This window comes from Eucyclogobius newberryi, unplaced genomic scaffold, assembly GCF_026437365.1.
Source record: "Eucyclogobius newberryi isolate DKJ021-1_F unplaced genomic scaffold, fEucNew1.0.hap1 SCAF_17, whole genome shotgun sequence".
Lineage (NCBI taxonomy): Eukaryota > Metazoa > Chordata > Actinopteri > Gobiiformes > Gobiidae > Eucyclogobius > Eucyclogobius newberryi.
This window is the reverse complement of record NW_027315801.1, coordinates 27,150,508-27,294,686: the sequence shown is the minus strand read 5'-3', so window position 1 is coordinate 27,294,686 and position 144,179 is coordinate 27,150,508. Positions and strand designations below refer to the sequence as shown.

The 144,179-nt window shown below is 40.0% G+C and overlaps 1 protein-coding gene and 1 long non-coding RNA gene across 2 annotated transcripts; one reads left to right on the top strand and one right to left on the bottom strand.

The window, feature by feature from the left end:
* Positions 1 to 6,051: 6,051 nt before the first annotated feature.
* On the bottom strand, positions 6,052 to 6,476 carry LOC140363632 (uncharacterized). Its single transcript, XR_011927151.1, has 3 exons — positions 6,440 to 6,476; positions 6,180 to 6,225; positions 6,052 to 6,105 (listed from the first exon to the last, which is right to left on the bottom strand). It is a non-coding gene; the product is annotated as an uncharacterized lncRNA (long non-coding RNA).
* Positions 6,477 to 23,712: 17,236 nt separating this feature from the next.
* Positions 23,713 to 125,520, top strand: LOC140363272 (metabotropic glutamate receptor 7-like). Its single transcript, XM_072449745.1, has 10 exons — positions 23,713 to 24,227; positions 61,215 to 61,431; positions 78,064 to 78,199; positions 78,980 to 79,134; positions 85,922 to 86,059; positions 89,360 to 89,560; positions 98,182 to 98,321; positions 103,687 to 104,622; positions 117,371 to 117,623; positions 124,483 to 125,520. The coding sequence occupies exons 1-10, from the start codon at positions 23,742 to 23,744 to the stop codon at positions 124,530 to 124,532; spliced, it is 2,712 nt and encodes a 903-aa protein (XP_072305846.1). The 5' UTR covers positions 23,713 to 23,741; the 3' UTR covers positions 124,533 to 125,520.
* Positions 125,521 to 144,179: the final 18,659 nt, after the last annotated feature.

Genomic DNA, 144,179 nt, shown 5'->3' with positions numbered 1-144,179 from the left:
GGGTAATAATCAACTTAGGTAAATAGTTGGGAATTTTTGTGTGTCTTATAAACTCCATTGGCGTGCCGGACAGTTTGCCACAAATATTGCATGGAGATACCATTATTGTTGGTGGTCTTTCACAGATGAATCAAATAATAGTAAACTTACTATTTTTTGCAAAACAGGATCTGGGTCTGTAAAGTGAAGGAAGAAAACAATTAATTCGACCTTAACAAACAGTGGATAAATGAACAGTATATCAATGTATTTAAAAAAAATATGGAACTTTAACATTCTTGTTTGAAATGCACATTTGGCTGTCACGTCTTAGGACAGCCAAATGGAAAAAATACTAAATTCAAAAACGACTTGTGTTCGTCAATTTGAAAGCCAACGCAAACGTCAACACACTGAACCGCACTTAACGGAAACATACATTTTTGGCGTTTTAAACCGAACTTAAAACTAGTTTTACCTGCCCATTATAGATAAAAGCAAGTAGTGCGAGGTTGTGTGAGGAGAGGTAACGCAGTAGTTTTAGCAGACATGTTTATCGTGAGTTTCCCGGGCACATTGAAAAAAGAGGCGTTGCTTCCTCGGTCTCCCGCATCTCATCCTCACTTCAGAGTTCAAAGTGGCGCATCTGTTCTACTGGAGAGATCTGCTGTTCCTACCGGAGAAGTCCAAAAAGCCTCATTTCATTTTAGCCACAACGCATGAGTCCAAATTCAACAAGTAGCACTGTAGGTGCGGGCACGAGCGCGGGCTGCTGAGCAGGGGCGCCCCGGTACGTGAGGCGGCGCCCCGGTACGTGAGGCGGCGCCCCGGTACGTGAGGCGGCGCCCCGGTACGTGAGGCGGCGCCCCGGTACGTGAGGCGGCGCCCCGGTACGTGAGGCGGCGCACACGCGTTCCGGGGTGCTTGACGCTGTTGGGGTGTTAATGGCAAACATATACACTTATACAGTAGACTATATAATGAACAAATGGCTGCGGAGCAAAGCAACTGGGACAGTCCTGCGCGCTGCAGGCGGACACGGGTGCATTGGGTCTTGCTCGTGTGTGCGCGCGCCACAGTGAACTTAACCCCGGTTAAACCAATGGATCCATGGGCGATTCACGATTGAAAACGAGAAAATAAGCAAATTCTGTGGGAGAAAGTTTTCTCTCCTTACCTTCCCACGGCCGAGCCAAATGCAGCCAGATTATAGAAAGGAATAAATCCTTTCGCATCTGGCTTCTAGTAGTTTAAAACATAACGACGTAGTGCTATGTGCTACAAAAACTCACATAATATTGATTAATATTGAAATTTTACTTACCAATTACTCAGATGAACGCTGGCGATCTGGCACATGGAGTTGGTGTCCTCGCATGCTAGGTAGCAGCCAAATTTCCCAGAATTCCAAAAATACAGTATTACCCCGTTTAGGACAGATTCTGACAATGAATTAACAGTATGGAATAGTTTGTTTGAATTACATTACAGTGCTGGTAAAAAACAAACCAAAGCTTGTATTTTAAACAAAACACATAGTAAAAAAACTATTTATAACCGTATTTCAAAATAACAGTTTATTAATGCTGAAATATAGGTGTAAATTTACATAAATTTGTTACAGTGCATGTAAAAATATGACATAGACTAAAAGACAAAGTGACAAAGCAGCAGCTCGTTCCCAGGGCCACGGCGCCACACAGAAACTGCAGAGGACCAGGGCAGCAGACATCTGGCTTACTGACCAGACATCAGTTTGAGACACACCTCCACTCACAATCTATGGGCTTGACACCAGGCCGCTGGGACCTATCAGCAGAACCAGTACAGTGGACAGTGGTGTGACTCACAGTGGAGCTTAGCGATCAACCAGATACACAACAGAGCATTACATGGCAGTGTCACACTCAATACCAGAGCACAAGGATGCATGGGCAAGGCTCCAGGAGCGGCAGCACTGTAAAGAAGCCAACATTTAGAATAGATTGTTTAATCTAAGAAAAGCATTTGTTCACACATTATACCTATGAATGTACTCAGCATGACCCAGAAATGCATGAGGTCAGAGGGGGATAAGTGTCAGTAGTGGGGATGCGCTTTTATGCCCTAGATCTGCGTCGTCAGCTGGCACCAGGCACGTACTGCTACACATGTACATTTTTTAGAAGCAAGCAATCAGTTTCAGTAGAAGTCATTCTGAGTTGTTTGTGGTCTTAACCCATTTTACATTTTTGGAGTAACATGTTTATTCCATCATTTTATGGACCGTTGTTCATTTCAGTGTTTAGTCTTGAATATTTCTTACTGTGACAATTCATTCTCATTTTCATTCATGCTGCAATTTAATCACAGATGCACGCTTCATTTAGAAAATCATTTATGCCTTGTTTTAGATGACAAATTAATGTGAATTTTCCTGCACTTTCTATTTATCTAGTCCTAATCTGAACCCTTTCAAAATCAATACAGTCTTGCAGCTCTTCCTGGTGCACAGTGGTAATGGTGTATTCAGAGCCTTTGCTTGTTCACAAACTAATCACATTCTCCAGTAATATGTCACGTTTCATCTATGTCTAATTTTCAGCCATACAAGAGCGTGGGAGTGAAATCTATGGAGAGACATTATAGAAGAAATGTATACTAAATGTACACAAATCTACTTTGTATAGAGCTTGGGATCGAACGCAGATTGAAGGTTAAAAACCTTTTGCACAAATTCTATACATTATGTTTCTGTTAAATACATTTATAATTCTTAAGTGTCAGGGTACTTCTTAATTAACGCTAAGTTTAATATTTTACAACAGAAAATGATCTGAGATGTGATGACACAATTCGCAAGGTCTATTCACCGCACTTTTGCCACGGCTCAGCACTTCCGTTGTAATCACTCAGCAAATGGAGAATGAGGGAGAGTGAGGGTGTGGCTAAAATATGCTATAAAGTAGACTGATTTGTGTAAAATGTGCAATGTTTATGTAACCAACAAGTGAACAATGCAGATTCCCAGGGCGGCCTGAAAACAACTTCTTAGTCTGTGTAGAACTCATTTTCTCTCCAGGTTGGCAGCCCTGTGTTAACTACTACGTCGTATGGCAGCGCCCAGATGGGCTTCTGGAATAAGGTGAATAGGTGATCCATGGTAGATTCAAACAAATTCAAATTCCAGCCTTTTTTTTCACCACAACGGGTCAGCAATACAAAACATGCATTATGTAATATGAACAGGAAAATCACAAATGGGTCATATTCTACCACCGCAATATAGAATGTTGTGAACAGGAATGCTGTCAGGGTCATCTGTGCTGAAAGTAAAGACCACCTCGGCCTGTCCGTCTGTGCATAGCCAAGTTTACAGTAACCCGATAAAGAAATGGGCTAAACATAAATTAAAATGCTGAGGTTTAAACATTAGATACATGGAAAGAACTGTACAATTATCCACTAAAATTCAAACATTTCTTTGATATATATATCTACAGCAGTCCATTTTTTTGAGAACTTTTTGCAGCATGTTGATTCAGATTTTGCTTCAACTCAACATTCTTGATATTACCAATAAATTGATACATTGCTCATCTCTATACTCTACTTAACCTATTACAGTGCTTGAAGGGGGTGTGCACTTTTGTCCATCTCATTCTATATACAATTGTGACTGTGACCTTCAAATGCATCATAGTTTTAGTGTTAGCTGACCTTGTGTACACTACATTAGACCTAAACACAGGATTTGAAGGATACTGTTGCTGCATAAAGTACCATGAAACTGTAATGAGCTCTTCAATATATACTAGGAGACACTACATGCGTAAGTGGTGTGGTTGTGCCAATTGGCTAAGCTCTATTGCCTGTTTGCTTCCACAACCCCTGAGTCTTCTTTTCTATTATCACTATTAATGCCATGACCTTTAAATTTCAGCTCTTAATTTGAAAACAATAGCGATCGCCTATCTTGTGTGCGGCAGGCGTGAACAGTGGGTCTAACACTGGACAGTGGAACACAGTTAAGGGGCATAAACTATTCCAAGTAACAAAAAGAGTAATGAGCTTTTGTTTGCCCTTTTACCTTCAGCCATGCCTGTGTGTGGTGTTTTCACATGGTACTCATTACTCACTATTTGCCCCTGTATGCGGGTTCTGCTTGGAGTCACTCTGGAGTGACATAAACAATTTTACGGGGCGCATCCATTATGTGTAATCTTATAAAGATTTTGTCGCTAATATACAACCCCCTATTGGCCCATCCTCCGAAAGCATAGAGTCAGACAAGTGAGTCGTGTTGGAAGTGACAGCAGATATTTATCACTGCCAATGTTTATGTTGCAAGCTGCATCAAGACTTTTCCCTTTTTCCCCCCTCTCTTCTTTAATTGCAACTGCTGTCAATGTGGCGGCCTGAAGAGGAGTTAAGTGCTAATAAGACAGCTTCGGTGTTTGCCTGGTGCATGGTCTTCTTCCTCAGCGTTGTCAGATGAAGGGAGAGATGAGCCTCCTGGTGAGAGCCTCCCCAGTGTTTGGAGTATATGGAAATAAAGCCGATTGCTTAAGTAAGAGAGCACTGCACATGACTGACGGACTGGCAACTGTTTGAAGATGATTGAAACAGAAATCAATCAAGTATGAACGTGTGTTTGATCGTCTACACAGAGAAGAGGTGCTTCACCTTAAGTGTTGCTGTAACTAATTGTTTGTGTGAAATAATACTTCTACGGGCCCTTGTTTGTTCATCATTAGTGCTTCTGAACATGATATACGCTTCTCTTAAATTTACACAGGTAAGGTTTGCAAGAAAAAATATATATATAAAAGACTTACTGGTAGAATTTATCGGGTTACTCGCTCTCTCTTCAGCGTGGATGATGAACCCTGGCAAGCAGCTGCATTTCAAATCTAGGACTCACTTCAGAAAGCCCATTTCAACAGAATATCTTGTGATGATTAAAAAACATTATAAATTATTAAAGAGCAAAGGCAGCATGATATACACATTTCCTAAAAGGGCAGCATACATCAGAACAAATCAGGATGATACTGACTTATCTTCTCCTAACCTCACCGCTTCCATCATGAACGTCCTCCAAGACTCCAAGAAGTATTAACTAAATATTCTTGTGCATAGCAAGGGTTTATATAACACCAAACCTAATGCTGATTTTTCCTCTGCTGTGTAGCTAGAAGCTCAAAGTTCAATGCCACAAGCTTTTTTCTTCTCTATTTACTTACTTTTTCTGACTTGAGTTACGGTACTTTAAAAGTGAATCCCACATTTTATATAAACACTTTGCTCCCTTCCATTGAATACCATCATTAGCTTATTCAGAGTTGTATTAGTGCATTTGAATAAAATAGAGTATTGTTCTTCCTTTTAAGCTTATGCGCGCCGAAATGTATGTTTCACTTACCCCCTAGCACCGCCCCACCCGAATATTTTTAATATAAAAAAAATCTGACTACAGCTTACACACATTTAAATGTTTTAATTAGGGCTGGGCAACGATTAAAATCTTTAATTGCGATTAATTGCATTATTTCCCTGATTAATCACGATTAATCGCATTTTTACGTGCAAAATTCTAAATGAATTCAAAAGAAGTGTAAAGTGCATCAGCATTTTTATTCAGTAGCAGTTAAATAAAATATTAAGTATTCACTTGCCACAAAATCCTGAGCCACAATCATTAAAGATGAACAGGCCACTTCAGAAACATTGTAATCTCATTAAACATTAGACACTCAAAACATTTTAGGAGCAGCATAACCAGTCTAGTACCAAATGTCCCTAAACCAGAAAACACTTCAGTACAGTTTGTACATTCTTAGAACTTGACACTAAAGCGCCATAACATTAGTTGTGCAAACAAACACTTAACCAGTTAAATACAAATAAATACATTGTGTACATTTTAACTTCAACAATGTTATCAAACACAAAACTAAAGCTTATTCCCACTGCCAGGGCATTGAAAAGAACCAGAAAAGTTTGTAGATTCCTAAAACTGGGTGTTTTTTTACTCCTCTGCACTAAGCCAGTTGCTAAGGCACCACATTATTCACGTTTTCAGCTGATAAAGACGCGCGCCGGGCCCTTCTCGCGGATCTCCCCAGCTACGGCGCCCGTTGGGACCTGCTCACGCGGGCCCCCGGTGGGACCCCGGCGGGACCTGCTCACGCGGGCCCCCGGTGGGACCCCGGCGGGACCTGCTCGCGCGGGCCCCCGGCGGGTTGCCTCGGCTGGCGCCTATAGCTGCTGACTTTGTAAAGTTAATAAACCAAAGCCATGGTCCAACATTAAACTCCATTTACACCACGAGAAAAGCAACACAGCACAACTCCTCCACTGCGCATGTGCATGGACATGAGTCCGGCGCGTCGAGAACGCGCGTCCAGTGCGTTTGTCTTTCTAATGTACACGCGCTCAAATCCTGCGTCGGGCGCGATTCGCCCGCAGCGGTTTGTACGAGGCTTTAGAACTGGTGCGGACCAGGGGAATCCGACCTGCGTTAATGCGCGTTAAAATAATTGATTGCGTTAAATAAGTGATGAGTTAACGCGATAATGACACGTTAACTTGCCCAGCCCTAGTTTTAATAAAAGTAGCTATACGAGGAAAAAAAAAAACACTGCTTTCTTTGGTGAAATGACACTATAAAGAGGCGGGACCAGCGTCTGAGACTCAGTTCTGCAGTTTTCAACAAAAAAGTCAGTGGACCTGTTTCTATTTTTGAAGTAGTTTTATGTCAATAATCCAGTTGACATTGAACAAAATATGTAATAATGATCTGTGTCACAGTTTATTAAGTACCAGATAAAGCATAATAATATAATAAGTATGTATACTTTAAATAAAATAGTACAATGTTTGTTTAATGTGGATATGCGTAGCAAAGGTATAAAACGTAAACCAAGGTACATCATGTGATATTGAATGATTCTCAAATTCTATGAGCCCTTCAGAGTGTTCACACTAGAAGAACTAAAAGATTGTTTCTGATACATTGTTGTTCAAGGTCGGTGTTTTTTTTCACAGATAAATCCCATGACACCTTTGGGAAATTGAGTAGCTGTAGTAGAAGTAGTTGTGGTAAAAGCACTTGTGTAAAGCCGTATATGGCCTTGGAGCAATTTCACTTGCATTTAAAGAAGTTTTGTGCCAGCACTTTTGTTATCTGAGAAACCATAAGAGCTGAATTTCTCTAACAACCCTGATGTGTAAGATGTTCTCTATTTGCCGCGTGTTGTTGTTCCAGAAAAGGTTCATAAACACCTGAACGCATTCATCCCAAATTGAATGTGGAGAAAATGGCTGACCCTGAGGAGACCCAAGTGTTTATTTTTATTTTTTTGTTTCAGAGCATGATCGTGATCTACCCATAACCCAGCAGCATAGGCTTTTTTTCCTCTGCACTCTTGAATTACTTGCTCCACCTTTGGAACTTGAAACACAAAGACCACGATAAAGATTGTGCCTTGTAAAGGGAAAAAGCTTTGGATTTCTTTTTAAGATGATGGCTTGAATTCTATGTTTTGACCAATTTAGACGATTGATAGATTTCTATATCTTTCATAACATAATATAATATAGTTTCTAAAGCAAACACTCTCCATGGAATAGACTTGACTTTTTAGTTAGAAACGTCTGTGATAATCCTGATACCTTTAACATATTTTTCATCTAAAACTTGGGAAATTTCATTTTAGTTTGAATTATAAATCTGGTATGAAATTAAAACATACCCATTTACAAATCTACACATAAAGTAGTGTAAATGATCAGTTTCTCAGGTAGACTATTCCCCCTACCTGTTTAAACTCTTCTGTTTAAACTGGCTCTAATACATTTATTCAAATTCTTCTAATTGCAAAACAAGATATGATCTGCTCACAATATTTCTCATAATTCCCAAACAGTTACTCTTTACAGCTTAAATGAATACATCTGTAGAGTTACACTACATCTGAAAATGTAACTGTGAATGTTGTGTACATAGTAAGCCTATTTTTAGTTTTTATCTTATAGTAAATTTTAAAGGCGGTATGGACGATTTTTCGGCGATTTGAGAACGCAGGCGGAAGTGCGCATGCGCACTCCCCCGCGCGGACTGATACAACACACACGTGCGTTTGTTTATCAGCGCAACGGAGCGCATCGCATCGCTCGTCTCCCGTAGATTTCCGTCCACTTCTGCGTCAGCTCGAACTGTCTTTCATCCATCTTCATTTTGCCCCGTACACTGAGGGAACTATATTATGATAGATCCATGCGCTTAGGCACGCGGAAACGTGGGCACGAACCGCACACGGCTGCAGGTGAGCGGTAGGTGCGTTTTATGATTGATACGTGGCAGGACAAATGATTTATCCACGCCACGAGGAAATATGATAAAAAATTTGCTGAAAAAAATCGTCCATACCACCTTTAATTGTTTTTCTTCAACGCATGCCCTTTTAAATTCTATATATCTTGTTTTTATTATTGCTCATCGTAGTATGTTGCACCGAATAACCAAAGCAAGTTCCATGTTTGTGAATTGTGTTAATTGACAATAACAATAAACCTTTTCTGATTCTGATAAAAAAAAAACACTCTCTGCTTTGCTTGATGGCCTGTGAGCTCAAGTACAATGATATCTGCTGAGAAATTTGAATAATGTCGGCCTGGAATGGTTGATTTAAATTGCTCTTAATTTCCTTTTCAATGGTGCATTGTAAAAACAGTGTGAAAAGCTATCCTAGGATGTTGCTTGCTGCACTTCTGTGGTCCTCATCAATTATGTCCTTGAAGGGCTGAGTCTTCCCTTGCATATTTCCACTGTTAAATGAACGGGATTCTCTATTATTTAGCTGCTAATATGGTTCCTGATGACCTAAAAGTCTAATAGGATGAGCTCTGATTCGATGATTTCCTGCACTCTTGAGCCTCCCAGACATAGCAGCCGACTTGATGGCAGCAATGGTCATTTTATCTTTTCTCCTGGCTTCCTGTTTGTTGCATTAGCTTTCCCACCCGGGGTTTCTTTTTGCACATTAAAACAGATTTGTTTAATAATTGATGTCAGGATTTATGAACACTACTGGATTCATTTGTGCGCCTCCACTTAAAAGCCATACAGGCTTTTTACTGCTGTCATTCTCCACAAACATGTTGATTTATACTGTTTGATGTGCCAGGATTTATCGTACGGGAAAACACTTGCATGGAATAGGGTTAGCCATATTAAGCCGTTGATGTGATTATTTTTGAGCATCAGATTTCGCCCGTCAAGCAGTCGGAATAAAGCTGCGTATTGGTTCAAGCGCAGTAAATCGATCTACAAGACTTGGTTAATTAAAAAAGTTGTTAAATTAGTTTTGCCATTATGCACCAGGCTCAATAGAGGACATTAATCAATAGAAATAACAGGTGAGAACAGCAGGTGTGATACATATGATGGGGCTTTAATTAAAACTGCGCACTGCTGGTCCAAAATCTCATGAGTCATAGTCAAAGTGTTTGTGTGATTTGTCCACACAGATGTAGGAGAGAATCAGACGCAGTGACCAACTATGAAAGAGAAACATAGCATTAAAGCTGGTATTCCCAGCTTTTTCTTCTAAATGAGTACATTTTGTGTTTTACCCATAGAGTTTATTGTAAAATCAGCTCTTTGGACAAAATCAGATTGCTGTGTGTTGTCTGCATATGATAAAGAAGTATTTTATCTATTGCTAACACAAAGGTGTCCGTAAGCACTACTAAGATGGCCTATGTTTTCACGGTCTCCCCCAGCGTTACTTTGCTGTTTGAAAGAAGCAGTCTTGAAGCTTTGCACGCAGCTGAAAATTCATGCATGTAAATATTAATGATGTCCAAATGGGTCTCTGAGATGCTTCTTCCTTTTGCGGTTTGAAAACTGGGTAATGCAAAAGGGTTTATTAGCGTATTAGAAGTAGCTTTTTGTTTGCGAAAATGTTTTATATTTTTGCAATCATAGGCATAAGAGGTTGTTGCTATTTATTGCATATTCATGGCATAGTTCAATCCCCATGTCTTCATTCCCTGACATCTCCTTCAAAGCCAACCTTCGGCACCCCATGTTGACAGAGCGAAACGCATGCATATTCAACAGTCAGTGTTTAAACAATCTGTGTCCTATTTACACCAAAACCACATGGAATGAACCAAAGGCTTTTCAACAAAGACCTTAACCACTTCCTGGTTTGTGGCTTTATCTTATCATACCTGGTTAAATACTGTTCCTGTGTTTTTCATTGAAAATCTGGCCTGTTCTAATCCTGGGCACACATTTGTTGTTTGTTGTCAGCACCTGGTGCAATCATGAGCTTTTATGTAAATGGGGTTCAGTTTGAAGGTCGGCCATGAATTTGTGCAGTGCTAACATTTTCAGAAATAGAAGTTCTCAAAAGCAGTACAGAAGATACTTTGTGCACTGCTAGAATAATTGAATATAATAGGAGTACTTTTACTTGCAAAACTTATTAAATGGAAATCATACATGGAAAGAACAGTTTTTACTATACAACACAGTATTACTGATTAAGACTGCAACAATTAGTCAGATGTTTTGTGACAAATCAGCTATCGAAATAATTACATTTTTATCATTGTAATCAATTTCTAGACTATTCATATTCTAAAGCACATGCCAACTGTGGCATTATTGAATCCACATGTCATAAAATTAATACACATTTTCTAAATTGCATTAATAATACACTTTAATGAGCGGTTGTGTAATGCAGGGCTATTCTACTTGAGGCCCAGGGGCCAAATCAGGCCCTCCAAGCGATATAATCTGGCCCACAACTAATCTTGTTGGTTTAATTCTGGGATAGCTCTAGTTTAGAAATGTCTTGGTCTTGATATAGTTCTTCATTCATTTTGCTTTAGACTCATGTTGATTCCGGGTTAATCCTGTTTCAGATCTGGTTGGCTCTAGTCTAGTCCTAGTTTAATTCTGGTTCTGTCCTGGTTGGGTTTTGCAAAGCAATGTGGGTAAAGAATTTTGTAATGTTATTTATCACAAACATCGCTTCAATCAGTATTTTATTGTATTAAATCAATGTATTGAAACAGTGGCAGGGACATTTTGTGTGACCCATAATGTTGTTGCAGTAGTGGTGTGTGGTGCACCCCCGGCCCAGGGACCCTCTGGAACATTAAGTTGAACAGCCCTGGTGTAATGCATTATGCAGTCACAGTTTGTTCTACGAGTTCAATCATTATTACTCTCTATCTAGAAGCCTTCAAGTCAGCATATTTCCACCTTAAGCTTGTTAAAACTTAATTAAAAAAAATCTCAATGCACAATAGACATAACTGTTCGTCGACTTGTTCCTTTTCACCATTGAACATTTCACCCAGAGCACCGACAGTTGAGATACTTCTGATGCAATAAAAACGTTGTAAATCAAGCAGTCATTTCTTTAGTGATGCCACAATTTGCCGAAATGATTTGATGTGCTCCGACTCCTCAAATATCATAAATCTCTTCATGTTGAGAGAATAAATGAGGCAGAAACACAGTATAGAGTATAATATTCACTCTTATATGCACCTTCTGTAGATCCTTAAAAAGAGGAATTGCCACAATTTGCAGTTTCCTTTTTAATTTCCTGTTTATTCCCCCCTCTCTCTGAACTGTGGAAGAGGATTTAAATGCTTTTCAGTCACCACGCTCTTTCCCATTGTCTTTGATTTATGGATTTGATTTCCAGGTTGAATGCAAAAGAGGGAAATTCCTAAAGAGGGGGAAATACGCGTATAGGAGCTAAAAATGAGCTGAAAGGTGGAAGAAACAGGCATAAAAGACCAATTGCTCACAGCACGGATAAAATATGAGGAATTGTGGCAAACCGCGTAAGAGAAGGTGATATGTAGTAAACGAACTGGGCCCTATTCAATCCCACTGCAGCCATAAGAGCTCCGTGTGTATTGTAGCGCCGCTCGGGTCGAAAGGACTCAATTTCACTCGACACCGTTGGGCACCTATTAAATGCTACAACACACAATAACTCCTCCAACAAACTTTGTAAACAGCACAGCTAGTGTTGTTCTCTTTCACTTTGGGCAGTGATTTTTCACAACTTGCTTGTGACTAGACCTTAACAGATTATGACGCTCAAATCATTAATCTTGAAATATTGCTGGATTCTTTTTAGAATTCAGAATTTGAGAAATTCTTGTGACGCATTATTGATGAAAATGATATAAATATGTTAAATTGCTTTGAAGAATATCTGTTTTGTTAACTTAACTTTTCTGGTGTGTTATGTTTTTTTTTTTTTTTTTAGCTTTTCATCAAAATAATACATTTTGTTTTCTAAGGACCCAATTTAATTCAGAACCAAGATTGATAGGGCTCCTTAGAATATATTATTAAATGACTAGAAAAGCAAATGAAGAAGACTCAGGTTTGTAAAGGAATCTATCTGGCCTGGAACAGTTTCAAAAGAGACTGAGCTACTTTGTCATGGAGAACTTTTCTAATGTCATTCTGGGTTAAATATTTCCAGTCAGGCCGTGTACCCCAAGGATCATGCAGTCACATAATAATCTCTGGGGTCTATGGGGTCTATTCTTGGTCTCCCTGTGGACGACTGCACCCTCTGGGCCAAGGTTGGTGAAAACTGGGGTCAGAAAAAGCTGTGGTTCTCCCCTGGGCCGCTCTGCTTATCTGCACTGGGGCCTTCACTGTTGCTCTCCAGCTGATGTCTCAACACGGAAGCATCGACAAGGTGAGGACATTGTGACATTGTGAAATTAATATCATGATTTCTTTTGGGAGCCAGGTCATGATTTTGTTTTCAGCATAATTCATTACACAATTGTAATCCAATATAAAGTCACTCTTCACTGTAATTAGTGAATTCCACCTATCGCTCCGTACATGACAGAGACATGACGATATCACCTTAATGGCAGATTGCTACATGGATTGGATCCCTATTGGCTCGCCCAGTACCATGTTGTGCTACTGGATACCTGTCCTGTCACTATCACTATATACTGTGCTTGTGGTCAACAATGTAGCTGCAGTGCCTTGCCAATAGGGATGTCAAGATTATTCGGTTAATAGATAATCGTGTTTAGGTCACAATATAATAGAAAAAAACAAAGGTAATAATCATGAAAATCGTATGATAATGAGTGATTTCCTTTCAATATATACAATGTTTTATTTCAATTAATCTAAATTTGATATTGTCATTGTTTTTAAGTGCTACTATGGTTAAGTAATATTTTAACATTTTAAGTTTGAATACTTCTTAGACATCTGCAAACCTGCACAATTTTATATAAATAAACCAGCCAGTACACCATATTGCTTTTAACGGTCCCATAACATGCAAAATCGACTTTTCAGAGCTTTTAACCTTCTTACATTGCTATTTGGGCTTCATATATGTACCCAGAGTGTTTTTTTGATTGATTCCCTCAGTTTTTAGCTATATTACAGACTCCTATCTCATATCTCCTTTCCGCGAATCTCCAAACTGACGGGCGGTGGGGCAAGACCGCGTCATAAGGGCAAGCACGCGTCACCTGTGGGGCACACACTACGTCACGGGTGGGCGGGGCACACACGCGCCCTTAGACTACGTCACGGGTTGGGCGGGGGAGCCAGATCGCTTTTCGCAAGGGTGGGGGCGAATATCAAACCAAGCCGTTTGCATTTCCGGGTTGGTGAGGGGGTCCAAGGTCTGGGTGATATTTCTTAACTATTATGTTAAGGGTGTTGCACAACCCTTATTATTATCAATTATACACTTAGGATAGACTACGAAACGTGAAAAAAAGCATGTTATGGCACCTTTAAGAATCCAAGAAACAGATCATTTTGCATGGGGCCCTTATTTGTTAAGAGCTGTATTTGTCCACTGAAGTGCCTCTTCTGTAAAGGTATGATTGAATATCTAGCGTCATGCCCAGGACTAATTTGTAACCGAGTTAATTTCCACCTAATGACTGAGCCAGATTAATCCATGTGTGATGAATTGTGCAGTGGTGAGCAGTCAAGCCAGGCAAATTCAAACGTGTGGGTATGTTTTTCAGTTTGTTTGTGTACCACTGTGAGCTGTTGAAATTGGGCTGGGAAAAGTGTGTAGTGCGAGTGTACTTATCTAAAATAAGTATCTGTCCTTCACCGCTGTATGTTTATTAGCTGTGAGTTGAGGAAAATATGTTGTACTCAATAAAAAGTGCAGTTCACTACGCTGAAAAATGTATTCAGGGTAAAGCACAACAAGTGACACAGGAAGCTGTAAGGAACTACACATCTTTATTTTGAGTTGTCGGGCTAGATGTTATCATACGTTGCAAAAAAGTACAACACAAATACTCATAACTTCAAAGAAAAATATGCTATTTTGAGTGAAAACACCTGTATCAATGTCATCCTTCAGTTCAACGGCAAATGTATTTAAACTGGCTCAAAACAGGGTTAATTTTCACTGACAAGTGGCCAATGTTTCAGTTCAACAGGTATGGAGACAACTCACAGTATCTGAAATTTTGAAAATGTATTTGACAGCTGTTTGTGCTCTTAAGTCTGCAAATATGAGGTGGATTGACTAAAGATAAAGCTTAATTGATGTAGAGCCTCTTTTTGAATTTCAAATTGTCTCTAGAGTCTTTGCTTTTGTGCTTTATTCTGTTAATGATCTGGTGCATTCACCCTTTATGCAGTCAATGTCAAACAGGGCTGCTGCTCCTGTCATTGTGTGCACTCTGCATTTGCCTATTACTAGAGCCATATGACAGGTCTGTGTATCTCAATGGTTCAGAGTAATGTAATATTTGAACAGTAGTCAGAATCTAAAGTGTCAAGAATAACAATCTATGAGGCTAATTGGCCAAAGTAATAGACACCATTACCTCATTATCTCTGTCTGTAGTCAGTGTTAATATTGTCATTAACACAGAGAGGGACCATTTGAGCGCCTATATAGTGGCCTATAGCTAATGCTTAACATTGAGTTAATTTGTTGGTTTTCCAACGGTTTTTACTTGACAGAGCTCTTCTTACTGCGACAACTTAACCCAGTTCTAAACAAGAACATTGCTTGACATTTTTCTGTACTCTTTTTCCTAGTTAAAATGAGTTCTTATTCTGAATATAGATGATAACTTATAGATTATAGATATAAGAATAAATTAACTCAATCATTCTTACATAATGGAATGGATATTAAAAACCACTCGCTCTTTTCATGTATGTCTGTTAGCAAGGGAACACAACTGAACATTTTTATTCCTAAATCTTCAGTTACTTTCTAGTCCCACATTATTGTATATTCGAATGAACTCCTGACTCACTAAAGCAGCAGAGCTGCCGTGTCGTGCAGACTCATGTATTATACCCACATATTAGAGAAAACGCACAGGTGTGAACAAGAAAATGAGAATGGCTTGGCTCCCTTTGGCTGCTGGGGTTTTATGGTATTAGCTTTAATTCTGCGCCTGCTGGCTTTTTGTTTCACTGCCAGTCTGTGCCCGCAGAGACTCAAATACAACAGAGCCATCATTATGAAGTGACCCCTGTGTGGAAATATTTTATGAAAATGTATTATTCAAATATTATTTAGATGTTAGAAAAGGAAAGAATAGTGCTGCTCGGTGCCTGAGTGGTTGTGGCACAGCACACAAATGAGTTCAAATCCCCGCCTCCGACAGTACTGCATGTCCTTCCTTCTCTCTCATCCCCATTTCACATTGTGCTTTCCTGTCTAATAAAGCCTAAGAGTAAAAAAAAGGATAAAAAAGGAAAGAATAAAACTTAATAGTGCTCATGCTTTCACAAAACCATTATTCATTTAAACTAATAATTCTGGTCTGAACCTGATTGACTATAGGGCCACATTTGCCCCTGTCCTGCCTTTTGAATGTTTTTTTTTTACCTAATACAAATCCAGCTTAGGTACAAAGCCAAAAAGAAATGCCACCAGAAAGTGTTAAGAAAGTTTGAATGTATGAGGACACATTATAAATATGTTTTTGTGTGAATACAGCTCAATAATTGTGTCTAGACTCTATTGTACATCTTCAATATGTCTCTGGCTTCTACTTGGAAAAAAATATAATACAGTTGGTTTGGATAATATGAAGTGATCAACTGTTAACTTTGAGGATCGACATTTAGGAGTTTTTCTTTTTGCAATGAGGTCAAAATATTCCAGAAGTTTGTGTCCTCATCAAAAAATACTTAAACTGTGGCAATAATTGAATTGATTTTCATTTCAATTAATTTTGTGAATTGATAAATTCACAAAATGGTTTGATTAGATTGAAATAGACATAAAGAAGATCCCACGTAGCTGTTACTTTGTTAAGACCAACATAAACAACAATATGACCAAAACTTATTTGCAAAGTTAAATTAATTACTGACTGACAAAGCCAAATTCTAATAATATATATGGATAAAATACTGTCAATTCAACTAATTGGCTGCTTATGTCTGTCGTTGCAAACAAACATGAAAACATTAAGTTGTTATAAAACTTATTCCATATTGAAAAATAGTACTGCTTCTGCTAGAATAACGCTCTAACAATGTGTCCAATCAACCATCCAAACAAAACTCTTTTAAAACACAGACGCTATAGCTGGTGCCAGAACATGCACAAAGCAGGTCTTGTTAGGAATTGTCAGAAATACCATACACAAACCATCTATCTCACTGCACCAAGAAGACATTTGTGCAAAAATTGAATCAAACTGATGCGAGGAGGGGCCGCTAATTAGCCGACACAAGGCGGCCAGCATTTGTGATCACAATCAAACTTGCAACTCGGTCCTCCTCAGCTAACTAGCCCAGCTACACCCACTCATTGTGTAAGCCCAGTGGGGCATGAGGCTGGCCTTCAAAACAAGGGCCCAGTCACCAGCTAATAGGAGCGCTGGTACATTTGAGGGCTGTGTGGGTGTCAGGTCAGCACCCATGGGTCCGTTACTGCCACAAATAATCCCTCTGATCATTATCTTCCAGACACAGGGACCACGGAACAGGTTCCTGTCACTTAAGGAGGCACGAATAAGTCAGCTCCTTTTTGTATAACTTTTGTTTGCAGTTTCCTTTTTATGGTGGAATAAATGCACGACGGTGTATTTGCAATTCCGTTTCAGAGAAACTCAAGACAGACACTATTTGTTGAGGTCAGAAAAGCCATCTAGGAAAGTAATGGATGCTAATCTGTATGGAACCAGGAAAAATGTGGAAACTCAATCTTTTATTTATTGGTTTTGAAGGCTGAAGGTTTCCACTTTTAATTTGATGGCAGCGCAATACATCTCGAGATAGAAGAATGGGGCAAGTGTTGCAAAAGTTGCTTTACGGATAAAAAATACTGCATGTGGGAGATTTACAGCACAGATTTTTTAGTATTGGACTTTTGGATTTTTATGTCTGTCAAATACATTTCATTCTTGCTGGCCAGTGTCTTTGCCGTATGCGTTTGCGTTTTTCTCTTTGTCCCAATTACTCTGTACTGTCACAGAATCACATTTTTGAGTTTTTGAAACCGGTTTTATGATTATTCACGATTATTGACACCACCAAAAAACTGTGAAATGCTTAATTTACTTTCATTCTGATGATAAAGTCATTGAGTGAATCAGAACTACCATTTTTCAGCTTAAAACAAACAAGCAAACAATGAAATACAGTTTACCTACTCCCTTTGAGCAAATGTGTTTAGAGTGCATTTTTAAAATAAGTCTCAAAGTGCAAAATGTGAATAACAAAATAGGAGTGTTTGCTTTAACAGCTTGTGGATAAAGATGTGTTTCAGTCTATTGGTCCTTGTCTTAAACAGTGTGAATGGTTGATAGTCCTCAAGCATATACTGTGACTTGAATAATCACCTCTATCAATTAACAAATAACCAAATGACGTGACATCCCTATCTGTAATTCCAGTTGGAGGTTTGCGCACAAAATCACCTTTCCATCACATTCACAATTGACACTTGTGTAAAGGGTTAAGCCCTCTCATCTGCTTGATGCCAGACACTTCAGGTGTCTTGTGGACTTGTTCTTGCCATCACTTATGAATTAATGCTTTCACTTTTCACTCTTAGCCAGTGATTTTGTGAGCGGCAAGCCACACTTTTACCCAGACGTAATTAGAAGGGAGCCTCTATGACAGACGGATTACAATCATAATTGAGAGCGTGGAGAGTCTATCGTCCTTCCCGCTCCACACCTGCTTTGTCTTTGCTCTAAACAGAAGATGAGGTAATATTTCTCAGCTCCACGGCATGCCTGTAGAATTACAATATCTTTTCCTTCTTTCTCCACTCCAATTCTCAACAGACAGAAAAACATACATAGATAGCTATTTATTATTTCAAAGCAGATGGCTCCGGATGAGACAGCGGTGACCTTTGTGTTACTAATCTTACACCTGGCGCTACATTGATCTAACATTAACATCTCACCTCTGACAGAATATGCATGCCCACTACCAAACAGACCAATAATGTGCTAGCTTTCTAACAAATCACTTCGACACGCAATTAACTCCAGCTCGGGACATATTCCCTTCCTTGTGGAGACGGCGGCCCTTTTCTTTTGACTGTGGGATTAAAAGCGGTTTCCAGGATAATTAATTTGACGGACAGAGTCCATTGTGCCCTGAGTCGGCCCAAAGGAGAAGCCTCATTGCTTTCTGTCCTGATGGGTGACTTTTTATTGTTCTTCCATCTAACATGCTTTGTGGGAGATAGTCTGCCAACTTGTTAAGGGCGTGGAAAGACTGCAGCATGGAATTAAAGATCTAACCTGACCCAATTATTGCAGTTCAATACCAAAGTAAAACAAATAATCCCACTCCTGATGTCTGAGCCGGGTTGTGCTTGGTCTATTCTTGGATGGGAGAAAAATAGGTGTCCTAGTGGGGCACCAGTGACTACAAATGGTTGTTGTGTCCTTTGGAAAGTCACTTCACCCACTCTGCCTAGTATGAATGTGGTTGTGGTGGTCAGAGTGGCCAGTGGTGCAGATTGGCAGTCTCATTTCCATCAGTCAGGGCAGATGTGACTACAAAATAGCTTACCACAACTCAGAACGGAGTATAATGTACAAAACTGTAAAGTGACTCTGAGCGACCGGAAAAGGGCTGTTTATGAGCTAAAATGCATGATTATTTATTTAAGGGACAGTGCATATCAATGGACATACAATTTATTAATATGCCAGAATAAGCCCATTGGCTACTTTCCATCCGTAGTCCCTGGCAGGTCAGGGCAGGAAACAACATACAACACAGACACAGTACATATGTTCAATACAAATAATATCATGAGAGTTAAATAACACTTCAGGATTAATGATTACAGACCTGGTTCCTATTGAGCCAGCGTTTGAGGTTTGTCTTAATGCGCTTAGTGTCAGATTGTCTCTGAGAGCAGCTGTTCTAATGTTCTACTATTTAATTACCATCAATTATCCATCATTATTATTAAATGGTAGAGAGTACCGGTTATTGGCAATAGCATTATGCCACATCCATCCATCCATTTTCTACCGCTTGTTCCCTTTCGGGGTCGCATGTTAAATAAATTAAAAACAAATCTAAAAGTGAAGCAAAACCAGATGCGTTAGAAATAAAATGCGTTCTTTTGCTTCTTAGTTGAGTTTCACAGAAGCTGACCCTCACACTGCAGTCCTGTATTCGGTGAATTCAGTATTTCTTTTTCCTCTCTCCCCTCTGGCCTCACACGGGAGCACAACAAGGCCAGTGAACATATTAAGGGAAGCAAAGTCCTTTTATAGTAGAAGGATTCACACTCATCTTTTGTATTGCCCTGAGAAGGCAATCAGAGGCGCTGCAGCCAGTTGCTCACACTGTCATTGTGCAAATTCCTCATTTACATACCACACATAACATGCAGCATTTTGCAATCCAACACTTCCTAATCACATAACCGGTGTATATATAATGATAGGCAACATTTAAATATTCTGTTCTTGTGAGAAAAGAAGCAACCATACAATTTAAATGAGTTTTACTATGGCTAAAAGGAGTCAAAGGCTTTTTTGTCTTTTTCATTCAAATCGTTGGGTTTTACCAGCCTTCACATGTCTCGAACACTTTGAGGGAGACTGTTCACTGCACACCAGGAACCCCTTACAAAACAGTTTAGGAAATGCAGCAACACATTTTGCCTCCCCTAAAATCCAGTTTTTCCTTGACTTGAGGATAAAGTTTCATTCACTCACTAATCCTGCCCATGAATTGACGCCTAGACTAATATATGTCACACTTCAATTGATTTCACTACAGTATTATTGAAGACCCATTCACACATAATTCCCATAATTGCCAACACTCAGCTCCGACCCACATTCACACATGCGTCAGTCCCAGAACATTGGTGTTCACACTTGACCTGGCATTTGTCTTCCTGCATTCTATCACCATAGCAATGTACTGCAGTATTTAAAATGAATGAAAATGGAACCTAACTGCTTAGTGTACGCTTGGAAACCAAAGTCGTAACCAAGAAATGGGCTGCGGTACTGGCCATTTTCTGGCTTTAGTCACTCATATGACTTTGGCATCAGTCCTGTCAATTTACCAAGGATATTATCAGACCTAAAATGCAGGGAAATCAGTCCTGGCTTTATTGACACATTGACATAATTGTCCCTGCTCAGGTAAATACCAGGTACATTTCCAGGTGAGGCTGCATGTGATTCTCCCACTATCTTAACATCTATATGTCTTGGTCTGGAGGATTCAGAGGATTGCCTCACATATTGGTTGCTCTCTCTTGGCATTCCCCATGCTGAAATTGAAGTGGAATTTGTGTAAATATGTGTGAGCAGATGATTGCAGTGCCAGTAGGAAAGTGCAACAGGGAAGAGAGAAGAACCAAGCCAAGGTGTAATCTTGGACTAAATCCCATGTGCACCCTGGGGAAAAGGCCCTCTCTTCTTGGCGTTAGTCAGTGAATTAAATCACCACCCGGGCCCCATTTTTCAAAAATAACCTTTCCGTTGACAGTTTAAGTAGGAGTCGTGGTCCATCCGTCCAAGCGCTGGAATTAGTGTCCTGTATTTGCGACACCAGTCTCTCAGGGTGTCATTTGTACAGGCTTTTGTATATTTCTATATGGGCCTGCCTGTCTGTGTCGGTGTGCATGCCATCTGCCTCCCTCAGCGTTGCCTCTCTGTCGCTTCCCCGCAGATCCCACACACTTTCCTTCAAGGTATTTTTGGTGCATTTCATTTCAATTGGCCCAGGCATATGTGCTCCACCAGCCACATTATTAAGCATGGATTTGGCAGAGATGGGAGGACACAAATGTACTTATGGAGTTTGGTGCTTCAAAATAATACTCAAGTTGGAAAAAGTGAAAAGTTACAAAAGCTCAAGGACCTGAGTCACATATTTTTTGCAATGACTAAGCAAAAAAAAACTTCAATCAGCTACTGACAAGAAATGTGCCGTAAAACAGAATGTATTGTGTCCAAAAAGGTGCCGTAAGTATAGCAGGTTCTCGAAACAAAGGCGACGGAGGCAAAGGAGCACGGATCTTAATCTGGATGGAGAAGTGGACGTTTGTGCAGGAGGAGAAGTAAATTGGTAAGTTCCAAAAAAGCAATTCTGAAGCTGAGCCAAACATGTGTGCCAAGTAATTCAAAGTATGCAAAACTACTACACATTATTATCACATTATGTTGTATTGCTTTTCATTGTCCCACATGAACCTCTCACTCATTGAACTGTCACCTGGGTGTGTGATCAGCATGACCAATTGAAATAAATACACTTCATGACAGGATTAGGATTGAATTAATCTTTACCCATTTAATTAATTGGAAATGTGTCCATGCAAGCCTGTAAAGTCAATAGGACATGTTTCAATTAGAGCTGAATCGCTTTTGCTAATCTTTTAATTGGAGAGAAATGAATGGCGCATGTTTTTAAACTGGGTTTCTGGGCCACATTATGACACGAAGTGACTCAGATGTCACTACCGCTGTCTGTGTGACAAGTGCCAGCCAGAGGTGGCTCTTGCTTTGTCCATTTCTAAACAGAAAGTGAAACTGTATATATGTATTTTGAACTGTAATAAAAACAAGATCATCTTATGTGAGTTGTGTTTGATTTGTTTTAATACACACGTCTATATTTTATTACACCTTTGTATTGCATTATTCTGCATAGGCTATTAAAAAAGCTATAGAAAAGCATCATGCACAGATTTTTCCCAAATTAGCCGTTATCATTCCGTCACAAGGAGAATGACAACAGCTAAAGTAGGTATCAGCCACGTAAAGTGAGGCGCGGCCGCACGTCATTGTGTATCACGGTCTGCGCTTCACACGCGTGGATGAATCAGGATCAGTTTCTGAGGAAGGGTTGCCTGGGAGACCAGCTCGGACCCTCCAAGCCCATGTTCTCCCTCTACATCTCTCCTCCGCGTTTGGAGGTGCATCCATAATGAACCCAAACTATTTCTGGAAAACGGCGCGTGCAGCCCTTCAGTCGCGCAGCTCCCCGTGTTTTCCTCCAGCCACACGGGTTTGTTTCATGCTCACATCAAACGATAAACAGTCACAGTTTTGTGCCTGTGCGTTTGAGGGGCTGGAGGAGCAGAAGAGGCAGTGAGGGAGATTATGAATGCGGTGACGCGAGAGGCATTTCACACCAACAATTGCTTTACTCTTCACATCTATAGAATGTGTCCATTTTGTTGGTCTTCTTTGTGGTTTGTAGACACTTGCGTTAACTTTGTAGATATAGCCTTCCCCAGCTCTCTTTCCCGCTCTCTCTCTCTCTCGCTCTCTCTCTCTCCCAGTCTTTCTCTCTCTGTCAGTCTCTCTTTCTCTCAGTCTCTCTCTGTCTCTCCCGCTCTCTCCCGCTCTCTCCCCCTCTCTCCTCCTTCTCTCTCTCTCTCTCTCTCTCTCGCTCTCGCTCTCTCTCTCTCTCTCTCTCTCTCTCTCTCTCTCTCTCTCTCTCTCTCTCTCTCTCTCTCTCTCTCTCTCTCTCTCTCTCTCTCTCTCTCTCTCTCTCTCTCTCTTTCTCTCTCTCTCTCTCTCTCTCTCTCTCTCTCTCTCTCTCTCTCTCTCTCTCTCTCTCTCTCTCTCTCCCTCTCTCAGTTGGGTTAAATAAATGACGTTTCGAGGAGAAGGGATAAGGGGGCTGCAAACTCCGCGCGCCCAATGCATCTCTGCCTGTGACTCATTCATTTTGTATTTCGCGACCGATGAGGACGCTCACTCACAGATACAAACTGAAATAATTTGCTGGCTCTCTTAGTGGAATATATTCCGTGCTTACTTTTCTAATTCCTTTTCATTTTTGCAGATGCTCCGCCTCGTAGGAGAGAGATGCACGATCAGCCCCATGCCCCGGTGGAGTTGGGCTAAACACGAGGAATGTCCCCGACTTCTGCCGGTCTACATCTAACAAACCCCGACTGTAGTCCTCTTTTTGCTCCGGCTCATTTACATCATTTGTCCGCTTCCCTTAGTCTATTTTTGCACTTCTCACGTAAAGCTGCCTGTGTGCTTTCCGGCTTCATCTTTGGAGATGGTGTTAGTTTTTGCTGATGGATTTGGCATGTGATGGAGGAGAATCCCCGTCTTCACTATTCAACAAGCTGCGGCTCTTACTCCGTGAGGTCTCCCACTCTTTCTTTAGCTGTGCTTGTTGACTCTCTTCGGTGACCAGCATGAATTCGTTTTCTTCATATTAAGACGCTTTTTTCCCTCCCTGAAGTCCGGTTTCTTTTTTCTTCAAAGCAACAATGGCTCGTTATCTGAAACTTGTTTGGGGAACATTTTGCCTTGTGGAATTGTTTTTGGACGCCCTGGCACAGGAGACTTACGCGCCTCACTCAATACGGACAGATGGGCATCTGACTCTCGGCGGGCTCTTCCCCGTGCACGCCAGAGGGGCCGATGGCATCTCCTGTGGGGACCTGAAAAAAGAGAATGGCATCCAGCGTCTCGAAGCAATGATGTACGCGTTAGATCAGATAAACCAGGACGATCAACTACTACCCAACATCACCCTTGGCGCACGGGTTCTGGACACTTGCTCCCGGGATACCTACGCGTTGGAGCAGTCATTAACTTTTGTCCAAGCCCTGATCACGAAAGACACATCTGATGTTCGGTGCACAAACGGAGAGCCACCGGTTTTTGTGAAACCAGAAAAAGTAGTAGGAGTCATTGGAGCATCGGCGAGTTCTGTATCGATCATGGTCGCCAACATCCTACGCCTCTTTCAGGCAAGTCTTTAAAAATAGTACGGTCTCTATAGGAGAAGGCAAGACTACAGTGATTGCTCCTGTTAATGGCTCCTACCATAGCTACAGGACATACGCGTGGATGTGGAGCTCTATATTTAATTTCAAACCAGATATTGTGAAAGCCAATTAACGTAATCATATTCTATAGGGCCAGTACTGGATGTGGGCTAATTTACAGATTTTAGGTTGACACATTTGATAAGCCTACAAGGGGTTAGATTGGGCTCATTATACTTCTAATCGGCTTATATTACCATGTCCAAATATCTCTTACGATATTATAACTGTGAGCTACACGAACTCTCCCCGTTGCCTCCTCAGATTTAGACAGCTGACTGCGCTGTGGCGTGTCCCCATGGGTGCTGAAAGAACAGCTCCCGTCTGTTCCGCTCAGACTTTGGGAACGAGAGTGTGCGTTAGATGCAGTGACAGGCTGACACACTATCACACCCCCAAACTGCTCTTCCTCGTGAGAACGCACATGATAATATATGAGCAAGTTTTCCCTGGCTCGGTGCCCTGGACCGAAGCCTCAGGAAAAATGAGAGAACACAGTAAAGGCATTTGGGATCGTAGGAGCAATATTGTGCGCCGACTTTTACAAAGACGCAATAAAGCTTATAGAGCTAAAATTAAAGGAAATAATTACATTCTGGGTCAAAAACTGAAATCGTTATTCAGCGCAATAATTATGATTTATGACAAACGCTCTCACCAGTTCTTCACGTTGTCTTGGGGTATGTTTTCTATCACTCTGGCAGCTTTGGCCTGGTGGTTTGTGATAAAAGTATTAAAGAGATACTGTCCTGCAATGGTTGTGACTGCAAGGCTTTAAGAAGTAATTGCAGCAATTGCAGTAATTTTGTAGCTGTAAATGCAGCAAAACCAGTTTTTTCTATGTTTGGAAATGAGCTTGTTTCCAACTCTTCTGCACTCTAATTGACTCAATAGCTGCAATTAATTAGAATGGATATCACCCACCCTGTAGTTTCAAGATTTTGTAGCTAGTGGGGGTTTATGAAGAGCCCATCTTTCTCACTCTTGGGCGTAGCATCAGATGATGGCTGCTGTTGCTGTATTGGAATGAGGAGCACAGCAGGGCACCCGTACATGCCATTAAATATTGAAAGCACATCTCAATAGCAAAATAACTAATTACTGGGAATACATCAAGGTGCAAATCGGGGTTGATGTTTAAAAAGACTTGACTAGAAGTACGTCCAATCAGGCTAAACCACAACTAAATGAGCCTAGTTGTGTTAATATAGATTTTATGTGCAGAGTAGTCTATAAACTGATGGTGATGATGGTCTTCAAAAATTGTGGTTGGAGGTTGTAACTCACAGTTGTGTCGTTTGGTGTGTTGTTCAATTAAGCTGACCATTGCTTTGTCTTTGAGGAGCTGTTTAACTGCAAGTGCAAGAGCAAAGTGCTTAACATGCTATTAGTGACCCAGCTCTCTTGCTTTTCTCTCATGGTTTTATCTCCTCTGAGGTTTAGTGGTTCCATTATGCATTATGTGTAGAGAGTATAGAGTAACATTGAGGTGCTTTTTATACTGGTAAAAGATAAATAAATAAGGGAGGTGTGAAAATTATAAGCGTTATGGAGTTTTCTCTCTCTTTCCCTCCCCGCCTTTTTAAAAATAAAAATTCTAAGGTATAGCGTAAAACACATACTTTGAAGACGTACAACTACAGTAGGTGGCAGTAATTTCACATTTTCAGTTGCCAACCACCATTAAAAGTAACACACAACAACAAAAAGAGTTAGAGGCTTATGTGAGGATATTTAAAATTATGTTCTGCATGGTTTGGCACTATGCATATATTATGAATTCCACTTATATCACTGATTAAGTTTAAAAAAAATCTGAGTATGTAGCGTAGCAATGGTGCCTTGATTGCAGGAGAATGAAGATGATTTAAACTTGCTTGACTCACTCTAATTACAACTTTGAGTGGGTTAATGAGAAGGGGAAACAATTATAACATGGTCAAATGCTCTTAAATGTCAGTTTTGCATCATATGTCTCCTTTAATCCCTAAATATGAGCCCTTGTAGTTGTTTGTGCATCAGTACATACTTCTTTGTTTATTGCCTTCTATAAGTCTAATGGTGTGTTGAAGGTGGTCCCGGGGGCTGGGGCTGTCATGTCAACTGATTATTCCCAAGTCTCCAATTGTCAAGAGAGGGAGTTGTCTGCAAGCATGCTGTAAGCAATCTTGAGAGGGGTGTATAGATGAAAGAAAGTAACATCACACACTAAAGTTTTTTAGAGTTTTGAAAGATGTGTTATGGCTGTGAAGAGTTATTTAAAAAGATTCTGTAATTCAAGGTCTGAGCACTGTTTTTACTATTGCAAGACTAGAGCCTTGACTGAGGTCCAAACTATTGTTATCTATCATTTTATGTTCTTTATATCTTCTATTTTCAGTATTTCAAAAATAATAGACACTGTCATGCAAATATTAGTGCTTTTTACATGTGAATTAGAAGTTCTTCTTTTACTATTAGGTTTTGAGGACATTTTTGTAACTGTAATTGTTAAAAAAAAAAAAAAGAAAGAAGAATTGCGCCTTTCTTGTAATGACAATGCCTATTATGTTCATCATTGTGTATAACAATATCAGTGATTTATGAAGGAAACAATTAAATGAATACAAGAATTGTAACGCAACATAATAGCTTTGTGTATGATCCCTTTTCGTTGGCATCTCAAGTGTTAAGCCAGCAATAGAGTAGGTTTAGTGTGCTAGCGATCCTTGAGATGTGCAGATTGACAGCAGTTGTCATGAAGCCGTGTCCTGCATTAGCACCGCCACTCACTGTGCATAACTTTCCGTCGCCGGGGACCAGGATCTAATCAGTGCAGTCTATCCACGGGAGGATGGATAAAATTGTGCTCTGCTGTAAACCCATTTGCCCTTGAGCCAGCATATTTTTCCAAACATTGAAGAACGTATTGATAATGATGTGATAAATAAGACGTGAGGCTGCATGACACTGAATAATCAATACACAGCACGAGTGAGATCTCACAGCTCTTGTATAATCATTAGCCTTTCAGTGTTTGATTTGGTCATGTTGGAGTGTGTACAGCAAAGAAAAAAACTCTGATCCATCAAATCTCATCTGAATTCACAAATGTCCAAAGCAGAAAGTGCACCTCAATGGCTTAATCTGCCGCTGTCAGGGAATTTTACAAATCAATTTGCCTGCTTTGTCAAGTGTTGTTTTGTATATTCAAACCATTTAATATTAGACTCTGAAAATTTGTGTGAACTTTGTATACCAGTGGAATCATTTCCCATAAATTAAAAAAGGAAATGTTCAACATAGTCTAAAAACAAAATGCTATTATTGACCAATGGTAGAAAATGTTTTCAAAGGTTAGTGATCTGGATAATGTTTTTGAAATTGAGACTTTTAGCTGCCACCCGGAAGCCATTTTCAATTTGAAGATACTGGTCTGAGTTAAAAAAAAAAAAGAGTACTTCATGTATGTAGTAGTAGTACATGTTATAGACCAAACATTAATGAATTTAAAATAATAACATTTTAAAGGGTTGGAACATTGAAGTGGGAGATATAGAAACAAATGTATATACTCCTCATACGTCTCCTTTCAAAAGATGAATCATATTTTATTTTAAATAGTTATTTGCTATGGCAACAGTCAGTGTGAAACCTCCATAGATAATCTGCAAAACAACATTCACAACATCTAAATTTGGATATATTGCATAAAAAAATGCTGGTGATTCTCAGCTTCACAAGCCATGATACTTTCCCCCCCGATTTTCAACTCCACTTTATTTGTTTCGTTTTCAAATATCGTTTTATTTGTTGTATTCAACTTTGAGCGCCACTGCCACCTCATCCATTAAGCCCCATTCAAAGTTTTAAGCTTCCTGTCGATTTCAATTACACTGCCTTATCTTCCTTCAGCACTTCAATGGACTTAGACTTTCAGACTTCCAGACACTGACCGCTCTCTCTCTTTCTTTCCCTCCTATCAGTTCATCTCACCCTCTCCCCTGCAATGATAACCAGCTCTTCGGGGAGGCTAAATAGTGATTGTGGATTTTCATTGCCCTGTTGCCTAAAAATGGCATGTCTGTCGAAGTTGAGAGCGTCGCTAGTGAACAGTTTATGCTGGGAAGCTGACGTGAGGGATAGATTTTTCAGACGACCCCCAAGAGTTGATCGATACTGTTTCCATGGTGAGGCCGATTCGAAACGAAGATGTTTTTATTTCTCTGCCTTCCATGGCGTGTTAAAAATGTGAAGTAACAATGCGACAAAAGTGAAAAAGTTATCAAAGATTAGGCTAGAGTTTCTGATGGTTGTTTCCTGGAGATTCAGTAATGAGATGTATATATTTGCCGTAGAATTGACCTCTAATAGAAGTTTTATTTATTTATACACTAACGATTATTTTTGATTTTTTGTGTAATTTTACTTTAGACAATAGAAATATGTGAAGTTTTATTGCAATACTGTTTTGCTTTCTTTTCTTTTCCTTTTCCTTTTTTTTTTTTTTTTAATCAAAAGAGAGTTGTATAGCGTCTTAAAGGATGGTAAAGTTTGTCTGTTTTGAAAGTAGAGGCCTCCGGATAAATCATGAAATTGATTTTTATCCGTTTGACATTTACATCGGGGAGTGCAGCATGACATTTTAGGTTGCATCTCCTTTTGCACAGGACGGAGGGTTAAGTCACAATTGAATGCAGGTGAATTCCATCTTGTCACCGTGTCATGGGTAGTCCCTGCTCGGTGCGCTCTGCTCTTACTATGCTGCACTTTTATAGCATTGTGCATGTACAGTGGCTTTGCAGAGGGGTGAACAGTTGCACAGGGGTAAGCAAACTGGAGTCCGGGTGTGAATCAAATTGTGATTCTTTACTGGACTTAAGTGTGAAATGAGTGAATTTGACTTGTCTGTGTGTGTGTTTGTCTCTAATCCAGCTCACAAATGGACATAGTCAAAGATCTATTCCACTCAAGGCTGTAAGCCAATAAGCAAGCAAATTGTTGGTATGTTTTGCATTGCACACCAGATAATATACTCCACTAGTGCACCTGTTTTACTATTTTTATGTTATGAGCAAATTTGAGTGTTGCATATCATTGTTTTTTTAAATCCAGATGATAAACTATGATGACTGTGTACTAGTAGGTGTTGTTTTGTTTCAACTCGCCGTCTAAAATGACTGGGGCGTCAATTATTTTTGTGCTGCGGTAAGCAAATAACGCATTTCCTCATGTCTGAAAATCAAATTCTCAATGTAAAGGAGTTTTTTGCTTATCTACGTTCGCCAAAAGGTTAAATGTATAAGCTGCAAAGTTTGGTGCTAATGCTAAAGTACTAGACAACCTTAAAAGCACCTGAGCTGACCCTAGTGGTTAAAAGATTTTTTTCTGACTACTATATCTGCTCATGTTCATACTAATTGGGTGACTTGGTTTTTTCCAAGTGTGCCACCTTTAAGTACACCCACAGACGTAATGAATGTGTTCGTTACTAAGACTAAAATAATGGGCTTACGTCACCAGTGGCTTTCTTTTATATGCATTCCTCCATTGCCTCTTACTGTGTGACCCCAGGTAGTTCCTTTAATTCAATGAACATGATCAGAAGTATACTGCTGAAAACTCACAAGTGGTTTAAGCAATGGCAGCTTATCTGACTCATTCAGGCAAACTGACCTTAATGAAGTCACCCTTATTGCAATTTGTGGATTCAACAAAGAACAATAATAAAAGACATTAGTGGGATATGATGTTTTCAGAAAGAGCCATGTGTGTCACTGTATGATGCTTTTAAGATGGAAGCTGATTGACTCTGCAAGGGTGGTTTACCCTGCTTCACTTTTGTGTCTAAAAAGCTGTTCTAAAGCTGTGCTAGTGTCCAAATAAATTCATGCATGTGAGTACAAGTGATGTGCCAAAAGGTTTGTGAAAGCGAGGGATAAGTTAGAAAGGTTTAAATACCTACTTCTTTATTTCACTGTTTTCAATGAAAATTAGGTACTTTTCATTATTTAATTCTGTTTTAAAATGGTAAATAATGAGGGGCATAGCCTATCCCTGCAAAAATCATAGTGTGCTAGCTTTTAAACTTATCAACGTAAAGACAGACAACCATGTCACCAGTTTAGATTCACCAATTTATCATATGGTGTGAGCAGAGAAGCCATTGCATTTGTTATGGCAGTGAGAACAATCTCTACAGAACAACATGTTAACAGATTTGAATGAATCGTAAAAGGTTTTTATTTCGAGGATTGAACAACATTTGATTCATTGGAGTTTTATATCAAAGCTAAAACATAAACGAGAACTGAAACTTATGTCCCTCAAAAATTCAAGTAGGGATTAAAACAAAACAATGCAATTCAAGTCTATTTGATTCAGTTTCAGAAGAAAGTCAAGAGGGGTTTGTTTTATGAGATCATAAATAGGTCCGTGCACATACACTATACTTTTATTACACCTGTGTGAACCCACTGAATACATTATCAGGTCCAGTGATCCTCGTCCAGGGGCCTTGGATCAGAGCCCTGCTGCGTTTTATTCCAGTCATTTAATCAGTCCCAGACTTATGGACAGGTCCGACCATACTTGGCAAAGGGATATTTTCGAGGTGAATGTATAGCAGTTCGATAACAATTACCGGGGTCTTGATTCATGGTCATTTTTTTATTCCGAACATACGTACTAGAATCAAGTCACTTTTACCATAGCTTCCTTTAAAAAAAAAAAAAAAAAATTGTGATTCTTTTATCTTTGTAGTAGTTTCTATGTGGCTCCCAAGTATTCATTACAATTTTGCTTCAGCAGTTTAAAGAAACTTGGCTAAACTTTGCCTGGATAATAATTGACACAAATTTGCATATATTTCCCTCTAAATATTTCAGTCTTGTGAGTGGTGAGCTTGAGGTACACTTTGCGAGCATCAACAGCTATGCTCCATGCGTTATGCGTGAATGTAGCCCTTTTATCTCAGAGCTAATTATGTCTTGCCTCTGTCCTTGTTCTCATTGCCAAACACCCGACAAGAATCCCTCCTGCCTCAACCTAATGCAAACAAACCACTCATAATCAATACGCACAGGAGCCGAGGTCGCTCCACCTGTCCACCACAATAAAGGCCAGGTCAGAGAGCGGGCTGGTTGGCCGCAACACACAATTGAATTTAGTACATTCTATTTTCTGAAATATTACGTGGAAATTGCAGCTCTGTCATTGCAGTATCACTGAATTGGAACATCCAGTTCTTTTCACAATATCTGGTCTTCAGACTGTAGGGATTGTACTTTTCCGCAGCTTATAACCTCATCTTTTGGTTTTACTTGGCTGTTCCTTTTCTGCAACAAATCACCTGGCCCTGCACTGATGTGGCACACATTTAGCACTTGATATATATTCAGACGTTGAAATTGGCTTGTGTCCCCTTGCCCTTGTAGCTATATACTGTAATATGTTTTTATACAACTGTATTACCAGAATTTAAATTAATCATGTTTCAATCAATAATGAAAAACAGTTCTTGGTGTGCTTCTTGTATGCCTGAGTCTAATCATTAAAAACTTCTATGTTTGGTGAAAAATATTGTGCAGAGACTTCACGCTATTATTTGTATGACTAATTTAGACTGTTTTGCAGAATGGGATTCTGGAATGGTTCTACCAACAGTGCATGAAATTTGTTTCAGTTAAATTGCTTTTATGGGTAAAAAGTCACATTTTCTGATACCAACATGTTGCCGTCTTGTTAAAGTATTCACCTTTCCTGTTTATACACTTTTCATTTGTATTTCAAAAGGCTGAAGAGGGTAGTCCCAACACAAATACACAGCGCAATGTGGGCAGCTATTGCAATATTAATCCAATCCAATGAATAAAATATCCATCGGTCTGGCATGTTGTCATTTTTGGTGATGTGAGGTCTAAAGGTCAGGCCCCCGCCACAGAGGGCTGAATAACACATGCACACCTCATATTAAGGTGCTGCTATTAAAAAGAAATCAAAAAGAATGACAAAAAGGATGCTGCCACTCCCAGGGGCCTTTCCTTGTAGAGGAGAATGTACATCATCATCATCACAGGGATATCCCAGCGTAAGTGAATGGTGAAAGCAAACATCTAAAATGTAGGTCCAGGCTAATTTAGGGAGCTTTCTGTTGTGAAATGCATCATATATATTACTCACCAACACCATCAAACAGCATTTGAGAAGTTCTTAGACTAGCAGGAGTTATCGATATATATACATTAGTGGCAGAACTTTGACATTGACTGTCTCGATGCCCAGACATTATGCACAAACTTATTTATGATTTCAGTTACATAATTGTTTCCTGTTATGGACACCATTTTGAGGACATTTTACTATTCAAAAGACAGAATATTGAATTCTAAATAGTTCCTTTCTTTTCCTTTTTTTTTTCAGTCTGAAATCCATGGTAAAGCTTTAAATTCAGGGATTAATGCACTTTGGACACCATTTAGTCCCAAATCCTATATCACAGAATGGTATGGAATCCAGTCAATCTAAATGGCTAAGGCTGGTCTATAAGTGGTCAAGAATCCCTTCAAAAACCAGCTCTTAAAACGCTCTGGACATTTATCCTGATTCACGTCAAAATGGATCATGTCGCCCTTGTCCCATTACCAACCTTTGAGGGAAGTTCCATAACAAAAACGTCCTCCTCATTGACACCATTTTTCACACCTCACTAAAACATTTTCACATTGTGGTAAGGTCAATTTAGTGGTAAGACAAAGGCGAGCACTCGGCCTATAATTCAGTGCCACTTTGTATTTAAACATATTCTGACACTTGCGGTTATTCCAGTGAAGTTTTTAGCCCACACTAAAGGGGGATGAGGCCAAGTGCTTAAAAGCTTAGCCCTGTTCGCACTAGGTCAGAGTGCTGTTCCTTCCCAACATGCTGTCTGTACAAGTGTAAAATGGGGCCAGGACATGTCAGCGTGTGCCTCTATATCCAGACTTTGTTGGAAGTTTTCTGACTGGAGTTTGTGTTGTTGAGCAGAACCAGCCGAGGAGCAGGAAACCCCATTATGTCCGATCCTCTTACAGGGATGAGTGGAGAGGCAGGAGGGTGCTTTTGGATCCGGGTGCGGGCATCTCACTCATCCCTCCATACCAAAAACTCTCTCAGATGTCTCAGTAGTGCCTTGCGCCATAACAGCTCACAAAGCAAAAAAACAAGAGCTATGAATATTGTAGAAGATAAATTCATCTTAATGCTCAAATGAGTCGAGACCTTAATGATGTTAAAATTATGTTCCCTTCTCATTCACCCACTTGAAGTTGTGATTAATGCATGTTTGAAAACTCTTTTTTCCACTACATTCAAGACAGCATTGCTCTGAAAAGTCCTGTTTTCCGCATGTGAACACTCACTGTTCAATTACTTTGTTCTTTGATTCATTGTTTTCTTAAACAGTGATATATACAGGATTCAGCAGCATTTCATAGTCATTTTGACACAAACGTTTTAAATAAAGCCACTACTTGCTACCGTGAACAGTAGCTCTCCATCGTCGGGGGTCCAGCACCACAGCACTTGATTATGATCATGTTTGGGATGAGGCACTGTAAAGAAGCAAGTGGAACTCAAAGTCAGCTGACTTATTTCATTAAGTGATTTATTTTTGATTAAAACTGTGATTGAATGTTAATTATACAAAATATTGATCCACAGGTTTAATGGATTATAACTATTCATTTCATGGGTTTCAAGGAAAAAATGTCTTCCTGATTTGAGAAATATATATTTTTAACTATTTATTAAGCTTTTACATTGTATTGAATACAGTATTAGTTGGCCATAACAGGACACAGTCTATGATAAGGTTTGCATCAGAATGGGCATCTAAACTAACTAAATCATGTGGAAATCTCCACATAGCAAGTCAAATCTAGAAAAAAGGAAACTTACATTAAACCTTTTTTTCAGTGTGAAATTCTTTCAATATCACAAAAACCGAACCCAACGCAGAATACATGTTTTAGTGCAGCTTCATTGTCTTCTCATCTGCTGCTTGTTTTTACTCTTAGCTCTCTTAAAATCCAAACAATTTTCAAGCCCGATGTACCGTATTTTCCGGACTATAAGTCGCACCAGTCAAAAAATGCATAATAGAGAAGAAAAAAACATATATAAGTTGCACTGGAGAATGAAATGTGGTTGCAAGTGTGAAAATAACAAATAATATCACATAGAAGTTGCTCTGGAATATAAGTATATAAGTATAAATATAAGTATAAGTCGCACCCCAGCCAAAACTATGAATAAAGGTGGAACTTATAGTCCGGAAAATACGGTAAATGTTTTGTACCATTTTATATAGTTAAAGAGGGGTTTCACAAATCCTAGTCAATCAGTTCAGGAATTAGTTAAAAGAGCACTTTATAGTAGCTCTTAAGTTTGGCGTTCTTCCCTTTGAAGAACGCGTTTGTTCTGGTTTTATCTTACCTTGCCTTGTGCATGTGACTCCTTAAAAATGATGCTGCTCTTAAAGTTAATCCTGCACATCTACTTTTCCTCTCCGCACATAAAAGCCGGTGCCGCATGAATGAGTAAAGTGGGCCAAGGAAAGTAAAGAAGTAAAGAAGCACCTTTGTTCTTTTGTGCGTGTCTTAGTGGAGTTCATTTAGGTAACATGCAAAGTAAGCCCTGCATCAGCGCCACACTGCAGGCTCCTGTAAGGCAGAGTCCCATCACAAAGTCCCGTGAGACTGGGCCGTGCAGGTGGCCTATCATTTAAACAGGCACCTCACTGACAAGCAGCAAAGAAACATCTATTTACAATGGTCTCAAATCAAATGTATTCTTTAAACATGGTTAGAATTTGTAACATGAGTATTCATCTTTACCTTTTTATTAAACATATGGGGAACACAATTTTGGATGGGATCATAGTTTTTCTTTCATGCTTTCAAAATCCCACTATAAGATGTCTTTCTTTGCACGATAGCCTATTCAGTTTAGGTCTATCAGGTTTATTTTAAATGTAAAATCTGTAAAAACTGTAAAACCCATCTAGCTTACATTGGGGACTTCTACCAGAGGTGGCTAGAGTAGCATAAAAGCTGCACTCAAGTTACTTCAAACTAAATATGACTATATAGTTAAAAGAGCACTTTATAGCACTTTATACTGGCTCATCAGACAGTGAAATGTCACAGTGGTGAAATCAAAATAAATATATCTTTGGAGTTAATCTCTTTTCTTTATTGTGACTGTTTCACCCCTGAATTTTGCCATAGATTCTTTTTTTCATTAATTTACTTTGTAATGATTTTGCATTTAAAGACACCGCGTAGTGCACTCAAAACATGACAACAATATAATCATATATTACATAAACATATATATATATATATGCCGTAGATTCTAAACTTACTTTTGTAGCTCTTATATTGGCAAGCGCTTGTGTAATCTAATAGTTGTCAGTTGCTAAAAACACTTTAAAAGTATCTGGTGACTAATTCATATTATGTTATCTGTGATTTGAGCTGCCAGGCATTAAGAAGCCGTAAAGAAAGCCAAAGAGGAGATCTGCGGCTGTTGAGGAAGAGGACAGGCCGTTAGCTGGTGTGAAAGTGATGGACATGGTTCGATGTGTGTGGCTTCCCCTGAAAGGAAACAGCTGAAAGGAACATAACAGTATACGCTCTGATGACTGAAGCTGTAGAATCCATTTCTTATTATGCTTGGCTGTGTCATTTTGCACGGTCTGTTCCTTTGTATTGTTTCATGACACACTGTGACACTCTGAGCTCGCACTCTTCTAGGATGGACTGTCGTATGGATTCATTTCTTGCCCTTCACTTCTTATTACTTCAAGGCCCTGAAGAACACATTTTATTAATATTTTTCTTTATAAATATGCAGTTCTTGGTGCATACAGTAGAAAGAGCATGAAATGGCTGGTTACTTTCACCTGTACATGTTACAAATCCTTTTACTTGAATATTTCATAAAACAGTTGCAATAGCAGTCAGGCTGCAACCATAAATCAACTACTAGAATAAGCAATTTCTTCATCATTAACACACTTTATTTGTCGATCTAGAAGCCTTCAGTCACCATATTTAAACCTTTATTTAATTAAAAGGAGAATACATATATTTAAAAATCTGATCGTTTGATTTGTTGAGTAATTGAAAACATACTCGCTGACTTGTCAACTACTAACATAACCTTTAGTGACAACCTTAAATAGCAGTGGTGGCGGTTTCAATTACATTTTTCAATTTAATTTATTTTTGTAAAGCCCAAAATCACAACAACGGTTGCCTCTGAGGGCCACAGTAAAAACGAATTAAGCAATGTCTGTAGTGGCAAGGGACAATGTTCCAGAGTCCTCTGTCCTTAGACTCTCCTTCTCGGCCAGGAAAAACTACAAAAAACTTCCTTGGGAAAAAGTAGAAACCTGGAGGAGTTCCACAGTGGGGGAGTTCCACAGTGAAGAGGGGATCTGACTCCATCAGACGGACAGATGGAGCTGGACCCGCTCAGGAGGAGAACCAGTTCTTCAGGCAGATGAAAGACCGTTCACACGGGGTAGAGACCGCTTCACCAGGAAAGGAGCATCTGGGTTCAAAGGTCTTCAGAGTGAGAAAAAGAAAAGGCAATGAATAGTTTGCAAGTGGAATTAAATATGAAATATTGTTTGATAGAATAAGTCAGAAGCAGAGGATAGTGCTCAAGCTGCCATACTTCCCTCAGCATAGTTGCTCCTAGGGCAGCGTAGCTGAAGCTGTGGGTTTATATTTCTGTTCCTAACTGGCCTGACCATAAGCGATTTCAAAGAGGAACGTTTTAAGCCTGTTCTTAAATGAAGAGACTGTGTCGGGCTTTTTGGCATGGACAGGGAGTTGGTTCCATAACACAGGAGCTTGGTAGCTAAACGCTCTACCTCCTACAGTACTTTTAGAGACTCTTGGCACCACCAGAAGGCCAGCATTCTGAGAGCGAAGAGCTCTGTTTGGATGATATGGTTCTATAGCATCTTTGAGGTAGGATGGGACCATGTTATTTATGGCTTTGTAGGTCTGGAGTAGAATTTTAAATTTGATTCTAGACTCGACGGGGAGCCAGTGAAGAGACTTCAGCACTGGCGTAATGTGCTCTCTTCTTTTTGTTCCTGTTAGTAATCTTGCTGCTGCATTTTGAACCAGTTGAAAGCTTTTTATGGAGCTTTTAGGACACGCTGCGAGCAGGGAGTTACAATAGTCTAATCTAGTCGTTACAAATGCATGGATAAGTTTTTTAGCATCGCTTTTAGGCAGGATTCTTCTGATTTTGGCCACCGTATATTGCGCAAATGGAAATAGGCTGTTTTACAGGCTTGATTTATATGAGCTTTAAATGAGAGCTCCTGGTCAAATAAGACTCTGAGGTTTCTTACAGTAGAACTGGAGGCTTCACTGACATTGTCCAGTGTGACTATCTGCTCAGATAGAGCGTCTCGTACATGTTTAGGGCCCAGCACAATGACCTTGGTTTTTTCAGGGTTAAGAAGCAGGTAGTTAAGTGTCATCCAGTTTTTTATCTCCTTCACACAAGCACTAAGTCTGTCTCTATTCAAAGTCAGATTTCTTTGAGTCAACAGAGTAAAGAGAAAAAAAATCATCTGATTTCTTTCTGATCATGGTCCGATTACTCAGGTCAGATTTTGCAGTTTGCATGTTATTTATATAATATTAAAGGTTCAGAAATGAGATCATAATAGATGTTATCTGTGGATGTGAAAAAATTCAGTGTTTATTTTGTATTATAATTTTCAAGATTCTGAAAGGAAATATTGATAATAAGATTTGGTTATCTTAGGTTTGGTGGCAGAGTGGCTAGTCTTTTCCGGTATGAGGGGAATACAAAGCTCCAATCAATTCAATTCAATTTATTTTTGTAACGCCCAAAATCACAACAACGGTTGCCTCTGAGGGCCACAGTGGAAAATGAATCAACAATGTCTGTGGTGGCGATGTAGTCAAACAATGTCTGTGGTGGCAAGGGACGATGTCCCAGAGTCCTCTGTCCTTAGACCCTCCTTCTAATCACCAAAGAAATACCAAACCGACCTTTTGGATATTACTTTGTCAAATATCAGTACTTTTACTTCGAGTACCTCTGCATTCTGAAAGGTATTTGCCGTGACATTGATTTGGAAAAAGGTGTCAATTAGTCTGTGACAGTTTGCAAATAGGGAAGCCCTTCTCTTTTCGACCTACTTTAACTAGAATTGACTGAATGTCAATGATAAGATATAGTGCTTTTTTTTCTTTAACCGTGTGCCTGTTGCCTTCATTGTGACCATAGGGCAAATCAATATTTTTCAATGGATTATGCATTACACTGGCCTAATGTCCATCAGATGTATTATTTAACAACGGGTTAGTTATTTGGGAAGACACACGGCTGTATGCAGAAGCAGCCACTTACACAAAGGCTCAGTGATGACTGAGATTTGTGATATTGTTTTGTAAAGTAGTTTTTTTCTCAAACAACTCACTCTTAAGTCTTGAAAATGTGTAGGCCTATGAGTTTATGAGTGAGCTGAGGTAACTCTCCAGGGCTCCATTCAAACTCAATACTGGGCTAAAAAACCTTAGTTTCTAGTGCTTAGTCATAATTGTCCTCACTGTGTGTGGGCAATTTTCCAGCCTCCGGGCACAGCGGGAGACACATCACACCTTTTTATTCAGAGAGGCCATTTAGACCCAGGTCAGGGGTCTGAAAGTGCTCCAAATGAACAATAAATACGAAATCTAACCAAACTTTTGGCTTTGTTGACACAGAATAAGTGGCGTGGAATTGGCAGGACGGCCATTTCACAGCTCAACAACACAGTATGATCTTTGTTCGAGGTTCACATACTTTAATGCATCTTTCAACACTTTAACAGTCTTCAAAGATATAGTTCAAACGCAGACCACGGCTTCTTTCTTCATTTCTTCTTTTGTATTGTAAAATTGTGGTTCTTAACCTTTTTTTTCCACGCCATCTCTATTATTTTTGTACTTATTAATGGGTTTGGCGGTTATAGATGCTCTTACCTTTATGGCTCTTTCCTCCAGCTAAATTGTAAAAGATGCAGAGCTTTTCCTGCATTCAAAAATGTTCTTGCCTGTTTTTGGATGACTGATAGAAGCAGGTATCCATTTTATGCTGTACTTATTAGACACTAAGTTACTAAATGAACTGCTTATAGAGAAGTGTCTGTTGAACACATAGGGTTCTTTAGTGCGCTTGATGTCCCCATAGTGCGCTTAGTGACGGATGTGGTGCAGTTATTGTTGGCTACATTCATTTTATACTTGTGTGAATCATCCATGTCTTGGTTGGTGGGTTCCACTCATCTGTAGCACATTCCTTATTCTGTATCTAAAACTTATGTCTGAGCACAACCTTCCGCTGCTCCGTCTCTGCCAGAGGAAGTTATGCGAGACGAACTTCTCCCAAAAACACAAAGCACATGAATCTCCTCGCTCCATTACTCCGGACACTTGGCCTGATGGATCATGATCTCCGTCAGAAGAGCCTGTTTACAACCCGCTCTGCCACACTGTCGACACTTGTTCAGATCTGGCAGCTTTGTCAATACAGGGAGGAAAAGCTTGTGGAGTTTGGCTACTGGACACTTGGTCGATTTTTTTTTTTAATGTCACAACACTATACAGAGCTTTACTGTAGGACTAAGATAAAAGCAGGCTAAAATGAGTGGAAACATCTTCTGCTGAAGTAATACAATGAATTGATGGGCTTTCTACTGCTCCTGTATAGACACTGAAAGCACTTTACATGTGTCCATTATTCATTCTCACGCCACACACTGTGTAGGCTGTGGTACATTGACAAAGAATCTCGCTTTTTTCTTCAGCAGAATAAGCCTCGTCATCTGTATGCTTTTATGTCATGTTAATGTACAAAGTATGTGGTGTTTGATGTATGTCTTCTCACGCTTTGCACATGTACAACTGTGAAGACAAATTTCTTCGTGGGGACAATAAAATAACTAACTAACTAACTAATCCGCATTTAAGCGTGGATTTTGTTTATATAACATGAATACTGTAACTACCTATAGACAAAAAAAATTCTACATTGGCAACAGAAAGATTTCAGTACGTTTGAGATATAGAGCCAAGACAATGGCTGAGGCACAACATTTGTGCATTTTCATTTGTGGGCTTTAAGCTGCCCTTACACAGTGGTACATTGCATGATTTAAGATGTTACAAATTCTTCCCAAACTGACATTGAATGTCATACCAGGAGAGCCCGAGCTCCGAATGCAAGTGCACACACTGTATACGGGACATGAGACAGAGGAGGTATGCTTGCTGTGGTGTGGACGCCCTTGTGTCCCAATATCTCATTTCATCTCAAAACATCATATGAATATATTTGCAAACCCTCTGCAATGCAAACTTTGGCTTTTGGCTTTGCGTGACAGTTAGTGTTGTTGACAATCAGGCTTTTGTCGTTCGTGTATGCAGTGATTTGTTCCCGGTGCATATCATATAGGCGCTTGTTGGCCCAGTTCACCTCCAGCCCCTCAGAGCTGAGTGTTTACTGCCGCCTGAAGCGGTATTTTACTGTCTACGTGCTGCTTTCACCCCTCTTCAGCAGGGCTGGGACCCCACGACTCATGGCAAATATCAAACATGTCTGAAATCCTTGCATCAGCATTCATGCACTCAACATGGGCAGGAAGAGGTGTCAACAGTCTGCCTGATTTCAACATTTTTTGTTCGACTGAATCTTGGGTCCAAACAAGCAAGAAAATTGCTCAAAATTGCTCTTTCTCTATTGTCTATTGTGAGTCTGCCCCAGCTACTGTCCTTTCATGCACTACAAAGCAGAGTATGAAGAGGAGCAGGAGTCAAAGGCCACCTGGACACCAGATGTAAGAGCACTGGTGACACTTTTATTTCCCAGGTTCCCCTGTCCCTACTTTTACCAAGGTCGATGTGTTTTACACTTTACTTCACACTCATTTGTGAAACATCATTGCTACATTATCACAGAGGGAAAAATAGGTGCAATCCTAATCTCAGGATTTTCACCACATCTTTAAAAACTTCTCAACGCCCAATTCATTTAGAACTCATTCGTCAAGATTTGAAATATTTCATACATATCTATTGCGTTTAAGGAGCTATTAGCATAAAATGGCTTGTTACATTTACTCAACACATCACATTCATTATGTCACAGTATGAATGGAACATATGAACTACATCTTTATAAATGTTTAGGACATTGTTAAGAGTTTTGAGTGGTTGTCTATCAGCGGTTGCAGTTGTGTTGAAGACTTATTTGAGTTCTGCCTCCATCCTTGAGTTAACTTTTTAGGCATCATGTAAGCTCTGAATGCCAATGTTTAAAAGTGCATTTTGAGCATATTGTAAGTGAGTCGTTTTGTGGGAAAAGTTCATTTTTTTCTGTGTTAATTACCTGATCTAATGTTTACAGTATTTTTGAATAGCTGCAGCAGTAGTTTTATTTCATTTGGAGTGGTGTGGGATCCTTCTCTGGTCACTGCTGTCTAAAAGGAATAAAGGTTGTGCTTTCGCCACCAGCGCTTCATTGTCACAGCCTTGAATTAAACTCTCAAGGTTAGAGCCATGAGCTAACTTTGCCGATCAGTCTGCTTCTGAGGCTGACGCAACCGGTTCAATTAGAGTTTGTCATTGTGAGCAAAGGAACTGAGGGAAGAGGACTTATAGATCCGAGTCTGACTGGGACTCTGGTGTGTCTTGAGTGTCTGAATATCCTCCATAGTCATTAAAACCCTTTAAACACAACTTCACATACTTTCAGTGTTTCTTATTAAGCGGTCTACTTTGTTCTCCCTCATACTAAAACGGATAGGCTTGCATAAGACAAATACAGAACTTACAGTGCAACTAAATGCATTTAAGGTGTGTTCATACTTGCACAATCAACACATCAAAATTGACTAAACTGAGACTAAACCCAGAACTAAACTTAGTACTAGACCAGGGCTAAACATGGACTAGAAAAGGGCAAAACCAACTCTACTTTAGAACTCAAACTGGTCCATGTTGGTCCACTTGTTTTGCCAGTGGACTTTATTGCGCTGTAATGTGAAATTTGCTTGTGTGTAAAATGTTCTCTGCCAATAACAGACCCAAAAACAATACCCAAATAATTCTGTAATATATATGCATTATATAAACACAAACAACATTTAACTATTTATAGAAAAATATTCAACAAATGGTATATTTATTTACTATCACATAAATAAGTTAGAGTTGATTGTGGTTGCTCTATTTTCCTTACGTGTAAAGCCATCATTTATTCATCCAAGATAAAGTAAGCAAATGTTGCCATTTTAGTCCAACAGCTTACAATTTATTCATGATTACCTAACGCAACTAAAGGTAGCGTAGCTAATGTTTCCTTTTAACGCATTTATGTACAATTAAAACCTGCCTAGGCCTTGGTGTTCCCCTCAAACTCCCAAAGCATTCTGGGCTGTTTTGTTCATTGCAGTATAATACAATATATTATGTTCTACTTTATAGTGTGCCTCTTGGTCTTCCAAACTAGCCATTTTGTCAGGTTTTATAACCTTGAGTTTTAATGTCTTACTTTATAATTTGAAGCCATTGCATTTTCACATTTTAGTGTTCATCTGTTTATTCATTTAGCTTCCATTTCATTTCAGCGCACCTCCATAAGACTGCCTCTTTCTGGGTTTTATTGTCTATTTTCTAGATTATAATGTTCTTTGTTGTTATGCCATTTTTCCCCAGCAAAAGATTGTATTGTGAATGGCAGTTTAAGCGGCTCAATGTGGCGGTTCGGGGCAACATAAGAACATCAGCTCTGCATAAATTTCACTATAGAGGTCTCTGGCTTCCTCTCCCCTCAGCCCCGAAACACTACAGCAGGATGCACATTAGGCTGCTCCATTGAAATGCCTTAAGGGAAGAAATATTTAGCCATGTGTACAGTCTCTATAGGTGAAGATGAATGAGGGTTTTGGAGAGATTTGCAAACAGGTGTTGGTGCTGTACTTAGTGTTCTTAAGCAAGTCTAAGAGGCAGCGTTGCAGAGATTGCAAATCCAGCACATATCTGGCTCCCAAAACATGTTGTTCTGTTCACTGCAAAAGCATTGGAATAAGGATGTGAGCACGACTAAGGCGGCAGCACATATGCCAGGCTGTATGTGCAGCCGGCTGCGTTGTTGTGAATTTGAATCCCACGTCAGACGATTTGCTGCATGTCCTCCCTTCTCTCAAACCCATTTCATGCTAGAGCTGACCTGTTTGATAAAGCCTACGGACATTTTTTTTTTTTAAATTTGGACTAAAATAGGACTAAACCTGGAACTAAACATGGACAAGGCAAGGATTATCCAGGATTAAAATGGGCTCAAACCAAACAATTACAAGTGCAAACACAAGCTAAAACAAGCAGATGGTTGCTCTTACAACTATATTTTGTATTATTAAAAAAATATACAATAATTTGCTATTGTCAAATGTTTGTATTTGTTGATGTAACATGTCATAAACTTGCTGCCAGACGGCCGGATGGTCTAAGCAGCAGAATGCATGTCTGCTCCATTCTGAACTCCTCTTAAGGAGCCTCTTGAACTCTGTTTGTTGCACCACCTTTTTCTTTGCCTCCTCTTGCTTTTTGAATGCCAAAAACGTATTCCCTTTCTCCAATCTCTATCTCCTCATGGAGCCAGTCTTTCGCTTTGACCTGCCACTTCTCTTTGTTGGTAGGTCTCTACATTAACTGGCTCCTTTATCTCCTTGGATGTCTTATTTCCACCAGCTCCTTTCTTTCTTTTTTTTTTCTTTTGTTCTTTTTTTTTCTTTGTTTCTTTCTTTCTTGGACATTTTGTACATTTCAGGTTTTGTTGTACAAACTGATTTGCTGTTCTTGAATGCCATTGTCTAATGTTACCTAATCTATATATAGCAGATTGGTAGCAATATTTAAAAATGAGGGGGAAATAATATTGGCATTTTAATCTTGCTAGATCATACACACAATATTTTGTTATATGTCTATTAACTAAACGTTATTATAATTGTGCCAATCAACGTACCGGTACATGCATGTGCAGATGTGTACTTGCCTGACATGAATTCTAATCAAAAGTTATTCTTAATAAATACTTATAACTTATTATCTTAATCAAACCGAACATTTTTGAGTGATAAATGATTTCCACTGCTGTGAGGTGAGTGAATAATTACACGGGCTCCTGTGAATGAGACAGAGAGATAAGATCCAGGACGCCCGGCTGTTTTGTCTGCTCTGCTGAAGGAGAAATGGTCCCGAGAAGGACGATGTCGGGCTTAACTCGGAGGATCCTTGCGATGCACGAGGAGAGCTGGAGGTGCACGGCTCACAATGGAGGTGTCAGGCCTGGATGCTCCGGGTGTGGGCAGAAAAACGTGCTCGCTCTGTGCTGACTAATATGTCGAAGACCGGACCACGAGATCAAGCACTGAGGGGATGTGAAGATGCTGCTCCATACAACAGAAAATGCAGTTATTTTCATTCAGTGTGCATGCAAATGTGCCTGTAGATAACTGAACATCCCAAAGCGTTTTTGTTGAGATTTCTCTTTCCTTGAACATGCAGGCAGGAAAAGATACATCTTCTCCTTTAAATTTGTCCTTACAAAGGGTAGCAGGTCATGTCACTTTTAGCATTGATTATGCACAGTTTTGGTTTTTCAAAGTCGGATGCCCTTCCTCAAGTATTGGAAAGTACCTTCTTACATGGAGCCATTTTTATTTTGATAGTACTAAATATGTTATGTAAAAATAGAAAATAAAAAGCCCAGTCCTCATTGTACTGTGTATTTATGTATGTATATACATTACAAAAGTATCAAAAATAATAATAAAAGAATAATAGTCAACAGTAATAATACACTTTTTAAAAACATACTCATTTAAGCAAGTATTTATACAAAATAACTAAAATAAGACAATAATAAATAAGACAAAATTTTACTTTTCAGTTGAACAGTTTTAGAATGATCTTGAGCGTTATCAGAACTAGAACATTGTAACAAAAAAAGGACTGTTATTTTGTGTTGTTCTATTGTCTAAAAAGAGTGTCTTTTATTATCATCAGGCTATTGAAATGGGTCTTTAACATGGGGCCTATTCCTTCAAAAATTCAAAATTGAGATTGTTTGTATTGTGACAATAATATTACTCAACTACTTTGAATTGAAGTTTGGGGCTGGCACAAAACAAATGCTGTTTTTTTACCACTTCTGTTTGTTTTATATAGTGTTTGAAAATTCTGTCCAGAAAAACAAAACCTTGTCCTGTCCACTTAGGAAAAATCAATACAGTTGATCCATCTGAAATATGAAACCCAGTATCTACACAGGATATTTTTGATAACACTTTTTTGTCTTTTGTGAGAATAGCGGTTGTCACACCTGAGGAGAGGGAGCCATGCAGCTGCTGTGATCAAGGCTACCCTATCCTTGTCTTTCTCAGAGGGCTTTTGTTTTCTGTTAGCTAAACAGAAAATTCACAATAAGAATAAAAGAGTGGAGTGGCAGCACAAAAGCGTGGCTGTCATGTTCCAAACCAAAGGTGTCCTTAAGTCACTGAGTCTGAGTTGAAACATGGATTTGTGACAGAAACAATCGCACCTTTTTGAGATTAGAACGTCTGAGCTTTTCCTGAGTTTCAAGAGCTTTTTAGTCTTGGAGGAGTTACTTGACCAGTGTATACTTTACTATTTGTTATAATGTGTCAAGCTCACACCGCTAACACACAGACAATGACGAAGTGAAGACATAAGACTTTAAACACTACATAAAGCAAAATCAACATAACAAACATAACATCAATGACCAACTCTAACAAAACGTGTACTTATCCTAGAGGTGGGCAATATAGTGAACGACCCTATCATTCATCTGGTTTGAAGATTTGCAAAATTGTGAAATTGTAAATGTAATTTATAACAAAAAATAAAAATAAATCTTGCAAAAGGATCTGATTGAATACAAGAAATGGAAAAACCTTGTTGTAAACTTCCCAAAAAAGCTCAAAATTATATTTCAGAAAAGTTTTAGCACATTTCTGTTGGGTTACCAAATGATTGTATGATTATTTTGAGGATACTCCCAAAAACATATATATATATATCACTCACCCCTACTTGACCTGCATTTTTTTGTGTTTTTTCGTGTCACATAATTGTGTCTTTTTGTAGTTTCCTTCCCTTTTTTCAGATATTTTTTATGGCCTAATGGAGGAGCATTTACCCCCCAGAGGTCTGGGTAGTGGGCATTATAGAATAGGAATCTTGTCAGCGGTATTGCAAAGTCATACTTCAAACATTGATACACGCTTCATTTCCCGGGAGATGTTTGAGCTGTGATTAGAATTAAAGATTTGTGGTTGTATTTCCGCCAATTAATCTGATGTTTTTTTTACCAGCTGGAGCGAAACAGGTCATTCAGTTTGCCTTTGTTTGTTCTCCATGCTTATCCCTCCTACACGCTGCAGTCTGTGTACTACACTGTGTGACTGTTCTGGTCAGATATCTGATTTGTGAGTCACACCTAACCCTCTGTAATACCACCGAGAAGCACATGCTGGCTGCTCTTAAAATACACCAGGGCAGGGCGGTCATGCAGAGAGGCTGTGGTCCGGGGCTGGTACGGAGCAGCGGAGGGACGCGAGAGAGGGAGAAAGCAAGTGGGCGGAGAAACGGGAGAGGGATAAGGCTATTTTAGATATATAATGGGAATAACGCATGAAGGTGTAGCTAAAAATGTGTTAGGTGTAACTGTGCTGATGCATCAAACAACAACCAGAAACAAAAAAAGAACAAGGCAAATGATTAACTTGTCCAGTTATTTTGCCATGATAAGCAGCAATAAACATTAAAGACTTGTACTGGCCTGTAACGTTGCATTGAAGGAACAACTTTAGTCTGAAATATATAGATTAGAGATCAACTGATAGGGTTTTTTCATGCCTGATGCCGAAACAGATGGTTAGATTAAAAGCTCTGCCCACATTTTTGGACAAATATGGCTGATTTTGATCTTTTCCCCCAAATTATGTCTTTTAAATGTCACATTTTGTGCAGTGCCCTCTGAATAAAGCTCTATGTGTTTATTGTTATTGTCCTGTGCAGGAGAATTAAGATCGATAGCTGATATGCTAAAAAGTGCAAAGACCATAGACCATATAATATGTATGGATAAAAAAATGTATCATTTAAATATTATTCCAAAGTAAGATGTACAAAAATACCCTAAGAGAGTAATACATACAAATCTGGATCAATCTAATCACTATCACATCTATAAGCAGTTCACTCTTTGAACACCGCGACTAAAATATTGAATCTTTCTGCAGGCTATAGCCGTTTGTTGTACTTCGGGCCACATGGGTAATGTAAATGCCTCATAATCAATAGTGCGTTTCAAAAGATTTGTACAAAATCTTAGTTTATTTCATTTTAAGCCAGGAGCTTGTTCAGCACATTCAGAGCTGGGTCCAAACTATTTTTACAGGGGAAACAAATGCTAATTTAGAGGCAAAACAGCTTTCAAGATAAACGCCAAGCTTTAAGTGGGTAACAAAAACATTTCCTCATGTTGTTGATAGAAATATTATGCATGCGCAGGGGATACGGAAATGTGTTTACTAAAAGAAATTTAAACTGATTTAAATAAGATGATATTTTGAATGGACGGATATCAGAAAATATGCTGAAGAGAAAGCTTTGACACCTGCCTTGGTAGATACATGGTGATGGTGGCTGGTTTTTAAATAAAAGTTTACTTAATTTTCAATTATCATTATGCATTAAATTATATTTGATCATATTACGAAATTATACAACTCCTATCTCAAAAGCGTTGGTTGTGTCTAGACTAATACTCCATGAGGAGATCATTTAGTTAAAAGTTTAGTTAAAAACAGCATATTTTCCCCCAAAAAAATTTACTAAAATAAAAGCATTGGTTGCTGTTTTATTTTATTGAAAAGACACAGCATAGCGTAAACATTATATTCATAAATAAACAAATGTATATTTTGTCATTGTCTGTTCCCATGCAGGTGACGTGCCACCTCCAGAAAGAGTTGCTTTGAAGGCTGAATGTTCCATTTATTGAGCCACTGTCCACACAAGAGTGTTTTTGACCCCATCTTGCAAGTGGACAGAAAATCAGACAGAATTCTAGACACACAAAAGTGAAAAAGTGTGCTCCAACTATTATTTTAAATGTACTTGGAAACAGATTAACAAACCAACGCTGAACAAAATGTTAATAAGTCTAATATACACAGCAAATTGACCGTGCAAAATGCTTATCAGTGAAGCAGGCTGCAGCCTTGCACCACGTGACTTGGCATAAAGATAGTAACTCGGGGCAGATTGCTCTCAGCTTGAGGGAAAACTGGCATGGCTCCTACATCCAGGAAGTGTGCGGTGTCCCTTTGCGTGCCTGTCTCTGCTCTGCTTTGGATTTGTGCGTGGATGCGTGAATCTGGCTGGAAGTCACAGGTTGTCAGAGGACACACAATTGTCCTCTGCAGAGACAGTGAGTGAGAGACACAGATGTTGAGGAGTGGGCGAAGGGGTTAGACACTGACAAGGAAAAGGAGGGGTAGTTGTCAGTTGCACCGCCCCCTCGCCTGTCTGTCTGCTCTGGCTGTTCTGGAGAAGGAAGATTACCCAAGCTCTGCCTGAGGAGCGATGTATGGTTTCAGCCATTATCTATTTGTATGGCAAACGGCATGCTACTCTATTCAGCATGACATTAAGACCATATGCCTTTTGCTGGTGGAAGCCATGCTAAATGTTATGACCACTTCAGTGCGGAGTGCAAACTCAGCAGCCTGTATGTGTCTATCTAACTCAGGACCAGCTTTGTTTCAGTTATAGCACCACATACACAAGTGCTTTTCCTTCCTCGGCCGATTAGGTTCATTAGGTCATCAAGTTTTTAATAGGATGAGGATTTCTTATAGACCTTTTTTCGACTCCATCTGCAGTCCGACTTCCTCAGAACAGTATTCTAGGTGTAAGTTTCGTGGTCATGTTTCTTGATCTCAATGATCCATCGATGGTACTTTTTTCTCTCTGTGCCTATGACCTTAGCATTGTCCCAATTCATGAGATAGTTTTCTTCACTTGTTCTCGCACTCGTGGCAAGAAATGGTGGCCTTGAGTGGTTGTTCTGCTTGTAGCTTTATGGCTTGTCTCATTTTTGCATTCCGTTCTTTTCAAGTGTTGAATGCGCTGTTTCTTATTACAATAAGTTAAGTATTTATTTAAACCTTAAATAATTTACTATTAGATTAAAAAACATATTTGGAACATTTTGAGGATTGTTATAGTGGGATTTTGGTCTACAGTAGAAATTCAAATCAATTAAAAAAAAATTCTAGTGGATGTTATGTGTATATTTTGTATGCTTAAAGCTGGTACTCTAAACTCCAAACTTTAGCCCTGTCCCAATACTACGCACTACGCCCTACACACTTGACTGAAGTGTGCATTTTCCGAACGTGCTAAATGCAAATATGAGAATTGGGACAGTCTACACTTCAGAGCGTTGTGAATGCGGTGAAGGAAAACAGCAGCGTAAAACAGCTGTCAGCGTGTTGTTAAATGGCATCTGAATTAATCACAAAGACTCAGCTCAGTTTAGTCTGGATCATTTGCTGAAATGGCCTCAAACAAATGACAGTGCTTAAGGTTTTTATAGTGCTATTAGCCGGTCAGTTGCAGATGTATTTAAAATATCATCAGTTTAACTGTTAAGTCATTCCTTTCCAATGTTTCCTGTTACTAAGTTACTAAGGCAGAAGCGCTACGCAGTTTGAAAACATTATAATGAAATGCATAGTAGGGAATTTAGTTGCCTAAAGTCTGCACCGCTCCACACTTGCTGGAAGTGCAGAGAGAAGCCTGTGGTGAAGTGCAGATCAAAACATGCTAAAAAATTGGGACACGGCACACTTCAGCGGCTCGTCATGAACGCACATTTGAAGTGCACAAGTGCGGGTATTGGGACCAGGCCGATGTCACCATAGACATACTAAAAATAACTCTTCAAACTATTTGAAAAGTACTTTCTACTTCAGTCCAGTTAAAAACAATGTAGTGGAGTAGAAATGACACCTGCTCTCAAATGTACTCTGTTACTTTCCACCACTGTAATAATGTCTGCTTGATTTGTGTAGAATGTGAATACAACTGGCAGGAGTAGAAACATAGAAACAAAAACTAAAAACAAGTAATTTATTATTCATACTTGCCCTTTGCAAATATCTTGTGATCCTGTCTGCTTCTCGGTGCTTCAGTGATTTCACAGCAACGATGTTTGTGCTCCGTATCTTTACAGGCCTGTTTAATGTACTTTATGATTTTTTTTATGGCTATTGACCGTCTCTCCTTCTCCAGTAAAAGGGAAATAAATCACAGCAGGTATGTTTGAGCAAATATTTTCCCGATCATTGCTGGGTCTTTAAAACACATTCTCGGATGACATCTTCAGCGGGCTATTCTGTATTTATGTGTGAGTCTTGAGGGGAAACTCGGGTGCTGTGTAGGGGTTAGAGAGGGGTCTATTGGAAGCCACTGTCATTTCCGTCGCCTCTGTGAAGATTGCCACGAAAAGCTGAGTGGAGCTGACTGATGTCAAGATATACTTAGAAGCTAATCATGCAGCAAATAGAGGCGCTGAGAAGGGTGCAACAGGAAGTGCCTGGCTGCCCTCAATCCTGTTAGAGCATCCAGTGGAAACGTGTTAGCCCTGCCACTCACAGCCTGCTTTGCCACTGCAGGACGCATGCTGCATTGTTAGTTTGTCAGAAATGGCCTTCAAACTAATATGTCCTTTTGACTGTTATACATTTGTCAAAAGGAGTAATCTCTTGGCACTTTTGAAAAGTGGATAGATGTTTTTATACAAGATTGCTCAGCTTATCTTTCTCACATGTAGGGTATATGGCATAGGTGTCCATTTTACATCATTATAATTTCTTTTTCTTTCATTGTACTATATAGGATCCGCTGACGAGCTTTTTCTGTCCTTCATCATTACAGACGCTATAGTCAACACAGACTTTTCTTTCACTATAAACCACATTTTTAAGTAGACTTGTTTTCACTTGATTATTTCTCTTTCTCTGCCAGCCAGTCCTGAATGCAGTGTTCCACTGAAGGAGGGTCTGGGATCAGATGAGTCAGTGCCTTAGACAAACATCTAATTTTAGGACAATCCAAGATGCTTAGTTGTTACACATGTCTATCAAATACAGACGACATCTCCTCTTGAATATCCTCATAACATTCGGAACTATATAGCTAGTGCAGTGCCTGCCTCCCTTGTTGAAGCTACAGAAATCCACGCTGTTTCTCAGTTCTTTTTTTTTTTTTTACTTGTAAACCACATTTGTTTTGACACAAATGGACCATTCTTTTCTCTAATTGCTTGATCACATGAGAATTCATAGAGCGAGGATATATCGACCATACACTTTTGAAATATGCATCTAACTGTTACATTAAATCTATTGCATGTAATTTATTCTTGTTTCATAAATGTATAAGGAAGAATAAGAGATAAGAATAAGAGAGAGAGCGTGAGGCTGGGTAAAGAGAGGAGAGGCAACGTGTTAGAGAACGTTTTTCCCAAACTGACTGATCAGCCCCACGTCTACTAAAAAGGTATTGAAATGCAGTGTAATTTGGACTACGGTTTTGATTCAGTCTGAAAACGTACCTAAAAGTACTAAACTGTTGACAACATGTAGGATCTGCACCTGAACAATGATCAATAACACAATCGGCACGACTATAATTTAAAAAGAATCTGGCAAGACAATTCGTATACAAGGCAATTCAAAGTGTTTCACACAACAGGGAAAAATCCATTCAAATCACAAAGACATGACATCAATCACAAAATAGTGCAAAGAAAATAATTTCAGTCATATGCTGAACAAAACTGTTTTTTAGCTTGGATTTTAACATTGTCAGAGTAGAAGCCTGTCTCACATCTTCAGGAAGACTGTTCCAGATTTTAGCTGCATAAAACTGAAACACAGATTCCCCATGTTTAGTCCTGACTCTGGCACCAGCAGGAGGCCGGTCCATGTTTAGTCCTGACTCTGGCACCAGCAGGAGGCCGGTCCATGTTTAGTCCTGACTCTGGCACCAGCAGGAGGCCGGTCCATGTTTAGTCCTGACTCTGGCACCAGCAGGAGGTCGGCCCATGTTTAGTCCTGACTCTGGCACCAGCAGGAGGCCGGTCCATGTTTAGTCCTGACTCTGGCACCAGCAGGAGGCCGGTCCATGGTAGTCCTGACTCTGGGCACCAGCAGGAGGCCGGTCCATGTTTAGTCCTGACTCTGGCACCAGCAGGAGGTCGGCCCATGTTTAGTCCTGACTCTGGCACCAGCAGGAGGCCGGTCCAAGTTTAGTCCTGACTCTGGCACCAGCAGGAGGCCGGTCCATGTTTAGTCCTGACTCTGGCACCAGCAGGAGGCCGGTCCATGTTTAGTCCTGACTCTGGCACCAGCAGGAGGTCGGCCCATGTTTAGTCCTGACTCTGGCACCAGCAGGAGGCCGGTCCAAGTTTAGTCCTGACTCTGGCACCAGCAGGAGGCCGGTCCAAGTTTAGTCCTGACTCTGGCACCAGCAGGAGGCCGGTCCAAGTTTAGTCCTGACTCTGGGCACCAGCAGGAGGCCTGTCCATGTTTAGTCCTGGCTCTGGCACCAGCAGGAGGCCTGTCCATGTTTAGTCCTGACTCTGGCACCAGCAGGAGGCCGGCCCCTGATGTCCTCAGAGTCTGAGATGGTTCATGTGGCACTAACATGTCTGAGATGTACTTTGGTGCTAGGCCATGGAGAGACTTAAAGTCCATTCTCTGAGCCACAGGAGGCAGTGCAGAGACCTGAGAACAGGACTAATGTGATGATACTTCCTGGTTCTAGTCAGGACTAATGTGATGGTACTTCCTGGTTCTAGTCAGGACCCGAGCAGCAGCGTTCTGGATGTACTGCAGCTGTTTTACAGCTCGTTTGGAGAGGCCAGTGAGCAGGCCGTTACAGTAGTCTAATCTACTGGAGACAAACGCATGGATAAGTCTCTCCAAGTCTGGTTTAGACACTATATTTTTTATATTAGCAAAGTTTTTTAGGTGGCGAAAAGCTGCTGTTTTGACATGGCGGTTAAAATTGGAGTCCATTATTACCCCCAGATTTTGACATCCCCTCTCTCTCTCTCTCTCTGTCTCTGTCTCTCTCTCTCTCTCTCTCTCTCTCTCTCTCTCTCTCTCTTTCTCTCTCTCTCTCTCTCTCTCTGTCTCTCTCTCTCTCTCTCTCTCTCTCTCTCTCTCTCTCTCTCTCTCTCTCTCTCTCTCTCTCTCTTTCTCTCTCTCTCTCTCTCGCACTATTTCACTCACTTGCTCAGTGCAAGCCCAGGAGCAGTGTTTTATTACAATCTGACTCATATTCACTGAGAAATTAATCTAATGAGGAACTAAATTTAGACTCGTCTAAACGCAAAGTTACATGTGGAGCGTGTTTTTTTTTTTAACCCGCCCTGCAGTGAAATGAGAATTTCTAGATCCGACGGGTAACCATTGGGACCGCGGGTCAAAAGACTACCTACACATCACTAGTTCTCTCTGCCTCCGCAAACTTTGAACCAAACTCATACTGTGGATGTGTTAGGGAATAAAAGACCAACAAACACACAAACTTGTTTCAACAGCCTACGTGAAAATTAAAGGCTTATTAGTGGATAAACATTCATAACTCTTGAGTAAAGTTACTCATTTCAATCCTAGAGGGTAGAGTGAAAACATATATAATAACAAAAACAAAAGATGTTTAAAATAATACTACGGCCTAGCTTTAATTGCATATTATTATTACTATCACTGATAATAATAATACTAGACTTCACCGCGCCTGAAATGTCTTGAAGTTCAACGCTTCGGTTGACACAGTCTTTGTGCCCTCTTGGGAACAAACTATACTAAACTACACTTAATAATACTTAAGCGTCAAAAGTAGTCTAAAATGCGAGACATTTGACCATTGTGGTTTACAACATTTACTTAATAGCTGGACATGTAAAGGTTATTTCTTACAGTCATGCTTCCCCTCAGATGGCTTGGATAGATTGCCATTACACCAACTGAGAGAGGCTCATGTTGGGCCATATGTTGCCTGTTTTTCTTCAAATAACATTTTCCCTTGCATGAATCACACCAAATAAGTCATGATAGCTGCAAATGTTACAGTTGCATTTTGACCATCACCAGCAGCAAAGACTAAGGTTCATACTGTAGATGTTGAAAGTTATATAGTATTTCAGACATTAACACATCTTCATCACACTATATCAATTCATAAAGTCTTTTTGTATGAGGATAGCAAAGGAATGGTAAATGGCTTTCTTCTATTTTAAGTTTTTCCTATGTTTTCAACCCCACATTTTACTTATATCTCGGTTTAAATCAAAACAGAGACGAATACTACAAGTGCTACTACTATCATCGTGTCTATTAGAGGGGGTGGTGTGTAATATTATGCAGTAGTGAGTGAGCATTTTGTCAGGAGCAGGATAAATTGGCCGTTCTGCAGTGCTCAATAGCTATCAACAGTGGTTCTGAGTGCTGAATTGACCATTGACAGGTGTGGCACTTGAAAATGATACTGGTCTGTCTGATCCAACATATAATTATCATCGGGTAGGTAGTCTCATGCACGAACAAATAATTAGGGGTATCCAAATATCACTAGCAATTTTATCATTTCAAACATCAGCCTAATTATTGTCTTTTAGCAGCGTTAGTTAAGACTCAGTGTGTCTCTCCCCTCTGCATGTTCCTGGCGTGCAAAAGTGTGAGATCAGCAGAAAAGGCCAAAAGACAAGCTAATTAACTTCACCTGGCATTCCCGCTTACTGCGAATGCCTCTGACCTTTATTCAACCTGTTTTAGCCCTGTCTGTTCTTAAATACTCAGGTTAAAACAGCCATGTTTGGTTTCTCCCTCGACCCTCAGCAGCAGGTTTTTATTCAGGGTGGCGGTGGCGGGTCGATAAAACAGCGTCCCCTATACGAGACCTCAGTGTTTTCTCCCCATCGATCCTGTCGCTCCAGATGTATCGAAGAACGGCAGGCGATTAGCCTCAGACGGTGAACTCTGACCCCGACACACGTGGCAGGTGACAGGCATCAGAGCTGGATAATTGTGAGATTGAAATAGGCATTGGTTGTTGATCATCGATCTTGGTCCCGTACCTGCTTCACTTTGAAGTTATCGGCAGTCAAACGCATCTATTTTAGTAGCACATGTCAAATACTGGGATTGTGTTGCGTTGATATACTGCTTTGAATATATATTGAATCGAAAAAGTGATTGATTTTTTTTTTTGTCACTGGCAATTTAAATAGATGGTATCTAAAACACTTGTAATGTAGAGGTAGAAACATACATGTTTCACAATAATTGCAAATAATTACTATTGTTCATGAATGAAAATCTGAAATGAATGAAATCTGGAATATTTTTTGGGGATCAAGGCAAGTTTATTTGTAGCACATTTCATACACAAGGCAATTCAAAGTGCTTCACACAACAGGAAAAATGCATTCAAATTACAAAGAAATTACACAAATCATAATAAATTTAAGAAAATCCTTTCGGTCACATGCACAGCTAAACAAAACTGTGTTTAGCTTGGATTTGAACACTGTCAGAGTAGAACCTGTCTCACATCTTCAAGACTGTATCAATATTTATAGTTTGTACATTTTCTTTGCATTTTTCTGCAATTTTCTAAGAAACATTTTATGTAGAACTGGTCAAATTTGAGCTATAGAGCTGTTAACATCTTTGACTCATTAATGACACTAAATACTTGTTTCATTCAGTTTTTTTTTTTTAACAATGTTCTCATTTTTAAGAAAAATGCTTTTTTGGTTATTGTATTGAAACTACTCAAAGTAGTTTCAATATTATCATTTATTGTAATATTTTCTGTATATCACACTTCAAAATGCATTATTGTGACAGGCCTAGTTCTTATTCAATATACTAAATGTCAACTGCATAAAACAGATTCTGGAACACCTTTTCTTTCTCTACATTTATTATCTGCGACCCAAAAAAGATTTGTCACATTTAATTAAATTATGCTTTAAAAATGAACTTCTGCCACCCTTTTCATGTAAGCTATTAAAACTGTAAAAACTATTAGATTCAAATCACTATTACTCAGCATTTCTTTGTATTGCGAGGCTTAATCGTCATTGCTGTTTCCTTCCAAAGCAGGTTTAAACCTGGAGGTCAATGTAGTAATTAAAAAGTACAGTTTCTAAGAGTGACTGTTTGTAGTGAGAGATGTAGGTTCCTAAAAAAAGAAATTATATTAGAATGGGTACAAGCCCTTCGACAAAATGAAAAGACATTGTAATTTAAACTGTTTCCTGCAGCAAAACGCTCTGTGAGGACAGTGTTGAAGAACTCAGGATACGTGATTGAATGAAACCTTAACACCTTTTGACTTTGAGTGTCTCTGCTGAATTTTAGATTTGATAGATCTACTCTGTAATGTCCCACGCACTTTTGGGAGAGAGCAGACTTTTTAAATGCAAATCAATGTTACATCTGCTCTACCATTACCGTGCTCTGCTCCATTTTTGATCGTGTTCTCTCAATGTTAAAGTTGTGATTTAGCTTGTTAGAACGAGCCATGTTCAGCTGTGTATTCGTGGATTTGAAGTGCAGAACAGATTTTCTCACTATTGCTCTTACAGTGGATGTAGATCTGTGGGAAGAGAATTGCCCTCTAATGAAGAGTTTGATGGCTTAATACCCACGTCTTGCATTGAATACTGTGAGGCACTGGTCAATGTGTAATGCTGGCTTTACCCTTAATACGAGTCTGGTCCGGTTCAGTGCGAGCTGTTACAATAGCCTCTGAGCAGGTGTGGGGGAGGGGCCAGTCTGCTTAAAGGATCCACAAGTCTAATTTTCCACCACACAAAGTCAAATATGCCACAGTCCAGCGTGGTCAAGGCAAGTAACCACAAGAGCCACATCTCTGCAAATTGTTCTAGAGCTTGTTCTAGAGCTACGGCTACAGAAATATTTTACTGAAAATGTAAAAAGCACATCATATTTTAGGACTGGACATTGCCCAATACCTCACGAGACAATACATATCCCAATAACCGTAGGTTGATACAATACATGCCCTTATGGGTGTATCTTAACGATGAATCTTCATTGTTCAACTAAAATGTAGTTTTGAAGCTGAAGTGAAGCTGTTTAAGAATCCTGCCGGAGTTTATTTGTGTACAAAAGAGTGTGTTCATCAAAGACACTAAATTTATACATTCTCCGTGTCATTTTCATAGAACTGCGACTCAATTACAGTCATAATACTTATTTTCTCAGTTCTTGCTTTGGAATCTATGTAAAGACCAGTTAACGGTTATTCAATTGCTAAGTTTGTTCACATTTATTTCAAGAATCAATTATTTGCGATTAATTGATTAACTTGTTGCAGACCTAATCGTAAGCACACAATTGGAAAAAGATACCGCCCTTTGCCTTCTTCTGCAACTGCTACCACACCTACGACTCTAAATACTCCCATTACAAACACTAGAACTACCACTATTAATATTAAATCATTGCTGCTAAATGGCACCCGAGTTGACCCAGCACATGTCACTTTCCACCACTTCTTTTGGCTGCTTTAAAATAATTAATTTTTTCTGACAACTCAAAACATCTTGGCTCTCTCCTGCTGCTCCTCAATTTGTCAGCTCTGAGCGCTTGACCCCGTTTGAGTGCCGGGTCAAAGCTATCTTTCTGCCTGCGTGAGGATGAAGAAGTCTCATCGGTGAACTGCGGTGTCCTGGATCCCGGCTCTCCCCTGCCTCTGCCACGTCTGATCGCTCTAACACACACAGATACGCTCTTCAGATCAGCATCGATAGGCCCGGTGCATTGTGGGAAAGGCAGAATAATGTATGTGAATGTGTGTATACCAGCTTGACTAACAGAAAAGGGCAGCGAGATAGACTGAGAGTGATTGAAGTGTGATTGAAGAATCGGGGTCAGAAGAGGCAGATGAGATGGTCTGCTTCAGAATAAATCACTAGATGTAGTAGTAAATATTTTAATTTGGGAAGATGTTACTCAAATTATTTGTTGTCTCCACACAGCAATGGACAGGGATATTGTATGAGAATGAAGATGAACTGGTGGAAAACAGGACCTGTATCTATTCAGTTAGTAGTTAGTAATGACTAAAGAGTAGTAGCAGCATTGGTAAAACAGATCTGGAACACTCTCTGGAAATAAGAGATTGCCCAACATTGCTCAGCTTTAAAACTCAACTCAAACTGTGGCTGAAATCAAACCAGTCATGTTGATCACGAGCCAAAATTAAACGTTTTAACATTTCCTTGTGTTGTGCTAATCTCCTATTTGTAGGTAGTATTTTTTTTGTTACCTGTTTAGGGACTGTGGATGTAAGCTTTGTAGCTATAATCCGTCATATTCACATTTGTTCTATACAGATGTTCATTAATGTACATTGTCCCTATTTAATTAATAAATACATATAAACCAGTGAAACAGTTATATTTGAAAAGATATTTAGGATTGTGGAACAAAATACAACAAGTCGGTGTAATCCCTCATTCGTCCAGGCGTGTTCCATAGTAGAAAAAGCTTCAGTTGTAGTCATCTGGACTCAGTTTGAAAAAATAGACGCTTTGACTCTCATCCAAGAGTCATTGTCAATAAAATAATTTAGATCGAGAACTCCGATATTAATACTGTTCTGTGGTAAGACCCGCCCATTGGGAGGAGCCTTCCTGAAGTAGAAAGAGTTGTTTGTTTCAACAGAAACTCCCCCCTTGTATCTACCGAGCTAGCCTATTCAGAATCTTAATGGGCTATTAGAATCCTCTTTGTCTTTGTGAGACACAAAAAACAGAGCAATGTAGTTTATTCGATCCAATGCAGTGAAGAAAGCTGTAAAGAACGGTACATAGGTGAGACAAAACAGCCTCTACACAAGAGGCTCTATCAGCACAGAAGAAATACTAGTTCAGGACCTCAGAGCGCCGTGCATCTCCATCTTGAAGCCTCTAATCACTCGTTTGAAGACGGTGAGGTGAAGGTTTTAAGCAGGGAGAAAAGATGGTTTGAAAGAGGAGTCAAGGAAGCTATTTTTGTTAAAAAAGAAAGACCTTCTTTAAACAGAAATGGAGGGCTAAGGTTTAATCTTCCTGTTATTTATAATGGGTTACTGAACCCCTGGAAAGGTAGAGGACCAGGACCAGGACATTTAGATGCTAATCAGGTACTCAGGGTGTTTGAGCCAGGGTCTCACTAAGACAAAGAGGTTTTAACAGCCCATTAAGATTCTGAATAGGCTAGCTCGGTAGATACAAGGGGGGAGTTTCTGTTGAAACAAACAACTCCTTTTACTTCAGGAAGGCTCCTCCCAATGGGTGGGTCTTACCACAGAACAGTATTAATATAGGAGTTCTCGATCTAAATTCTTTTATTGACAATGACTCTTGGATGAGAGTCGAATTGTCTATTTTTTCAAACTGAGTCCAGATGACTACAACTGAAAAAATACAACAAGACATTTACAATGACCGACTTTCCTGCTAAAAAGTGGGGTGTAAAAACAATGCTTCTTGATATGTATCTAAGTATATATAATATCTAAGTGTCCTCCACTGCAGCTCCTCTGATAATCTCACTGCCATTATCTTCAACATATTTGTGTCTAGACTTCCCAATGGCTCACTCCAGTGAGCACTACTCAGCAGTATTTACCAACACTGTCACAGTAAATTACACACAATAGTACTTACAAGGTACCAAAGGTCAACTTAAAGTAAAATTGGCTTTTAATTATGCATATCCTAATACAGTTTTAGTTTTTTCACAAGTTGTGTGAAAGTAAAATCTTTTTTGAGGCATTGTTATTTAGAAAACATTATGCTCTTGAACAGAACAGACATGATGAGAGCAGATTGTGTTAAAACAAACCAGATTTTGGCATCCCAATGCAAACTGGAAAGGCCTAGTTCTTATGTAATAGGAAAAACCCATTAATTTCCCAAAGTATTAATTAATTTATTATTTCTATGGTGTTCAAAGTAAGTAATTAATACTTAATTTAATAGATTATATTGAAATAATGAATATGAATTTGTTTTTGACTTTTACTTTTGTGAACTATAAGATATGAAAGCATATTAAACTAAGCTTGCCAGCGTGATGAAACAGTGTTAGGAGAATCCATCTTGTTAGGCTCCCACTACTACATTTGATTATGTTAGGGCCCGATTCCCCAGCAGTGCAGAGACAAACAAACAAATCAAAACCAAGACAGCGACAGTGACATACGTTCTTTGGCTTAGTTTTGCACAAATATGGACCATTAAAACGTGCACATAGAATCATTTTTTGCATTTGTGGACGGGAAAGATGTTTATGTTTCTCTCAACTGAATTAAACAAATGTTTTATTTCTCTGCTTCTTCCGCTGTTGTGACACTTTCATGAATTAGTGTGAAACATTTATTTATAACGTTCCAATTGCTTTCAGCAAGAGTCTTTCCAGATTGATGTGGGAAGAATTCAATTCAGAGTTCTACATGACATGAACCAGGTTATTTTAAAGCTGCACTGTGTAAGATTTCTGGTGGCAGGCATGACAACTGCATGTATCCATGGACATTTTTCGTGCCACAAAAAAAACCTAGAAAGAAATGCAATTATTTCAGACTTTTTCCTGCTTTTCAAATGTTAAAATAAATGTTTCTCTGGCTGATAGTTGTTTTGTTTGTCCCTGTGAAGATCCCTCAAATAAGCTACGCCTCAACAGCTCCAGAGTTGAGTGACGATCGGCGGTATGACTTCTTCTCTCGAGTGGTTCCTCCGGACTCGTTCCAGGCCCAGGCCATGGTGGACATCATCAGATCCATGGGCTGGACCTACGTCTCTACTGTTGCCTCTGAGGGGAGCTATGGAGAGAGGGGAGTGGAGGCCTTCACACAGCTGTCCAAGGAAGCAGGTATGTGCCAAACGGAGGACGGGTAAACAGATCTCTCTGAATACTGCGTAATATTTCAACCAACAATTTTTAAAAAGCCGTTATATCATGAAAAACACCCATCCTGACTATGGAGTAGGCTTACCTCTACTCTGACCTGACTTGCTACTTCGCTCAGTGGTGGACAAGTCACCACGCTTTGCCTGCACAGCATGACAAAACATATCTCTCTTCATGAAAAGCTGGTAATGTGCCCTCCACTAGAAATGTAATGAGTAAATATACTCATGCAGTGTTGGGTAAGTTACTTTAAGTTACACATTTTATATTACATTACAGTGCTAATAATGTTATATAGTTTGTTTGCAATATTACTGTCCCAAAAATGTAACTAGGTTCTACTAATTTGGTTACTTTTAAGTTACTTTGGTAAACAATTGATGAATAAATGTTTGTCCATTATTGAAGTAACTCAAAAGTATCACTAATTAGTATAACTCGGTTACATTTTTGGGACAGTAATATTAAAATACAAATATATAAACTCTCTGGTGCAGAATTCTAGCGTCCTCTTAAGGCTCATTTATACATTCAAGACGCATAAGGCTATGCATAGAGGTTTCTGTCTGTCCTCTGTGCAGTTTTGTCAGTTTTTTGGTCTATGTAGGATATGTGCTCACAGGTTATGGATGCATAGCAACGGAGCTGTACAGGCCACTGGCCACTGGAAACAGTAGTGAGCATAGTTCATCATAGTTCCCCCTCTACCAGGGGCCGGGTAGATTGAGAGTTCTGCGCAGTATCTTTTATGTTTATCCACCACCACAATGTCTGGTTGGGGTTTCCAGTCCTTACTCTCAGGGGCCTCTGCACAGCCTACTCCTTGGGTCTTGTCTGGTGTGGTAGATCTGGGCTTTCACACTCACTAGTCCAGGGTGCTGGATTTGGGATGGAACCCTCCATGCATGGTCAGGAGCTCTCGTGTCTTAACATCTTAAGTCTGTATCGCTTCCTTTGGCCACCAGATCATATACCTGCAGGGTATCTGATCACTGGCAGGGTGTAGCTGTTTATTGCCCGGGAATTTCTTGTCATTGAGCTGGCTTCTGAGGAGTTGCCTCACTCGTTGTAGGTATTTGGCTATTGCTGCTTTCCTCTTCGAGGTTACCATTTGCCTGTGGTATTCCAAGGTACTTATAATCCTCCTCAATGTCTGCTATTGTTCCTTCTGTGTGGACTAATTTCCCTCTCTTTGTCACCATCTTACTACACTTCTCAAGCCAAATGACATATAGTGAAGGACAGTGAAATTCCTGAAGAGAAAACCAACAAAACCAACAGCAACCAGGAGGAGGAGATTTATTTTATATTTTTTTAAACATTTATTTGGATCCCCATTAGCGCCCTCAAAGCTTTTTCCATTCTTCCTGGGGTTAAAAACCCTCCAATTGCATTAATCACATATTATGTTGGATTATGTTGCAGCTTGATCGAAACAACAGCAAAAATAACCACAATGTAAATTAGAATAGAGTGGGTCAATGCTAAAAACATATGTTAAATATACAAGATACATTTAATGGAACTTACATGCTGCCATTATCGTTCTGCTGAAGAATAACCTTGTGATAGTTTTCTTATTTAATTTGCCACCAATCTGGAACCAATAAAGGCTAGGTTACATTAAACCACTGAAAATAATACATATACATTATGTAATGATATAAAAACATAATAAATGAAAAAAATACAGTAAGAACACAATCTTTTCTTGTCCTAATGGCTCCCAAAAAATAAGGTGTATCTCTGAATTAAATGTGGTAAAATGACTATTCCTGTATGCGGTGGAGCATACTTATCCTCTCACTGTATATTATATGTGTCTTTTCCCAGTAAAAGATCGATCTCAATTGCGTTTCCAATTCAGGTTCAAACTCTGTTGTTTTAGCTCGATGAATTATTGATCTGTTTGCTAACTCCAGTCCTCTAGTGAGTTGTGAGAGTGGAGGCCGTGAATATGGCCTGCAGAGGAGAAGCAATACTGCTAATAATATTCACACTTTTATCATTTTATAAGAGAATAACTTTTTTTTCCCCAGTAGACTTTTGTAAAGTCAAGTCAAGTCGTTTTGAAGGCTAATATTGCTGATATTTTATATGTTCTGGTCACTGTTCTGAAAATCACTAGATATTGTTGTTCCCATTTTACTTTGGACACCTGAAACCATTCTAGTCAGTTTTTTGAGAATGTTATACATTTTGTACATATTTGATATATTTTTGTTCTGCTGCCTCTTGGGCAGGTCAACATTGTAAATGAGAATTGAGTCCCAATGGTTCAGACATAAACATAAACATAAAAAAGGTCCATTAACTATGAAGTAATATTAGTGGCGGTTGTTGGAACAGTACATTAGTAAGATGTAGAGTTTTAACAGTAAGATTACAAGATTACAAGGACTTACATTGAGAGTAATTGAAGAAAATGCTATATCCAGTCAAAACAACAGATTAATCAGGTCATTTTGAAAGCCCTCTGAATTAAATTGTATTATCTTTCATAATTTTTCAAAGCTTCGGCTAACCATGCAGTGGTGTGTACAAAGCAGTTGGACTTTACATATTTTGTATTTGAAAAGGATCAACTCTTGCTTTTGGGGACAAACGGCGCAACAGGATTAGAGTGAACTGACTTGGAGAGGAGCTGCAGAATCCTACTCAGCCTCATGTTCGGGTCGTGTAACATTAATGACAATTGTTGCAGAGCTAATTATCCGAATGAAGCAAAACTTTTACATTTGAATGTGGATTTGGAGAGGTTAGAGTGAGGAAAATAATAAAAACTGATTTGCATTTATGTTTTATGTTTTTTTGCTTGCTGTCAGTGGTGGGAATTAATTGGACACTTTAATGGAGCAATTTGTTAACATTTTGTAAAAGATTTTGGTGCTTGTTACAGAATTGTGAGAGGAATGCAGTAATTTTGTGTAATTGTGATAATTGCGCTAACAGCAATGATTAATCAAATAGTATAAGTAAAAATGAAAAAGAAAATGCTAATGACAATGGTAGTTTACTGCTGTGCAATTGAGAAAAACATCTCTCTTTTAACAGCTTTTTACTTCCCTTAATTTTGGTATATTCTAATCAGTAGTATTAGTACAGAAGGGTATCCACCAATGCCTTTGGTTGAAGTATGCCCAGGACACATAAACTAATAATCTTGTGGGATCCGATGTCCCTACTGCCACTTGACCATTCTCTCTGACCGCTGAACGATGTGTGCACAGTAATGCACCGAAAACCTCTGAAATGAGAAAGCTAACGACATCCCCGCGGCTCTGCTCCAGTCCACATTAATATTTTACTGCTGCGTCCATGTCCACTGTGATCTCTCATTAAAACTTCAGCACCTGTTTGTGCCTGCATTTACATCGCTACGGAGATGGATTATACTGCAGCCGCAAAAAACAACCAGGTTCAATGCTTTTCACCTTATTTTTTACACCTGGGATCCTCAGAGTTATGATCCACACAAGAGAAGCAATAGAAAATATGGTCATTTTCAAGTGGCATATTCAGAAATCAGGATAAAAACAAAAGGAAGATGCCGATGCTAGACCAGGACTAGAGTATTGGACTGAAACAGAACTAATACAGAACTAAACCAGGAATGAAGCAGGACTAATCCGAGACTAAATCACAAGAAATTCAGGACTGCTCCAGGATTAAACATGAGCAAGTATGTAAAAAGGGCGGTTAATTTAGGACCAATCTCGGACTAAAGCTACATATAAACCAGACTGAACTTAACATACCACAACTGGGGCCATTCTGCTCTATCATTTACACTGATGAAATCCTCTGAGGCATAGTCACTGTTAGTTTGCAAAGAGCTGTTAATACAAATGTGTGTTATTTGCACAGAGGAAATCTCCATTACCCAAGGCCAAGATATCTTTAATAAACACAAATTATGAAATGTCATATGGAGCAACTCCCGGCCTTATTCAAGGGAAGCGTTCTGCACCAAAATATTTGGGAAATAGTGAAGATTTTTATGAACACCAATCAGCCATAAGATTGTGACCACTTACAAGTGAACATTTTACTGTTTAGAATCAGAAAAAGTGACGAGTACTAATGAGTTCAATGTGTCAAAATTAAATGTTTAAATGCACAGTGAATTAATTGAATGGTCAATGAATTACTTAAATGTGTCAATAAATACTTTAGGTGCAGGCTCTGTGTGTGAAGCACCATAAGCCGCCAGCAGGTTCAGCAAGAACAGGGAATGGACCATCAAACCTCCGCTGTACAGGGAGAAATAGTAGCTAATAGACCGCTTCACACTCGAAGCCTGCACCGCTCCACAGCTCTGACTCTGCTGTGCCCACTGCTGGATGGACTGGACCGGAGCAGTCCCGCCCTCTGAGTTTGATGAGTGAGTCTGACAGATACCATAAAATCATGAATTAATCAAACAGATATTTTTTTATGTTAAGCTTGAAATGTTTCTTTAAATTATGTATTGACACATTTAATTAATTGACTGTGCGTGCAATTAATTCATTGTAAATGTAATTAATTAAATGTTCCTTATTAATTAATCATTAAATAATTAATTGTTAATTTAAACAATTTATTTTGGCACAATGATACGTACTGGGTTTAGTTGCAATTGCTTTGTTTTATGTCATTGATTGTGGGGAGTTTTTCTGTCAGAGACAAGAAAGAGCTAGTGAAGAGAGCTGGGTCAGTGCCATGAGGGAGTGGTGTCTGTGCTGGAGATGAAGGCCATCATCTCCATGGGATTGTAGCTGCTCAGAAAAGGAGGAGTGACCATCTCCTCTCCCTGAGCAGCAGAACAGAATCATTTAGAAGGTCTTTTATCCCGGCAGGAATTAGGCTGCAAAATGCCAAAATACTGAATCAATGTGAATGGGGAAGCAGAGTTTTAATAACAGCGACACTGGCCTCTGTTCTTTTCAATATTATTTATCAACTTTGTATGCTAACACTTATCGGATGTTCTACTTTGTAAATCCAGATTACTGAACACATCTATATAACTATCTATGTCTGGGTTAGAACATGTACAAAACTGCAGTGATATTAACATTTCCAAACGTCATTGTAATACGAAGGTAAAAAGCTTGATACTTTTTGGATAAAACCACAATAAAAACCCATGTAATAAACTGGTTCTGTTTATGTATTGTACTATGTGTAATTAATTGCTGCTGTTTGAAAGGAGTCAGGACACACATACATAGGGGACTAATGCTTGTTGGAGGGGTCATGGCTCATAATGTCACGTCCACCTACAAACCATATTGTGTGTTTTCAGTGTACAAGCTCTGATGTAGAACAAGCATGCATATTATTGACTTGTTCTCGCTGATCTCTGAGCCCTTCAGTGTTTTAGTCGTGTGCATTTGGCTCTGTGCTCTGTATGTGCTTGCAGTGAAATGTCAGATGCATTAGTAGGATTCTCGCTTCACCACTTCAAGGAGAAGCCATCTCGCAAAAACTAATGCAATATGGCCAGCCATTACCTCGAGCTGAAATGCGAGTGATGGTCAGGCTGTATTGATCTGGGCTCCTCTTTTCTCTGGCTTGTCTGCTATGTTTAGGCATTGTTCCACTGCACGCACCATCCTCCGTCTTTGCTGCAGGTGAAGCCGGCGGAGATTAATCGTGTTTGTACTTTTGGTGCCTGTCTTGGACCACAGCCAAGTGATGGAGTTCAGTTTTTCCCTATTTGATACAAAAGACTAGCATTTGAAGAAAACCTCCCACATTGTGTACCACGGAGGAATTGATTGCACAGAGATGCCAGCACGATGAGTTCTTGGATGTGGTCGGGCCATGGAGAAAATGTTTTAGACTATAGGGATTATGACTTTGCAGCAAACACTAAAATGGACTTGCATTCTTCCGCGACCCCTCTCCTGCCCACTGTTCCCCTGGTGGAACAACACATACACTGTCACCTTATATGACTGCTGTTGGGAAGTCGAAATGATAAATATAATTGCTGTATTATAGCTTCCCCTGTGGCTTGAGTTCCAAGTGTGTAGGTGTGTGTCTAATCCACTTGTATTAGCGGAAGGAAGGAACTTACATATTTTCTCAGCGTGCATCTAACAACAATATTGTTTCTTCAGGGAAAAGGAAAAAGGTCAACAGTGCACATGTATAAAAGTCATAACATTAGGACCCCCAGCATAATATTCAGTATTTTATCATAATATGCCAGTAATTTGAGTTAGCATTATTGTGTAGACTTTATTGGGATTATGTTAAGTGTTTGGTTTGCTGCTGTAGCCGATAACCGATAGCAATACTTAGAAAAAATATATAAATTAAGTTGAAGAAAATACAAAAATAACAATAATACATTAAGTTAATTTTTAATAAATTAATTATTAAAAAAGTATAAATTAAGGATTATAAATCTATTTTATTTAACTAAATAGAGACTTTAATGATCGTGAAGGAAATTCTAATACTGCTGCAGAAACGTTTTCACTTTCAGGTCAGGAGGACACAGCTGGAGGCTCACTATACAGTACTGGGCTTTTTGGGTTGATGGGGAATACATGAGTGGCCTGATATGAAGACCTGTAACACCCCACAACAGCACAGCCTGAGGCTGTCAAACCATCACAACTTCATATAAAGCCAGTGTTCCTGCAGGGTTTTGTCTGATGGCATGGCAATATATATATATATATATATATATATATATATATATATATATATATATATATATATATATATATATATATGGCATGAATGTCACCCTATGTCTGGTGTTTTGAAGTGAATTTGGAAAGTAGAGTGATAAATTGAATTGCTGCATTATAGTTTCCCTGGTGGCTCGAGTTTCAAGTGTAGGTGTGTGTCTAATCCACCCAGAGCTCCATTTAAAAGGATTTGGACTTCTGTAAGAAAAATGAGGGTGAAAGTAGATTTCTCAGCTGGCAGTGTGTTTTTAAAGGTGACGGCACCAGGGATGAATAATTGAGGCCGTTAATACGGAGCATGACCTATTGCACAGAGACAGATAAGGCAGGACCTGCCCAGAGGCTAATGAATTCAACCACTAGAGTCACTCTGCACCCTCTGATACCCAAATACAATGTCAGGCTGAAGGTTAAAGGTGTTTCTTTGGCGTCATTAGGGTAAATAAATTGGCTTTCCTTGAACAACATTTAATGGATGCTGTATCAGTTAAGTGAAAAATCAAAATGTAACAGAAACAAAACTGAGTCTAAATTAAGGCTAATTTAATTCATGAATAAGATCAGCCTTTTCTCAGTATTTTCCTTTCATCAGGGTGAGTATACACTTGCACAAACACCACTTTAAAATAGTGAATAAACTGGGTCTAAGCCTAGACTAACCAGAGCTAAACCAAGACTAGAGCAGAACCAAAGTAAGTCTACATCAGAATTAATATGAACACACCCTTGAAAAAAATATTGTTTCGGATTGAGAACCCTCTCCTTGAACCGACACCTTAACGTGGTGGAGGGGTTTGAGTGCCCGAATGATCCCGGGAGCTATGTTGTCGGGGGCTTCATGCCCCTGGTAGGGTCTCCCAAGGCAAACAGGTCCTAGGTGACGGGTCAGACAAAGATCGGTTCAGAAGCCCCCTATGATGACAACACAAACAAGGCAGTTTACGTCGCCCGGATCGGCGTCACCGGGGCCCCATCCTGGAGCCAGGCCTGGGATGGGTGCTCCATGGCGAGCGCCTGGTGGCCGGGTCTTACCCCACGGGGCCCGGCCGGGCACAGCCCGAAAGAGCGACGTGGGGCCGCCCTCCCGTGGGCCCACCACCCGCAGGAGGATCCATAAGGGGCCGGTGCAGAGAGATCTGGGCGGCAGTCGACGGCAGGGGCCTCGGCGACCAGATCTCCAGACACGGAGACTAACTCTGGGGACATGGAATGTCACCTCGCTGGGGGGGAAAGAGCCTGAGCTTGTGCGGGAGGTTGAGCGATACCGACTAGATATAGTTGGCCTCACCTCCACGCACAGTTTGGGCTCTGGAACCCATGTCCTCGAGAGGGGCTGGACGCTCCACTTCTCTGGTGTTGCCCGCGGGGAGAGGCGGCGGGCTGGTGTGGGCTTGCTTATAGCCCCTCAGCTCAGCCGCCACGTGTTGGAGTTTACCCCGGTGAACGAGAGGGTCGCGTCCCTCCGCCTTCGGGTGGGGGACAGGTCTCTCACTGTTGTGGCGGCCTACGGGCCGAACAGCAGTGCAGAGTACCCGGCCTTCTTGGAGTCCTTGGGAGGGGTACTGGACAGTGCACCGTCAAACGAACAGCGGTGTTCAGTTATTGGACTTCTGTGCTAGCCACGGATTGTCCATAACGAACACCATGTTCAAGCACAAGGGTGTCCATCAGTGCACATGGCACCAGGACACCCTAGGCCGGAGGTCAATGATCGACTTTGTTGTCGTGTCATCAGACCTGCGGCCGCGTGTCTTGGACACTCGGGTGAAGAGAGGGGCAGAGTTGTCAACCGATCACCACCTGGTGGTGAGTTGGATCCGCTGGCGGAGGAGGAAGCCGGACAGACTTGGCAGACCCAAGCGCATTGTGAGGGTCTGTTGGGAACGTCTAGTGGAGCCCTCTGTCAGTAGGGTATTCAACTCGCACCTCCAAGAGAGCTTCTCCCATGTCCCGGGGGAGGCTGGGGACATTGAGTCCGAGTGGACCATGTTCTCCGCCTCCATTGTTGATGCGGCTGCTCGGAGCTGTGGTCGCAAGGTCTCCGGTGCCTGTCGTGGCGGCAACCCCCGAACCCGGTGGTGGACACCGGAAGTAAGGGATGCCGTCAGACTGAAGAAGGAGGCCTATCAGGCCACTCTGGCTTGTAGGTCTCCGGAGGTCATCGACGGGTATCGGCAGGCCAAGCGAGCCGCGGCTCGTGCTGTCGCAGAGGCAAAAACCCGGGCCTGGGAGGAGTTCGGGGAGGCCATGGAGGAGGACTATCGATCGGCACCAAAGAAATTCTGGCAAACCGTCCGGCGCCTCAGGAGGGGGGAGCAGTGTCTCACCAACACCGTTTACGGTGCGGGTGGAGGCCTGCTGACCTCGACTGGGGATGTCGTCGGACGGTGGAAGGAATACTTTGAGGATCTCCTTAATCCCTCAGTCACGTCTTCCGAAGAGGAAGTAGAGACCGGGGACTCGGAGGCTGGCTCATCCATCACCCATGCTGAAGTCACTGAGGTTGTTCGCAAACTCCTCGGTGGCAGGGCTCCGGGGGTGGATGAGATCTGCCCTGAGTACCTAAAGTATCTGGATGTTGTAGGACTGTCTTGTTTGACACGTCTCTGCAACATCGCGTAGCGTTCGGGGACCGTGCCTCTGGACTGGCAGACCGGGGTGGTGGTCCCTCTGTTCAAGAAGGGGGACCGGAGGGTGTGTTCCAACTACAGAGGGATCACACTCCTCAGCCTCCCGGGTAAGGTCTATTCCAAGGTACTGGAGAGGAGAATCCGACCGATAGTCGAACCTCGGATTCAGGAGGAGCAGAGTGGTTTTCGTCCCGGTCGTGGAACACTGGACCAGCTCTATACCCTCCATCGGGTGCTTGGTTCTCGACCGGAAAAAGGTGGCTTGCCCTCTCCAGGTGGGTGGGGTGTCCTTGCCCCAAGTGGAGGAGTTCAAGTATCTCGGGGTCTTGTTCACCAGTGAGGGAAGGATGGAGCGTGAGATCGACAGGCGGATCAGTGCAGCGGCTGCAGTGATGCAGTCGCTGCATCGGACCGTTGTGGTGAAGAGGGAGCTGAGCCGAAAGGCAAAGCTCTCTATTTACCGGTCGGTCTACGTTCCTACCCTCACCTATGGTCATGAGCTTTGGGTAGTGACCGAAAGAACAAGATCGCGGATACAAGTGGTCGAAATGAGTTTCCTCCGCCGTGTGGCTGGGCGCTCCCTTAGAGATAAGGTGAGGAGCTCGGCCACACGGGGGGAGCTCGGAGTAGAGCCACTGCTCCTCCACATCGAGAGGAGCCAGCTGAGGTGGCTCGGGCATCTGTTCCGGATGCCTCCTGGGCGCCTCCCTCGGGAGGTGTTTCAGGCATGTCCCACCGGGAAGAGGCCCCGGGGAAGAGCCAGGACACGCTGGAGAGACTATGTCTCTCGGCTGGCCTGGGAACGCCTCGGGATCCCCCCGGAGGAGTTAGAGGAAGTGTCTGGGGAGAAGGAGGTCTGGGAGTCCCTGCTCAGACTGCTGCCCCCGCGACCCGGCCCCGGATAAAGCGGCAGAAGATGGATGGATGGATGGATGGATGGATTGAGAACCTTGGTCTTACTGTGATATATTTATTTTGTTGCTGCAATCAATTAGCGGTATAGCCAATATCAATATTGTGGTATCGATAGTTTTGAGATGTATCATAGCCCTGAATTTGTTTTGAGCAACCGTGCAGACACTATTGATAACCAATGCATTATCATTTATATGATGATAATTTATCAACACATTTATTACAGATGAAATCGAGTCCTTATTTATTTATTTATTTATTTTTAACTTTTATTTCAATCTGACTTGTGATCCATAGTTTTGTAGTGAATGAGAGCAGGAATAATTATGGTTTTAGAGTCGGCACAGACCTAAGAGCCATAGATACTGGGAAATGATCTAGTGTCCAGTGGACAGTAACCAGAAAAACCAAGGTAAATGAATGAAAATTGTCTTGGCATATTATACACATAAATCGTCTGAATACGACACTAGATTTCAAGGAAGTCCATAAAACCATTCCTAAATTAGAACCTACAGTAAAATTGCCGGCCATTTCCAGTCTCTGATCTCTCATCTGCAGCGTGAGACAAAGCTTTACTGCCTGAGCAGTCTCATGCTCCCAGTGACAGGTGAGGTCCAGCCCACTGCAAGTCTCTGGGGTTCACTCAGTCCTGTATTTTCCCAGCTGCTCTCACTGCTGCCTGCTCTCTGACAAACTGTCCATCAGCCGCACTGACGCATCCACATGGGCTGTTCTTTCTATACAATTGAACCATTCAGATTCCTGTATCCACTAGATTTGATTTTGTCACAACTGTCCATGGAAAATGAAAGTGATTTACAGAAGATGCACATATCGCAGATGCAGTATGATATTGCAAAATCAGCAATTAGAATACAGTGAACATGTACTTTCTCTTGATTTTTGAGGGTAAAGGAACAGGGAAAGTTCGGTGGATCTGAAAATCATCTGAGAAATGATTCAGCCCTGGTTTTACTCCAACTAATTGGTATGATTAAGACTTTGTTGTTATTATTTCTTAAATTTTTTGTTAAACTATTTTTTTTATTGCACATTGACTTTAAATACATAATCAACCAAATAAATGTTGAAATACGGTGACTGGTTTATAGATTATATGTATAATCTCTCTCTCTCTCTCTCTCTCTCTATATATATATATATATATATATATATATATATATATATATATATATATATATATATATATATATAAAAAAAAAAATAATAATAATAATTTTGTTATTATTTATTGTTAATGCTGTAGCAAAATGCCACAGTTCTATTTCCAGTTATTATTACTCTTATCATTTAATTGAAGCGTGGCACATGAGGTCACTTTTGAAATGTTGAAATGGTACTCAACGGTAAAAGTCGTAAAGTACTAATTTTTTTTATTATTTTTTTTATTGCCCAAATAAATGACTTTCTCTTATCTAGTCACAGCATATTCATCTCATATTTCATCTGCCTGTAACATTTCATTTCCAGCCAGTCCATAAAACCACTCTTAACTTCAAACATGCCATAAAAATGAGCAGAAATCTTTGAGTCTGCCTCACACACACACACACACACACACACTGACCACCCCTCTGCCTGACTGACATAGAGTGTGGGCTATTCTTTCTACAGTCATTCAATAATTTAGCCCTCTCTGCTGCTGAAGCTCCAGTCAGCCACCTTCAGAGGAGCCTGAAGCGTTCTCAGCCTATAAAGACTTAAAGAGGGCTGTTCTAAATGTCCCTCATCTTCATCATTGGCTCTTGTGGTGTGCGCTGGTATTATTGACTGCTGTGACCTATAATACATCTCCACTCAAGGCTGTTAAAGCGCTATAAGTCTTCCGACACACCAGAAGCCCTGTATCATAATAGACTTAATGCATTTTCATGAGACCGGCATTCCTACTGCATTAACCCTTTACAGCCTTTGCCCATGGGATTAATGTGCGGGTGACAACAAGAAAGTACCTGCTGTAACTCATACATGACACAAAACTAAGAAGATTTATTAACCTCAGTTTTGATTTATCATAACTTAATTAGACAAGGAGGTCTAATTCAATGCGGGATAACAATAGTTGGTTCATCTTCCAGTAGCTGTAGGTGCTGAAGATCTGTAGTTGTTTAGTCAATCTAGTCTTTAGTCGACAAAAAAGTTGTATTAGTTGACCAATTATCGGGATTAATATTATCTACATAGATCGCAGCAGAAAGGAGAAGATTTGGAGTGAGTTCGTTTGACATTTATAACGCGTGAATTTTTACACTAGTTGTTTTCTGTACAATCTTTTGTGTAATCTTGTGGACTCATCAGTGAACTTTAAGTCGGAAACACAGTCAGATCACAGAGATGCTTAAAAGTTTTGAGAGTTTTTCCCAGCACAACGCCCACTTTTAGTTGACCAAATGATGCACAGAGCAGGGGCCTCATCTATAAAAAATTGAGAAAGTTTACTGAGCTAGTGCATTGTCTAAGTGACCACTAGAGACTCACGCCACACAAACTTCTGATTTATAAAACACTCTGTGCACAGTCCACCTCGCAATTTGTGCCTTATAGATCCCACCTGCAGCTGCAATCTGCCCACGCGAACCCACGTCATGTCACGCCCTCTCCACGCCTCCAAAACCCCATAACATGAGCCAATAATCAGTGAGTTTGACCCACTCAGACCCGGGGGACAGAGAGGGAGGAGGCACTGCACGTAGAAGCAGTCACATCAAGCTTTATGACAAATAAATAAAAGTGATTGTGACGACTCATCCTTCTCAAATTAACTTTTTTGGTCACCTACATTACTATTAGAAGGCTATTTTGTTATCTGTTTTTATTATTAATCTGTTTCTGTACCTAATCTGTGTTGCACCACTGAACTTTCCCCGTTGTGGGACAAATAAAGGTTATTTTATCTTATCTTATCTACTCTTATGATGGAATGAGATGTGCATTAGGTTATTATTGTTCACGCACAATAATACGTGCACGTGGAGGTCCTAAAGGTCATAGAAGGGGGCAGTGAGCACGGATGCCCTTCCTGACAGAGCAAAAGCAGCTGAAGGGACAAACACAGACAAGTGCAGGAAGAACAAAAACACAAAAGCGTGTGACACATAAAGCTCTTTTTCTGGCAATAAAACTGTGTGTGGAATGTAAAAACGTTAGTCACTTCTATGAGTCCACGCGCCTCAGTCTGGCAAAGACATTATTTCATTTATTTAAACAGAGGGACCCTTGTGAGCAAGCTGTCTGCAAATAATGAAGGGAATTCTGGGTCTGGGTCAGGTTCAAGTCGCGCGGTGGGTGCGAAAAAGATAAATGAACGTGTTGGATCTGTGTCTTCTCTCAGCGCTTCATTAAACCAAACCTCCCTCACGTGCGCCGTCTGAAGGAGGAGTTTTCTCTCATTGTTTCATGAATTCATTTTACGATTCAGAGGATTGTCTTCGCGGTTTCACAGCGAGGACTGAGAGTGAGCGTCGGGAATGTGCTCATGCAGGAGTGCGCACGACTTCATATGTGTCATGTGTTGTCCAGAATGATGAGTGGAAGAAACGGCCCTTCTCCGTGTTTAGGCCATCTTCTGTTAAATATGGTAATCTCTCTGAATAACCACATGCCAAAGATCATCACTCATCTATATCCACTTGTCCCCCACCCCTCTGGCATTGTCCCTAGAGGTGCTTGGGTGCTATAGAATTAGAAATATATATAAAAAAAATACATTATAAAAAGGTAATATCCAAGCAGCCTGAAATCAATCCAGAAAATAATTATTAAATAACCCAACCCATGTCATTCATACACACGTATTGATTATTATACACTTATTGAACACCTTTACACGCTTTCTTAAAACTCCATGTTGCTTTAATTGTGACTTATTTACTGAATACATTTACACTTTAAAATGCATATGTTAAAATGAGTTATCCAAAATGCACAGTCAATAGTTTTTTCTGAGGGTTGAAGTCATTATAATGAGACAGAGCTTCCTCCCTCAGAGACCTCCGACATAAACCTCTGCATCCATGTAACGCTCTAACAGGATGCAACACAGCCCACAGCTGCGGCAGCCGACCAAGCACCAAACAAACCCTCCTTTTATGGAACAGCCACATTCCAGCGGCTTTACAGTAGCCTGATTTAGCCTTAGACATAAATCTGATGGTTATTGTCATTTATAAACACAGATGTTTAACAATGTTAAGTTGTATATTCAAATGAGCACGACAGACGAACCAATCAGAGAAATGCGCAACAAGCAAAGCACTAAACTGCTATATATATACTTTGTTCTGAACGTTATGAGAATGTTTGAGAGGAGACATCTTTTGCATTTGAGAGACACAATTAGCAGCTGGGATTTGAACGTCCCAAATTAGGAGAGTTACACCGACACAAGCGCGATGTACGCATTAAATTTTGTGGTAATGCTGTAACATTTAGGTTAGGGAAATGTCTCCACGCTAAAATAATCCTGATTAACACATAATAAAAGTGAAATAAAACTGTATTCCTTCCTTGTTGACAGAGTTCTTCGACGGTAACAGCAATTGCTATTCCACGGATAGGAGTCACTTTATGTGTCTCTGTTTTGCATACATACAATGGACTCTTCTTACATACAAAGCGTGTCAGACATGAGTTAGGTAAAGCCCAGTGTCTGCTGATGCTAATGATATGAATGGTGAAAAGGGGGTCGGGCTGTTGTCGTTTTGCCGTCTCTTGCCTTAAGAAATGTTGTAGTAAACCGACTTGTGATGTGCAACGTGCCAACTAAAAGCTGTTTATATCAAAGTAATGAGGCTGAGGAGACGGGCAATTAGGGGATTCTTCCATTTCTGCATTCAGCGGGCCTCAGACTGAAGGTTATTTGGGAAGAGCCTGAGTGGGAGAGTTTTAATTGGTTTGGGCAAAGCTGAACTGTATAATCTCAAATTTACTGTACAATATTAGAACTTTTACAGTTTGTGTTTATCCACACTGCTACAAAGGTGAGAGACTTGTTATAGCTGCACTGAAGGGAAACAATGCATTTTATGAGAGGATTTATTTTACTCAACACCTCTAAGTAATAAAGCCAGTCATTTTATTTAACATACTAAACATACTTAAAGCTCAAGAGACTTATTAAGACAGGCGTTTGAGACCAAGATTGTTCGGATTTAGTCAGAATTGACGTAAACCCTGGTTTTAACCTGGTTGAGCCCTACATTAGTCCCTGTCTTAACCTGGATTAGACACTCATTTTGTCCTGGTTTAGGCATAGTATATGGTATAGTTGTATTATAAAAAAAAAGGATACCAAGAAACTAGCTATTGATTTGAAACAATAGCCTACTGAAAAAAATCCCAGGACAAAACTTTCTGAACAGTTTTAGAATTGTTTTGATCTTTTATCAGAACTAGACCACATGGTGTTATTAAAGAAACAAGTGATATTCAAATTTGAAGAAAAAAAAAGAATTGCTACAAGCTAATCTGATTGATAATGCACCCCAAACACCAAGTAGATACTTAGAATGACGGAGACGCAATCAGGCATCTTCGTCCCATACAAATTCATTAGCGATGACCTGCCGCACAATGATTTATTGCCGGCATTAATATCCTCATTGTTGTTTTATTCCTGCCCGCTATCTGATTGGTTTGACTTCCAATAGAGATGTATGATAATGACTGTAAATGGAAAGTCAATGCCGTCTGTTAGATTCACTCAGATCCATAATGCAAAATGTGTAGCTTTCTGTCATCCCGGCTGGTGTGGATTATTGGATTTGCTCCAGCAGATTTGCCTATAACGCTCACTATGAGGAAGAGACCCAGTTGGAGAGCACAGTTTGAGTGTTACAAAGCCTACTGGATGGAAAGAAGGAATAAACAAAATATGACTAGAGTCTTTGGAATGCTACCATTTTATTGTAGTGTGCTGCGCAAATGCCTTAGTTTAAAGGGGCACTATGTAACTTTTCGGGTGAGGGGGGGATTGTTGGTTTGCCTGGAATGTTCCGTAGTAGTATGAATTAAATTATAGGTTTTTATTACATTCTTACTGTGAGAAGAACGGCTCCTCCATGAGAAACATTTTGCACCTTAAAGAAGCGATATTAGCAACGAAAGATGAACATACTGTAACATACAAAAGTGCAAATAGGAAAATTAAACTGCATTCCCCCCCCCCCCCCCCCCCCCCCCCCCCCCCCCCCCATTGTGCATCACAGCTCTAATCTGCAAAAAAGACAACCAAACACCAAAAACAGAGATCTTACAAACCCACCAGTGAAAAACACATATTTTTGCACGCCGATTGTTACCTTATCACCTCTTTCTCCTGTTCCACTATTCAGGTGGGATCTGCATCGCCCAGTCTCTGAAAATTCCCCACAACCCAAAGCTGGAGGATTACGACAAAGGCGTCCAACAGTTACTGGAGTCTCCGCACGCTCGAGCCGTCATCATCTTCGCTAGTGACGAGGACATACGGTAAATGTAACGGCCCCATCTGGGAATGAGGAGATATGTTCACGCATTTAATCTAAGCTCCTGGAGATAAGCTGGAAGGAAACATGGTGTTCTGAGCCTGCGTCATCAGGACTGTAAATGGCAGGTTACCAATTTTGTAGCACGTTTGTTGTTAAAAAAGAAAAGGTAATTATTCTTAAATGTGTTAGTAATGAATTCAAATACTCAATTTCAACTCACCAGACAGCATTAATGGTCTATTTGTTGCTTTGCAAGTAATTCATGCCGTTGTGATCAAACATCCAACCTTTGTGATCTATTCTTAATTTATATTTGGACATAATAGCTTTGTGACTCGAGTGAACATGCATAGAATTACTGTAATTAAGTTATCTAAATTGGAGTAGCGTTGAACTAGTCAAATGCAAATTGAGAAATATTACACTTGAATTAGGACAAATATTTATTCTTATTGCATCTAAAATGACAAATCTCTTCTCAAATAAATTGTCAGAAATTATATTAAAATGCACACAAGCTCTTGAAATGACAAGTTGCTGACATTGAATCAGCCAAACACCGATTCCATTGCATTTCATTACTTGCAGGTAAATTTTTGTTACATTTTCACATCTTTTCTGCAACGATGAAGTTGAACACACTTTGTTCGACCTAAACACTTGTAGATTTGCTCGTACAAAGATCTAATTTTCGCACTGGCACTTCGCAGATTACCTCCGCGGTTCATCTTCTGCTCTCCCTGTCATGTCTTCTAACCCAAACCTGATCTCTGTGCTCCAGGGGAATTCTGAATGCGACCAAGCGGGCCAATCAGGTGGGACACTTCCTGTGGATTGGCTCTGACAGCTGGGGAGCTAAGGGCAGCCCAATCCACCAGCTCGAAGACGTCGCAACGGGCGCCATCACAATCTTACCCAAACGCTCTTCTATCAGAGGTACATTCAGTGCAGCAGGGAGCACTTTATACTTAAGTAATAGCTCCCAAAATACAATTTACCCATATCTATTCTTGTTAGTGTATTGCCAACGTGTTTGTTTTCTCTTAATGAATGACAAACTTCTTAAAAAGTCACTGCGGTGTAGAGAAAATGTTTCAGATGCTGATTACAAAACATTCTGTGAGATATTGTATTCGCTAATGAAGGGGGTTTGGTGCAGATGACAAAGTTGCAACGCAGAGAAGCAACATCAAAACTAGAAGCAATTAGCGAGTCGTCTCTTCTTGATTTATTAAACGGTAAATGTCTCTCAACAGACCGGTGTATTTGAGTCTTTATGATATAGTCCAATCAACCCAAACCAGGCACAGAGAGTGCAGAGGCAAAAGGAAAAAGAGCAGTCTGTCGAAAGCCAGTCTGGTGCTACCCGGTGGTGGAGTGGTTAAGGCGGCAGCACATGTGCCAGAGTCCATGTGTAGCCGGCCTCTCTGACAGTTTGCTGCGCGTCCTCCCTTCTCTCATTCCCATTTCACGCTGAACTGTCCTGTCTTATAAAGTCATGGGGCCAAAAAATCTTGCATTTGTCCCGTTCTCTGTCAAAAAAAATCAACATCACTGCTATTGTTAGTCTGTCCATTTAGTTATTTCAGTCCAGTCCTTGAACGCCGGCTCCGTCCCTGTCATTCATCTCCTTGTCATTACATTTTCTGCTCTAGCCACAAGTGCGTTCCACAGGTATCCATCTATCCCTTCTATTGTTGGAGTTTTACACATCTGAGATAAATTGCATTTATGTTTTCCCATTCTTCATCAGTTCATCATTTATTTTTTAAACACCCAATAGTATTGATCTGAAATACATTGGAATAGGTTTGAGATGATTTCCCTGGATAGTATGATGTATAAGCGTTAATAAAAAAGAAATGAGGGGGAAATCTTGTGTTGTCTTATTTCTTGGTTCTAATAACTCCTAGCAATTGAATAGCTACAATGTATGGATACCAAGTATATTTACCAGCTGAATCCCTGGCCACTGTTAAATTTATGCCAAAGGCTACTCTTCCTTCACCCTTTGCCCCGTGTGCCTGGTCTCCTCATCTATTTCTACTCGAGTTAGCAATTTCCTGCATTTCTCAAAAGGCCTTTCATCGATCCTGGGAGAACAAGCTTGACCTTGTGTCTACTTTTGGCCGTGAATTGTACCCGACATAAGTGACTGCGGACAAATTGGCTACATGTGACTCTTACAGTAAATGTGCTTTGGTTTTAACTGCAACGAGACATTAAATGTTTCTGATTCTTGAAAATTGGCACTTATGGTCGCTTGTAGGTTGATGCAGCCAACAGTCAGGCGCAGTTTAAGTGTTCATTAATCTAATCCAACCACATAAAAGGGAATAAAGCCTATGTCAAATACAGAATGTTGTAAACCTGTGTGTATATCTGCAAAAGAAAAGCTAAAGAAAAATAAAATCAATTGGTTGTTTTAGTTAATAGATGTTTTCCCAGTTAAGACTGAGGCGACGTTCATGGGTTTGTTATTAATGCATTTATTTGATTTAACTGGCAGTCTGATATGTTTTTTGCACTGAATTACTATTAAACCAGGTGTAATGAGCAAAAAGTAAGGTTAGCACTATGTCAGCAACATTCGTTCTAAAATTTTATTCAATAAGATTTCACTGTTGTTTGTCAAAAAGCAGGAATAATATTCCTTTTCACAAAAAAAGTTACACAAACATTTTCTTGTGGCATCCTTTATTCCACAACATCTTCCTTCCCATCTTCCTGCCATGGAGAAAATAATCTTCTTTTTACACAACGCTGAGCTGCTGTATTCCTTTAAGACTTTCGGAAGCATTGATTTTCCTTGTCCCAAATTCCCGCATGAATGGCTGTTTTAAGTGTGTGTTCAGGAGTTAAATAGCCCCCTATTTGGTGGGTCAAACAAAAGCGGAGACTCAAATTAGTCAAATGTACTGCCACATTGGACACAGCATGTTCTAATTCCCTGCGAGCTTAGTTCATTTTAGATTCCATTCACTGCAGCTTAATAAAAGCACTTATCATTACAATATTATAATAGCAGAAAGTTTGGAGTTTTATAAAGCTCATTCATTAGGGGAGGTCTGTCCAAGACAATGCAGAGAAATGGAGGCAGAAAAATACAATCTTACATAAATCACTGATAGACATTTTAAAAGGTAAATCTGCTGAGTCGTTGAATCCTGATCAGGGAGCACCTTCTCTCTATCTTCACCGTGAAAATTGCAAAATGGTAGTTTTGCAATAGTTTGGAGCGTGAGCTATTTTGTTGCTTACTCTTCTGTCCTTGGGCAAGACATTTCAACCACCTCGTCTGTATAAATATCTACATTAATCTAATGGATGTGTGTTTAATTGTAGTCGGAGAAGATGTAGACACCAATTGCTGCCTCAAGACAACTGCAGCATGTGAAATGTATCCTCCAAGTGTAGATAAACAAAAGAAATATATAATAAACTAGAAAAGGAACATTATTCTTTCCCAGTTTCCACATAAAACTTGAACAGATTCTTTGACCATAAATCTGACTGTATGTCGTCCCCGTTGCGTTTCCTGACCCACATTAAACAAAGCAAAAATAGTGCATATACGCAAATTTTTCCAGCCTCCATTGTTTCCGCAGTTAATCTCTCCTGCAGCTAATTCATCAGACCCATATCATGTAAGGTACATGGCTCACTCCATCAATATCTGCTGTAATAGGTTTTATGAACATGTACACTTGCAGGTTCCTCCCGCCCCGGGCTGCAGTCTGTGTGGCGCCACTTACACTCCCTGCCTTATTTATCAGGCTTTCTGTTTTTAATTAATGCCATTTCCTAGATGAAAGAAGAGATTATGGCTCTTTGGGGCCAGGGAGGAAGAGGAACCACCACTACAATGAAATTTTGATGAAGCAAGCCTGTGATGATTTGCTGGCCTTGCACACATTACCTGTTTTGCCTCTTTGCTGCCGGTTTGAATTGGTCTTTACAATTAGCGAGATTTTTATATAAGATTATTCGGTTAATTTTTCAGGTCACAATGAATAAGTAAGACCTAAGTTTAAGATTAAATTAATTAATTTAAATTGAATCTGCTATACTCAAAGCATTGGGGGTCGCAAGATGATTTCATAATGACATTTTAAAATAGTGACACTGTATTAAATCTATTTTGTTTGTTATAGTGAAATTGGGTTGGATAACATAATAAACTACTAAAATATATACAAATAAACATAATTTTGAAATATTTACAACTTGAAATTAGTGGTCCCAGCCTGAAAAGTTTGGACACCCCTGGTAACTTATTAGGCAACACTATCCATCCATCCATCCATCTTCTGCTGCTTTATCCGGGGCCGGGTCGCGGGGGCAGCAGTCTGAGCAGGGACTCCCAGACTTCCTTCTCCCCAAACACTTCCTCTAACTCCTCCGGGGGGATCCCGAGGCGTTCCCAGGCCAGCCGAGAGACATAGTCTCTCCAGCGTGTCCTGGGTCTTCCCCGGGGCCTCTTCCCGGTGGGACATGCCTGAAACACCTCTCTAGGGAGGCGCCCAGGAGGCATCCGGAACAGATGCCCGAGCCACCTCAGCTGGCTCCTCTCGACGTGGAGGAGCAGCGGCTCTACTCCGAGCTCCCCCCGTGTGGCCGAGCTCCTCACCTTATCTCTAAGGAAGCGCCCAGCCACCCGGCGGAGGAAGCTCATTTCGACCGCTTGTATCCGCGATCTTGTTCTTTCGGTAACTACCCAAAGCTCATGACCATAGGTGAGGGTAGGAACTTAGACCGACCGGTAAATAGAGAGCTTTGCCTCTCGGCTCAGCTCCCTCTTTACCACAACGGTCCGATGCAGCGACTGCATCACTGCAGCCGCTGCACCGATCCGCCTGTCGATCTCACGCTCCATCCTTCCCTCACTCGTGAACAAGACCCCGAGATACTTGAACTCCTCCACTTGGGGCAAGGACACCCCACCCACCTGGAGAGGGCAAGCCACCTTTTTCCGGTCGAGAACCATGGCCTCGGATTTGGAGGTGCTGATTCTCATCCCAGCCGCTTCACACTCGGCTGCAAACCGTCCCAGTGCATGTTGCAGGTCTGGGTTTGATGGAGCCATCAGGACAACATCGTCTGCAAACAGCAGAGATGAGATCCTGTGGTCCCCAAACCGGACACCCTCCGACCCCTGACTGCGCCTAGAAATTCTGTCCATAAAAATTATGAACAGAACCGGTGACAAAGGGCAGCCCTGGCGGAGTCCAACATGCACTGGGAAAAGGTCTGACTTACTGCCGGCAATGCGAACACAGCTCCTGCTCCGGTCATACAGGGACCGGACAGCCCTGAGCAAAGGGCCCCGGACCCCGTACTCCCGGAGCACCCCCCAAAGGACACCCGAGGGACACGGTCGAAAGCCTTCTCCAGATCCACAAAGCACATGTGGACTGGTTGGGCAAACTCCCATGAACCCTCGAGCACCCGATGGAGGGTATAGAGCTGGTCCAGTGTTCCACGACCGGGACGAAAACCACTCTGCTCCTCCTGAATCCGAGGTTTGACTATCGGTCGGATTCTCCTCTCCAGTACCTTGGAATAGACCTTACCCGGGAGGCTGAGGAGTGTGATCTCTCTGTAGTTGGAACACACCCTCCGGTCCCCCTTCTTGAACAGAGGGACCACCACCCCGGTCTGCCAGTCCAGAGGCACGGTCCCCGAACGCTACGCGATGTTGCAGAGACGTGTCAAACAAGACAGTCCTACAACATCCAGATACTTTAGGTACTCAGGGCAGATCTCATCCACCCCCGGAGCCCTGCCACCGAGGAGTTTGCGAACAACCTCAGTGACTTCAGCTTGGGTGATGGATGAGCCAGCCTCCGAGTCCCCGGTCTCTACTTCCTCTTCGGAAGACGTGACTGAGGGATTAAGGAGATCCTCAAAGTATTCCTTCCACCGTCCGACGACATCCCCAGACGAGGTCAGCAGGCCTCCACCCGCACCGTAAACGGTGTTGGTGAGACACTGCTTCCCCCTCCTGAGGCGCCGGACGGTTTGCCAGAATTTCTTTGGTGCCGATCGATAGTCCTCCTCCATGGCCTCCCCGAACTCCTCCCAGGCTCAGGTTTTTGCCTCTGCGACAGCACGAGCCGCGGCTCGCTTGGCCTGCCGATACCCGTCGATGACCTCCGGAGACCTACAAGCCAGGGTGGCCTGATAGGCCTCCTTCTTCAGTCCGACGGCATCCCTTACTTCCGGTGTCCACCACCGGGTTCGGGGGTTGCCGCCACGACAGGCACCGGAGACCTTGCGACCACAACTCCGAGCAGCCGCATCAACAATGGAGGCGGAGAACATGGTCCACTCGGACTCAATGTCCCCAGCCTCCCCCGGGACATTGGAGAAGCTCTCTCGGAGGTGCGAGTTGAATACCCTACTGACAGAGGGCTCCACTAGACGTTCCCATCAGACCCTGAGTTTACCCCTTCACCGGGGTAAACTCCAACACGTGGCGGCTGAGCTGAGGGGCTATAAGCAAGCCCACACCAGCCCGCCGCCTCTCCCCGCGGGCAACACCAGAGAAGTGAAGCGTCCAGCCCCTCTCGAGGACATGGGTTCCAGAGCCCAAACTGTGCGTGGAGGTGAGGCCAACTATATCTAGTCGGTATCGCTCAACCTCCCGCACAAGCTCAGGCTCTTTCCCCCCCAGCGAGGTGACATTCCATGTCCCCAGAGTTAGTCTCTGTGTCTGGAGATCTGGTCGCCGAGGCCCCTGCCGTCGACTGCCGCCCAGATCTCTCTGCACCGGCCCCTTATGGATCCTCTTGCGGGTGGTGGACCCACGGAATGGCGGCCCCACGTCGCTCTTTCGGGCTGTGCCCGGCCGGGCCCCGTGGGGTAAGACCCGGCCACCAGGCGCTCGCCATGGAGCACCCATCCCAGGCCTGGCTCCAGGATGGGACCCCGGTGACGCCGATCCGGGCGACGTAAACTGCCTTGTTCTTGTTGTCATCATAGAGGGCTTCTGAACCGATCTTTGTCTGACCCGTCACCTAGGACCTGTTTGCCTTGGGAGACCCTACCAGGGGCATGAAGCCCCCGACAACATAGCTCCCGGGATCATTCGGGCACTCAAACCCCTCCACCACGTTAAGGTGTCGGTTCAAGGAGAGGGAACACTAGGCAACACTAATGAAAGTAAATTAAGATATCACTGTTGTCTACTTGTGGTGTCTATAATTATAAACAATCGTAAAATCGTGATGTTTTTGCTCACATTAATCATTGCACTGGGGGACGAGCAGGTCGAATCACACACTTCTCACCCTGGACACGGACTATTTGAGCCACTTCCCTCAGGCAGGAGGCTACGGTCCATCCGGACCAGAACCTCCCGCCACAAGAACAGTTTCTTTCCCTCTGCCCTTGGACTCATGAACACTTAACATCTGCCACTTTAACAACTATTCAGACCAAGAATCAATCATGCACTGCTCATTTTTCAGAAATTGTGTATATAAACCAACCGTTATTGAAACCATGTCTATGTTATTTTATTTGTATGCTGCCCTTTTTTATATATTTTGCTAGTCTTATTATTTATTGTTTTGTGTTGCACCTTAATGCCAAAGCAAGTTCCTAGTTTGTGAATTATGTTCACTGACAATGGCAATAAAGCCCTTCTGATTCTGATTCTGACCCGACAAAAATGTTGCATCGTGCGTACCTTATGTTTTGTTGCTTTGTTTTTCTCCAGGTTTTGATGAATACTTTACTGGCCTGACCCTTGAGAACAACCGAAGAAACGTATGGTTTGCCGAGTTTTGGGAGGAAAACTTCAACTGTCGACTCCTGAGTACTTCAAAGAAAGAGGATACGAGTCGGAAATGCACAGGTAATTAATTAAACACACATAGCAACTCCTTTAAGCTCCCATTTGTGATTTCCATGTATTGAGACCAAATTCAACCACAAGAATGGCAAGTCAGTGACCAAATCTATATATGGACAAATATAGACACAAATAGGTCTAATATCATACTAAATTGTGACTAAACCACAACTTATAAAACCAACAAGAGGAGAATCACTGTAAAAGTATAAAAACCCAAACACCTGAAATAAAAAAATAAAAAAGATGACGTAAAAACATGCCACGAGTTGTGTCTGTCTCAGTGCGTTCTAATGCCTGTGTGAATGTCAGATGGATGCGTTCTTGACCTTTTGTCCACATTACATGCTCCACATAGAGGTGTATTTTTCAGCTCTGGTCTCCACAGTGAAAGTGTAGCACCAGGTGTTTTGCCCAGCGGGTGCAGGCGGGACGGTTATTATTAGACCGAACCACATTTCCACACAATGTCGACTGCTGCGCCCAATACCTGTGTTTTACATTGTCAAGCCCAGTCACCTTCTCACCGTCTCCTGTGGCCTGCATTATTTTAGCCGCAAATTGGTTTCTGTAACATTTAGCACCGAAACATTAGTGGTAACGACTTTCTTTTTTTAGCTTTATTAGGGTTGCATGAAATGGGCATCAAATTGTCAGAGTCAGGTATTAATCGAACAACTTCTATAATCCAACATACAAATCTTTTCATGATCAAGTTTTTATTGAATTGTGCATTTTTTCATTGACAACATCACATTACAAAAAAAGCTCAAAAAACACATCGAAAGCACAATTCAATTATTTTCCAATTTGTCCTCCCCCCTTCCCCCCATGAGTCCCTCACTTCTGTGTACCAAAAAAACAACAACATAAAAAATAAAGGAAAACTCAGCTGTATTCATGATGATCAGAAGTAGTATACATGGTAGTACATGGTAGTAATGGTAGTAATGAAATCCATAGCGGCAATAACCACAGTAATAATAATAGTGGCCAGAACAAAAAACAAAAAACCCTGCTGTCCTGGTAACACAAATGTTCCTATATGTATAGATACATGCATGTACTTGCCCAGCATGTATACTCAACATACATATCTATGTACAGTTTACTATAAAATAACAACATTGATACCTTGCACTTATGGAGCCTGTAATCGATACGAGCGGTCGTGGTTCTGTTTATGTGTTTGACTTTTAACAAAAAGAGTGAGGAGGGAGGTCTGTTGAAAGGTATCAATATGCCTCAGATGCTTTTTGACCTTCTCTGCTTTATGATTCCCACATTGATAACAGATGCCATTTCTAGTACAACACGCACCTTCTATCCAGGTGGAACGAGCAAATATATAATGTATTGCATGTATTGTTTGGCAATAATTTATGACAGGGCTGAAAATTGCCTAAAGTGAACATAAGTCACATAGTGTTACCTTTCATTCATCATTCATTTCATTTGTTTTAGCAATTGTTTTTTTGACATTCAAAGTCACAGTTAAGTAAACTTGCCCAACAGAGAAATTCTGTCCCCCCTTTACTAGAAATAAAGTTGAAAAACGGTGTGATCCATTTGTCCAGGAGTGATCCCTTGTAGAAAATGGTTTCAAAGGTTGTCATCTGGCCAATTGAGAGTTTTAGAATCAAGCAAGTTTCATTATCCATCTGAAAGTAATTTTAAATCAAAGTAGCTGGTCCAAGAAGCTCCTTAGATGTTTAAAACATTGTCCAGATGACTACCTTTGAAACTTTTCTCTGATAAAACTTGACATACAAAACTCCTTTTGCACAATACACAGAGCAGCACATAAATGCTGCTCATACATTCAAAGGTTATCTTTGGTCTGAGAAATGAGCTGAAATGTCAACACTCTTGCCTCTGACCTCCTTCAATTTATGCAAGTTTCACTTTTGCATATTCAGCAACTTTGTGAACAAGACTCTGCCTCTGAGTTTGGTTATGATAATGTACTTCTCCCAGTATCTTGGACTGAAAGTATTATAATTACACTCGCAATGATGAATATGACAAGCAATAGCCATAACTTTTCTATGTTAAATAGATTAGTACCGCTTTGATTTGATGAATGAATTATCCCCCAAAAATATTATAATTTCAAAGTAGAGAGAGTTTGCTGCAGATGTACATTTTGTATTCAAGTGGCGTATGAGACGGAGCAGCAATAGTAAAAGGGCAATGTTCCAGGAAGCACAGCTAAAAGAGCACAATATAAAGTCAATGGGAGAGTTGCTAAAGTTCAGAGTAATCTTGTTCATCTTACACATGGGACAAATAGGCCGGAGCTTCTACTTCCTGCAGTGCATCATGGGGACTATGGAAACCAGGGTGCGAGCACAACTGCACTTTTTGCTCCACGGAATCTTTCAATGATTACACAAATAGTCTCTTTGTTAAATCAATTAATTTCCATAAAGCTGTGTTCCTTTGTATCACATAAACACATTTTTTTTTTCAATTTGGATTTTCTCATCGCTACTAGGTGGTATTTGGATTCGTTCTTATCTTTTTTTTAAGCCTAGTGGCCGGGTGCAGAGAGGTGATGGGGTTGGAATAGGTTGCGTTCACGTTCTAGACTTTAATGGCCTGTGATTTCAGATGGCAGGGCCTATGTACTTTTCTGTTTTTGGAGTAAATATCCAAACTCATGAAGCACAAATATTAAACCTATTATTTTTGCTAGGAATTGGCTCCAGTAATATGACAAATATTAATCTTATCATTCTTTGGGGTTGAAAACTGGCACCACTTTTCGGAAGCTCTTGTGAAAAAAAAAAAATGCTTCTTTAGTTTATTTATTCTCACAGAAGATACGTTAATTGACCATAAACCAGGTTAACAAAACTGCAATCTGACAGTTGAGCAGCAAATACTTCATTTTCAACTGTGGTGATTCTAGAGTGATGCAACCTCTTAGTTTGAGGTATATAGAATACATTAATACTGCTTATCTTCCTTTTTAACTTATGGCTATAGTTTCTCAAAACATATTTCACTATGTCATAAAAATCTTACTTAAGGAGACAAAATTATGAGTCGTTAAAGGAATCTTAATATTAATCAGTGTGATATATGTGTTTCTATCAAAGCCAGTCTAATTTATGAATAGGCAATATAAAAATATTGGATAATTGGCTTCAGTATGTATGCACTGATTCAAATATTTGTGTGAGATCTCCCAAGTACTGGTCCTATGTCTGTAAATAATTTGCTAAGAGAGGAAGAGAGGAATTGCATCAGATTAACATGTTTGCCCCTTTTTTGTTTTTTTTCCCGTCTGTTTATCAGGTCAGGAGCGCATTGGAATCGACTCCAAGTATGAACAGGAGGGGAAGGTGCAGTTTGTGATTGACGCGGTGTACGCCATTGCCCACGCGCTCCACGACTTGCACCGAGACCTGTGCCCGGACCACCCCTCGGTCTGCCCACAGATGGAGGCGGCGGAGGGCAAAACTCTGCTCAAGTACATACGCAGTGCCAACTTCAATGGTGAGTGACACAGCCCATAGTCACAACCACAGAGACACATGGCTTAAATGGAATGTAATTTTCACTGTGGTTTTCAATGTGTTGCTTTAATTTCATATAAAACAATATGTCAGTTGTTGTTTGAATTATGTTATAAGCCTAAACATATGATAAAATAGAACTCCACTGATTGAATAAGACTAGAAAATTATAGTCATGAATACATTTACAAGTATTGTAAATTAAAGAAAATCAAAACTACTACAGTCAATTTAAGTCAATGCATACACATTTGTTTGCTTTGTTTGTTTGTGTGTGTGTGCAAGTAATAAAGTTTTCATTCATTGAATTTAGGCAGTGTTGGCATTTTAAAAGGTAAACAAATGCTAATAAACCTGCAAACATGTCATTAGCCCCTTATTCTTAGAGCAGCTAGACTTTATGAAAGGATTTAATGAAGTATAAACTAGGGTCTTCAGTATGCCCCTTAAATATCCAAAAAGATGAGGGTCATATGTCGAGCCCAGGTTAGAATTTTCTAATTCAAATTTGTTTTAGAGTTTTATAAACATGCTGAGAAAAACTGTGTGTAAGTTGCATGGAACATGTAAACCCAGTGTCTGATTCTAGCTCCTGTTTCAAAACAGATGCAGACTATAATCCGTCCATTTAAACTGTTGGCCCTGTTGTTGAGGTCAAATAAAGTATTATTGTGTACTCATGCATACTATAGCCTTTGTCCTTTATCAGTAATATTACTGATGCACTTTGGACTAGTTGATTTAGTTTTCCATTGTGAATTAAGTATGCGTGAGCTTTGGAGTATGAGTTAATATACCCATAGTATCAAAATAAAACCCAGATTTAGTGAATGAATTTACATCTTAAAAATGAGAAAGGGGTTTATAAATCTTGACAAAACCACAACAAATATGTCTGTTTGGATAGAAGACAATCATTACAGAATCTTATAAAGTACACAGTGTTTTCACAGAATGTTCCACATACGATTGGTTTGTTTTACACAGAAATCAGCATAAAAAGTTTTTGGGGGAAAATGCCCTAGTTTCAGAAGTGTTGTGGGGGTTTTCGTGTGCATGTCTGAAAGCAGCTGGGATGTACAGATGGGATTAGATATGAAGAAACACGAAAACGCCTTCAAATAGTGAAGATCCTGCTATGGACTGAAATCATGTAAAAAAATCTTCAATATTTACTACAGTTGCAAAATAACAATTTGTATCACACAAACAATGTTGATTTTTTCTGTGTACATTGTATATTTAAATAGGGCTTCTTAAGCTCAATGAAAATAGATTGCCCTTTGTGGCTTGATTTAAAACATCATAACTCACTATGTTGCTTTTAAATTACTGCTACACTTTCTTAAATAAAATCTATTTATCTAGATTACAAAATGCATCGTACAGAGTTTAACAAAGTTAATCTATTTGGTTTATTTTGGCTATCATCCTGGTTTTTACTGCCACTATAAAATGTAATACATCTATACATTCTTTTTACATTTTGGGTAACGTAATGTACTGTTGTACTTTGATCCAGTGCTTCGCTAAATATGACAATGCAAACTTGTGTGCTTTGACCCCCAAAAGATTGTGACAACAACAGAAAGGGGCCATGGGGATGGAGTGAGGTATAAAATATTGCAAATATAAATAATGTGTTTTAGACACCAGAAAACAAGATTTAATAAGGGTTTGAAATGATGAATTGGCTTGAGAGCAATGTTACTGTGTATGTACAGTTACTGAGATAGCGACCAAAGCACTAACTCAATCAGTCTCTATGGCTACATCTCTCAGATGAGTAAAAGCCAATAGTTGTAGTTGCATAAGCAGCACAAAGGAATTTTTCTCCTATTTACTTTCAGCAGATTCAAGTAGAGGATTTTCTTCCCTGAGCTGACAAAGATAGAGGATATATCAGCTAGACCAAAATAAGAGCCTCCCTATCTGCCGTTACCCATGCCGCTCCCACACAATTTTACTGCCAAGTCCAACTTTTGTCAGCCGAATCTTGCAGTATCTTACTGCAGTAGTTCTCACACTGTGGTACAGCTAGCACTGGGGCTATCACTCTTTTGGAAGATACTCAGGAGTCTTTGCAGCTCAAGAATTTCAATTAGCAATTATAGAACTGGTAGTCCTGCGATTGACCTGGATCTGCTTTAGTTCAGCTCTGTTATGGTCCATGTTTGAACCTAGTTTATCGCTATGTTTAGTCCTTGAATTGTCCAGCATCGCTTATTCTTAGTATTTTCTGTATATTTTTATTGTTCGTGTAATCCCTCATTCGTCCAGGAATGTTCCATTGTTGAAAAAGATTCAGTTGTAGTCATCTGGACTCGGAAAAACAAAAACAAATCGTTTCGACACTCATCTGAGAGTCATTCTCAATTTGTGAATCAAGACCGGTCTTTATTCGCTGAATGTTTTTCTACAATATATATTTTATTACTCTTTTTGGATTTGCTCTGGACCTGAATTTGATGTGCTTTATGAATGGTTTATCGTGTTGTGGGTTTATGGCTAGAATACTTCTTTATTTTTTGTTTTCAGCCTGTTATTTCCTTGGTTAAAGCTGGTAAACCAAACCATTACCTTAAACTAATATGTGTTTGCAAGCTGATTTTGTGGTGGCCTGTGTTGCTCACCCCGCTGTGCTCCTGTGTATCTGAGAAGAGAGAGAGTAGCTTTAAAAAAGGAAAGAATAATGATGTGATAGAAGCGCAGCAGTGGCTCCCTGGTCCACCCACACTGTGCAGCAGCCGTGCTCTCCTGTCATGTGTGAGTTCACAGCCACATGCAAATGCATAAATCTTTCATCTGAGACAGCACGTTCACACTGGTGCCAGCACACACCGTTTTGTCCCTTGAAAATAACTGCAATAGCATAAATACAGTGTGGTTCTGCCTTTTAAATATGGATATGAAATGCTCCTACATTATTTTCTGTACTGTAATTGAATTGCACCCTGACCTATTTAATCACTTTACTGAAAGTGTAAATAAATGATATCAGTGATAGAGTGGTTAGCACAAGTTCTGAACCTCACAATCACTGAGCATCTGCATTACCTGCGCGTATAGAGTCTGCACCTCAACATTACAAGTGTGCGAAGAAAGTTATCAGCCTTTGTTTTTGGTCCTCATATAATTGGAATAATAATAATTGGAAATGCAAAAAAGCTGTTTACCATAGCCACGTTTCCAAAGGAGCAGTCGGGGAAGAGCGGTGCGGTCTTGTATTGTTTCCACTGTGAAAAGAGATCCGTACAAAGGGGCCGTGGGTTATACTAGCTCCCAGAGTGTTTTTGACTTGAGATAATTGGGCGAGCGAGAATCTGACTGAGGCAAAAACAAAATGGTAAAAAGCATGTATAAATCAAATACTATAATTTCCCACCAAATGCTGCCCTGCTCTTGTGATAAAATGCCATTTCCAGTGATGACTTTATTTGTTGAGCTGACAAACTTTGAAAAAAATAAAAATAGTGTTAGCTGTTTATTGACCCATGGCACTTACCTGTGATAACCGTACCACATGACCATAGTCTACTCTACGGGATAAGACATCTTCCTCTGTATTCAGATTTTGCCGTCTTCTACTCGAAAGTCCAGATGATAACATTTTTCAACCTTTTGTTAAGATTTATGATGTGCTGATGTGCCCCAACACATCCATGTCACATCAACAAGTCAAATGTGTGACAGGAGGCAACAACCACCCACTGTTTCTGACTTTTCCAGGTGAAAGATAAAGTTACCTTAGCAACACCTACAACAATTTTAGAGCATGAAATATTCTTTCCTTTTGACTTTGTTGGCATGACATCTGCCCCTGTTGTGCAGAGATTTGCATACAGTTATGGTTTAAAGTGATGTGAGAAGGACTTTAGTGCGGCGTATGTGATGTGGCATTCAGGGACATCTTGTTTTTTCTGCACTGCAGCAGCAGGTGACAAGGGAAGAGTGGGCTCAATCAACATATAAATGGCCACTTAAAACTTCATGAGCATGTCTACTCTGCACAATGGTATCACAAAGTCAAAAGGAATATTTCAATGGCTTTGTCAATCTGATGTTTTAGTTTTAGTCTGCTGCTGTGTCAACTAGATTTTCCTCAAAAAATGCTACCATTCTTAAAGCATGGAGAGTAATGTGTATTTTAATATGTAATAGTGCTCAATTTATATAAAAAATGAATATTTGTAGTAGATCTTCCATATGGAAGATCTACTATTATTCCAAATGAACATGCAAATACAGATGATGTGGTAAAGTGAAAAATGATTTTTTTTTGTGTTGCTGCAGTATTAAATGTAAAATAAATGGTCACATTTACAGTATATAGTGCTGTATATATATCCATGCGTTTGTCTCCAGTAGATTAGACTACTGTAACGGCCTGCTCACTGGCCTCTCCAAACGAGCTGTAAAACAGCTGCAGTACATCCAGAACGCTGTTGCTCGGGTCCTGACTAGAACCAGGAAGTACCATCACATTAGTCCTGACTAGAACCAGGAAGTACCATCACATTAGTCCTGTTTTTAGGTCTCTGCACTGGCTCCTGTGGCTCAGAGAATAGACTATAAAGAATTGAGAATAAAATTGCCTGCTTTTATTTGACCAAATAATACATTTCCATACCTAATGTGATGCATTTCCTTCAGAATATTGGTCTGATTTCTGGATGCAAATTAAATGGTGATCCCCTCTGTTTCTTCTTCAGAAAAGACATATCCAGTTAAATGGCAAATGGAACCTCTACGATATTTAGGTGTAATCCTCTTTATGGCAAATGGACTTTTATCCCATACGTAAGTCTAAGTCAAAGGATTCAAACTGTAAAAATGAATGTTTTGCCCAGATTTCTTTTCTATTCCAAACTCTTCAAATCCCGTACCAAACTGGCTGTTTGACAAATGGAATAAAAAAAAATCTCAAGATTTGTTTTTCGAGGGAAAAAACCTTGTATCTGGTTCAAAACTCTACAACTGTTGGGGGAGAAAGGAGGTTGGAGTTTACCTTGTTCTTTAGCTCAATCCACAGCCTTTCCTCCGGTAATGTTCAAATTTAAGATAAAAACTGTTTTTTGTTTTGTTTTTCTTCTTATGAGTTTCTTGGCACTCTTCTCTTTTATGTCTGAAACTCTTTTGTGTTTTTTGTCATGTCTGTGTGATTTTAACAAATGTTTTCCTCTTGTGTGAAGCACTATGAATTGCCTTGTGTATGAATTGTGCTCCACAAATAAGCTTGCCTTGCCTATTCTACCCCTATTTAACGCTCAAAGAGCTTTTTCATCAACATTCAACCATTCTCAAACACAGAACAGTGTAAGCAAATCCTGGTGTTAATGTGAGTTAGGTGTCTTGCTAAACCCACAACAACAGAATGAACTGCTGGGAGTGGGAACAGTAATGATAATTGGTGTGGTAGTGTATTAACCATACCAGTCGTAACATAAGGAAGTACAAGTATTGTTTGAACCACGTTCTTTTCTCGTTGTTTACCCCAGTCCTTGGCCCTAAAATGTTTTTTGAACACTGTTCGATGACAAATGTCCTTGGAAAGAAACTGGAGGGAGATCAAATTCCCTTCTGCCTTTAAATGGAAAAGGTGTTAACCTTCGAGCCAAAACCCACAGGTTTTGTTCCAAATGCAAAAACACAACGTGTTCCCAAAAGTGAGAAAGGAACATACGCCTCTGCCCCTGCACTTTTTATAGCTCGAGCTAATAGCGCATTTATTTCCATGCTCTGTGTCATCTACCCCCCATGCTTCCCTTGTCCAATTTAAAAAAAAAATGCATCTCTAGCCTCTTATACTTAATAATCCCTAAATTTATATAGGAGTAATTTTTTTCATGAAATGTTTTTCACAAACGGCCTCTAGACGGAGACTAAAGACTAAACCTTTAATACATACTTACCACATGTATTATCTCACCAAACTAAGTCATAATTAGAATACATGAGAACGTATACACTTTAAGTGGTAAATATATAATTCTTTAATTATTTTAATTCCTATATTTTGTGGATTTGATAGGTGTAACTTGACCTTGGACTTCATGGAGATGCACACGTTTAAAGGCCCGTAGGCTTCATTTGATAGGACAGTGCAGCTTGCATCTCTGGACTCAAACTCACAACACTGTGGCCCGCTCCACTCCACTCCACAGGCACATGTGCTATCCAGTCCGCCACGAGTAGCAAGCTGTGGAGCTTTCCAGGCAACCAACAACATCTCAGAGAAGCAGGTGGTAGAACTTCCACCAGAAAAGTTGCATTGTGTGCCTTTAACTTCTTTGACCTGCTGAGAAATGAATTATGCCTAAGCCTACAGAGCGGTAGTTTATGTGTTATTATTTCCCCTTTAGCAAGGTAACATTATCTTTCTGTTACTGTCCTTGCAGAAAAGTTATTTCAAACATTTTACCCCAGCTTTACTTGGACCTGGTAAGTATGCAATGACTTCACAGGTTTCTTATTGTGTTGTAGCATTGTGCGTGACAGGCACAACCTCATCAGCCATGCAGAGTTCATGTATAAAATAAAGTACAACCACTTTTCCCATTAGGGCATTCCCACATACGCTGCTCTGAGACACGGCTCACTTTGAGTGACATTTGTATTTACACTTTCTGCTTTCAGCCTTTATTGTATTATTAAGAGACTTGCGCTAAGACATTTGCGTGTTTAAAAAGAAAAACGATTATTTCAGGTGCCTTTCTTCTAATTAGTAGCATCCTCGGCGCTCGGCTTGAGACAGGTTGCGAACAGATGGGGCCCGTATGACGCTTTGGCTGACCTGTTTATCCTCCTTATGGCTCCTGTTGTTGCCCACGAATACATTTATTACAATGTGATGTATGCCTAATGATGCAGAAGTTATGCACTCACTGTTTACTTTAAGATACACCCCTGCATCTAATAAGGTGTAACAGAGATAATTTTTTAGACCTAATTGTCTGTTTTTATACTTCATTCATGGATCTATCTTTGTATTTCATGTGCGGTATATTGATTGTTGAAAGCCAGGGACAAATGTCTACCTTTTGCGTGTCAGTTGGGAGCGGCCGGGTTCTAGAATGTGATGAATTTAGTAGTATTGAAAACAGTTATATGTTGCAGTAAATAATGATAAATACTAAACTGCTGCGTTCCATTTACCCTCAGAGGACAGAACTCGGACCTCGGAGTCAGGTTTTCTCAGAGTTTCTGTGTTCCGGAAAAGCAATGAGCGGCGTATTAGAGTTTACCTCCAGTAAGGATTCATACAAGTAATACAAACCACAAATGTGCTCATATCAGCCAAATATGTTCATCTATTTAAGTGAATCTGTTAACCCGGACACTGTTATTTAATTTACAGTTTATTTTAGTTTGAGAGTGAACATCTGCTGCTTATATTAGCTCGTAACATAAGCAACATTAGCATTAAAGGACATTTAAAACTGCAACAGGAGCAGTTTCACAGACAGCAGCTGGACAGTGTAGAGCAACTAGAGAGAAATATGAAAGTGCTAACTAACTTGGATAAATTTGTGCCCAAGTAGGAATTCCCAAGATGTTCAAGTGTGAATTTAAATAATGATAAAAAAAAAATAAATGTTTTAAAAAGTATTCTGACAATATGGAGTGATACTTTTAGTTACCAGGAGCTTTTCGGGTTTGTTCCACTGTAGAGAGAGACAAACATTTTGCAGTAAAAGAGAGCTGTGGATGAGTGGATAATTAAATGATATAATTTGGTGGAAATAATCCACATCCACTCTACATATCGGCCCAAAAATATCAGCAGAGCGGGATTTATAATTGGAATCGGCCATGAAACCTACTCATTGGACAATCACTCTTTCATTGCTCTTTGTTGTTGGTTTTTGATGTTGCTTTGTCTGTTGCATCTCTATGGATGTTTGGCACAGCTGCCTGTAACATAGAATTATTGATGTTCAAACTGACTAGTAACAGAAAGCTTTTCACATTCAATCCCCAGCTCTACAAACACAGTATTTTTGTCAACTGAATGCAGTTTAACTGAGATTGTAGTTTTCCTTTGAAAACCGAGGATTTAGTTGAAAATTTAAATTGACTATCATTCATGTCTCGCACATTCATAAATTTGTCTTACACATGTAAAGTACTGCATAAAACATGTATTCAAATTCTTAGTTTGATCTTCAGTATTGGTGACTTAATGCAGTGGCTTTATGTGATGAGAATGTGAGGCTTATTATCTAGTAAAGGACTGCCTAACAAAGCAGTTGAATGTAAAAAAAAATGCAAATGTGACTACTTGCCATTGTGCTTATACGCTTATACATACAGAGCATGTAATTTACAGTTATATTGGTCTGTGGAGAGTTCTCTTTCCCTGTCTGACTGTCCTAAAGGTACACGATATAGCTCAGGCAGTCTGAAGGCGCTAACAGGAACACACACACCTCTCCCCTGTGTCCGCGGGGGCCAGGGGTCAAAGGCTATTTTATTCTTCATATTCGAGACTAGTCACAGGGACCTCCATCTAACACCTGTGCCCTTGTCTTCTCTCTTTCTCTCCCCCCCTCTCCCTCTCGCTCCCTCTCTCTCTTTCCGCTCTCTTTTGCTCTGTAACAGGAAGTGCAAACACCTCAGTCGTGTTTAACAAGAACGGAGACGCCCCAGGACGCTACGACCTTTTCCAGTTCCAGATGACCAACTTGTCGGGGCCAGAGTACAAAGTGGTGGGACAGTGGGTGGAGACGCTCCAGCTGAGGGTAGGTGTCCATGTTCTGTATGCAAATGGGGGTCACTTGGGTCAGGGTTAGACAGAGTAGCTGGAATTAAAATGCCGTAAACATCCAACGTGTTAGACTTTTGAATAGGTGTCAGTGTTGAGTTGCAAAAAACATATATACTGAAGTAAAAATATCATTACTTCTACATAATGTTACTCAAGTAAATGTACAAAGTAATGGTAAAGTATTTGGGGATACTAATGAGTTAGTGTCTAGACGGAATATCTGATATGACATTGTAAGTAAATGTAAGGATAAAATATTGAATAATGCACAAAATCTGTGATTTCCAAAGGATCAACACAAAAAAAATTTAAAATGTAATTATATCTGAAGGAGTGCACGAAATGCATGTGTTCAAATTTCATTCGTCAGCATAATGTGTTGTCACTTGTATCTTTACTCACTTTGGGAAGAGGAACCAAAACTTTTATGCAAGTAAAAGTGCTGTTACTTGTTAAACATATTATAAGAGTAAAAGTATGCTGCTCGAAAAGGCCCCTGAAAAGTACAATTTATTTAGAAAGTTACTCAAGTAAATGTATCTTTATCTCTCATGTCTTTTTCTCGTAATGCCCAGTCTAAAGTTTCACTAAGGAATACATGCTTATTCAAACTCTGACATCTCTGCTGCATGAAATTCAACTTTTAAATACTACAAACTACTTTGATTCATAATTCATACCTCTATTACTGACTCTTTTTTGTTCATGTCTGCATTTGTCAACGGGGAAACCTGTACTTTAGTCTCTTGGTATACAGGTAACAGTAAAATACTTTCCACAACCTTACAAACCGACATATTGTAGAAAGTAAATACATAGATAGCATTTTTAATGTAAAATGTGTCTATTCTTTTTGAGATTTTTGAACAGACTTGTTCCTTGTAAAGCATAATGTAAGAACATAAATAAGTAATTCATACAGGGATTTGACTTCTGGGTTCAGGAATAGCATAAAAGCAATGTCTCAAAGAATCCTAAAAGTAAAAGAAGTAGAGCAAGAGAGAGGGAGACAGTGATGTTCCAGTCTTGTCAAGGATCACTTACATCCTGCATCAGACCACCCATCCACGGCAGAAGAAAAAGGTGAAATTAAGAACATTTTTAACCAAAGTGTCAGGCTCTGGACGGGCTGTTCACTCTTTGGCAGCAGTGAGATGTTGTCAAAATCTGACACCTAAAAGCTTGGCTCTCATAGATTCTGCGCCACACGGCTTTCCAGGTTTCAGCAAATATTGTCTTGAAACAAATATGAAATTGTGTTGCTCCGAAACAGTATTTGACATGGACTAAATTAAACTGCTGCTGGGATTGTGGGGCGGATATGGACTGTTTCATCTTGTGGGGCTTTTGTAAGTTTAATTTCGTGGTACAAATTCTATCTGCCATCACTACAAACACATTCCACCCCAGATGTAAGATCTTTCTTGTCTACCTTTCCAATAATTTTTCATTACGGTATATAAGTTTTTGCTTGTAGTACATTATACAGCATTTCAGTTAGAGTTTTTATAATTATTAAATATTAAACGTACGCAATGTCACTTTTTCTCTGCCCCTGTTTGTCTTAAAAGATATGTTTTTGCTTGTAATTTTCTACAGTATGGCTTTAACTTATCTATCTCCGTGGAGACAAAAAGGTTACAGGTCAGATTTGTGGAAAGTCGACACCTGTAATTGAATAAAAGTAAGATAGATAGGTTTAATGCCATACTGTGGAATATTCTTGACAAAGTAAATACAGATAAGGCAGCTTTATGATAAAATGTCATTTTCTTAGCCAATGTTACATATTGTACTACATGCATACAAAACTGAACGTCTATTATCTCAAGTGTGTCATGTTTTGTGATACTGGTGTTATATTATATAAGACTTATATCACAGGCCATTACAGTTTGTAGATATAAGATATTTCTTTTGCCAAATACAGACGTAGCATTGCAACCACTGAGTGAGCGACAGATTATCTTTTCATCATAGCACCTGTTAGTGGATGGAATAAACAGACAACAAGTGAACAGTTGGTCATCAATCAGGCAGGAATCACGTCGTACATATATATATTTGTGCGGTGTATTGGTCAATATTTATCAAAGAGAGGTAGGTGATGCATGCGAAGGAGGGACGGCTGTCACTCTGAACCGATGAAACAGCAGCGTGAATAAGGGAAGTAGTTCATGCTGGTTCTGACTCAGTGCTGTCAGAATACACAGGATATCTGCTGAATGGAGCTGAGGCTAATGGCCATAACACCTAAAACCACCAATAATACTGAGCTGGGGTTTTAATGGCGTGCCTGATACAGTACAGATGTATAATTTACTTGGATCTTTAGTTTAAAATGGATTCCTTTCTGAAGAGCACACTTGCTTCACGCTGTACCCACTGGAATTTCACCTTTTGACTGAACATTCTTTTCTCAGATCAGCATAGATATGTTAAGCCGATTTACACACATTATTATGTACCACCAACACTCTTATTTGCCATCTATAACAAAATGCCTCTGTGATAATGTCTGGTATAGGAATAGTTCCATTTCTAGGGGCCATCATAAAAGTATAATTTTATTGCACAAACACAGAGTAATATTGGTGTTTTGAGCTGAGAGCTCCAGACGCTCCGCGATGCTCCTCTTAAAGCTCGAGGTGTGGCAGATACCTGCTGTAATACATCTGGTTGTCACAACAAGTGAATTGGTCCAGGTGATTCATATGGACAATAAAGAAGGCGATGAGGGTTTTATTTTATTTCCGGGCCCGGTCATGGATTGAAACTGTGCTTGTGATAAGATGAGAGCAGAGCTAAAAATTCAGCACAAATGTAAGTCGGATAACAGAAAACATGACATTTACATAGAGATGAGGTAACATTTGCATAATGGCTCTCTAGATCCTAAGAATTAAAGTCAGGCAAATGGATTCGACGGTCCAGGTGGAGCATCGGCTGCTTCTGCACTGAGCTCGCCGTGTTTTTTCAGTGCAATTACAAACCCGTCCTGGTGGGAATGTTACAACACAATACTTGGATATGGAAAGGACATTTTTGTTTACTTTATGGGTAGCTATACTTTGTAGGCAAGCCTTTATTTATTTGTATGTAGTATATAAATTCAATTCACATGAGCGATGACAGAATCAGATTCAAGTGCATTTGCAGTCAAATAATAATTAGTAGTAGTTTTACAAATGCCACTTTCTACCATTATTATTATTATTTTTTATTTATTCATTCATTATTTTTTGTATTGGTGCATTGATGAGTTAAAAAAAAAGAAAAAAAAAAATCAATTTCACTGCTAGTTTTGCACAATTGATCTGCCCATACTATTTTTTATGCATGCTTCATCATAATTTATTTGTTTGTTATGTTGTAGCAAGTTCCTAGTTTGTAATATTTTATTCACTGGACATAATTTTGTTTCTGATCCTTAAAGATACGACCGATGTAGTAAAAGCTGGCAAAAAATATATATTATAATGAGTTAAAATCCTATAAACATCACCATCCATAATACAAAGAAAAAAAGTTTCTTCAGAGATGATTCATTCTTCAAAGAGATGTTATTACTTTGCATAGAATATTCCACTATATTATGTCCATGGAGTCTAGATGAGCCGTAAGAAAGCAAGGATACTTTTTAGAAACATAAAACATGCAAAATAGACTTTACCACCATTAATTACAAAGTCACTCAAATTTACAACTTAACCTTTTGGATTAAATAGTTTCTAAGTTACTAAGATAAATCAGCAGCATGTAGCCTTTGAAATACATTAATGTATTATTATTTTTTGATTTAAAAAAGCCAATGAAAATAGAAGGTCAGAATAAACGAAGTAAACAAAGCACTATGCATAAAACATATATAAAGCCTGGAGATTAACTGCAGACCGAACTATATCTAAACACAACTGAAAAAAAATACAGAGCTGGTTTGAGTCCGAGGTGTCAAATCGTGGCTGCGGTCTCCATGGTGATGCCGTCGATGGTCTCATTACTGTTTCCTCTCTGTGTGTAATCGGGAGCTCTTCCAGTGAGCACCGTTCATTGTCCAAATAACAAATGGCACCTTCATGCCCTCAGATAAATGGCAGATGATAATCGAGCCAGACAGCTCAGAAACAACACATTTGTCATACAGGTGCACACAATGCTAACAGTAGACGCCCGGGATATGTGTGTGGGAGACGGTGAGAGAGTGAAGCTGCTCTTATTGGATGGTGCCACTTTTAGACACTTGAGTATCTGAGGTTCAGGTGATACATTAGTGAAGCTCTCAGACGCAAGTGGTTATTACTACACAAAGCATATGGGGAATGTGGATGATGCTGTTTTAGGTGGAAAACAATATTGAGGAATTCAATAAGGTAAAAGTAATAGTTTATGGGGTACGTATACTGTAGCTATAAGGAGCTGTAGTGTGCCTTTTAATATTTGATTTGTATTATATTTGTTTCCGGCGCCACAGTGGGCTTGTGATGCATAAGGTGTAGCAAACAATGCATTTAATGTCTGAAGTGTACGTTTGGTAAATGCAGTTATAATTTGTCATATAGCAGCTTTTAATTGCATGGACATTTAGAAACTCAATTGATACTGATTTTGATACCATACCATCACACATTTTCAACACAAAATTATAATTCTATTTATTTATTTATTTAAGGACATAGCATTCACATTGGACGAACCAGATGCTATGTTTTAAGTGTATATAGCAGAATATGCTAATTTTAAACACCTGTCCATTGGGCGAATTTAGAGTTGCCAATTTGCCTAACACATGCATGTGTTTGGACGGTGGGAGGAACCCGGAGAACCCGGAGAGAACCCACGGTAACACGGGGAGGACATGCAAACTCCACCCAGAGAGATCATGTGATGTTGGTCTGGAATTGAACGCATGATCTCCTTCTTGGGAGGCAAGAGCGCTAATCGCCTTTGCCACCGTGCACCTTTTTATGTTGCGATGTGGTCTTATACTAGTTTAGGTCACGCTCAAGATAATTCTAAAACTGTTTAGGAAAGCTTTGAGATTTTTGAAAACCCTTATTAAAAATAGTATGAAAATAAATTAAAATGCATAATTTTTTCTCACTTTTTACTCACTTTTACAATAATGTAACATTTTTCACATGAAGCTTTTTTTGTCCCTGCACACAAGATGCAGAAATTGGGATAAACGTATCATTGAAATTATAAGATACATGCAGGTATTCGGACCCTTTATTTTACAAAAACATTAAAACACACACAACACTTTTTAAAATCCATCCTGGCTTCACTATCCTTCAGTTTAAATGTCACTCTTCGTCTTTTCTGCCACATTCTCTCAGGTGGAGGACCTCCAGTGGCCTGATGGAGACCTGGATGTGCCCATCTCCGTGTGCAGCCTGCCGTGTAAGACTGGGGAGAGGAAGAAGAGGGTGAAGGGCAAACCCTGCTGCTGGCATTGTGAGCTGTGCGACGGTTACCAATACCAATTTGATGAGACCTCCTGCCGCCACTGCGCTTACAACATGAGACCCAACCCCAACCGGACTGCCTGTCAGCCTATCCCGATCATCAAACTCGAGTGGCACTCTCCCTGGGCTATTATCCCCGTCTTTCTGGCCATGCTTGGGATAATCGCTACTATTTTTGTCATGGCTACATTCGTGCGCTACAATGAAACGCCTATAGTGAGGGCGTCGGGGCGCGAGCTGAGCTACGTGCTGCTAACTGGGATCTTCTTGTGCTACATCATCACTTTCCTCATGATCGCAAAACCGGATGTCGGCGTGTGTGCGTTTAGAAGGATCTTTTTAGGGTTGGGGATGTGCATAAGTTACGCTGCTCTGCTCACCAAAACAAACCGTATCTATAGAATTTTTGAACAGGGAAAGCAGACGGTTACAGCGCCAAGATTTATTAGCCCCACATCACAAATTGCCATCACTTCTAGTCTCATATGTGTGCAGCTCTTGGGCGTCCTGGTATGGTTTGCAGTGGACCCCCCCAACACTATTATAGACTATGATGAACAGAAAACTATAAACCCGATGCTGGCGCGTGGTGTGCTAAAATGTGACATCACAGACCTCCAGATCATCTGCTCTTTAGGCTACAGCATCCTGCTAATGGTAACATGCACCATATACGCCATCAAGACCAGGGACGTACCCGAGGACTTCAATGAGGCCAAACCCATTGGATTCACCATGTACACCACCTGCATAGTTTGGCTCGCATTCATCCCCATCTTCTTCGGCACGGCTCAGTCTGCAGAGAAGGTGAGTCATTTCAGAATAAGATATATGAATCACTAATAAGATGAGCTCCTTCTTCTTCTTCTTCTGTACTTTTGTGAGATATGAGATGTATGTGAGAGGTTAATGACCGTATGAATACTAGAACATTTGGGACGTGACATAGGACCCATGCCTCGGTTGCCTGCCTCTCCAGTCCCTCTTTCTTTCTGCTTGAATGCAGGAGGTGGAACACGTCAAATAACCATCCAATTTTGTGACAGTCACATGAGAGATGATAATTTGTAGCATGTGTCTCGCTGTCTCTCAAATGTGGAAGACATCTCCTCTTCAATATTCTCACTGGTTTTCAGAAAGAAAGAACGAAAGAAGAAGAAAAAAAAAATATCTCAGATTTACATCTCGGCTCGTTGATTCTGCAGAAATCTGTGCTGTTTGTCAGTTCCCTCCAATTTTGTACTTTTTTGTCTTACTTGTAAGTTGTTTGTCTAGACACAAACAGACCATGCGCGTTTCTCTGATTGGTTAATCCGCCTTACAATCACTCCCATCTTAAATCGTGGAGAATATGATTCCAGACCCAAACGTTTCTGTAAAGCATTGTAAAAGCGTGTGGTCTTGGCTGGCCATGTGAATGATAGAGTGCTCTCTGTTTGTCTTTCAATTTTTCATTTTATTATATTTTGTATTTTCTTCTTTCTCCTTTTGCAAATACACCATTTTATATATTCCTAATATATTCAAAACCAGAGACTTTTCCAGTATTGAACTTTCTGTCATTGTTTTGCTTCTTTTTATTCTGGTCCAAACGCAGGCTCATTTGAATAGTATTTGTGCCGCCAAATGAAAACACAATTGCAACAGAAGGTGAGCACATTTAGTCTATGTATAAGTTATCATTCTGTTTGTTTTATTTCCTGTTCAATGAGATGTGCAGGATTCCACATACACTGTCGGAATCAGTCATTGAAAGCCAGAGGAGCCTGATGCTAAGTACCAGGATCCTGCAGTGCTGGGGAACTGTCATGGTTGGGGGTGAAAGCAGCTCCAAATTCCATTATCTCAACTCTTAGCCTAAGGGTTACTCTCTAGTGTGGCTTTGGAGAGCAGGAGGGATACACCGGGAAACACTATACTACAACTCATTCATATAGATATAATCAAAGCAACTTTTACTGCATTGAATTCGTTTTCCACACAAATAGTTTCAGATGAGTTGATAATTAATGTTTGGTACATTTTGGATTTGGATTTGGAGGTGATTTTTTCCCTGGAAGCTTAAAGCAAAAGGGAATTAAAAAATCAACTTGAAATATAGACAGCAAATTATGTTTTTTCTTTCCCCGTTTGCCTCTCAGGGCTTCTGTACAAACATTTCATGGTATCAAAAGTGATTTGAAAATTTGGCACTTCTTATACCTTACTTTCAGGATTTGTTTTTGTGTTTTTTATGTTGATTCTTATCAAATATCACAATCTGTTCTGTCTGCCTGATTGAATCATAATCATTGAATCATAATCATAGACATTGAATTATAAATCAAAAATAGAATTTAGTTGTTTGTCCAAACTGTTACTTAGTAGCAAGTTGTAGTTTCTGCAATTACTTTTTTACACTAAATAATTATTAGGACTACTGCTTTTTACTTTGATGTGAGTACACAGTTTGGCCTCCTCTAATTATATAATAACTTGTGGGAAATAAATAGGATGTTTAAGGTGTATAAAATGTGTGATCAACAGCTGTTTTCAACAACACTCTTGACATTTGTTTTGGAAGTGATTGAGTGTGTGACATTTGGAGTCTTTGGGCTATAGTTGTTGCTTATCAGCGCGGTGATGGATTGAATACAAACGTTTGGATGGGCAGGCCCTGCGCGCACTTATGCAGTGTGTACAAAACATGGAGCACACCGAGGTTTCCATGCACTGGCAGAATATCAATGCTGACAGGAAAGTGTTACTCTAACCTTTGGAGAGGCAAACCGCTCAATATCCTTCCTGCAAAGCAACTGCACGAGATGGATCAGAGAGTGATTTGGCTCATCTCAATTTGCTGCTGATTTCATAGATGAACGACGCCCTCAGCCGCGATTAGGAGTTCATTATGTTACTTGCGGCAACTAGAGAGTCAGTAATGTGTTTATCTTTCCCCTTTATACAGTTAACTCCTTCTTCACACCAGCCTCTCCCACCAGCTCGTCCTCAATTCAGACCAAGCATTCTCTGCTACTTTACTATAAGCAACGCATACAACAGTGCAGCACATCAAAAATATACACTATTTGTGAAATTGAAAGTTTTTTTTTTTTTTAAATTATCCTATGAAAAGTAATTTAAATGATACATGTGCATGATGGCAGAGTCGTTAGCAGTCTCGCCTTCCAAGAAGCTCTTCGGTTTGATTCCCGGGCCAAACCAACATAACATGATCTCTCTGGGGGGGTTGCGTGTCGTCCCGGGTTCTCCACCTCCTCCCACCTTCCAAAGACAAAATTGGCAACTCTAAATTGCCCCTTGTGAATGAATCTGAGAGTGAAGAGTTGTCTCTGTGTTAATCCTGTGACGAGCTGGCCCCTGTCCAAGGTGTACCCCGCCTAAGGCCCATAGTCAGTGGGATAGGCTCCACTAACGGGAACAAGAGGTAGAATTATTGGATGCTGTTGGAACAAATAAGACACATTACAAACTATTATACTGACTTATGGTTCCAATAACCTCAAATACACATTCCATTGTAATTTGTGTTAGTTTTGAGCAAATAACTCTGATTTTATAGCCCTATCTTATGATGAGCTATCTTTGAGTATCTGGAGTCAGTCCACAGGTGGCATCACATCACTTCTGCAGACATATAGACTTAGACATATTTTAGACAGTAACAGACAGCAACTTTCTCTCTTCTATCCCAAGGGATTCCAAAGTCACGCTTGATAAACGATGATTTATTTCATGAATACATTTTGTTCACCAAGCAACCTCATATGATATATTAAACGTCTAAAAAATATGACACAGTTGAATTTCAAAATACATTTTGGCAAGCCATTAGGAATGTGCTTAAATGTGCTTGACGTGGAAATATAAATTCAGCTGTCATCAATTAACTTGAACTGACAATTAGGTGTTCCCTTCACCTTGTTGTGCAGCAACCTTCTCACCCCGAGGAGAACCTTGACGTGGGCCATGTCAGCAAGCTAAATACCCAGGTGGAGCTGAAAAGGGTCAGAATAATGCTCCAGAAGACAGAAAGCAAGTTGCAAGAGCCGATTGGGGCATATAAGGAGCTCCGCTGTCAATACTACATTGCTTTATTGGACATCGACATTGTGTTCCTTCCTGTGTAGGGTTGGATCCCACAACTCGCCCGTCGTATTGGTTTTCTGATCGCACCGACATAGTTAATTTCTCTCCCATGTCTGGTGTTATCTGTCCACATTAATTGTCGTCTGCCTCTGCTTTCTTTGTTGGACTCTTTGTCTTTAATATTGGGCAGGTCATCTTAAAACAGGAACTAAGAAAAAAAGGGGGGGAAAGATAAGACCTTTGAAAAGCCACAAGAGAAAACACAACAAAGTAACCGACTTCTCCATCAGTGATGACAAATAAGACGTGCCACCACCAGGGAGACGCTGAAGAATGCTAATAGACCTCCAAAATAGACACTTACACATCATCCACTGAAACAGTACTGGAGGCGACTATTTGTCTACAGTTGGGCAGATAACTACGAGTATACGAGTGCACAAAGAGAACTACCTATACGAGTGCACAAAGAGAACTAATAAGAGAACTACCGGTAAATGACTGAAAAATGTATCATAAGTCCAGAATTATAACTTTTTAACCTTGTTTATAAGCTTGATTATATGTATTTTTAATCAGTTCTTTTTGCAACTGTTTTTTAATAATTATCTTATCAATACAATAAGCACAATAATTACATTTTCCATATCTTTAAATCAACAATTTTAATATTCTTTCAATATGATAGCCACTTGTTTGTAGAAGCTAGTGGTTGTTACATTTACGTTTTCACAGCTTTTAGACTATTTTCAGAGCTGGATATAGGAATGTGTGATATAGCCCATACTTTGTTGATTATGATAGCTAAACTTGTAGTGCTGAAAATATACCCATGGGCAGTGAGCACTTTTTATACTGTTACAGACACAGAAAAAACAACCAAAATAGCCCTGGGCTCTGTGCTGATGTGGCTAAGATTATTCACTCCTCTCCCTCTCCGTTGACCTTATTGGTAAAATTTTATGATATGCAGTCAACTCCTTGCCAAATGCCTCGAAGTTGGACTTGATAAGATGCAATTTTACGTTATTAAAGTTGCAAACATTATAACTTGAGCCAGTGGGATTTCAGAGCTTAACTCCACACATTTTGATGGCCTTATTTTCCACACCTGTGACTCTCTCTCTTTTTTTACACAAACTCCAGTTGAGGGAAGCGAGGGAAGCCATGCAAAAACAGCACCAAAGATGGCAGCGCATCCCTCTCCTCTGCACCTGCTCGTGCTCAGTCAGCGCCCAAGTTAACGACTGTGAGAATCACCAGAATTCACCTGCTTTGTACGTCACAGATCAGCTGACGGTTTAAACCACAGCTTAAACCACTGTGGGACATGTTAATCAATGAGCAAATGAGGAAGGCTGGTGTTGAAATGTAACTTAACGCAGGGAAGAAGACCTTAACAAAGAAATGGATGACACTAAATTAACCAACAATCAAGAACTGAACCGACATGATAACTGACAGTTGGAAAAAAATGGACGAATATTACGTTTGGACCCAATTGGACTTATACACTGGACAAAAACGTGCTGTCATTTAAATGTTACTGTTTCTTTTGTTTTTTGCTCTCTCTCTCTGTGTTGTGTGCTGTGTAAAGGTGCATTATGTAACTTTTCTGTAGGATGGTCCGCCACTTGCTTGTCTTCATGGAGATAATTGCTTTGCCAGAAGTTATCCACAGAAAGGCATTAAACCTATGCATGTCCATGGAGACAGGTTACAGGTCAGATCTGTGGAGAGGTATTCTCACTCACTGTAAGAATACACCTTCAAGATGTGTTTTGAACAATAAAAACACACGTATAAATGCAAGACTCTACACTACACAACACTACAGGTGCATAGGAAAAATCCTTACATTTAAACATATCAATATTCAACTTCTCCTGTAGTTTACTCATGTTTTCATATAGGGTATAAAAGGCATTTTATGTGTAAAAAATTCCAAAATTGCACATATTGACTTCTTGCTTCATTTTAGCACCTAAACATACCTAACTTTGAAATGTTGGACAGAAGGATTTTATGATGATACTAAGCCTGATTCATCAAAGTAAATTTGAATTTTCAGATTTTTGTTTACACAAAAATCAAATGAGATAAGAACAAAATCCCCTCTAAAATCCTTCTGTCCAACATTTCAAAGTTAGTTATGTTTAGGTGCTACTTTGAGGGGCTGATCTTTATGTCCATTTGGGAGAAAAATGCATGATAAGATATAATATGAAGAAAACGACCTTTGAAGTTGCAGTGTCCCATATACACTGCCTGTCCAAAAAAAGAGGCACACAATCTAGGATTGCCTTTAGCTTTGATTACAGCACACATTCGCTGTGGCATAGTTGCACCAAGCTTCTGCAATATTATTAAATATTTATTTCCATCCAGTGTTGCATTATTTTTCACCACTTCAACTTGTATTGATGATGTGAGAGAGTGACCACTGCACAAAGCCTTCTCCAGCTCATCCCAAACACTGTCAGATCTGTAGTACATTAGTTTCTGCTTCACCTTAGATGTTTCCTCTGCTTGATTCCAATAATTTGACCCTTCTCAAACATACTGACATCTTTTCCATGACCACGGGATTTGTCTTTCCACATCAGTTGGGTTTAAAACCGCGTTGTAGGTGAAAGACCATCACCCATGCAGCAGTTATCCAGTAGGAGGCTCAAACCTACTGTATTTGCTTCGTTGAAATTCAAGCTGTGTCTACTAAAAGAGATAATGTGTTATTTTAGTGAGTGAAGTTGCTTCTTTCGTTAACAAGCAAGTTTATAAGTCTCATATAACTCTTCTGGGCTTAAGCAGCGCTCACACCTTCTTAAACCCTCTGAACACTTATCTGCTGTTTAAAGATTTACAATTAAAGATGTAGTATTCTTTGACAACATATATTAAATAGTCTGTGAACAAGAAAACTCTCTTACTCGCTGATGTTTTTCACCCAATACTGAGACGATGATATTATAAAACGTTTTCCCTCAGGCCGAGAAAACGTTCTAGGATAAGACGCCCACAAGAATCAGCCGTGCTTAAAAGACAAAATCGTGTCATACACCTGCTACACAAGCCTCAACACAAGTCTTGAAACCACTTATGTTGTCGTTGGACAGGCTTTTGTACCCGCATGAATCAATGGAAGCAGCAGAGATGCCAGTTTGGATTAGGATTCACCACAGACACTGGCCGGACCTTCTCTGCACAGCTTTCAACATGTCCCTCTGATACTGATGTTAGCAATAAGAGCCAACATATGGCATCACAATGGCTGTAGAAACATATCATAAACATAACAAGTAATGGAGTTAATGGGGTTAATGCAAACACTGTGGTATAGCATGCTTGAAATATGTTTTGTTTCCTCCATGCCTCAGAGGGTTATGTTTTCACAGTTCAAAAACATCAAGTATTGTCAGATTTAAACAGCAGGAGTGTCAACATTTTATCAGTGTCAGCAATTGCTTTGGGGTAAAAGTATAGTATTTGTTGTGAATCTGGAACACTTAAATTATTGTGCGTCATTGCAAAAAGGGATCTGTAAAGTTTGAAGTTTGTAGTAATGGCTGCTTATTATATGTGTATGTACCCCAATATAAATTACTTTTGCCAGATAAGTGAGATCCAATATTTAATGTTTTTTTCTTGACAGCAGCAGCTTCAGTAAAACATTGGCATAATTTTTTTTTTTTTTAATTTATTTTAAACATGTATTTATACATTTTATTTTGAATTTTTGAAATAATTGTACTCAGAAATGCATTTGGATATTTTGAATATTTAGTATATTTCCAAAAATGATCCACTAGGTACACAAGGGCAAATCATGTTTTGTTTAAATTAAGAACATAGTACTTCTTATAAACAATCACATGAAAGGGTGAGAAGAAGCAAATGCTCATTATCAAAAGTATGATAACAATAAGCACTTTTCTGCCATACATGGTTCTAATTTACTGGTAAATCCCTTTGGTCATAAGCTCCACTACACAACAAAAGTTATTGCTTACTCTGCTTAATTACTTTAATAATCTTCAATTCAAAATAAAGGACTGTATTCCTGAGGTTTTCAGTGTCAGTATCTAAAATACCACCACATAATTATAGTTCTTTCTGCACACATTGCAATAACCCATTTCTTTTGTACTTTTGTTTATAACATTCCATATTTGGAAATTGTTTGAGCTTTTCAAGTCCATATTCCAACCCCACAATGTTCATTTTTGAAAATGTCTCTGTTATTTTTAGGCCGTTGTTTATTATTTGCTTTATACATTATGTGAGCCGTCTTGAAGCGAATCATGTCCTGGAGTTGAAATCATTTCCTCAATATTACATTCAACTTTTACCTGTCAAGAGGCTCCAATTCCAACAAACTGCATTCAGGAGCCTGTATGTTTCGACTTTTCCAATATATTTTTGACTTTATGTAAGATATAGTCACACGGGACGACAGCGAGACAATGTCTGCAATCAGGACCAAGACTAGAAGAGTTAGAAAGTACGTTTTAGAAAGTCGGCTATTTCCTAATGGAGCGTATCAGACCATCCTGTTTTGACATCACATCCACTAACTGAGGAAATGCTAGTTTTCACTTCCATCCCACACTAATGAGATCAATCGTCCTTCATTATATGCAGTAAGCGTTTATCCCTAAAGGGTCTACTTAGCCGAATTAGCAGCGTGTCAAAACATCAGCCTCGTCATGTGCCGCTCCGTATTGGCATTTGGGATGTCAGTGAGATGTAAAATTCAGAAGCAGCCGTTTTATTGCTGATGAAGACGTGAATAAATCATCACCGCAGCTATAAATGCAAGAGTTGCCAAGCAGTATAAAATGACTTCATGTATTTATTTATGTTAAAGCAGCACAAATGAATTATGGATGTTCTGTGACAAGCTAAACATTTGAGAGGTGGGCGAGGAGGGGGCTGAAATTTGGGTCAAGCTCATAAAGAAGCACAATGAGGAACGTCGTTGATCGGGAGCAGATTTAATTTTGCATGCTCCTGTAGAAGTGTCTGCCCTGGGGGTGTGCCGCAGGTCTGCAGTGTATATACAGTACAGATAATGCCAATTAACATGAACGTATGAATGTGTATTTGGACCAGTAATGTATGTGAGGATGACCGCAACTTAATGTGTACTGACAGTAGGCTGTAGGGCATGTCCAAATTATGGCCGCCTGCTGACTTGGCCTCGAATTATCATAAGAAGTTCTTTTAATGGCCTATTTATCAGCCTCATAGATGTGAAACATACCAGCAATAGGCCTAATAGTTGTACGAACAAGTACTGCCTCATATTGTGGTTAAACTGTTAGAAGGGCTGCACTATATATTACAAAAAAATAGATAAAGCAATAAACATGCTGGTATTTACTGAATGTGATTGTCTAAATGTGTGTTGATGAAAAGAGGTTTGCAAAAGAGGTTGGTAATCTCAACGGGACTTTCCTGGTTACATAAATGTTAGATTTAAATATATATATATACCGGTATATATATATTGCAACAAACTAAATACATTGCGTTAATATCAAGGTCCTCCATCTGACAGAAATGTACTGTTTTTAATTGAAATATTTGATCGGATGTATTATTTTCCTAAAATCCTAATCTTGGAGGTAATCTTGATTTTGTAAATGTTAAGCTTTTGTTTTGAAGTCAGTAACATACAGCGTGCACGTTTAACTTTCAATACAACTGAAAATACTGTGTGGAATAATATCAAAATAATAATGGTCGTATTGCATATCACAATCTTTTCCATCATGCATGTTAGTTATCGTTGATTATTAATTAATTGATATACTTCTACCTGTTATACAGTAGTCCATGAAAAACCATGGAAAAGCAGTTTGATCTGCTGCGTGATGTTAGTTGGCAAAAAAACAAAACAAGATTGAACAATGACAGCTGTGATTTGGCATAATTATGTTCACCTTATCAAACACACTGTTTATGCTCCTGTAGCGTGTTTACTTCTATTTTATCAATGATATGTTTGCAGTTGCAAAATTATAATGCATGTAATTATGGAATGTGTAGCCAGCATCCTATTTTCATAATTACTCTATTAACCTTTAGTGTATATGCTAAGTATGGTAGGACATATTCATAAATTGCAGCATTATAGTAACCAAACATTGATACACCTGCTAATATGTTAATACACCTGCTTGTCACTCAATTAGCTTTTTATTTGACAAAAAAAAAAAACTTAAAGAGCTCGAGATTGATTTTCAATAATATGCATAAGATCTATAGATGCATTAGCAAAAACAATGTAAAAAAGTATACAAAGAAGCCGTGAAACAACCCAAGGAACTGTTAGGGTCACTACTGGTAAATATATGCATCACACTAGTGTCAGAATACTTAAGATTGAATGCTAAATATTGTATTTTACATCTTCACCTCTCCATTAGTTTAATATTACACTTACTGAATCGAATTGATCTTGATTATTTGCAATCAATTCTCCAATAGAAAGCCTAGTGGTCCGCTCATGAGACACAGCTTCTTTGAACCCAGCCATGTTGTTTCCAAACAATGCAAAGCTGTCATTAGATACTAAACTGTTTTAGGTTCCATCAGGAGTCACAGTGTTTCTATGGTTACCAGACAGGTTAGCGAGCATCCAACAAGAAAGAGAAAGTAGGCTGCTGCGTGGGTATTTTCTGCTAATTACTTAAAAAAAAGAAAAAGATGAATAGAATGGACTGGCATCTTCAATATCTCATGGATGGCTGCATTTTCCCCTTTATCGTGGATAAAAGCACAAGCACATTTATAATTTCTGAAATGAATCAAATTTTAGTGACTCAAAATGGAAGCCCTTAACAAGAATTGATTCTCGTTCTCCTTTCAGAGCAGTTTGACTTTTATCTTACAGTATCCAAATCCAAGAAAAAGCCATGCCTCAGCCGTTTAGCCTAGTTTCCTTGTCCTCCCTGGACCGGAGTGACCTAGTGCTGTAGACAGAAAACAGCAGCCTGCTTAGTATTGTGAAATTCATGCCGTTATTAATGCATGGGGCTGCAGATAGTGGCTGTGAGGCTGCTACACAGAGAAATGGGGGAATAGCAGATGCTGGCATGTTGATAGTATCACTGACATCAAAATGACTGGAGATCATAAAGCTAAAAACACAACAGCAGCTCTGGGTATAGGAGATTAGTCATATTGTTTACTAAGAGAAGTTCTATGCAAATTGTGACATTTGTTCTTCAGTGAGGTGTTTTATTGTGCTGCAAATGTTATGGCAGAAAATCTATTTGCAATACTAAGAGCTCTTTGTTATGCTGGCTGGGTGAAAGACAGTTGCAGATGGCATTTGATGCTTTTGAGTAGATTAGTGAAAAGGAAACACTGACCTGCTACAGAAGGAAATGTGCCCTCTGAAACTATTCTCAAAGCACTTTTGAATCTTCAAGCATTTCTCCAGTATTCTTATCATACCCTACATTTCATAATCAATCAGTCTTTTCCCTTTTTTTATCACTCTTCACACAAAAAAACAAAACAATGCCACATCCAACGATTTAAGACATTAATGAAATGTTAAAGCTGTCTTATACAAGGAGTAGAGATTCTCCCCATGTCAGTGTAGGTTTCGCCTGTTTCCACTCTCTCTAAAAACATGTTCAATAGTTTGCTTTGGTATGATGAAGAGTGTGTTGGAAATGCAGGACAACGGATGAAAATTAGCCCATGTCTACAATCTGGCGTATTTAAGATAAGATAAGATATTCCTTTATTGTCCCACATGTAAAGGAATATTACAGCATGTGTTTCATGTATGTTCAATAACATGGACTGTCCCCACCAAATGAATAAAACTTTGCCATAAAACACAACATTTTCATTCTAAAAAATACCAAAAATATATGTACTATATACCAGGAAGATAAAGATGCTAAAATATCATTGGAATTTTCCTGGTTAAATAAAGGTCAGTAATTTTGATCTGTTGCATACAGACCAATGTGAGGGATTATAAGATTTCATGGGTCTGAAAATCAAATACTCCAGCTGTAATTGAGCGCTATACTGATTTATTTAGAAACATACTATAGCCTACCAACACAATTATACACATGTATTCTGGTGCTGTTGATGATCCAGTCGCCTGTATGTTCATTGGTGCTTTGCTGGATTTTGTTGTTGTTTTGTTGTTGTTTACCCCTGAACTTGAAGGTCTTCAGGTGTGAGTTGCTGGTGCCTTGGCAGAGGTCCACACGCTCCAAGTGGCTGTACTCTTGTTTGTGTCTTTGTGCATCAATGCACTCTTTGTTGAATCAGTCTCATTTGTGCAGTACTTTGTGCCATCTAATTATGAACTGAAAATATGTACTATGTTATTTGAGCATTGCAGAAGTACTGTTCCTTCCCACATGTTTATGCACAACATCAATGGCCCTTTCCTGAGCTCCTAACAAAGCGCTGCTCTCTTCAGACACACTCCAGCACACACAGAGCACACACAGAGCACACACAGAGCACACACAGAGCACACAGAACATATAGAGACAAGGAATCAGAGGCAGACCTTTATGTTGTAGATGTGCTGTTTCTTCCCTATTCTCTGTGTTATTTATTGAGCACAAGGTACAATTTACATTAAAATGAGCCTTGTTAGAGAAGTCATAATAGGGGAGAGTGGAAGCACACCATTCACTTTTGATAGATGTCAAGTGGTTAAATAAAAAAAGCAATAATGAAAGGGGCTAGAGCCTGAATGTAGCCGTGTCCATTCAGTCAATCTTTCCATGGCAAATGGAAAATGCAGCAGAATATGAAACTCGTGATGTGAACAAACGCATGCTTTAATACCTGCAACATGACGTGATTGAATCATTCATCACATACCAGCCTTACCCAAGCTACTTGTTTCCCATCAGGAATTGACATTAACTTTATGGTTACCGATACATTTATATACAGGCTGTCTTCATATTTCTCCCTTCTGCACTTATCATGACCAATTACTATGTAAAATACACATATACATATAAATATAACATATATAATGCAACAGAATTTATAGTTAAAAAAATAAAATACCTGAATAAAAATACAAGTTATGTTGTATGTAACAGTTATTCATAGGTTTCAGGCACATTATTCCTTCCTGATTTGAAGAATTGTACGAACTTTCCCCTGTCCAAATACATAATATTTATATTGCACTATTGCTATAACAATGGAGGACCGTTGCCATGACAAGTCCTTCAAATAAAGAAGGGATCTTTGTACCCATAAACCAATGAATAAGGTGATGTTTTACAGACGTTTCACTTAAATCTGATGACTGAACCTCAAATCAGACTATTGACTATTGTTATCAGGACATTATCTAGATATGAATTCGTGTCAATATCGCCCACTTCTAAAACATAACATAAACATTTATAGCTTAATTTATTCTGCAGCCCATGTTTAATGTACTTTGTCTCTGCAGCTCTACATCCAGACGACCACTCTGACCATCTCCATGAACCTGAGTGCCTCGGTCGCGCTGGGCATGCTCTATATGCCCAAGGTGTACATCATCATCTTCCACCCGGAGATGAATGTGCAGAAGAGGAAACGCAGCTTCAAGGCTGTGGTCACTGCCGCCACCATGTCCTCACGTCTCTCCCAGAAACCTAGCGAGAGGCCCAACGGCGAGGCCAAGACCGAGCTGTGTGAGAACCCCCCCGTCGACCCCATGAGTAAGTGCGCTACAACACAATCTTATAAGAACCCTTCAACCAAAGTGCTGCACATCATTTCGACAGGACACGTAACAAACTGTGATAGAAGAGCAAATAGACAAACCTTAAACTAAAAAGGGTAAAAGTACAGAGAGGGGCAAATCTGAGCAAAACAATGTTACTTGAAGATTCAAAAGTAAAAGTTGTTCATGCACGATTTTGAGAACTAATAAAACGTCAACGTCAAGATCTTGATAAAGGATTTTTGGTCATCAGAAGCAATTTTCCGGGTCATTTTTATCTCAACAGCCTATTTTTTATTCAAATCTTTTTGCTTAAAGCTGGGACATGAACTAAAAATATTCATGTATGTATGTAGACAAGAAGTCCCGTTCATCGTGGAGAATAAAATAAGCTCTCATTTTAGCAGGCCTTTTGAGTCCAGTTAAAAAAATGTAGTGGAGTATAGAGCAGGCCCCTGATCTTAAATGTAGTGACATATAAATAAAAAGCATCCACTGTAAAACTTATAAAGTACAAATACCTGAAAATATCATGGTACTTAAGGAGGCTTACAGTTCTTTTACTTTTGTATATATCGTTCACCCTGCTTCTTTGGGACATGGAGAAGAGCAGATGAGAAAGGAACAGAAGGGCCAGGCCACCAAAACATTTAGAAATAAATAAAATAAATGTTAAATCAACGCAAAGGTGCACAGGGAAACAAAGAAGAGCTTAATGGATGGGAGAGATATGTTGAAATTCACATGATCCAGTTAACAGTCAAGCAGCTGTGGTTTGCACTAGTTGTAAGCACCATGATAAAAGCAATTAGGTTAAAAAAAAAAGTGTTTCCCCACACAATCCACATATTTGTGTAACAGCCCACACACTACGAACCACCAACCTCTCAACCAAATAGCTATTTGCTTGTTTGTTTTTTTGTTTTTCACCCAGAGGCTTTGTGGCAACCCAATTTTTCTGGTCTTGAATTTCTGTGTAAGTAGTGTAGTTTTTTTACACGTTCCTACATATTAAATTCAGTTCTCTTTTACCTGATACGTGTGTGCGAGTGGTTAGCTTTGAGCAAACTCTATGGTCCCGGAGTGTGAAAGAAGTCAGCCACAGCCGGTAGATCCTTTATATCTATTACTCATCTCGCTTCACATGAATCATTCAGTCAAATCCCTCTGGTCAATTATAAGGTTTTAGGCAAGATATGGCCCAGTTTGATCACAATCTGTGTCGCTCCTGTTTCTGTGCACGAGCAGACTCAGGTAGGCACTGAGTGTATAGAAGTACAGTCTTATCCAAGTCCTGGTTTAGTCTTGGCTCTACGCTCATAAGTAAGGCACAGTCAAAATTAGGCATGTCACAATCGCACATTTTAAAGTTACGATTATTGTGAGAAAAATAATCACAATGTAAGGATTATTCACGATTACTGAGAACACAACTACATAACAGTAAAATCTGTTATGTAGTTGTTATGTAGCTTTATGAAACTGAACTTTCTGGATGAAAAAAGTGAGTGTGACAAAACAGCCGGATAAAAAAGTACTTTGGGTGTATTTTTTTCAGCTATAGATAGAAGTAAAAAAATAATAATAATAATAATACTATATATATATATATATATATATATATATATATATATATATATATATATATATATATATATATATTAGGAAAAGGTCATGTAAAGTTGAAGCATGTTTTTATTTTTTAAAAGGTGAAACTTGTGGTAGAAAATAAGTTATTTTGTCGAACCAAAATGTCATCTTTCTGTCATTGTCATGGCGCAGCAGTGAGGGATGATTGACAGTTTATGCAAATGACAACTCACAGCCTCCAAAGGCCTCTGCAACACTTCTAATCACACACAGTGATCATGGCGTTCCAGGTGCAGGCGCCCATAAACCCGCTGCTGAATTCTCCCTCACAGCTGACAGGCGAACGAGCCTGTGTGCCCATAACAGTCATCATCTGTGCATTAGGCAGCATGTAATTAGGAAAATAGGCAATATGTGCAAGTGGAATCTTTCAACAGTGAGGCCACAGCGGTGTGTATGTGACGATCAATGATTGGTGGTTCAATTCCTGCTTGATGTTCCGGAGCTGTTTTTGTGTGCTCAGATGCAACTGAGCCACAAATATAACACCACTCGATGTAGAAGGTAGAAGTCTGTCTCCTCAAATACCATAATTGTTTACCTGCTTAAAACGTCTTCCGCATAAAGCCCTGGTGTTCAGATCAGGCGAAGGCATCTTTTGTGACGCTGTTCTCGACTGTGATTGTGAAAGCACAGATATTTAAGTGGATTTGCATAAATTGTGTATGTATTTCCTTGTTAAAATAGTTGCTAAGCATTCATCTCCTGTTTATTCCCATTCCCTGATTTAATTCCCATAAATTCACTATAATTCCCATCCCATAATGTTACTGACAATTTGTACCCCTAGGCAAGAGGAAAAAAAACTAGGAAAAACAAATTCTTGACAAATCTTTTTCAAGATCTGGAAATGATGGCATTGAAGGATGGACCAAATGCGATATCCATAAAGTACACCTTATCCTTCACTACAGTCTGTACCGGCACTAGCAGTTAATATATGCATGTTCACCACAGTGTGAACTATGCAGTAAAGGCTGGACTGTATCAGGGGATATCCAGCCTATCTCTTCCTATCACACGCGTGGATCATTTTACAAATATAGTCGCCGTAGAGGGCATACCTTAACATCTGCCTCTGCCCCACAGCAGGAGCCCTGGGACAGAGCTGCAGTCTCGAAACGGACCGCCCAAAAGAGTACAATGTCAGCTGCTGTGTGCCCCATGCCTTCTGTCTCCTCTCTCTCTCTCTCTCTCTCTCTCTCTCTCTCTCTCTCTCTCTCTCTCTCTCTCTCTCTCTCTATCTCTCTCTATCTCTATCTCTCTCTATCTCTCTCTATCTCTCTCTATCTCTCTCTATCTCTCTCTATCTCTCTCTATCTCTATCTCTATCTCTATCTCTATCTCTATCTCTCTCTTCCTCTCTCTCTCTCTTCGCTCTATCCTCCTCCTGCCCTTCTTCAGCAGCAGCCGAAGTGACATTTATTAATGGCGAATTTATGTGCATGGCCACCCCCAAACCTGAACTGTGGCTCCCCCCTCCCAGGAGAGTGTCCGTCAATTCCTGTAACCATCAGAGCGCCAAATACCTCCCTTTTAGAGCTGTCAGCGTGGGGAGACGTGAACCAAGAGTGATTTATGGGATAAAGGCCATTACCAGTGCAACATGTTTGAATCTGCATCGATGATACAACTATAGTATCTTCATCACAGCAGTTCTTATAGAGATCTAACTGTCTTGTAATGGAAAATAAGCAAGCGAAACAGAAGTAATGCAGCAGAACAACTGCGAATAGTCATTAAAATTATAATGAAAATTAATAAAGTGCATGAACGATGACACACTATAGAGATTGTGGCAGTTTTTGTAAGGAGTAGTCAGTTTTAAAACAAATTACATTTATTTGATGCAATAATTTCTTTAAATAGATGTTTTTTTCAAAATGGTGAGCATATATTAAAGGCGGTATGGACGATTTTTCGGTGATTTGAGAACGCAGGCGGAAGTGCGCATGCGCACTCCCCCGTGTGGACTGATACAACACACACGTGCGTTTGTTTATCAGCGCAACGGAGCGCATCTCATCGCTCGTCTCCCGTAGATTTCTGTCCACTTCTGCGTCAGCTCGAACTGTCTTTCTCCGTCTTCATTTTGCCCCGTACACTGAGGGAACTATATTATGATAGATCCATGCGCTTCGGCACGCGGAAACCTGGGGCCGAGCCTGACGCGGCTGCAGGTGAGCGACAGGTGCGTTTTATGATTGATACATGGCAGGACAAATGATTTATCCACGCCACAAGGAAATATGATAAAAAATTTGCTAAAAATAATCGTCCATACCACCTTTAATCTGGCTGGTGATACATTCTGAATTGACTTCTACACAATATAAATCTGGACAGGCTCTCGCTGAAAGCAGTCGGGAAAAGGCGTAATGTCAGGATGAATATTTGAATCTGATTGGTCAAAGCGTCACAAGCCAAGAAATCAAACTTGGCTGTGAAAAGCACAGACTTCCTCCGCGTCCCCAAATACACAAAGCACTTCTATGTGCACATAAAAAATGTTTTTAAAAATGTCTGTTAATCTGATAAATTAAAAAAAAAAAATCATCAGGTGTGAACCAGGTTATGCATGTATTGCTGGTACATTAACATTTTGTAAATATGGCGTTGCGTGTAAGATAACCAACCAATCATATGTCATATTAATTCATGTTCACAAGGCTGACACAGAGACGAGGACATTCTGAGGATAAAATATTTGAACAGGTAATATGATTTATTCATCCCTCTGAAACTCATGGATAGTTTCGAGTTCAGTTCTATTTGGATGCGCAATGAAAGGTAAATTCTTAGCATGGATAGAGAACCGATCATTTAGGCTTTTCAATTTAAATTTCCCAAGGCCAGATTTTCAGGAGGGCCAAACCCCTGGGCCAGAGAAGTCACACAAAAAAAACCAACACTATTTCAATAAATTTAGTCAATGCAATAAAATAATCAAAGATTAAATTTTTATGATGAATAACACAAAATGCTTTACCAACATTGCTTTGCAAAATTGCCCATTCAATGTTGAACTAGAATCAAACAAGGACTAGACTGGTACCAACCAGGTCTGAACCAAGACTGACCCTCAGTCAAAACAGGTCTGAAACAGAATTAAACGAGGAATAAACCAGACCAAACTAGTTCTAAACTAGTGCTAACCCAGACTGTTTGAAACAAATTTGGAAGATGGGTTATGGGCCGGATTAAATTGCTTGGAGGGCCTGATTTGGCCCCCAGGCCTTAAGGTGAATAGCCATGGTTTAGGTTCTCCTCTTTCTTGGTTTTACTTTTTTCACATTACATTTCCAATCCATCGACTAATTCACTCTGGAGGAATTCAACTTGTTTTATACTAATAAATCAATATGGGTTTTTTTTTTTCCCCGTATTGGAAAGTTTTTGGGGTTTTCCACAAAAATAAACACATTTCCTTCTAAAACGCACTTCCTTAAAGGCTTCAAAGGACTTGTTTGTGCTTTACAGCAGGACTCAGTCGAACATTTACTAATAATTTATTCATCATAGTGGCTGGGCATGACTACAAAATACATCTGTAAAGAAATGGTGCCACTTTAATTGCATGGCCCCTGGGAGCCGGTTTCCACAGCAACCATGAAGCAGAAGGAGAAGAGGAATTTATTTGCGGTGTCCGTGATTGAGGAGATGTAAATCGAGCCTATGTGGAAGATACTGGATCGAAATAAACCTTGAGCGTTCATATAAAACACTGAACATATGGACATACTGTTCACTCCTTTTGTGTCTTCACTTTTGCATAAATAATTATATAAGGTGATAATAGAACAAAAACATAGTGAAATGATATAGACAACAATATATATTTCTAAAAGTGAAAACGTTTGCTGAACAGTGAGTTATACTGTTGTACGCTGAAGTTCAACTGTTAACTGCTATTGACAAAATTTTAATTATAATGTAAATTCAAACAAAGCTTATTTCCTACCTTCTTCCTACCACTATTTTACCTGTCAATCAATCAATCAATCAATCAATCAATCACATCTGAATCAATTCATATACTTGCACTCTCTCTGCTCTCCATCATTCTGTAAGTTTAGTGCCACATCCGTCTCCACCGCAGCAGCAGAACCATCAGCCTCCTCAGCCTCCCAATCTGCTCCTCTTAATCCCCATTCATCAAATCTAAACGCACTGCAAACGTTTCAACCTGTGCAAAACATTCTCGAAACAATTGTCAAAACCTCACTCTTTTCTTTTGTAGTATTGTCTCCTAATCCCGTCCGTCCTATCCTTGTTCTTTATGTATGTCACATAAAGAAACCAGAGCATGAACAGACTCCAGTCCCTCTGTGATCGGTTTCCATGGTAATCCAGACTGGATCAGATTCAGGCCAGCATTTGCTCAGTGCCCACTTGTGAGCTGTTTATGTTTTATCACTAGTTAACGTCTGAAAATAGAAACGCGCCTCTCTGCTCGTGCTTTGTGCGATGATACACAGGTCTGAGTTATTGCCTCTGATTGCACACAGCTGGTGTTAAGAACGCGTGGCACAGCGGGACGGTTCGCCAAAGCACTTCATGTTTATTTGATTGAGGGACTCTGAAAGATTCATATTGTTTATTTGCAAAGTTACTTGCAGAAGTGGCTTATGTTGTCATGATTTTTAAGAGCCACTAAATAATTTTAGTGTAATTTTAGTTAATTTACATGAAATTAATTTGTGTTTAGAATCTGGTGTTTTGTTTTTTTTAAAATATTTGTATAGTAACACTATGAAAAATAATATATAGAGAGAAAATGTTATAGTAAAAAATAAGTGAAAAGTATAGAATTCTTCTTATTTCACAAGGTCTTACAATACACATGTCCATTTTTGTGTAGTTTACATTTTATTTTAGATAATGTTTTTCTTCCTTTAAAATTGCTGCACAAAAATGGAATTTTAGAATGTCTGTTCCTGTCTTTGTGTTTTTAACAAAAAGCACTGAAATGTCTTGTGGCGTGACTAAGACTGTTCTTCAAGAATGTCTGGAATCAGTCACTTGTGTCAGAGGATAAAGATAAGAATGTATATATTCTTAACTAAAAGTGCACAGTAATGTCTACTTTAGATATAAAAACAAAGAAGTTTGTCATGTGGTGCGACATGAAAAATCCTCATGAAAAACAAATTACTGTTTAATTTTGACCAAACATTGATGTTATTTCATGTATTTCCCTTCAGGTCAAGCAACCAAAAAGACATATGTGAGCTACAATAACCTCAGGATCTGACCTGCTTGAGCGACACAGGGAGGAAGAGTGTTGGTGACGTCCCGGCTTAGACACCTCTGCTCCCGGCTTTGAGCTCTGGACATTCACACACACTGGTCCACACTGGTCCACACTGGTCCACACGGGACAGGATTACAATTCACTCTGATGTGGATCTGGATCAAACGATTTCAACCAGTGGTCCTAGATGCAGACCCCCTGACCTCCTCTAGGGGGCGCACTTACGGCTGCAAAGAACAGACTGCCAACTCCAACATCCGTTTCCGTTATTTTAATCTCATTATTGAAGCCATACTATCTTGGGGTTCCCATTCTCCACTTTTGTTTTGTAAATGTGTGATTTAGTATGTGCCTCATTTGAAAGCAACGTCTGCCACATTATGACAGTATTTTTTCTTTTCTTTTACAAATCAATCCCAGAATTGCTGATTACTTTTAAAGGACAAGCATTATATATTTTTTGTAAATATTTGAGAGTATTTTCATGTTTGGAAATATCCAGCTATTGATCGGCTGGATTTGGATGGTCAATGACAGCACCACAAAGTGTTCACTTTGCATGTGCCAATGTATGTCTGTTCTACTCGATGTTACAAAAAATGGAGAAATAAAATCTGAAATGATCTTAAGCTTCAGTATCCCTCCGCAGTTCCTTTTACCAGAATCACAACCCTGATTCAGAAAAAAGTGGAAACATTGTGGAAAAAATTCAACCACACTTTAAGGAACTAGATTATAAAATGAGATATGATTTTTCTCAGTGTTTTCTGAATTGCGGTTGTACAAAATGACTGAAAATGGCTTTAAACCATGTGTTCCAGCTGACTCCTTGTATCTGCAGCATGTTTGTTTTTATAGTTTGCGTATAATAATATGCCTCATAATTATGGTGTTGGACAAGTTCATATCAGAGCAATCATGCAAGTTTGTTGTGATGTCTGTCAAATGATGAACATGTAATAAAATAATTTTGTTATCTTTTATACAACCAGCGCAGGCAGCACATCATTATTACTGTATGTGTATGTGAGTGTGTGTCAGTGAGTGGACTGTCTTTGTCTGCGTGATCTGTGGCAGTGGTTCTCAAACTGTGGGCTCATCTTCTCATCCGAAGTTCCATCATTCAAATCCCGCTCTCGACATAAACATCCTTGGTAGAGCGGTCAGATCCACTGGCCCACAGGTTGGCGGTGCGATCGCAGCTGCCTTTGTGTCCTTGGGCAAGACTCTTAACTTGCCTCGCCCCCGGTATCTGCGCACACTTGGTGTAAAGTGCTTTGAGTGCCATGAAGGTAGAAAAAATGTGGCCATTTATATATACTGTATTCTATTCAATCCTGGTTGTTGTGGGCTCAATAGTATATTTAGTTTATTATTTGTAATAAATTGAATACATGCTTTGCATTAGTCAAGGTTTAGTCCAGTTTTAGTGCATTGTTTTTAGGTCATTGGTTTTATCATGTTAAATGGGGACCACCTCTAATTGCTGAAAAACAGGGAGAAGTTGTTGAATGTGGTTCAATATCAATATCAAGGTTTATTTATAAAACACACTTAAAACTTTAAAAGCACAAAGTGATGTACAGCAAAGGGCAATAATACATCAATACAAACAATTAAAATACACATGAAGTTAATAAAAAATAATGACTCAGCTCAGTTCGTGTTTAAAAGGCCAGAGAGAAAAGTGACGTTTTTACCAAAGATTTAAACTGCTCTACTGTCTCAGCAGCTCTAACATGCAGAGGCTGTTCCAGAGCCTGGGCCCCGCCACAGAGAACACTCGGCCCCCTCTACTTTTCAGGTTGGACATGAAGGGACAATTAAGTTGATAAGAACTGAAATAACTCCATATGATTCCAGATTTTCTTTATCATAACGCAGAGAAAGAGAATGGAATAGCAATAGGTGTCACCATATTACAATCCTGAAAATCAGTACACCCAAAAAGTATCTTTGTCAGAAAATAATAATTATAATTATCATGTTTTTGTGTAAATCTCAGCCTTGCGACGAGTTGGCCACTGTCCAGGTTGAACCCTGCCTAAGGCCCAAAGTCACTGGGCTCCAGTCACCCGCGAACCCTAACGGGAACAAGCGATAGAAAATTAATGAATTTATGTTTTTATCTAAATCTCAGTTTTTAAACAAGATTCATGTGGTATCAATGAAGAAGGGGGCCATTGTCTTATGGGAAAGAGTGTGAGGAAGAGTGGGGGGTAAAACAAGAGTCTAAATGACCCTACATTAGGGGTATATTAATGAACTATTATCCATGTGCCAAACGCTGCCCTTAGGCCAGTTTTCTTGGCCTCAGCCTCCTGATTAATTATTCCACATTATCTTGAAGTACTTTTTACTTAAAATCCTCTGCCATTATAACCTTCCTAAGTAACATTCTGGAGTGAGACAGTTCTTTACGGTTCCGAGTCTGAATTAGGTGTTGATGCATTTGAAACCCCAGATAAAAGCAACTTTTTGGAATGATTCACAGAATTGAACACTGGTGTATGTTGCAATATGCAGCCTTCGATTAAACACGTTTGGACACCCCTGCCCTTAATTCTAACTTTTCTGGTGAGGGGTTTGCCACCTGCTTGTTTCTATTGTGATGTTGTTGCTTTACCTGCAATGTTCCACAGTATGGCATTAAACATATCTTGCAATTATTGATTTGGAGGTGTTTTTATTGCTCCTAAATATCTTAAAACATGCATTCTTACTGTGAGTGGGGTCGCCTATCCATAAACCTGACTTGTAACTTGGGCTGGTGGTGTCTTTTGTTTGTCTCCATAGAGAAGGAATAGGCAGTATATCAGGCAAACAATAAAATATCTCTGTAAATAAAGAGATGGCGTGACTCACCAACAGAAAAGTTACATAGTGCACCTTTAAGATTGTTATTTTGCTCCTCCTCAGACAGATTGTGCTGCAGTCCCAGCCTGAACCTGGATCATTCCTATAATAAAGAGGTTCATTGTCTGTGGGACTAAAAGGGAAGCAGTGAGCTGTGTTTTGTGCCCGTGACAGACCACATTATGAGGCTCAGCGCGTGAAGCTGTCATGCATACAAGCTCGGACCCCCTGAGACCACCGCATGTTCACTGCCCTCTTCTGTCTTCACCCTCTCTGCTGCAGACTGACTGGACATTCCTCTTAAGCTTAGTTTAAACAAGCTTGTTACAATAAAATTACTACCATACATCCCTGGACGTACATTTATAGTACATTTATAGTACAGTTCATGTCTTGATGACACCTCATAATAATCATTATTTATGCAGGGAAAGAGGCCCTGTTATATCGATGCAAACATTATGTAGTTTGACTACTGATATAAAACAAGGTAGTAGTTAAACCTCAGAGCTGCTTTGTGGTGGAGTGGATTTGTTTGTATTTCTATTGACTTATTTGTAAAGGGACACATATTAATGAACATTTTACATGCAAATATGTAAATATTAAAGCCAACCAGGTTAATTTCCATCTTCAGTCTCTTGGTAGGTTGTTGTCAAAGTGTCACATTCAGTAGACATATCAATAACAAGAACAGTTAATTTGAAGTTAAACCAACAACCTCTCAATACTAAAATGTTACTCATGGTAAAATCTTTTACCCTCCAACAAGTTTTTTAGCACCTTAGAAAGTGTCAACACTCTTATGTGAGCAGTAGTTAGTATAATATAATAATAATAATAATAATAACTTTTATTTATATAGCGCTTTTCAGTGACCCAAAGACGCTGAACATAATAAAAAAAGGGGGGGGTATTTACAGACAGGGGGGACAACAAGTACAATACACATTAATATACAGATAAAATGAACAAGACAGAAGAAGTAGAGAGAAAAAGATGGGGATGTAACAGGGGGTAGAAGTGTAGGCAATGGGGTAGAGGAGGCTAGGGGTAGGGGAGGTCATAGGCTTGGGTGAAGAGGTATGTTTTTAGGCGGGATTTGAATGTTGTGAGTGAGGGAGAGTGGCGGACAGGTTGGGGGAGGGAGTTCCAGAGTCGGGGTGCTGTTCGGGAGAATGCTCTGTCGCCAAAAGTTTTGAGTCGGGATGTTGGTGCAGTCAGGGTGAGAGAGGAGGAGGATCGGAGAGCTCGGGTGGGGCGGTGGGGGATGAGGAGGTCAGACAGGTAGGGGGGGGCAAGGTGGTGAAGAGCTTTAAAGGTGAGGAGGAGTATTTTAAAGTTTATGCGCTGCTTGATGGGGAGCCAGTGGAGAGAGCGGAGAACGGGAGTGATGTGATCACGGGACCGGGTGTGGGTGAGGAGGCGGGCAGCGGAGTTTTGGACCATTTGGAGTCTGTGGAGGGAATGGGAGGAGATGCCAGTGAGGAGGGAGTTGCAGTAGTCAAGGCGGGAGGAGATGAAGGCATGGATGAGGGATTCAGCAGCGGGGAGGGTGAGGCAGTGTCGGATTTTGGCGATGCGGCGGAGGTGGAAGTATGAGGTCTTGACAATGTGGCTGACATGGGGAGTGAAGGAGAGGGTGGGGTCCATGATGACACCGAGATTGCGTACCAGGGTAGAGGGGGTGATGGTCGAGGTGTCGATGCTGAGTGAAAAGGGACCAGTTTTATTGAGAGTGGATTTGGTGCCAATGAGGAGGAGCTCTGTTTTGTCACTGTTCAGTTTGAGGAAGTTGAGAGTGAGCCATGATTTTATTCTAGAGATGCAGGTTTCGATGTGGCTGAGGGGAGGGTTTTGGGTGGATTTGGTGGTGAGGTATATCTGGGTGTCGTCAGCGTAGCAGTGAAAGTCCAGGTTGAGTTGGCGGAGGATGTGACCAAGGGGGAAGATGTAGCAGATGAAGAGGAGGGGGCCGAGGACTGAGCCCTGGGGGACCCCTGCGTTACTGGGGAGAGGGTGGATGAGTGACCGGAGAGGGAAATGAACTCTTGCCTGTTGGTGAGGTAGGATGTGAGCCAGTCAAGTGCAGAGCCCTCAACACCCAGTTGGCGCAGCCTTTGTAGGAGGATGGAATGGTTTATAGTGTCAAAGGCTGCGCTGAGGTCTAGTAGTAACAGGATGTTGAGGGCCCCGGAGTCTGCAGAGGTGAGGAGATCGTTGAGTACTTTGACCAGGGCTGTTTCAGTGCTGTGAAGTGGGCGGAAGCCAGATTGGAGGGGTTCATAGAGGTTGTTTGACTGGAGGTGGGTGTGAAGTTGGGCGGCGACGATGCGTTCCAGCGTTTTTGAGAGGAACGGCAGGTTGGAGATGGGGCGGTAGTTGGAGAGGTTGGCGGAGTCTAGGGTGGGTTTTTTGAGGATGGGGGTGATGGAGGCCAGTTTGTAGATGGAAGGAACATGGCCGAGGGATAAAGACTGGTTGAAGAGGGTGGTGAGATGGGGGATGAGAGCAGGGAGGCAGGCCTTGGTTAGATTCGTTGGGAGGGGGTCGAGAGAGCAGGTGGTGGTTTTGGAAGCGGTGATGAGGTCTATGATATGAGAGGAGTTAACAGAGGAGAAGGTGGTGAGGGGAGGGAAGGGTGGGTGGTCAGGGAGAGGAGGGGGGGCAGGGGTGGGGGTGGTGATGGAGTTAATGGAGACGGCAGTCATGGAGCTGTTGATTTTGGAAATTTTGTCATTGAAGGCAAGGAGGAAAGAGTTGCAGAGGTCAGGGGAGGAGGGTGGAGTGATGTCCGGTGGCTGGAGCAGCTTGTTGACGGTGGAGAACAGGGTGCGAGGGCTCCGGTGGGAGCTGTTGATGAGGGTGGAGAGGTGGGCAGATTTGGCGGCTTGGAGAGCGTCACGGTAGGAGGAGATGTGTAATTTGAAAGCTTCGGCGTGGACGGTGAGGCGGGTTCTTTTGAGGAGTCGTTCGAGTTGGCGGCCAGTCTGCTTCATGGTGCGGAGTTCAGGGGTGTACCAGGGGGCGGGGTTGATGTATGAGACGGAGGAGGTTTTCCAGGGGGCTAGGGAGTCAAGGGAGTCGGAGAGGGTGGTGTTGAGCATGACAGCATAGTCGTCGGGGGAAGAGGGGGGGGGAGTCAGGGGGGAAAGCAGAGGATATGAGCTGGGAGAGCGTGAGGGGGTTGACAATAGTTGTCCAAAAGCACTTTTTCTGAACGACAAAGATCAATCACCTCTAGAACCCGGTCTTGTCTAATTTGAATTTCTTTTTACAAATTCCTTTGAAGGAGGTGGAGCAAGCTTTTGTACACCGGTAATAAACCAGCACGTTTAATCATGTTGTCCCAATTGAGAAATTTGTATTTGTTAAGAATAGTGCACATGTGAGCAATCTGCAGCGTTGTGAGTTTGAATCCGCCTTTCAGCAGTTTGCTGTGATGTCCTTCCCCAGTCTCATCCCCGTTTGATGCTGTACTGTCCGATCTGATAAAGTTTATGTTGGCCACAAAATCCTTAAAAAACAACAACTATGAAATGTTGCAGTAGACACTATTATATTGAATAATACAAGCTTGACAATAATGGCCTTTATGGTGAAAGTAGAACAGCAGACCAGCTCGCTGCTTACTCAAATGACAGATGTAAGTTGTCCAACCAGAATGTCTTACTGATTCAATTTACGAGTGAACAACTCTTTATTCCTGTGCATGCCTGTGAGCATAATGTAGCTATTTCTACCATTGATTATGGCATAAGAAATAATGACACACGCTTGAGGGAGCATTCCTCCTGTGGCATATACACAGCTCCAGATTCAGAGGTGCTTTGAAAACAAAAACACTATTTATATAAGATAAGATAAGATAAGATATTCCTTTATTGTCCCACATGGGGAAATTTCATTGATGCAACGCAGGTAGATACAGAGGTAGATACAGAAGAACAGATCACTTATAGGAAGTCTGAAAAACACTTTCAATACCATTGCATGTGATCCCGACAGTAATTGCACATGAATATGTGTCACGACAGCACATAGATTGCACATGAATTTCACAGTAATTGCACATGAATTGCACATGAATTCCAACAGCAATTGCACATATGACAGAATTGCACATGGTTAGGTCAGTATTGCGAGTGTTCAGTACTAACAGTGTTTGTTATAAAGTCTGACAGCAGCAGGAAGGAAAGACCTGCGAAACCTTTCCTTCACACAGCGAGGGTGGATCAGTCTCTCACTGAAGCTGCTCTCCAGAGCGGACAGAGTGTCCTGCAGGGGGTGAGACTCATGGTCCAGCATAGATGTGAATCTAGCCAGGACCCTTCTGTCCCCCACCTCCTGCACCGAGTCCAGAGCACAGCCCAGGACGGAGCTGGACTTCTTGATGACTCTGTCCAGCCTCTTCCTCTCCCTCTCTGTGATGTTGCTGCTCCAGCAGGCCACACCTACAGGAGCTGATGCCACCACAGAGTCGTAGAAGGTCTTCAGGAGTGGCCCTGTCACTCCAAAAGACCTGAGTCTCCTCAGGAGGTAGAGCCGACTCTGGCTCTTCCTGTACAGTGCGTCTGTGTTATGAGTCCAGTCCAGTTTGTGGTTCAGATGAACACCCAGGTATTTGTATGAGTCCACTCTCTCAATGTCCCGTCCCTGGATGTTCACTGGTGAGGGGGCAGTGGGGTGGCGTCTGCGGAAATCCACCACCATCTCAGACATTCTTTTATTTGAATATGCTCCTCGACATTCTGACATTCTGAGTGGCAGAATTATGAGCAACTCAACTGATAAAGTGTGTTTCTTTGCTTTCTTTTTGCCAATTTCATCTCCAGTGAGCTATTGTTTCACTCATATCCACTTTATACAGCAAAATAAAAACTGGAAGTAGTTTCTCTGTTGTTACTTCTCCTGTTTGCTTGCAGCAGGGGGAGATAAAGGACACTTCAACTGCCCCATAACAAATAACGTCTTCAACACACAGACGCAAAAACAGTAATCAGTTCAACAGTGTATGATCCCAAAGTCTGTATCAGTGATAAAAGTGAGCGCCGCTGCGGTGTTCTTTTTTATTTAACTAGGGTTTACTTGATTTTCTTCTTTCAAATGTAAATTAAATATTTTTTAGAATATTGGTTCAGCAGCTCTTTCACATTTTAGTTCAGAATGCTGTGATGTCTGCATAATCTTGTAAAAACATGCACTCAATCTATGTCTTATTTGCCCGTAACAGCAACAATTGTCTCTAATAATTTATGTATTTTTCCCAGATACTATGTGTTGCTTTACAGTGGGAGGTTAATGTTTACTGGCCTCACAGCGAAGTAGAGAATGAAGTACTCAATTATATCAGACCTGTAGATACTGAATCCTCTTTTTGTGCTGTGTGTGAAATCCACCATTTGACCAGGTTTTTGGTTGTTTCTCTATCCATTTGTCCGACTCTGGCTCGGCTCCTCTGGGACCAGCTGGGCTTTACTCTCGCACACACAGTCTGTCATTTTCTGTTGCTTCACGGCCAAGAAAATCCCACTTATTCCCAATTAAAATCATCTCCTCTCCTTCTACCTAATTAATGGGCTGTGTCAGTGATTGTTCGTGAGCAGGGTGGATCCACAGCTCAGCAAAAACTCAAGGAAATGGCTCAGTAATGCCATTTTGGGACGGATGTAAAGAGATTGTTCTGTGTAATGCATTGAATTTAATCAAACTGGAAGCAAAGCAGCCATTTGTCTTTGGATTATAAGAAACAATCACGTAATCACATAATCACGTCTTGTTTAGGAATTGATCTTTGAAGAAATAAGACAATTTATTTAGAATATTTACAGAGATAAGGGACTTTCAATTTGACGCTTAAATGTGTTGCCAGGAAAAAAAGCGAGGCAGTAGCAGTGTTGTACAACAGTAGTATGAAGCTGTGTGACTGATAGTGTTTACAAGGTTGTAGCGGTGGTGTTATTTTAGTAGTACTTGTTGTAGTGGTAGTAATTGTGCACAACAGATGCAATGAAAGTATAGTGTTATTATATATTGTAGTTTTTTGTGGCAGAAAAGGGGTAGTATTAGCATCCGTAAATACAGTTTGCAGTAATTTAGCAGTATTAGCAATTGTGTAGTTGCAATCTCACAGAAAATGCAATCATTGTGTGCTTTTTGAATGGGACTTTTTCATCCACAGCACAATGACACTGAAATGCTCCGCAAAACAAAGTGCGCTGTGCCACAAACAAACCCAATCAGACAAGCCCCGGTAATAAGTTTGCAGGCAGTGTCTCCTAAAAATATGAAAGTGTGTTGCCGCTCTCGCCTCAGTGCTTTATGCGTAAGGGGCCACCTGCTCGGCCTGCACCTGTTCAGCTCGTCCTCAGAGGAGCAGATACGCACTTCAAAGGGAGGAAACTAATCACAGAAGACCGCGGCACCCCTCTCCTGCAGGACCACTTTTAACATTTCAAGCTAAAGTCTCACTGCATTATAAAAGACGGGAATATGAATCTGGTTTAAGTGACTTTTCAAAATCTTGTCAGAAGAAGCCCAAAAAAAAAGAGTTTGACTAGACATTTAATCTAGAACTGCTTCAACTCTACTGCTAACTACTGACAGCAAAAGTGCACCACAGTTTGGAACTTTGCTGGTGGAGTGTTCACTTGTCTGTCTCCATGAAGGTCTAGCTCCAAGGTTACAGGTAAGATCAGGGGAGAAAAGGTTTATTATTTGTCAATGAACAGAATTCACAAACATAGGATCTTGCTTTGGTGATTTGGTGCGACATAAAACAATGAACAATGATCAAACAACCTATATAAAGTCAAAAAGAAAAACTATTTAAATATCCTATAGGATAAAAAAAATTAAAAATAGGCTATTGGATAAAGACAGGCTTACTATGGACACAACATGTACAGTTGAATTTACAGCTGTAGAATCTGTAATGGAATCTTCAATAGCAGCATAAATACATAATCACTTGTAATTGAATAAATGCAAAATTGATCAGTTTACTGTGGAGCATTCCAGGCAAAGCAATAATGTCGGTGTAATCCCTCATTCGTCCAGGCGTGTTCCATAGTAGAAAAAGCTTCAGTTGTAGTCATCTGGACTCAGTTTGAAAAAATAGACGTTTCGACTCTCATCCAAGAGTCATTGTCAATAAAAGAATTTAGATCGAGAACTCCGATATTAATACTGTTCTGTGGTAAGACCCACCCATTGGGAGGAGCCTTCCTGAAGTAGAAACAGTTTCTTGTTTCAACAGAAACTTCCCCCTTGTATCTACCGAGCTAGCCTATTCAGAATCTTAATGGGCTATTAGAATCCTCTTTGTCTTTGTGAGACCCTGGCTCAACCACCCTGAGTACCTGATTAGCATCTAAATGCCCTGGTCCTCTACCTTTCCAGGGGTTCAGTAACCCATTATAAATAACAGGAAGATTAAACCTTCGCCCTCCATTTCTGTTTAAAGAAGGTCTTTCTTTTTTAACAAAAATAGCTTCCTTGACTCCTCTTTCAAACCATCTTTTCTCCCTGCTTAAAACCTTCACCTCACCGTCTTCAAACGAGTGATTAGAGGCTTCAAGATGGAGATGCACGGCGCTCTGAGGTCCTGAACTAGTATTTCTTCTGTGCTGATAAAGCCTCTTGTGTAGAGGCTGTTTCGTCTCACCTATGTAACGTTCTTTACAGCTTTCTTCACTGCATTGGATCGAATAAACTACATTGCTCTGTTTTTGAGTCGGCAACTTGTCCTTAGGGTGAACCAGTTTTTGTCTTAAAGTGTTTCCTGGTTTAAAATAAACAGGGACTTCGTGTTGTCTAAAAATTCTCTGCAGTTTTTCCGACAGGCCAGACACATAAGGGATAGAAACACCCTTCCTTCTCTGTTCAGTTTCCCTTTTGTCCTGCTTCTTGGTTCTCTTCACTCTGTTGAGAGCCCAAGCCGGGTAACCACAGGCTGAGAGGGCATTTCGGACATGTTTTTCCTCTTTCTTCTTGCCCTCTGAGCTGGTGGGCACACATTGAGCTCTGTGTTGTAAGGTTCTGATCACACCCAGCTTGTGCTGTAGTGGGTGGTTGGAACCAAAGAGCAGATACTGGTCCGTGTGTGTAGGTTTCCTATATACCTCTATTTGGAGTTTCCCGTCCTCTCCTCTGATCGTGGAACAATCAAGAAAGGCCAAGCGATTCTCCTTAGCGTCTTCTCTTGTAAACCTGATATGTGGGTCCAGCAGGACCCACATATCAGGACAAAAGGGAAACTGAACAGAGAAGGAAGGGTGTTTCTATCCCTTATGTGTCTGGCCTGTCGGAAAAACTGCAGAGAATTTTTAGACAACACGAAGTCCCTGTTTATTTTAAACCAGGAAACACTTTAAGACAAAAACTGGTTCACCCTAAGGACAAGTTGCCGACTCAAAAACAGAGCAATGTAGTTTATTCGATCCAATGCAGTGAAGAAAGCTGTAAAGAACGTTACATAGGTGAGACAAAACAGCCTCTACACAAGAGGCTCTATCAGCACAGAAGAAATACTAGTTCAGGTCCACAGAGCGCCGTGCATCTCCATCTTGAAGCCTCTAATCACTCGTTTGAAGACGGTGAGGTGAAGGTTTTAAGCAGGGAGAAAAGATGGTTTGAAAGAGGAGTCAAGGAAGCTATTTTTGTTAAAAAAGAAAGACCTTCTTTAAACAGAAATGGAGGGCTTAGGTTTAATCTTCCTGTTATTTATAATGGGTTACTGAACCCCTGGAAAGGTAGAGGACCAGGACCAGGACATTTAGATGCTAATCAGGTACTCAGGGTGTTTGAGCCAGGGTCTCACAAAGACAAAGAGGATTCTAATAGCCCATTAAGATTCTGAATAGGCTAGCTCGGTAGATACAAGGGGGGAGTTTCTGTTGAAACAAACAACTCTTTCTACTTCAGGAAGGCTCCGCCCAATGGGTGGGTCTTACCACAGAACAGTATTAATATCGGAGTTCTCGATCTAAATTCTGTTATTGACAATGACTCTTGGATGAGAGTCGAAACGTCTATTTTTTCAAACTGAGTCCAGATGACTACAACTGAAGCTTTTTCTACTATGCAAAGCAATAATATATTTCACTAAGACAAGCAGGTGGAAAACACCAGTATAAGTTACTTTGTGCAGCTTTAAATGCACAACTTCCTGGACTCCCAAACTGTAAAGTGAACAGATTTTTAAACATTCATTTGTATCTTTAGCAATTAATTTGTTGACCTCGGAGAGTACAGTCAAAAAATAAATTATTGCAGGTGATTTTTTTTTGCACACGAGCTTAGGGGAATGCAATAAAAAAAACTGCCCATACATTAGGTTGAGGGTATGTGCAATTAAGATGCATAAATGATGCTTTAGGGAATGCGCAAGCTCAATGTGTTGCATTATTGGTGATGTGTTAAATTATATCTTATCTTATGTCATATTGTGGAATATTGTAGCCAAAGGGACAAAATATCAATGAAAACAAACACGAAGTAGCTCTTCTTCCAGGCCAAATAAGATTACATTTTGCAAGCACGCTCCAAGTAAGGACAACGTTTTTTCTCAACTTTTAGTGCAATAAAACCATCTAAAATGAAAAACAAAAAAACACACCATAAAATGATCTGTATTTGTATATAGTTTAGTGGTTAAACGTGACATACTATGTCTTTAAATAAAAGTGCTAGTCATTCCAAAAATCTACTGAGTTATTTATTGTTCACTTATGACATATTGAGATTGCAATCAAGATTTGTATTTTATGAATGATGATGAATCCATTGGGAATGTTACAGAATAAGATAAGATAATATTCCTTTTATTGTCCACACATGGGGAAATTTCATTGTTGCAACGCAGGTAGATACAGAGGAAAAGGACAGACAACTTATAGGAAGTTTAAAAACACTCTTAATAGAAGAACTCTTATAAACAAAACTCTTGTAAAAACACTCTTAATAATTGAATACAGCAGTGAGGAAAAGAACAGAAGCTGATCCCGAGGTGGCAGAGCTATAAGATGTTGGGCACTGTCTTTGGAGGGACAGATTTGGAAATAAAGCTAAGGCTGTTGTGAGTTGGCTTGGACATGTAGGGATAGTGAATATACGAATAGAAGAATGAATGTTAGTTTTGATGGGCAGGAGCACCATAGGCAAGACCAAACAATAGCTTTATGAGTGTAAGTGGACATGGCATTAGTTGGTGTGAGAGACAGTTTTTAATGGAAAAGTATTTTATGTCAGTTATTTCTTAAATGCTCACCCCACAGACCTCTTAACTGTCAGTAAATGCACTGGCTTACTGTCCAAAAGTTCCTTGATGTTGGGCTATGTACATGAACCGTGACCCAGTTAGAATGACTCGCTGACATTCGGGATATTTTCTCGTCTTATGTCACATGCTGCTGCTCTGAGCGCCAGGTCTGGTCCAGCCTTCGAGGAAAAGCCACCCTTATCATGTCTGCAGTCCTGATGCGCTCGTTCACACACCATTTCCCGATGCCTGCTCCAGATTAGCAGTGTGTCATGGCTGCTGGGCGCCGGGCTCTCCTATCTCTCCATAAACGTCCAATTATCCGACTGCACACAAGCTCGGCTCTTATCGGCCCCTGTCGCTGACCAGCTGATGTAACGCTGTCCGAATAGAGACACCTCCACGCGTCACAGAGAAGATTTGATGTATTTTATGAGTATATTTTGTCTGGTCTGAAATGTAGCAAAGTGAACTTTTTCAGTTTGATGACAGATGGGAATTGGTGTGTTGGCTTCAAAGGTCCCTAGTTTTTGATGAAGATAAATACAGGTGTTTGATTAGGCCTGTCACAATACAGCATGACAATAATAAAGTTGTAAAAAGTAAATAAAATTCATGAAGCAAATATAAAGTTTGACTGATTGATCTCACAGTGGAGAAACGAAATGATTAAAAATGTATATGGTACTATCTTTAGCTTTATGTACAGCATCTTATCCTGTATCATTTTTATCCAAACATTCCAGAAACGGCTCCCATGTGAGGTAAATGATCAGGAGATGCTGTTTACTGTCTATGCTATCTCCTCTTACACTGACCAGGGCCAAGGGTGCCATCACAGCCATGTCTTAAAGGTGATCATTTTGAGAATGTAGCTCATGCAGTTTATGCACAAAAAAACAATAAACTATTACTCTTTTTTGTTATGGTTTGTTGCAATATTATGCAAAATGAACACATCTGTTTATACCTCTCTCCCATCAGATTTTACTGTCCACTTTCAGAAACTGCCCTGCCACTGACTCCGAGCAGTATTTTGTTTGTCGCATGCTTCCTCTTTTACAGGCCAACGATGACACCAGGATAGTGTAATTATCCAGGGAAAATGATTGCAGTGTCATTCCAAAGCCCAACCATGGCACGCAATTATAGAAGATCACAAGTGAAGATTCTTTTGCAACATGCTTGTATGGGTGTGTTTTCTTATAATAAGCAATCTATTGAATGCTATGGTCCTGTCTCCAGGTTTCACATTCCTGTGTTTTGAATACCACACACTGTTGCGCTCATGACTTTTTAATTAGTAGAATACACAAGTCATAATTTCAATCAGATTAGTCTCTCCTGTAAATTAATGTATTTATTGGCGTACAAGCAATAGTCAGAGGCTCACACTTAGAATACACAAATAATAACGCTCAGTAGTACAGTTGGACCAGGGCAATTGAAAAAAGTATTTTACTACAAATCTTACTACCTCTAATATTATCTGGTCATTCAATATTTTGACTCCTGGTGGTGGTGGTGGTGGTGGTGGTGGATTTGTTCATGTGACATTAGGTTTTAATATGAAATTTGACAGCACACAATTACGAGCGTCACCTCCTTCAGTTCGGCTCACGTCAGCTCTGACAAGCCACAGGTTCCAAACTTCTTCTTTCATTAATTAAACGTCCAGTTCATAATTATGTGAAACTGACTGCATACATTTAACTGACCGCTGTGTTATTGGAATGGCTGAGAGAGATGCTCTGCGTAATTGTCGTAATATATCTCCAGTAGTTAAAGAAAATCCCACAGTAATACGTTTTCTAAATTGCAGTTTAGAATATCAAAATTTAACTCTAGAGGGAAGTGCTTAATGTTAATGTTTACTTTGCTATAAGGCAATCGTCATAAATACTGCTAAATAAAAATGTGAAATGTGAAACATTTTAGTGGTACAGGCTCGGCACTTCGCTGTACAAGTCTCTCCATGGCCTAGCACCAAAGTACATCTTGGATATGTTAGTGCCATATGAACCATCTCGGACTCTGAGGACCTCAGGGACCGGCCTCCTGCTGGTGCCCAGAGTCAGGACAAAACATGGGGAATCTGCGTTTCAGTTTTATGCAGCTAAAATCTGGAACAGTCTTCCTGAAGATGTGAGACAGGCTTCTACTCTGACAATGTTCAAATCTAAGCTAAAAACAGTTTTGTTTAGCTGCGCATATGACTGAAAGGATTTTTTCTTTGTACTCTTCTCTTTTGTTTGTGATTTTATTAGTTTAGAAAATCAGTTGGATTGATAATTTTTAATTTAGTTAATTTTATTGTATTTCTGTTTCTGTAATTTCTTTGTGATTTGAATGCATTTTTCCTGCTGTGAAGCACTTTGAATTGCCTTGTGTATGAAATGTGCTCTACAAATAAACTTGCCTTGCCTTGCCTTGCCTACTTCTGGAGCAATTCTAAAATAATCAAGGTCTAAAGATTATGCAATGGACAAGTCACAGGTGGATGATCTCTAAGGTGTGTTTAGGTCCAACTTATTAAGTACTTTACCGGAGCTGTTTACTAAGGTAGGTGTTTATATTTATTTTTTAAACTTTCATACTTGTAATAGTATCAACTTATTACACAGTTCATGAATAACGAGATTTTTGTCATTTTCATTGTAAGTGGACTAATAATAGTTTCTGTGTTTGCTGCTTTTACCATACACTTTGAGGAAAACACACAATTTAATATTATATAAAAAAAATATCAGGTACCTCATTAAACTTGACTACTGGGAAGGTGTTTTAGTGTTTTTTATTAGAGTTTTTTTCATACAGTATTTCTTAGCCATGGAAGAGGTCTAAGAGGCAGTGACAGTAACAATTACCACTTTTAACAGAGTGAATTATAAAGTATCTGAAGTACGCCTCGAATGTTTCGCCCTTGGGTGTTGGTGTGTCTGGTGCTAATACAGTTAAACATGTTACGCTGATGATGTTCGCGGCAGGAGCGATGCCAGCAGCATTTTACTCTCTCTCTCTCTGTCTCCTGTGAGGCTTAAACTGGAGATGACACAGATCAGAGCTGCGTGTCAAACCAGACTGGAGAGCGTCATGTGAGGAGCGTGGCATCAACAGTACACTCCCACCCACGCAAACCCAGACAAAAGCTTTCACCTGAACAAATAGACTCAAAAGATAAGATAAGATAAGATAAGATATTCCTTTATTGTCCCACATGGGGAAATTTTATTGGTGCAACGCAGGAAGATACAGAGGTAGATACAGAAGAAAAGAACAGATCACTTATAGGAAGTCTGAAAAACACTTTCAGTAGAAGATCTCCTATAAACAAAACACTCCCATAGACAAATAAATAAATACATAAATACCATTGCATGTGATCACGACAGTAATTGCACATGAATATGTTTCACGACGGCACATAGATTGCACATGAATTTCACAGTAATTGCACATGAATCACAACAGTAATTGCACATATGACAGAATTGCACATCAGTATTAGGTTAGGTCAGTATTTCGAGTGTTCAGGACTAACAGTGTTTGTTATAAAGTCTGACAGCAGCAGGAAGGAAAGACCTACGAAACCTCTCCCTCCCACAGCGCAGCGAGGGTGGATCAGTCTGTCACTGAAGCTGCTCTCCAGAGCGGACAGAGTGTCCTGCAGTGGGTGAGACTCATGGTCCAGCATAGATGTGAATCCAGCCAGGACCCTTCTGTCCCCCTTCTGGTTCCAAGGATCCATTTTTTTTTTCCAAATCTTTATAAACAAATAACCAGAATAAAACAGAATGACCAGAAAGAATGAAATAAAAGAAAAATAAACATACACACACACACACACACACACGCGCGCCCACACACACACACACACACTCTCTCTCTCACACACACACACACACACACACACACGCACGCACACGCACTCACACACACACACACACACACACTCTCTCTCTCTCTCTCACACACTTAGATACACATGTAGACATCAACTAAACACAAATACAAACATAATCAAGGCATATTTTTATTGAAACAAAATAAATAGTCTATTCTGGAATAGATAACATGTGGATTAGAAAAATGGGCATACCAGCGTGCACTAGGGTTCATCTCCCTCTATATGTCAATCAGTCCTATATTCCTTCATTCATTTACAGAACTCCCAACCCATTGTTCCTCCAGTGCCTCTCAAGTTTGACACGTCCAATGTAGGTTGAATGTGAAAATTCCAATCGCCGCCAAAGATAAAGGTTCCCTCAGAGTAGTTTACAATCAGGTCCATAATATCAGCATAAAATGTGATATCACTCCCTGGTGGAGCAAACACATTCAACAGAGCAGAAACCTTTCCATTAATTGGTCCCTTTACCAGTGCATATCTGCCCTCTTTGTCCCCACCTGTTCCACAACATGGCATTTAACGTTTATCTTCATAGAGACGACCTGTTCAGTCATTTTAAACCTTTATGCATAAAATAAATGACTAGACCTGGCATTGGATGGTCATGCTATCCATCATAAGACAATTATTCTGTATTTTCCCTATAGCTGTTAACATTAGCCCACAAACACAAAAAAACGGTCTGAAAAAGTTCTGAATAATCCAGAGGGTAGAGCTGATACAACCTATAGATCACGTTTAGGTCAAAGCTTTGTTAAATGTCATTGTTGGGTGTGTAAACCTTTTGGTGTTTTAGAGCTAAAGGCAAACTAATTTTGGACTTATGAACTTGCGTCTGGTAAGATTCTCTTTTACATATTACGGGTGAGAAGACCAGATAAATTACAAAAATATCATAAAATAAACCTTTTATATAATTAATATGGGGATTGGCTCCACCATTAATTTGAATGTGAAGGAACGTTTGTTTTGATGGTGCAACTCTGCCTAGCATTACCAAGCCAAATGATCGTGTCTGAGCAACAGGGTCGAGACAATTTCACATCTATAAATGCCTATTGATAAACCAAAGACCTGTTATTGGATAAATGCCCAATACACATGTTAAATGCCATACTGCGGAAAATGTAGGTAATAACATCTCCATAAAAACAATGTAGTACTGCCCTGTTGTAGTGCCCCAGCAGAAAAGTTAAAAGGAGCACCTATAATTTACAGCTTGGTCTAGTGTAGTTCAGATTTAGACCTGGATTCATCCTGGTTTTGAATTTTTTATATTTAAGTCCAAATTTTCACTTAATTTTGGTGCAATCTTGATCTAGTTTATGGTCCTGGTTTGATATTCTTTAGAGTGTATTATATGAATTATTATAAATATATAAACAGGGATATATTAAGATTAAATGTATTTATTTTAATTTGTGATACCTGATAAAGCCAAGCATTTTCTGAGACCATTCTCTCTCCCTGAGACACAAAAATGCATTTAGAGCAACTGCAGTGCACATTATGTTTCTGCTCCTTTCTCTCACACTCAGCATGCCACATGCTAATGCTCGTTATAATGACCATTATCTACAGTTAATGATAAGTGTCACTTCCAAATATGACCCACAAACAAAAAGAACATTTTAGGTCTAGACACAAAATAAGTATGTTATTTGTTTTAAAATTTACTTCACTGGCAAAACAAAAACAAATAGTTTGTATTACCTCGATTCAGTACTCTGCACCACTCTAGGAGATTTCGTCTTTAGACATCGTCATTTTCAAGTGTTTTTGCAACCCAAAAAATGATTCAGATGAAAAAAGTGAAAATCAAATCAAACTTATTTTCTCTGGGTCTCAGGAGGCTATAATTTTTTTAATCTATGGAATAGAAGAAACATCTGTCTTCAACTGGGCTTTTTATCAAACGCTCCTAATTCAGTCTCATAAATCTGCCTTCAAAAGCTGAAACCCCCATGCATTTACCCGGAGGTGCTGTGAGAGTGTGAGGAGTCAAATTGTTATAAATCAATTTAGTGTGTGAATGATAGTCTTAGCTCTAAACTACTACATCGCTGGAGATCGCGGGGCTCATTTCTCAGACTACACTGGGTGTGGATGGCCCTCTCCCTTTGATTAAAGTCTGCCCAACGGCTGCATCAATTATGTATCTTCACAATGGACTTAATGGACTGCAATAAGAGTGGAAGATGACTGGGCTGAATTTCCATATGACGTGGCTAGAAAAACTTTGCGACAGTAATATAAGCTTGTCAGCCATGATGGACGAGCTTGTCACTGCAATTACTATAATCACAATTTCTTCTGTTGACACTGGGGTCATCTTAGGATCACACACCATAAATAATAATGACACGGTACATTTTTATTTTGGAGCATTTGTAAGCATGTATGGCATATTTTTGGTTATGTGTTGTACTCTTACATCAGTCCCATTGGTATCAGAGCGGAGCAGGAGGGGGCAAAAGACCAGATGGTTCAGACGACCTCTACATGCACGGGCACTGAAAATTAAGCTCAAGATCACAAATTATGTAAATTGTGTTTTTATTTTGGACAAGGGATGACAAAGTATATGTTTTAGTTTCTTGTTTGGATGATATTTTGAGGA

What these genes read in the sequence shown, in the direction of transcription:
- LOC140363272 (XM_072449745.1), top strand. Translation starts at nt 23,742, where the DNA reads ATGGCTCGTTATCTGAAACTTGTTTGGGGAACATTTTGCCTTGTGGAA. An exon ending in ACAGCTGTCCAAGGAAGCAG is followed by an intron (nt 61,432 to 78,063) that starts GTATGTGCCAAA and finishes TCCACTATTCAG; the next exon opens with GTGGGATCTGCATCGCCCAG. An exon ending in TGGAGACGCTCCAGCTGAGG is followed by an intron (nt 98,322 to 103,686) that starts GTAGGTGTCCAT and finishes ACATTCTCTCAG; the next exon opens with GTGGAGGACCTCCAGTGGCC.